Source organism: Gossypium hirsutum, chromosome D12 (genome assembly GCF_007990345.1).
Source record: "Gossypium hirsutum isolate 1008001.06 chromosome D12, Gossypium_hirsutum_v2.1, whole genome shotgun sequence".
NCBI classification, from domain to species: domain Eukaryota; kingdom Viridiplantae; phylum Streptophyta; class Magnoliopsida; order Malvales; family Malvaceae; genus Gossypium; species Gossypium hirsutum.
In genome coordinates, this window is record NC_053448.1 from 38,487,524 (window position 1) to 38,623,347 (window position 135,824).

A 135,824-nucleotide genomic window follows, 5' to 3' on the forward strand; every position below is an offset into this window, starting at 1 on the left:
CGGCATTTTTTCCGGCGCTTGAAGAAGCGCCGCAAATATCTTTAGTGGCGTTAAAAAGCGCCGCTAAAGGCCTAAAAAAACGCCGCTAAAAACCTGTTTTGGTGTAGTGGTACATATATATATTCCTTTCTATTCAAATAATCAACACATTCATAATTTATATACCAATTCAATCCATTTCAATTAACTATCAAATGTCAACCTTTTTAATTCATACATATTAGCACATCATTTCAACATCATTTCATACTAAAATTTCACATGCTAACATCTTTTATTTGATTAACAATGTCCCAATTCACACAATTACTATATAAATAGTTATTCACATATCAAACCACAATTGTTTATACATTGGCATTAGCCATTCAATATTCAATTAATGAGTACATAACTCATGTATCTCATTTAGTCACAACATATTTCATTTTCATTTATATTCGGGTTAATATTCAATAATTAACAAATCTTTCAAATTCATTAAACAATTTACCTTATTGAGATTTTCCATACGAAGAACGACTTACAAATAAGAGTACATCATCAATAGAAGCTCATAGAGCTGGTCCACCAGAACACGCCAACAAAAGCTCATAAGAGCTAAACAGAAGCTCGTGAGAGCTGATCCACCCAAACCACTCTAAACAGAAAGTAAAACACGAGAGTTTGCAACAAATGCTGAACCCCGGTTTACTTGGGTAATATGTTGATGTCTCCCTCCAATACTACCATACACCAATTTACGAATGTACTCAAATCCCGCGTTCAATCCAAACTGAGTATTAAATTCGATAATATATTTCCAATAATAATTCAATTCCAACAATAGAACATATATATAATACCCATCACCAATTAACATTCACTTTAATCAAAATTGTACAGAATACAGCTCATACGAATTTACTTGGCTAAATTACAGAAATACCAAGATTCAGTGGCATTTTGATACTTTTCCATTCTCTTCAATTTTCCACTTGACCTTGATCTAAATTAATAATTTCATTCAATATATTAATTTAGACAATAAAAAAATTCATTTCATGCAATTTGTTCATTTTAACATTTTTACAAAATTGCCCCTAAAATTTTACTTTTATTCAATTTAGTCCCTGAGCCCAAAACATGCAAATTAACCATTTTTAATACAAAAACAAGCTAGCCGAATGTTAATGATATTAAAAAATCCCATTTATGCAATAATTTCACATTAAATCCTTGTACTTTTTTAATTTAATAAATTAGTCTCTAATCGAAAAATTCATCAAAATTGCTTAACAAAATAATTTTAAATATCAACCAACATCTCAAATTCATCATTTAATAACTAAAATAATATAGATTCATCAATGGAAACATTCAAAATTTTTAATAAAATCTAAAACTAAGGTAAGGTTTAGTTGGACCTAATTGTAGCAATCTCAAAAACATGAAAATTACAAGAAACGGGTAAAAATTGAACTCAAATGAAGCAAAAATTGAAGAACCAGCTTAATATCTCTTCTATGTCTATTTTTGACCAAAAATTAGAAGATGAATTGTCTAAGAAAACTTTAAATTCAATTTGTTTCATTTTAATTTCTTAAAAATTACAATTTTGCCATTAAAGGCTTTATATTTTTTTCTTTCATATCCTGCCTCAACTCTTCATTTAGGTTTATTTATTCCTTAAGTTCTTCCTTATTTATTAATTAAACCATTTAATCACTTAATTCTTATAATTAGCAAGTTTTGTACCTTTTTAAATTTAGTCCTTTTTAATTAATTAGCTATCGAAACGTTAAAATTTTTCAACGAAACTTTAATACTACCTTAATGACACTCCGTAAATATTTATAAAAATATTTATGGCTTGTTTTATAGAAATGAGGTCTTGATACCTCACTTTCTAAAACCACTTGACCTAATAAATCATTATAAAACACAAATTACTAATTCAAAAACCTTTCTAAAACCATATTTGACTCGTAAATATTTAATAATAATTTACAAACTTACTTATCGAATTTGGTGGCCTCGAATCACTATTTCCGACACCACTAAAAATCGAGTTGTTACAAATCATTTATGAGAACACATAGAATTAGTACTAAAATAGTTTATCATATACCTCATGCTCATCAATGGTTTAATCAAAAGCTTCATATATATATAATTACATTTCATCACATCAATACCCACATAAAACGTTATTGCATGATTATATTGTGATACAAACCTTTTAATGGGTAAACACCGAAAAAATCAAATCATTATAAGATTAATCACAAATTTTTCATAGCCCTATGAACTATAGTAACATGACCTGAATACTCGAGTAACCATATCACACCAGAGAACACCGAAATGCTAACAGAGGCACCAAAGTGCAAACCCGTACAAACACGCGTTCAAACCTTATTGACATGTCAATCGTATCCTAATCGTTTACTACGTTCAAATGGGCATTTTAACAAAGTTTACTTTTTAAAACTACAAATTATCATATAATTTCTCAATATCTTGCTCTTTAAATTAGCTTTACTTTTTAAATATAAAATTTATGCTCACATTAGGGTTATCACAATTTATAATGTATAACACATACTAGCTTATGATACATTCAATCTGTGAATAAAAATAAAAAAAATATTTTTAAACAATAATGTGATGCTTTTTAGAAAAAGTAAATGAGGTATCCAAATATATTTGTTTGATTGAAAAATTTTATCTTATAATTAGTTATTTTTCTTAATAGTTGGTGGTAGGTATAGTAGCTTATGGTCAGGTTGTTGGTTTAGGCTTGAAGGCGCGCCAGAAAAATGAGAGGATTTGACCAAAAAAAATGAGACACGAAAAATAGTTTTGGGTAAAATTAAAGCTTGTTTTTTGTATGGGTTGGGTCTTGGGAAAGTTTTTTGGCCCAAGCCCAACCAACTCGACCTGAATATATTATATTATAAAAATTAATTATATTAGTTATATATGTTAAATAATAATTATATATATTTATATTGAATTCCTAAATAACCCAACTCAAAATATAAAATTTTAAAAATTATATTTAATACAATAAAATATTTATTATATTTATTTGTGTTTTTCAATATAATAAAAAATTATTATATTTATGTTAGTGTTTATCAATATAAATACTTTTTTAATGTGTTAGAAAACATTCATTTTAGTATTTTTAGTGCATTTAGTGTAGTATATATATATTAAAATTTATGTTAGCATGGACTCAAATCCCACGTAATTTTTCTAACCGAATTGGTGTTTGATTGACTCGTGACATCAACTTAGTCAGGAGCTTAAATAATAATAAGAAATTTTATCACACGTGTATGCGTGTGGAAACTACGTATTTACAATACAAGAGTGTATGTAAAAATAACATACAATAAATAATTAAATGTATAGTTTGAAACTAATTAACAATAACACATGCAATATGCACAATATTGAAATGTAACACCAAAAATCATAGTGTCATATTAAAATGAAATATATGTGAACTACCGTACAAATTGCCATGCTAACATTGTTTAAAAATTAATGTTTTAGTTTACATTACTATTAAAGAAACAATTGAACTCTTTTTGAATGGTTAATTGTCAAGTTTAACTAAAAAGGAATAATAATTAATGTAACAAAAAAAATATAACTAAATTTGAAATTATACCACTATTATAAAACAAAGTTTTTCCCTTCACTTTATTATATGATAATTACATGTAAACATCAATTCCATTAAAAAAGGTAAATTCTCAACAACTATATAACTCATTACAACTACCTTAGCAGTATATAGTAAACAACTACAAGACAAAAACCCAAAAATTTTTTAGGGTCAAAATTAAATTGTAATTTTTACAATAGTAAAAATATAATTTCATCATTATATTTTTATAATTTTAAAAAATTAAATCAAATTTTTATATTTTTAAGGGGGTAAAGTAAAATTTTACCTTTATTAATTTAAATTTTTTTAAAACAGATTAAAGGATTAAATGAAAAATTTTCTATTTTAAGGAGAACCGAGCCCTGCCAACCCCTCCTAATTTTATCACTAGTAATCGAGCTGAGTTAAGCTTAAATACCATCAAGGTTGAGCTCAAACTCAACTCATAATTTGAAATTTAATATTTAATTCAATATTGAAATTATATGTCAGTCAATTATTTCTGTGAACAAACATTAAAATAAAACATTACCGAAAAAAGTAATAAAAAAATTATTACTGAGATTCAATATAAAATTTACAATCAAATATATCGTATTAAAACTATTTTAATTTAATAAAATTTTAAATAAAATGAAAAATTTAAAATTATTATAGATTTTATTAGATTAAAACAATTTCAATATGATACATTTGATTGTAGGATTTATGTTGAATTTCTTACAATTAATAAAATAAAAAGAAAATCAGTATTAGTCAAGGGCGGAGTAGGGCCCAGGGCCACAATCTCCCTAAAATGAAAAATTTTCTATTTACATCCCTTTATAATTTATAAAATTTTAAATTAGTAATAGTCAAATTGTACTTTGGCTCTCTCAAAAAAGATGAAAATTTGATTTAATTCTTTAAAAATTATAAAGATAAACTATTAAAATGGTGAAATTGTATTTTTACTATTGTAAAAATATATAATTTAATTTCACTCACTAAAAAAATTTCTAGTTTCATCCCTGATATTAGTTTTTTATTATCAATAATAATAGTCATATTCAATATATATTATATTTAATAATTTTTTTGACATATTAATAATTTTATACATAGATTTTAATAAATTGATTCATATATTTCATATTAAACATCTACATTCTTTTATACATTTTTGTATTTTTAATTTATTAGCATGTACGATGTGGGCATTAATCTACACACATTGATTTACTTGCGATTAATTAAAGCTACCTACCGGTAACGCTTTCTTTTCTCTTCATTTATTTTGTTGTGTTAGATGATAAGATGAAAGTATAATGAAAGGAGCATTGTACAACTATTTCATATAATAGAATTTGTAAATACTAGAAATGATGATATGAAATAGTAGCGTCACATCATTCTGTATTTTTTTTAATTATTTAATGATATTTCAATTTTTTTATGTCATTGATATATAATTTAGTAATTTTTTTACTTGAACTCTGAACACTAAATCTTGAATCTTAAACTTGGCATTTTGGTTTAGGGTTCATGATTCAGGTTAAAAAATTACTAAAATTATATATCAATAATATAAAAAATTTTGTTGAAACATCATTAAATAATTGGAAAGAGATACAAGATGACGTAGCACCCCTGTTTCATACGATCTCTCATATAATAGTATTGTTTTACAAAATAAGTTATGTTTCGACAATATTATAAACTACTAATTATAATTTAATAAAATATTATTACTTACCAACATTATAAAATACTAACACGAATAAGCAACCCAATATTAAGATTATGTTTTGTGTTGGGTGCTGTAACAAGATGCAACATGTTTGTTGCTTAGGTGAAAACTACATAGACTACAAGTAGAGGAAGCACACCACAGTGAAACTGAAATACAAGGTACTTTCTCATATTTCTTCAGGAGTCTGTGGTCCAGATTTCTTATTATTAAAGACGACATTGAAGAGCTGAATCAAACACCGAAGAAGAATAGGCACGGCAGCGGCGAGAATGACGTAGCGGAACCTCACCGATTCCTTGGGAGTAACGGCGAAAATAGCGGAACCGTAAGTGAAGATCATGGAAATGTTGGCAATAACAATTTCGAGTTGGAAAGGGAAGCCGTGGGTGAGAGAGGTGATGACAAACATGGAGGCGGAGAGAGAAAGGGTGTTGGCGATCAAGAAAACACAGTAGTCTCCAGGCTGGGATGCATAAATGGCTCTGCCTGCACGAACTCCATCTTGCCATACTCCGCCAGGAGGGTTGACACCAGCTTGGAAGGTAACGGAAGCTATGAGGGTTGCTACTATTAACATAATGTTTCGAACATCGCCAGGCTTGTCTTCTTTTTCTTTATACCGGAAATTCTTGTACCAGCTCTCGCCTGTGCTTAATAGCGTTAGCACCTTTTTGACGAGAGACATTGAAATCCGGTGATAAGAAGACTGAATTTTTGTTGGTCAGTTTTCTTTTTCTGTTCATCAAATTTCGTCAGTGGTGTATATATAGGACTATCATGCGTCACCTTTATGACGATTGCATAGATGATGTGGTCTATTGTAAATCCTTACATATATGCCAATGAGCCCATTATGAAGCTCATTGAGGAGGATGCTCCTTAACTTATAATTTTTGTTTTACTTGTGGGTTTTATTTTTTACAAAAATTATGATTAAAAAATTTAAACAAAATAATATATATGCTCGAATTAAAATATTTTCCGATAGTTTCATCATCATTAAATAGTTTATCTTAAAAAGTGTCGATTGAGTCTTAACTCGATTGGCATGAATATTGTTGCCAATGGAGGAGGACATGGGTTTGAGTATGCTGAAACGTATTATCGTTCTATTTATGAGTTAGGAAGGGACTATGGGCAGCTCTAAGTATTGTGTAAAAAATAATAGATATTATCAGAACCTATACTGAAATTGTTCAAAATCTTCCACCACATGAATTTGATTAATATTCTACCTCATGTCGAAAATTTATTGTGGCAAATGGCGACAATAAGACTATGCTACATAGAAATACTTGCCAAAACGGAAAATTCAAATTGCTTTAGTACGTATATATAGATTATTTTTAGATTTATTTTGATAAAATGAATTTTGTTTATGGTTACTGAATATTATTTGACAAAATTTTAAAGGCGGCTTTGAAGGCTGAATGGAGAGGATTGCAACTCGCGATGTTGAAGGCGTTTGACAGTCGAAAGCAATTTGTGGCTGCGTGAGCTAAGGTTGTGGAGGAATATTACAAGTCTGAAGAAAAGTAGATGTTTTTATGTTCAGAAATGTTTTAAGTTTTGTGATTATTAGACAATTGTTTAATCATGGGGGTTATGTTTGGGATAATATTGCATGGACAGTGACTTTTTGTTGGTCTGTTAAGCATGTTTAGTTGTTTCATCTTTTATGTTTCTATTTATGAATGTCTGATCTAATTTGTCTTAAGATTACCTACTTGCGTTTTCTGTATTATTTTAATATTAAATATTAGAAAAAAATAATTTATAAAAAGGCAATAATTGTCAAGTTTAATATTAAAATTTTAAAACATGCATGCATGCATGCATGCCTACGTTGATGAATAAGGGGAAAACGTACCGTGAATATGAAGTTATAGCCACGCTTGAGGACATCCAAAAGAAGGAGAGTTCTTCTCCACATCATCTTAATGAAATCCTCGGGCATTCCGCATATGAATTTGTTAACAATATTTTAGTTTTACTTATTTTTTTAATTAATCTCGAACAATTCAACTTAAATTTTATTTCATTCGACTTGATTAAAATAAATTTAAATCGAATTAAGATAATAAAATAAGACTTATAAACTTAACAAACTCAAAACATTTTCTTACTCCAATAAACTTAATTTGATCGAGTACTTACTAAAAGAATTTTCATTCTCTAATTCTGCTATACTTACCATAATAATTAATAACATGCAGTACTCGAATTAAACATTATAATTTAAACTTCCGCAGGATGCTTTTAAAATTTTAAAAAATTCTAAATAGGTTTTTTTATAATTTATAAAATTTTAAATTAATAATGATGAAATTGTACTTTAACTCTCTTAAAAATAATAAAAATTATAAAAATATAAACTAATAAAATTATAAAATTATATTTTTACTATCACAAAAATATATAATTTAATTGGGAACAACAAATTTTCCCAGCTGGCGGCTATCGTTATTGTGTGATAAGTTTAATTGCTGGTCTGTATTGCCCACGTGATTGTACCTCTCTCTTTTTAATGTAATTCAACTCAGCTGGCTTTTATTTCAAAATAAAAGAAACTCGTAATAAGGTTTTTTAAATTTTTTTAAGAATAGTATTTCGATAAATAAGTAAAATTTTTAAATGATGCCTGAGAAATGGACGTGATTTTTGAAAAAAAAATTAATAATAAATTTTATTTCAATTAATTTTTAAGAAATAAATTATTTAAATGACCTTATTAATTTATTATTTATATATACATATTTTAATTGAGTTGGTATAACTCGAGACAATAATTCAATAAAAAATTTTAATATACAATTAAAAATTTAGACAGTGACTTTGTCGGTGAAAAAATTAAAAATATAAAAAAATTGAAAGGTAAAGAGTTGTTTAGTTGCTAAAAAAAGAAGTGATAAAAGAAATAAGAAATTCTATTATTATATGCGTATGCAGGTGAAAATAATATATTTAGAATACAGTGGTATGTTTAAAATAACATATAATAAATAATAAAATGTATGGTTTGAAACTAATTAATTATAACATATGAAATATATATGTACATGTTAACATGAAAAAAAATAGATTAATTTGTGAGTAAAATAAAATTTAAGCACATAAATACATCATATTAATAATACTAAATGGATACAATTGTTTATCATAGTGTTGTTATGAATCTTGAGTTAATATCGAGTTGACTTGTGACACCAACTTAATCATCTACATTATCAATATATACAATTGATAGAGGTAGTAAAGTATGCATAATACAATAATATAAATATTATATTAAAATAAAGCTTTAGTTTAGTAGTAAAGTTAATATTTTATTTATGTAAATAGCATGGGCTCAAATCCTACCTAATTTTTCTAACCAAATTGGTGTTTAATTGACTCATGACACCAACTTAAATAATAATAAGAAATTCTATCACACATGTATACGTGTAGAAACTACGTATTTGCAATACAATAGTGTATTTAAAAATAACATACAATAAATAATAGAACGTATGGTTTGAAACTAATTAACAATAACACATGCAATATGCACAATATTAAAATGTAACACTCCAAAAATCATAGTGTCATATCAAAATGAAGTACATGTGGACTATCGCACAAATTGCCATGCTAACATTGTTTAAAAATTAATGTTTTAGTCTACATTCCCCTTAAAGAAACGATTGAACTCTTTTTGAAAGGTTAATTGTCAAGTTTAACTAAAAATGAACAATAATTAATTTAACCAAAAAAATATAACTAAATTTGAAATTATACCATTATTATAAAACAAAGCTTTTTCCCTCCACTTTATTCTATGATAATCACATGTAAACATCAATTCCATTAAAAAAGGTAAATTCTCAACAACTATATAGCATTACAACTACCTTAGCAGTATACAGTAAACAACTACAAGACAAAAATCAAAAATTCTTTTTAAGGTCAAAACTAAATTTTAACTTCTACCATAGCAAAAATATAATTTCATTATTATATCTTTATAATTTTAAAAAATTAAATCAAATTTTTATATTTTTAGTGGGTTAAAGTGTAATTTTACCTTTACTAATTTAAAATTTTAAAAAAAATTAAAGGCCTAAACCAAAAATTTTTCATTTTACGGGGGTCAAGGCCCTGCCAACCCCTCCTAATTTTGCCTCTAGTAATCGAGCTGAGTTAAACTTAAATACCATCAAGCTTGACCTCAAGCTCGACTCATAATTCGAAATTTAATATTTAATTCAATATTAAAATTATATGTAAGTCATTTATTTATTTGAACAAAAAAGTAGTAACAAAATCCTTTTATCTTTTTTTTTTAAATTTTATCACAAATTTATTAGTGAGATTCAATATAAAAATTACAATCAAATATATCGTATTAAAACTATTTTAATTTAAGAAAATTTTAAATAAAATGCAAAATTTAAAATCATTATAGATTTTATTAGATTAAAACAATTTCAATATGATACATTTGACTGTAGTATTTATATTGAATTTCTTAAATTAATAAAATATAAAAATAATCATTATTAGTCAGGGGCGGGGCAGGGGGCCATTTATAAAATTTTAAATTAGTAATGGTAAAATTGCACTTTAGTCCCCTAAAAAAAGATAAAAATTTGATTTAATTCTTTAAAAATTATAAAGATATAGACTACTAAAATGGTAAAATTGTATTTTTACTATCGTAAAAATAGATAATTTAATTTCACCCCCTAAAAAAATTTCTAGCTTCGCCCCCGATATTAGTTTTTTTATCAATAATTATAGTCATATTCAATATATATTATATTTAATAATTTTTTGACATATTAATAATTTTATACATAGATTTTAATAAATTGATTCATATATTTCATATTAAACATTTAAATTCTTTTATACATTTTTGTTGTAACACCCCAAACACTGCCTAGAACTTAAGACCAAATCCAGAAAACCTTCAAAACTTTACTTAATTCGTGGTGGAAAATCTTTTCGGAGTTTAATGTTGAAAACTGAAATCTATTTTGTTGACTTGAGTGATTTTGTAGTTGCGCATCAAAAAGTATTAACTATTGACGAATTTAGCAAAAACTAAGACGAGCTCAGAAACAAATTTTAAACCCAAAAGATCAGGAACATTTTCACATTATTTCAAAACATTCTAAGCTCCCACACGCCATCTGATCCTAAATCAGAGACTTACCTGAAGACACAAAGATAAACCAATGGTGAGCTATAAAGCCCAATGTATAACCAACATCAATTACAATTAACAAAATGTAATACATAAACTAGAGTAACACGGAGAATATAATAATGAGTATAAAAATAGAACGGAATAGACCAAAAGACATAACTAAAAATTCATAATGTCCGTACCTGGTTCTAAAAGCAGTTTTTGGCACATTCGAATCTTGAACCTGCAACTAATAATATTCAGAACGGAGATCAATCTTTGAAAAAATTGTTGCACCTTTCAGTTGATCAAACAAATCATCGATACATGGCAATGGATACTTGTTCTTGATCGTAACTTTGTTAAGTTGTCTATAGTCGATACATAACCGCATTGACCCGTTCTTTTTCTTGACAAACAACATAGGAGCACCCTAGGGAGAAAAACTAGGCCGAACAAATCCTGTCTGTTAACTCTTGCAATTGTACTTTCAACTATTTCAATTCTGTAAGTGTCATTCTATACAGAGCTATCGATATTAGAGAAGTTCTTGGTACTAACTCAATAGAAAATTCAACCTCTCTAACCAACAGTAACCCTGGTAACTCTTTTGGAAATACATCCTGTAACAGCCCATTTTCAGTGAAGTCGGAACAGTGGTTTCGAGACCACAAATTCGAGGTCGAAAGAAAATTTATTTTAATATTATTTTATAATCTACATTATGATAGAAATATCGTATGAAAATTTTGTTAGGAAATTTTTACCGATTACATGTTTAATTTGATAAAAAGGACCAAATTGCATCAAATGCAAAAGTTGAATTCTAATAGCTAAAGGTACCAAATAGCTATGGAATTCAAAATTGGAGGTCCTTATATGTCAAATAGACCATTTAGAGGAGTTACTAGATAATGATGATTATTCATCATTGGAAATTTAAGAAAAGTAAAGGGTTAAATTGGAAAGATGATAAAATAACGATGATAAAAGAAATAATTAATTAAATTAAGTCATTTTCATCGTCTTTCCTAAATCAAAATATATGGAAACCCTAATTATGAAGCTTGAAGATAGAGAAGCTTATTTTGCTTAATTAGGTGAGTAATCTTGCCCTGTTTTTAATGATTTTTATGTTTCCAAGATCGTAATAGCTTAATCTAGCTATCTCGGGGATTAATTTGCAAAACTATTAAACTATTAGAGTTTTTCCATGGATGAGTATGTATGAATTTTAAAGTTTTATGGTAGAAAATAAAAGGTTGTTGATAGATAAACAACTTTTGTAAAGAGAATTTTGATGAAATTATGATTTAAGGACTAAATTGAAAAGATGGAAAATTCATGGAAAATTTCTAAATTTTATGAAATACATGGGCTGCTATTGTTATATATGAAAATCGGCTATGCTTAGAATAATGATTAAATTGTATGAATTCCATTTTCCGAGCCTAGGGACAAAATCATAATTAATTAAAAGTATAGGGAAAAATAGTAATTTTGCCAAAGATGTATTAAATTGAATATGAATTGTATTGAATTAAATTCATTCGTATAGATCCGAATAGACACAATACAGAGTTAGATTGAGAAAAAGAGAAAGTATCGGATTAGTAGCTTTTTGTGTATACGAACACTTGTCGAGGTAAGTTTGTGTAACTAAATTATACATTTATGTGTTTTAAATTGAATATTGTTGTATGAGATTTGTACAAGTTGTCATGTAGTATAAATGCCATGTATAAGTATTGAACACATATCCAAAAATATCTGACAAGTACCAAGTCCTGTTTGAACCTAAGAAATTCGATGGATACAAATGACATTGTCATTAAGGGTTCCCAAATTTGTTGTGGTCCTGCATGTGTTGCGGACACACCACAGCTCGCAAGAGCGTCCCGTTATTTAGCTCTCATGAGCATCCTATTAAATGGCTCTCTTGAGCTTCCCATTATTTGGCTTTCATGAGCTTCCCAATATTGGCTTGCATGAGCTTTCCGATTACGGCTCTTATGAGCTTACCATTACATGGCTCACATGAGATTCCCGTTACATGGCTCACATGAGTTTCTCATTATATGGCTCGAAAGAGCTTCCCGATTACATGCTCGTATGGGTATACTTGTATATGAATTGACGGATTACATATTTGTACACTTCGTGTGTACTAACCGTGTATCCAACGATATTTAAATGGTCCAACAGACAAAGTTCTGATATGAGACAATCTGGATTCGAGACAAATTATTACAGAAGTATACTTGAAATAAATGGATATGATTATACATGTTATATGGACACATGATGAGGAAAGTGTATGTATATGGAAATTTGATTATTGTTGAGCTTATACATCTTCCTTGATATTCATATGAACTACATGTCTAACATGGTTGATGAAGATATGTGCTAGGGCTTTTGGCCAATTTGCTTTGAGTATGCAATGAATGTTTACTTTAATGTGATTAAATGGTAAGTTAAATTCCATGTTATACGAACTTACTAAGCATTAAATGCTTACTCTGTTTTATTTCTCCTGTTTTATAGTAACTTAGAAGCTCGTTAAGATTGGAAGTTGGTCAGAGCCACATCACATTATCCATCGGCCTTTTTGGTATATATAGAAAACTAATTTTGGTTATAATGGCATGTATAGGTTAATTTGGCCAATGATGGCATGTAAATGTTTTGGTTGAAACTAGCCATTGGTATGGCTTGTGATTGGTATATTTTCGTATTTATATATATATATATATATATATGGCTTTGTGGATTGTTGATGTGTTAAAGTGTTAATGTAGGCGGAAGAAAAATTGGGTGAGAAATGTGGCTAGAAAAATAGCATATTTCATCTACACGGGCGTGTGTCTCAGCCATGTGTGACACACAGCCAGATAACACAGCCTTGTGTCCCCTGTATTTTAAAAATTTTGCACAAGTTAGTATGCTCGAAATTATTCACACGGCCTAACACACGGGCGTGTGGTTTGGCTGTGTGTCCCGTGCATCTTTTAAATTACAAAACATAATACTCAAATTATTCACACGGCCTAGCACACGAACGTGTGGCTTGGCCGTGTGACCCCTGCACCTTATTAATGCAAGTCAGTATATTCACACAACCTAGCACACAGGCTTGTGGCTTGGCCGTGTGACCCAAGTCAGAGAGCTTCCAAGTTTGGACACGGGCTGGGACATGGCCGTCTGTCCCTATTTCGAATGTTCACAAGACTTGAGACACAAGTGTGTCTCTTGACCGTGTGAGACACATGGCCAGGCCACACGTGCATGTGTCCCTTGCACATTGAAATTTTTTTAATGTTTTTCAAAAAAAAATTTAAGTACCCGGTTTAGTCCCGACCTATTTCTAATGTGTATTTTTAGCCTCAAGGGCTCATATAAGTGACTTTATGATTGACTTCTGATATGAATACTATATGATGTGAAATATTTGTTTACTTGATCTGTAAATTCCAGTAATACTCCGTAACTCTATTTCTGCGACGGATACGGGTTAGGGGTGTTACACATCCGATAATTCATAAACAGATGGAACTGACTCTAATTTCAATTCTGAAGCCCTGAAATCAAATATATAAGCTAGGTACGTCTCACAGCCCTTTCTAACATATTTCTGTGTTGATATAGCTGAAATAACATTATATGTACCATCAAATCTATCTGATTAAATCCGGATCATTTCACCATTCTGACATCATGTGGAAGAAGGCTTCTTTCACCTCACTTCCTTGGCCCTCAGTTACGGGCCCACTGCTAGTTGCTTTGTGTACGGAGGCTTGCGCATTACTTTCAACCTAATCAGAATCAGCTCAGTTGGACGACATCTTTTATCTATACGAAAACATAGTTCAATTTGAGTTAGGAGATATCACACTATCACATGTTATATAATGACATGTATTTTTAGACTCCATACATGCTACGTTCAGTTCGAGAATCGACTAAATCGTAGCTCTGATACCACTAAATGTAACACCCCAAACCTGTCTCTGTCGCCAGATTAAGGTTACAAAGCATTATCGATCATCAGAAATAAATTATCAATATAACATTAAAATAAATTAATCTCATTTAAAACATATCAAATATATGCATTTTGTCCCTAAATTGAGCCTTTGAATCCCTAAAAATAGCTCAGGAGCAATTCGAGACTAAATTGAAAGAGTTCAAAAGTTTTAAGAAAAAGATGCAATAATTAAACTATTTCAAGTCCAATTCATACCTAACCATTCATACCATTTGAGCACACATTCAAGGGATTTAAACATCATTCAAACACATATAAACATGCCATTTCAAACCTCCTAATTCATCTAACCAATATGTCATTCAAAGGCACCACACTTATACCAAAACATCATTTACCAAAACAAACCAATATTGCCATATTCCAAGCATGCAAACCTAGCTCATTTAACCACTACATGATACCACAAAATACCATTTCTAAACCATCACATACATACCAAAAGAGTCATTTATACAAGTACTTAAGAATGACCAAAATAACCTAACCTAAACAAGCATTAAAAGTTCATCAAATTCAAACATAAACTTCACAAGCATGAACATAACAAATCACCATTAATACATTCATGAAATACCGTTACAAAAGATCCTATACATGCCATTATTGACCTTGGCCAAAATACTCAAAAACTACCGAAATGGTTGCTGGATAGTGTGATAGGACTCCGACGAGCTTCCAACTGGTCGAGCTTCCGATAATCTATAAAACAAAATAAAGTAAATATGTAAGCAACGAATGCTTAGTAAGCTTTTACAAACTTAAACATAACTTACCATTTCATTAGCACAATTCATATTTAAGCACAAAATCATTACCAATGCCATAAGTTTAGTATAAGCCTATACAACATCATCAAACTCACAAGTTAGTGCACTTGTCCATGATACAAATGAATTCAAACATAAGATAAGTACATTTCCATACATAAACACATTCATCAATGTTTTCATAAGATCATGATTCATCCCATTTGCATACTTACATTTTCATTTTATTTTCTTACTCGTTGAACTATCTAGAATTACATCGGATACTCAGGAATGCTCACACATTGGGTGCCTTTCCATATAACCATAACCTTTCCTTTACATCAATACTCACACGAGCTGTGAAATAGGCCAGCTCACACGAGCCATGGGTCGGAATGTAAGCTACACGATATTGCTCACACGAGCTGTAGAGAATCTACAAAAAATATAGGACATCAACCATCGGTAGGACATTCAAGACCAACACCTGAAAATATGAAATCCCTAATGACATGTCATTTGTATCTTAAGAATTCTTAATATTCAAGCGGGACTCGTTATCCGCCAATTCATCATAGCATTGATACACTTCTATTCAAATTCATTTATATTAAAATAACATAGCAAATAATCAATTTAGCTAACATGAAAATGATTATAGTTCATACGAACTTAGCTTGATAACTAGAGTCGTAGTAGTAGAGTCGAACTAATCTGAAGCTTTAGCTTTTCCTCGATTTAAGTTTGATTGTGGTTTATCTTGATCATAAAATGAAGAATTCAAAATGAAGTTCTCTCTCCTTCAACAATGGTGGATTCGACCAACAAAGAAGAAAATGGGAAGATGATAACATTGTTTCATTTTTTCTTTACTTAAATTTCTTTTTAATTACTAAATTACTATTTTACCCTTATCATTATTGATTCAGTAAAACCTTTTCCATGCACATCCACTAACTCTTTAAATGGTATAATTTCTAACTTAGTCAATTAGTTTAAAATTTCATAGCCATTTGACCCCTTTAACTAATAGAACTCAACTTTTTGACCTTTTACGATTTAGTCCTTTTCACCTAATTAACCATTTAAACTTCAAAAGTTCTTAATGAAATTTTAACATGACCTTAATATATCAGCCCGTAGATATTGAATAAATACTAAAATAATAATTTACTCATTGGAATTGTGGTCCCAAAACCACTGTTTCCGACACCACTAAAAATGGGTTGTTACAAACTATGGGTAGTTCTAAGCATTATTTCTAAAATAATAGATATTATCAGAACTTATATTGAAATTGTTCAAAATATTCCACCACATGAATTTGATTAATATTATACCTCATGTTGAAAATTTATTGTGACAAATGGCGACAATAAAATTATGCTACACAGAAATACTTACCAAAATGGAAAATTTGAATTGCTTTAGTATGTATATATAGATTTTTTTAAAGATTTTTTTTGGATAAAATGAGCTTTGTTTATGGTTACTGAATATTATTTGAAAAAATTTTAAAGGCTTTTATAAAAAATATTTCTAAAAAGCAATAAATTTTCAAGAACTTCTAAATTATTTTCACTATTTTAAATATATATTTTTATATTATTAAAATAAAATAATTATATATTAAATAAAAAATAGAACTTGACTTGGTTTCGAGTGATTGTGATTTTCAAAATTGCATTTAATAAACCATCTAAGCAGATTAATTCTTGTCATTTTTCAGTTTTTTAGCTTTTCTTGCTTGCCCTAGTTTTAAAAGATCCTTATATTCTGAAATCTTGACATTGTTAGAAATATAAGATTATTGACTTAAGATAATTTTTAAAAACCAAACAAAAAATTTTAAAATAATTGCTTATGATTGTTAGTACCATATTTATTTCTATCCATAATCCCCGAAAATTAACCTAAAATCTCCTATTGCAATAACAATTATTCAAACTAAGCTAGGGTTTAAAACATTATATTATATACAATGTCAAGATTTTTGGTTTCAATTTGCATTGACCTTGGTTCTATATATATATATTAAATGACGAGTTATTAATCCAGAATAAAAAATGGTATATTATATACGTATCTTTATCCATATTTGTAATTATACGTTTCCATGTGGAGAACCCACTATTACTCTATTTATCAAACTTTATTTTTTAAAAACATTAATTTCATTATAGATTTTTCTCGTATCTGCTCTTTTTGATACAATACCTAGAATTATCTATAATTCATCATCAACCCTTAAATAGAAAGATGACACGCTTCAGCGCACTAACACATATGTCCTCTTACACAGACAATATCAAACCTAATTTTGATTTTACCTAAATTTGTGTGGAGATTAAAGTTAGAAGCTATCCCCCAAACAAAACACGCAACCCAATGTTAAGATTATGTTGTGTCTTGAGAGCATGTTTGGTTGGCTGTAATACTAATACATTACAGCTGAATTCAGTGGGCCCATCACTAAGCCATTGTTTGGTTGGCTGGAATGAGCTATTACAACCCTATTCCATACGGGATTATTCAACCCGAAAAATTCGGTGGTCTCCCCACGGAATAATGATTCAACAAATAGGTGGGTGAAAAAATTAGGTCAAGCTTTCCAATTTTACCCTCATTTCTTTCTCACGTCTAAAGCATTTTCCTCTTTTCTCATTCTTCTTCCCATTTCCTCCCAACCTTATCTCCCTCTTTTTCATGCTTCTATCCTCACCAACCCTATCTCCCTTTGATAAACCCTAACAAGGCCTTCTCTTGCTTTCGATTGAGTTGGAAACTTGAGAAGAGAAACAATCGGATACTGGTTCAATGTGAGCAATCCTCCCTCAGGTAACTCTTCTCCCATTTTGATTTCCTATTTTTCTAATTTTTTTTGTTAAATTAGTAGATATAATAGGTTTTTCTTCTCAATTTTGAAGATTGATACTGGTTTTATATTGCTGAACTTTAATGTCCCTTTCATGGTGTTTTGATAATGATTCTTGAATTTTGATAGTGATTTTTTTTTCTGATTTTCTGTCTTCTTGTTTGCAGTACTAATTGGAATATTAAATATTTTCCAAAACCCATAATTTTTTCTGATTGTTTTTCTAATTTTTTTCTTGGTTCGTAAACCTGCTCACTGCACTTAATTATAAAAAATAGAATTTAGCTGCTCTTAATATATTATATAATATAGTTTTAATGCTATATCTGCATGAGGATGGACCATCTTACCATATTGACTTCAAATATATATTATGCATATATGTGTGCTCAAATCATTGGTGATTGCTTACCACAGTGAGTCAATGATATTATATTTAATTTAAATCTAATTTGATCTAGTATGCTTTTCTCATTTATAATTTCAAAGTTTCAATTTTTTAATATCGAATTGGCACAATGAATCTCAAATATTTAATATTTAAGTTTGTAGTTGTAACTTTCTACTAGTTTTCTTTGTTATTAGTCTGTCCCTACATTTTGAAGCCAACAGATAATTGAGTTTCTATTTTCTAAGGTTGTATAGCAATTCTCCTTAAAAACTAATGAAAGCATGATCATATTTTGTACCTATCTTCATCTATTTTATTCAATTTAAATTAAGGGTATCGTTCGTAATGTTGATAGTTGATTGGACAGAGACATTATAACTTGATCACCAGTCCATCGTAATATTTTTGTATTGAGTTGCAGGAAATCGCTCATTACCCTCACTTTTCCACTGGTTTTCATCTATTTTGATTTATTCAAAAGTTACAGATTTTATCTGGCATTTACATGGTTGCTAAGGACATTTTCTTGGAATGACTAGTTCTTTATCCATTTCTATTCTCATTTTCCAGGTTTCATCTATTTGATTTCTTCAGAAGTTGATAGTGTAACAAAACGATTTTGGCCCTAATCGGAATAGTGGTTTCGGGACCACAAATCTGAGTCTGAAAAATATTTTTAATGTTATTTTCTGTGTTAATCATGTTTGAATTTACATGTGTGAAAGTTTCGTGAATTAATTTTATTGTTTGTGTGTTTAATTTAATAAAAGGACTTAATCGCGTAAAATTTGAAATTAACTAATTAATATGTAAAGTGCTAACTTGCTAATGTCTTTATAATGTGAAGTCCTTAATAGGAAATTTGGCCATTTATTTAGATAGTGGACGTCATTATGTTATAATATATATAGTTTTTATATTATTTATAAAGCTTATAATATATATATTATATTATATTATATTATAAAGTTATTATGATAATGATAATAAAAAAAGAAGACAAACATTAAAGAGGCCATTATCACCTATTCTTGGCCGAAACTGAAAGAGAAAGAAAATAAGAAACAAGCTAGGTATTCGACACTTTCAAGTCTTGATTAAGGTATGTATTTTGTTGGGTTTTTAATAATTTTTATGTTTTTGAGATCGTTGCTTTGAATACTTCAAAATCCATGTCTTAATTTTGTGAATTGTGGATGATTTTGAAATGTGCCATTGATGAATGTTTGAGTTTCATGATATTAGTTGATAAAATATGAAATATAAGTGTTAGATTAACATGTTTTGTCTTTGAATTTTTGGTGAATTTGAGTAATTAGGGCTAACTTGAGAAAATAAATTTTTGAGGGACTAAAATGAAAAATAAATGAAATGCATGAACTTGTATGAATACAAGGAAGATTCGGCCTAACTATGCTGTTGTGAAATTTTGTGTATTTTTTGTTTTATGTAATAAGGACTAAATTGTAAAAAGAGTAAAATGTTAGGGGTAAAATGGTAATTTTCCCATTTATGTGTTTTTGGATTAATTTGAGTGAATTGTGTGTTAAATTAGTTAATTTTGAACTTATTTAGATCAAGAACTGAAGAAAACAGAATTAGATCGAGGGAAGTCGAAAGTAGTCGAGTAGTTGATTTCGTTAGTCGATATCCGAGGTAAGTCTATAAGCACATAAATGTTGTTAAATTTGCAAATGTATAAATGTTATTTGTTGACTTGAATTTTGTGGATAAATATGTGTATTGGCCGAATGTGTGATAAGCTAGGAAATTTTATTTCTTGTTCGATTCGATCGAGATATGTTGTCTGAAACCCTCGTACGAACCCTAGGAATAGTTAGAATACATATGTCATGCCATAGGATTCCGATATGTGTTCTCGTGTAAGACCACGTCTGGGACGTTGGCATCAACCTGTGTTTACGTGTAAGACCCTGTTTGGGACAATGGCATCGGTATGTGATTACACGTAAGACCACGTCTGGGATGTTGGCATTGTACGAGCTTTCTGATTATCCGTGTATCCTTTTTAATTCCGAACGGTTCAACGGGCAATGTTAAGTGAATACCGAAAGTGAAATCGAAATAATAATAGTGTTCAAGTATGTATTTATATCATGCTATGGAATTAAGGTAAATTGTATATTGAATTGATGATACGAAGTTATTTGATATATGAACAATACGTGAGCATGTTCATGCTTATAAGTGATTCGGTAGTATAAGGAGATTTGGCCTATTATTATAGTTTTTGAATTATAAATTATTAAGTATACAAGTATTTGAGTATTTGTGCAATAAGCTTATAAAGTTAAATGTTTACTTTTATTTGATTTGGTTGGCTTGGTAAAGTGGTTTGATATTAATGTTAAAATGAATAATGTTTGTTTACGACTTACTAAGTTGCAAAAGCTTACTGTGCATGTGTTCTTGTTTACCTTTGTTTTATAGATTTAGAAGTCACGATACGAGCTCGGGGATCATCAGCAAAGTCTATCACACTATCGACATCTTTTGGGTATTTTGATAAAAAAAATTTGAACTTGATATTATGGCATGTATAGGCTTGCTTATTTTTTTGGTTAGTTTTGGAACATGTATATAAATGGCCATGTGAAAATGGCTCATATTCTGTTGATCAAATTTGGTGTTTATGTATATGGTCTTTATGGTCATTGAAATGGAGTTTATAATTATGCATATTTGATTATGGTATAAGCTTGTGATATGAAAATAAATGTGATATATATATAGTTTGGACATATTAAATTTGGTTAAGTGATTAGTACATGTATAATTGTTATGCATTGGACGATAGATTGATTGGTTATGAGTTGAACTAAATTACCGAATGTATATATATATATTGTCGCTAAATGAAATATGTGTGGATAGATACTAGCAAGTATATTATACTTGTATGGTGTAATTTGGCTTTTGGTATTATATAGATTCGGTTATGATTTATAAGTATAGAGCTATGTTTAATCCATAAACCTTTGATAATTAGTTTGAAATGATATTGTTAATTATGTATATTCGACTATGGTATGAGTTTTTATATATGTGCATATTGAATTCGGTTTAAGAATTTATCCTTAGCTTGTTATACATGTAATAAAATTGCCGTGTTTATGTTTGTGTGTATAAATTTTGGTTTAGTAAGTTTATGTTTAACTTGTTATTATGTTTTGATAGTGGGTGATGAATTAAGTTACGAGTATAGTAAGTATAAATCTTACATGGAAATGTGAAAGTGTCAAGCCATTAGCTGAATTATTTGATTTTTAATGGATGGTATATTATATGTATATGCATATAATAGCCAAGCTTCATTAGGTTAAGTTTAAGTTTGAATATATTTATATATATATTTGGCCTGATAAGTATTTTCCAAATTCAGCTATTATGTGCTTGTATATTTGGTTAAGTGAGCTATTAACTCGTTAAATTTATAACTTGGTTATGTAGCATATTCGGTTATAGTATTTGATTAAAATAAGTTCGGTTATATTTTTTTATAATGTGCTAAGGATTAAATAATTTATATGCTATGACCTAATATGCTTATGTTGACTATATGGGGATTGTGAAATATGGATGGCTGAATATGTCTAGGTTATTTGAGTTAGGTTGAAATGGTAAAATGTGCACTTTTAATTTACTTGAATGATTAGTATATGTACTTGAATTAATTATTAAGCATGCAAATTTGTTATACTTGATTTGTTTCATTTTTGTTTATGCTTTATAAAAACATATTTTATATATAGTGCATTATTCGGTTGTGTATAAATTTTTTTTCCTAAGTTAACTAAAATCTAAAATAAGCTTTGTGTTCGGTAATGCCTCGTAACCCCAATCCAACAACGGACACGGGTTAGGGGTGTTACAGATAGTGTTCATGTTTCTCTTCCAACAACTTTTTTTTCACTGTTTCTGGATGCCATGTTCAGTTGTAAGTAGTGCATGTTGTATCTTATCATGATTTATTAAATTATTGTGGTTTTGAACTTGTAACATTGTATTTCTCATTCTTCCTTGTTTGGTTGCTCATAAAATTGAGAGAAAATGGGTATTTAACTGCTTGATAGAACTTGTAACGTTGTGTTTCTCATTCTAGTCTAGTCATCTATGCAAGCCTTTTTCTCATTAGCATGTAGAAAAATATGAAAAATCGAAATCCAGATTCATTTTGGCTAATGTACTTATAAAAATCCTTAAACTATTTTACCTTCTATTTAAACAAACCTTCAAATTATTTTTGTAGTTAAATGATTTTTACTCATAAACCCCTTTGATTTTGATATTGAAGTAAAAATATTTTGAATTTCTAGATCCAATATAATTTCTTATTGATGTAATAGAAAGTATATACACTTTAACATCAATATAAACTTTAAAAGATCAATTAAAATTTTCATATATTTGAATGATGATATAACTAAGTAAATTAATCCTTATACAAAAATGTTGGTGCAAACAAGTAAAATTGATAAAGTGCGTTCAATAAGAGTTGAATGTTGGTGCAAACAAGTAAAATGTTTGCCGAACATGGCATTGAATAAGAGTAATCCAAGGAAAATGAACAGACAATAAGGGTTGCTGCTGTTTAATACTACTGTTCATTTTTTTACCATGTAATCTTACGAAACTTGCATTTCTAGTGTGATATACTTTAAACCATTCCCTAAATTGTTTTTTTTCTTCATGTTTTATCAGTGTTGCATGTTTGCACTACTTGCTTGAGTTATTTTAGTTTAGTCATATGCTAGATGAGTATGCTTTAATTGTTCAACCTTATGTAATATTATGTGTTATTTTTAGTTTTATTGGTTTCATGTTTTCCATTCATTTTGCCTTTGGTTATTTGTTAATTTTATTTTTATTTGGATTTTTTAGTTGGAACAATTATGTGTTAAATGTGTATCCTCTTGAAATAATGGAATGGTTTGTGTTTTAGCTAAAGGAGTGGTTGAAGGTAGCAACAAGAAGGGGAAAAATATCACTCAAGGGTGTGCTAAGGTAAGAATACCCTTCCAATGTCTTTGTTGTAAGTTGGTTATGTGTTCAACTTTGGAAAGATGAAATTTGTTAATGGAAAAGGAGGCTGCCAAGGTAAAGAGCAGCACACCCTCATAGCCTACCAAATGCCAAGAGTCAACAGTAACAACAACAAAATGAACAAGGAAAAGGAACATAAACAAATATCTCCACTAGAATGATGATAACATTGCTCTTTTCTAGTAATACGGGAAATACAATATATACATTTTAAACTACATTTACAATTCGGATTTGATCTTTTTACTTTAAACAAGAACATTTTGGTTATATTTAATTTTCGATATGTTTTTATTTTTGATATGTTTCATTTAAAACTATTTTAATCTTTTAATATATTTTTAAACTATTTTTATTTTCAACATCTTTAATTTATGTTATATTTAATTTTGGTCTTCAAACAATATTTTATATTACTTATATTGTTTGATTAAAAATTATAATTAACACTACAAAAATTATCTCAACAAACGAAACAAAAAAAAAAAAGAAAAAGTAAAATGCTACAAACAAATCATGTTATGGTAAGAATGTAATGTATATGGAGTTTTAGATTTTATTTAAATAAAAATAATAATCGAATATTTTAAAATACATAATTTTTAATATATTTAACACACTATATAACTATAATCGAATTGAGTTAATACAAAATAAAAGAAATTAAGACCTTATTTTCTTTTATCATAAAAATTATTAAATTCATATTATTATTTTTCCTTTTATTAATTTTAACTATTCAAACAAAATAATATATATTTTTCTATTCACAATTATTAATTCAAATAAAACATTAGTTAATTACAATGTGAGGATGAATACAAACTTTTTAAAAGGTAAATTAAAAATCGAATATTTTAAAAATTTTCACATAATATGTATTTTTCTTTTTAAAAGGTAAATAATATATATTTTTCTTTTCTTTTTTTTCTTTTTTGGGTGATTGATAAAGAAATGAATTTCAAGTTCTTTACTTGCAAAGATAGTTGTAATTTCTATTTTGTGCTTTGTAAAGATTCTTAATATGTATTGTTCATTTTTATTTGATAGTGTGTTATTGCTTCCTTGTAACACCCTTAACCCGTGTCCGTCGCCAAATTGGGGTTACGAGGCATTACCAGACATAACGTCTATTTTCAAGTTTTTTTTTATAAAATTTCTAAATATACACAATATCACACACATTAACCATATTACATTAACTAAATTTTATTTGTTCTTTTATATATATATATATATATATATATGGGGCACTAAATCACATATGTTATCATAGTAATATAATAAACTACTAAGATAATCAAAGAGTAAATATATTTTCCATGAATCCTTATGCTTAATATTATACCTAAATAAGTTTATCCTTTATTTCCACTTAAACGAAATCTACTATGGGACCTAACAATCAATATTATAAATAATATACATTTAAACTTGCATATCATCCATTTCTAAATTACCACATTTCAATACCATAACTAATTAGACTTGGCATTTTCGGTTATAAATAAATATATATACCCCATTCATTCTATGATATAATTGCATTATGCTAGTACATAGAAATCATGTCTATTATTATAGACCATTCTTTTTCTTTTTATAACAAAACACATGCTCTCTAATAAAATATAAACATCAATCTAAAAAACAAATATGTTCAAATTTACTCCATTAATAAATACCATATTCCCAAATACCAAATTAACTCATATCAAAACCTTGAACAACATTTATGCACAAATTAACCAAACACATAAATAACGATTTAAGAGACTAACATAACTTAATACTTTTATACCATAACCGAATCTATAATTTACCAACACCAAATTACACAATATGAGTACATTATAATTACTAATGCCGATTCACACATATATTTCATTTAGCATCAACCAAAAATATCTAAATAAATTTTCGATAATTAGTTCATCTTGTAACCAAATCAATCCATCACCCAAATGCATAAAAAAAATATACATACTAATCATTCAACCGAATTTCATATGTTCAACTATATGTATATAAGTTTTAATTATCACATGTACTTACCTATCTTAAATCTATACTAAATTCGAATTTGAATACATATAATTGCTCATACTTAAATCACTTCCAAAGGTCTTCATTTCATTACTATATAAACTAAGCATTTTATTTCCATCAAACCCCACTAATTAAACATACCATCTGCATATTCATGTCCAAACACAAATCTAAAATAATGCACACTTAAACATTTAAACATTCATTTATTCTATCTATAATACAAAAGTAAATCATCTCCAACATCCGCAAGTGCACTTCCATTTATAAAGTATGTTATTATTCACCTTATAACTAATTCAAACAAGCCACACCTAACATTCATTCATATAATATCATTCATAAAATACTAAACCATAATCAAAATATGCATAACCTATGATTCAAACCAAAACCGAACAAAACAAGCTAAATAAGCCATATTCGCATGGCTTAAATACATATCTACTTTCAAATTAAGTAAGCTTCAAAGCTAGTCTATACATTCCATAATCCCAAAATAAATTTCAGCTTATAAAATACCGTAGTTATTTGATAGTGTGATGAGCTTTACTGACGAATCCCCGAGCTCGTAACAACTTCAAGAATCTATAAAACAGAGTAAACAAATAATAACACACAGTAAGCTATTCGAAGCTTAGTAAGTCAACAACATAGAAATAATTTAACTAATAAAATAAAAGGAAATTAACTTATTTTATAAATGTAATAGACATTACATAATTACACTTTGAACACATATATCTTTTATTAACCCGAACATATCTTAACATATATGTGTATAAAACCTTCACCTTGGCAACTTAGTTATCAACTAAAGTCGAATTAAATCTAAAAATAAACATGAAAATTTTCAAACTTATAATCACTTATAATATATAATCTCAAATAACCAACTTACCTTATTTCCATATATTTATTTAACAAATACTTACCTGCAGATAAAACTCATTTCTACATCCGTCTGCATTTAACATTGCCCGTCGAATCGTTCGAAATTAAATAGGATATGCATATAATTGGAAAGCTCGTACAATGCCAACGTCCCAGACGTGGTCTTACATGTAATCACAAATCGATGTCACTGTCCCAGACAGGGTCTTACACGAAAATAGAAGTCGATGCCAACGTCCCAGACGTGGTCTTACACGAAAATAAAAGTCGATGCCAACGTCTCAGACGTGGTCTTACACGAAAAAAATTATCAGCAAATCCTATGAAATTCCCAGGGTTCGTACGGGCTTACAGACATTATTTATAAATTGAATCGAACTCCAATACCTCCCTATTTCAATATTCAAATTCGGCTAAGGATATTAATATTTTCAATAACACAATTTATCATCTATCTATTATATATTCATGAATTAAACAAAATTCAAATGCTTATCGACTTACCTCGGATATTGACGGACACAATCGACTACTCGACTACTTTCGACTTCCCCCGATCTAATTTCGTTTTCTTCGTTTCTCGATCTAAACATATTAAAAATTAACTCTTTTATTCAATAAATCATTTAATTTAATCCAAAAACACATAAATGGGAAAATTACCATTTTCCCCTAATATTTTACACTTTTTACAATTTAGTCCCTATTACATAAAACACAAAATACAAAAAATTTACACATACTATGCTTAGGCCGAATATCACCCTAGTCCATACAAATCCATATATTTCATTTATTTTGCATTTTAGTCCCTCAAAAATTTGTTTTCATAATTTAGCCCTAATTACTCAAATTCACCAAAGTTTCAAAGACAAAACATGTTAATCTTTCACATATATTTAATATTTCATCATCAAACAACAAAAATCACAAGCTATCATCAATAGCAAAACACAAAATCATCATCAAATTCAAAAATTAAGACATGGGCTTTGAAGATAACTTAGCAACGATCTCAAAAACATAAAAATTATCAAAAACTGAAGTAAAACATACCTTTAATCAAGCTAGTTTTGTGCTGAAACCTTAACAAGCATGGATGATTTCTTTCTTTGCTATATTCGGCCAAGAAAGATGAAAAATGGCCATTTTTTATGTTTTAATATAACATATATTATCATAAATTTTTGTTTACTAATTTAACCTTAAATAAATAAATTATAAAACATATAATATAAGGGCAATGTTGACCATTGCCACCCACTATCATCTAAATGGATTAATTTCCATTTAAAACCCCCATTTTTAAAAGACAACAACAATTGGGTGCTTTTAGATTTGACCCCTAAATTTTTATTTTACGCGATTAAGTCATTTTCTTTAATCGATCATTTAAATGATAAAATTTAAACACGAAAATTTCACATAGTCAAATTCACACATAATAAACGCACAAAATAATATTAAAATATTTTTTCAACTCGAATTTGTGGTCCCGAAACCACTATGTCCGATTAGGGTCAAAATCGGGCTCTTACATTCCTCTTCTTCTTTGGCTTGTTTGATTGCTTCCTCCACCCACAGTTGAGCGTCTTGTATTCATTGAATTATTGTAAGTTCTTTGGAAATTAAATTCTTTGATTTTATTTTACTGTTATTGAATTTAGTATTGGATAAATGTGACCCTTTTACTAAGATTTGAAGATATGTAACACTTTAATATCTTGCAGTAATGGCTCATCTGCCTTTAACAGTACAAAGTGTGAGGCGTAAAAGAATTGGTCTTGCATTGACAATATGGTTGCAAATGTGTACAGTTGCGAGTTGGTTCTTGGTTACATTGGGTGCCATCCATAGCCTACATACTTATAGACCAAGGATTAGATCCTATATTTTAGATTTTTATGCAAAACGAGATTATGTGAAAAGACTTGTATATGCTAGTGATGAGACCTGTATTGAACAAGTTAGGATGAATAGAGTTACCTTTTTTAAACTATGTGAGATGTTATAAACTTTAGGGGAATTGACGTCGTCAAGGAACATGCTTGTTGATGAGCAAGTGGCTATGTTTTTACATATCATTTCTCATCACCTTAAAAATCGAGTTATCAAGCATCACTTTAATAGATCTGGGGAAACCGTTAGCAGATCATTTCACAATGTTTTAAATGCTATAATACGCTTGTAATAGCCTATTTTGCCCAGGGCCCAATATGGCCCAAAATCCAGATCCCTAGCCCAAACACAAACATTTTCAGGAAAGAAAACCTAAACCCTAATGCCCCTTGCGCCGCTGCCTCCATGTGCTTCTGTCAGCGCGCTCACCGCCCGAATCAGTCATCCTTGCACCAAGATGGTAGGTCTCCCTCCATTGACCCCCAACGCTTGTAAAAGAAGAACAAAAAAGGATACCTACAAGCAAAGCAAAAATAGTAGTAGAAAAATAGTGATAAAAAGATGTATTCATGGCTATAAAAGCCACTAGAACATATTGTAAACAGATCCCCATTTTCACGAACATAAAAATAAAAAATAAAAAATAAAAAATACAGAGATAATTTCAAGGTGATTTGCTTTGTTTCTTTTAATCTTTCTATTTCATTTTTTATTTTTTTATTTTTTGCATATGGAAATAAAAAGGAAAAGAAGGGAGGAAATACTGACCTTTCAAAGGATTCAGCCTTGAATCCCGGTTCTAGGAGAGACGAGCTCCAAACAGGGCTAAAAAAGGCCAATTTTTGCACCTCCGACCGTCGCCTGCGGCGAAGCTACGGCGGAGGTGCGCTGAAGCCCTCGATCGGAGACCTAGGCCGGAGAGGGGAGATTGAGAGAGGCACTCTGTTTTTTTTAAAGGGGAAGAAGAATTATTTAAAAAAAAACTAATTTATATAGAGCTACTAAACGGCGTCGTCTAGGGCTGGTTCTGATAACCCTAAAACGACGTCGTTTCCCCTTAAGGATCCGCACGTCGACCCACCTGTAGGGAAGATCCGCGCTTTTTGACTTTAATGGTCTATTTGCGGGATTGGTCCGCCCGCTTTTGCGGAGCGTTCAATAGGATCCTTTTCTTCTTTTGATTTTGGCCACAAACTTTTGCCTCTGGTTCAATTCGGTCCATAGACCATGCGCAGATGTTGTCCCTTGGAATGATGTCGTTCGAGTAACGTGGGAATATTTCCCTTCGGCCCCTTCAATTTTACGCACGGCACAATGGGACCCTAATCTTTTTTATTTTCTTTAAATTTTGGATCTTTAATTTTATTTCTTTCTCGATTTAGTCCTTTTTTGCTATTTTATTATTTTATTAATTAATTCGGTTATTTTTTTTGTTTATTTATTTCTCACTATTATATTATTATATTATTATATTAAAAATGGTGTCAAAAATGCTTACAAGATGTGTTATTTAAAAATGCAGAGCCAATTACAGCTAATTCTACAAACCTAAGGTGGAAATGGTTCAAGGTATTGGGGTGAGTTCTATATATAGCTTGTACATAATTTAGTTGATTTAGATTTAAATATAGTATCCTAACTCAAGGTTTTATACATGTGATGTAGAATTGCTTAGGTGTTTAGATGGAACCTACATCAAGATTAGGGTTCCAACAGTTGATAAGCCTAGATATCGAACGCGAAAAGGTGACATAGAAACAAATATGTTAGGTGTTTGTACACCTAACATGCATTTTGTTTATGTTCTTCCTGGTTAGGAATGTTCTGTTGCTGATGGACGGGTTTTTCAAGATGCCATTAGTAGGAGACATGGACTAAAAGTTTCTCATGGTAAAGTGCAAAATTAGAGGACTTTGAATTAATCTTTAAGATCATACTTTTTTGGGAAACTAATCATGACAAATAAATTTTTTATAGGTTGTTATTATCTAGTTGATGCTGGATACACAAATTGTGAGTGATTTCTTGCACCTTTTAGAGGACAAAGATATCATTTGAATGAGTGCCGTCAGGGTTACCAGCCAAGTACTCTGGAAGAATTTTTCAATATGAAACATGCTTCAGCACGTAATGTTATTGAAAGATGCTTTGGGTTATTAAAACTTAGATGGGGAATACTTAGAAGTCTATCATTCTATCCTGTGAGGGTGCACAATAGAATCATTATTGCATGTTGTTTGCTCCATAATTTTATTCGAACCTATATGAGTCTTGATCCTATTGAAATGGAGTTGGGAGAAGGATTACCTAGTAATGTGATAGACGACGATGAGCCGAATATCGTAAATATTCCTCCATCGGATGCATGGGCTACTTAGAGGATGGAACTAGCCAACCATATGTTCGATGAATGGCAAGCATCTATAAATTAGTTAGGTTTAGGGTAAAAATAGTAAATGTTAATTTGTTTATGTTATTTCATGTATCTAGTTTATGAAAATTTGGTGGTGTTTGAATTGTTTTTTGTATTGTACTAGACTTATTGAATTATAATTTATTTTCTTTTGATTCATCATGTGTTATAATTTTATAAAGTGTTGACCTTTTGATTCATAATATTGAACTTAATTTAATTTTTTTTCTTAAGATAGTTATGTCAGGTTTTTCACAATCAAGTGTTTCTTCCCAAAATTCTCGAGGAACCAAAAGGAAATGGGTTCCAGAAGAAGATGCTGCGTTGGTTGCCTGTATGGTCAACTTGCACAATGTTGGAACCTTTAATGCTGATGCAGGATTCAAAGCCGGTTATTTAAACAAGTTGGAAAAAATGTTAGAAAAAGTTTTACCTAATGCTATGTTAAAGGCTAAACCTAATCTTGAATCGAGGATTGGGACATTGAAAAGAGATTGGTCAATCGTTTATGACATGCTTAATGGAAAAAACAATAGCAGTTTGGTTGGGATGAGCATAGGCAGCTTGTTGTTGCTGAAGATGCGGTGTGGAACTCATATATAAATGTAAGAATTATTTCAAGTCTTTATTATCTTATTTTGATCAAACTTATATCTAATATGAATTCCTCATTTTTATAGAGTCATAGAGAAGCCGGTCAATTCAAACATCATAGTTTCCTTTATTATGACCAACTTACTACCATCTACGCAAAAGATCGAGCCACTGGGAAAGATGCTTAAACAGCCGCTAATATTATTGAAGAAATAGATGTTGAGGATGTAGCTACTACAAATACTCATGAAGAAAGAAACGATTTCTATGGATGCGAAGCTAATGTTTCTTTGGATGACATGGATCTTTCAGCCACACAACCACAACCAGCTAGAAACCAAGGTGATTCCACATTTTCAAAGAAGAAAAAAGAGATTTCTGATACAAGTGATCATATTTCTTCTACTTCATTTAATGATGCTTCCACTTTATTGGCGGAAAACACACGGACCGTTGGCGTTGAAATCAGTAGGAGTATTGCCTCCGAAGTGCTAATTCAACAAAAGTCAGAAATGACCATTCAAGAAAGAGCTCTAAAATTATATCCAACATTATGTGAAGTAGAAGATTTAACTGAGGATGAGGGCTATCGCGCATTGAGCAAAATTCTAGATCATCCAATGTAAATGCTCATTTTCTTTAGTTTACCTTCTTCTGTGCGATTGAAATGGGTCAGAAGATTTCTTGCTGACCATTAAAAATCATGGTTGTGTTGATAATATTTTGGTAACTTTTTGTGTTTGTAATATTTGGATGGTATAATGACATGATAAAATGTCATTACAATGTTGTAACTTTTTGATGTTGTAAAATTTTATAACATATGAATTATGACATATAAACTAATGAAATCGTGTAACTTTTTGTTAATATATGAATATTATGTTCGGATGTGAAATATAATTCTCAAGTTATTTATTACTTCTAATATTTTGTTTTTTATTGTAGAATAATTAAATTATTTGTTTCACTAATGATATTTTAACACATTAAATATGTATTGCAGTTTAAAAATAATAAAGTAGATTATATATTATTTTTATAGTATTATATATTATGATTTTTTAGTTCATATAATAATAATTATATTAAGAATTTTATAAAATTATATATTATTTTATTAAATTATATTTAATAATAATTATATTAAAATATGGTTAAATTATTTATTATTTTTATTAAATTATTTTTAATAATAATCTTATTAAAATTTAATAACAATAACAATAATCATCTACCTAGAAAAAATTCTGCTAAGGGTATTCTAGTCATTTTGGTTTTTTTTCTTATGCTATTAAAACATCATTCCATTCAACCAAACACGAGAATATTATTACAGTCCTATTCCATTCCATTCAACCCAACAATTGAATTACTAATTACAACTCTATTCAATTGCAGCTCTATTCAATTGCAGCTCTATTTCATTACAGTGAACCAAACGTACCAGTGTTGTAATAAGATGCAACATGTTTCTTACGTTAAAACCACAATTCTAGGAACCACAGTGAAACTGAAATACAAGATGAATATATAATACTACTTCCTTTTGATCATTTTAATTCTCTGGATCAAATTATTTATTACTTCTAAAGATGACGTTGAATAGCTGAATCAACCCCCGAATAATAAAAGGCACGCCAGCGGCGAACATGATAAGTCGAAACTTCACCAATCCGTTGGGAGTTACGGCGAAAATCGCCGAACCGTAAGTGACGATCATCGAAATCGTGGCAATAATAATTTCAAGCTGGAAAGGGAACCTGCAAGTGAGAGAGATGATAACAAGTACGGAGGTGGAGCAAGCGATGGTGTTGGCGAGCAAGAAAACAAAGTAGGCGGTGGGGGATTTGCATGCATAAATGGCTTGGCCTGCACGATGTCCATCTTTGTCATCTTGCCATACGCCACCAGGAGGGGTGACACCAGCTTGGAAGGTAACGGAAGCTATGAGGGTTGCTACTATTAACAAAATGTTTCGAACATCGCCAGGCTTGTCTACATCTTCGTCATACTGGAAACGCTTGTACCAGCTCTTGCCTGTGCTTAAAAGGTTTATCATTTTTTTTATCTAAGCAATGAAAAGGATACTCAAGTTTTTGGTCATCGATTCAATATATATAGGTGCCACTTTAATGGAATTGAATGGGTCAATCAACACGTAGGGAAATGCTTTTATATAAATAATTTTCAACCCTTGACTTTTGAGTTGAGTGGTAAAGGTGAGTGGAACTATTTCCATACATGAAATATCAAGGTACTTTCGTGACAATCGACTGGTTGGATTACCTTCTAGTAACGCAAGCCCTTGTAGTATTCAAATTATATTAGTAGTCACTCAATTATTGGTAAGTTTTTTTTTTGTTGTTCAACTATAAAAGGTTATAAAATGGTCACTCAACAATTCGATTTTTTATTATCATTGACCGTAGAGAATTTGACAGCTTTTAAAATTGACAGCATAACAACTTTAATCCTCGATGATTTTGGTCTTGATTCTAAAAAATTTAACTCCTCAACATAATGTATAAATGTTGAGGGTTATATTTTTTTAGAATCAAAACTAAATTGACACAATATATAAATGTTGAGAATTAAAATTGTTACTATACCACTTTTAAAAGCTAGCACATTATCTTCCCGTTAGTCATTTAACAGTTGGTGACCAAAAAAACAAAATCAAATAGTTGAGTGACCATTTTTGTAAGTTTTCATCATTGGATAACCAAAAAAGAAACATACAAATAATTGATTTATTTTCTTCAACAAAAATAAAATAAAATTTTATTAATAATTGACAATCAAAACTTAGCAACCTAATGTATAGAAGATTGTGTTATGTTTGAGTGATATGACAAGATGCAAGTGTCACGAGTCGTAGATCAAAGCCCGTGACGAATTCATAGACTAATCAAGTTCAACTGATTAAACGAGATTCATTTAACTCACTTGAACTAGTCTATTAATGGAACACATGTAGAAATTCATGTACTTGAAGTCTTGTGGCTCAGTGAAAAACTCCTATAAAACTAAAGTTACCAAGGTAATTATTGTAGGCACTAATCTCAATCGCTGATGTAATTTAATCTATACCTTTAGATATGGAAAAACTCAACTATAAATAGAGGTCTTCCCTCTCATTTGTAATCATTCAATTGTATTTTATTCTTTAAGTTAAAAATACATTTGAGAGTATTTACTCAATCACTTGACGTGTAGTGTTTTTTTTTGTGACTTTTTAATTCTTTCAAGCTCCTTTTATATTTTCACTTTATTTTGGTTGTATTTAAATGCCTTAAAAATTTAGAATTCTAAATTTTTAAAAATAAAATTAATTTAAACGGATTTGAAATAAAAAATTAGCCTTAAAAACTGCCCAATTTTTCAAACTAATATTCCCTAGAAACAAATTGCAACGTGTTCCTTACGTTAAACTATTACAATTTGAGGTATATATGTACCACAGTGACAGTCAACCCTTTGACTTTTGATTTGAAGGGTGTAGGTGAGTGGAATTATTTCCACAAAGAAATATCACGCTACTTTCGTGACAATCAACTGGTTGGATTGTATTGATTTGAAACAAATAGTTAATTATTAATCGAATTTTAGTTCGATTGGTATGAGTATTATTGTAGATGTAGGAGGACGTGAGTTTAAATGCACTTCAGCGCATTATCTTCTTATTTATTGGTAGAGAGAAATTATACCTAATTTTAGACATTTTATTAAACTGATCAGATATAATTAAAACCTCAACAAATAATTAATTAATGAAGCCACTTAAACCATTGACTAATAACAACTTAAACAACCCAATGTATTGAAGATTGTGCTCTGTTTCGAGTGCTGTAACAAGATGCAAGTTGCAACATGTTTCGTACAATGAAACTGAAATACAAGATCAATAGTTCAATACTACTTTCTCAGAATTCTCTGATTCAGGTTTTTCATTATTTTTAAACACCATGTTGAAGAGCTGAATGAAAATCTGCAATATATAAGGCACGGAAGCGGCGGCTATGACGTACCGAAACCTCACCGATTCGTCGGGAGTAACGGCGAAAATTGCGGAACTGTAAGTGACGATCAGGGATTTAAATAGCGGTCCGCTATCAGTATAGCGGCCGTTATATAGCGGTAGCGGCACCGTCCGAAACCGATATTATTGAAAATAGCGGTGTGAAGTGGAGTCACACCAATAGCGGTGGATCGCAGCCGCAATTTAACGGGTAACGGCCAATTGCGGCGATAACGGGCCGCTATTCCCGTTATTTTACAATAACGGAAAAAAAATTCTGCAGAGAAGGAAATATAGAGCAAAGGTAAGAACGGTAAATGAGAAGTGAAAAAAGGGGTAAATGGGGAAGAAAATAAAGGCTGGTTAGTGGAATTGGGCTACTTTTGTTTTTACTTCATGTTTGGGCTTGTTTTTGTTTTACTTGTTTTGTTCCTTAGGCTTGTTGTGGTATTTGTTTAGCATTCTGCTCTGTGATTGGGTTTGTTCTTGGACTTTTGTTTTTCTGATTTTGCTTAGGCCTTTGTATTGTGTTGGCTTGAACTTTGTTTTGGCCCTGTTTCAATATAATCAATGAATTTTATTCAAAAAAAAATATTTGAGACTCATATAAATTAGATTTAAAAAATTTTAAAAAATTAATTTCAATTATAAATTAAAAAATCAATATTTTCATTTACATAGAGTATTTTAACATAAAAATATATATAAATAATAAAAAATATTTTTTATTATCATATCCTACTGTATCATTGTCTTCATTTTTTAAAAATTACAGTGTTATGATGAATATCTCTGGAATGTGTTTCACATTAACAACAAGTTCTAATTTTTTTACTGATATTAAATTGTTAGATTCCTAGCTTTCTGAGTCAGATTATGTTAACTGTATTACTCAAGTTTAATATTCTTTTAACCTTCTAATAAGTATTAGAAAATACTTTAAAAATCATTAAAAGTGACTTTTTATAATTAAAATTAAAATTATTATGTTTTACAATAAGTTGTGTGAATTTTAAAAAAATTCACGACCGCGATACCCGCAGTGACCGCAATAGCTTTCGTTATGTCCGCAACCGCGATAAACGCAACGCGACCGCAACCGCGACCGCAATCGCAATTTAAATCCCTGGTGACGATCATGGAAATGGTAGCAATAACAATTTCGAGATGGAAAGGGAACCTGTAGGTGAGTGAGATGATGACAAGAATGGAAGCGGAGAGAGCTAGGGTGTTGGCAATTAAGAAAACATAGTAGACCTCGGATTGGTATGCATAAATGGCTCTGCCTGCAACATGTCCGCTACTATTATCTTGCCATACTCCACCAGGAGGGTTGACACCAGCTTGGAAGGTGACGGAAGCTATGAGGCTAGCAACTACTAACATAACGTTTCGGACATCGCCAGGCTTATCTCTGCCTTCTTCATACCGGAAACACTTGTACCAGCTCTTGCCTGTGCTTAAACGGTTAATCATTTTGCTCTAATCAAGACAACAATATTGGGTTTTTTTAATCATCAATGTATATATATAGGAAGCACAATGGCCTTGGATGGGTCGGTCAATAGGGAGGAAAAGCTCTGGCATACGGCATATGGGATGAAAACAAAACCAAAAAAAAAGGAAGGATTCTCGTCTTACTCTACGAAGAGCAGGCCCAAAGCACTTCACCAATGCATCTGCCAAAGAGAGGGATGCACATGCATTGTATTCTCCGCTATATTTAATTATATTCCTAGTGTCATCGGAGAAACGGTGGGCATAAAAGGAATGCTCACAGCAAAAAAAAAAAATCGATGTTTAATTTAATCCGGCACAAACTCAAGGTTTATTGAAAAGCATGATACGTTCAACTATTACAATATTGGTGATATATCTAAAGCAATGAACTGTTATGGTTACTAGGTGATGTCCTTCGCTATACATAGAAAAATTCGTGATATTTATATTAATATTTTGAGAGTTTATGAGGCAGCTTGGTAGTCTATCAACTTTCAGAAGTCGTGGATCTTTTTCATTGCCAATACCTATCCCATTGTCAGAAATGATGTCTGTCAAATTTTGGGTGTTATCTCCTCTCTTGATCATGGAAGATATCTTGGGTTACCTCCTCTTATTGGTTGTAATAAGAGCCAAGTCTTCTCTTTTCTTAGAGAAAAATTGAGTAAACGGTTTGGTAGGTGGAAAATAAGTTGTTAATTATCTAAAGCGAGTAAAGAAATTGTTCTAAAACTATGGCTCAAGCCCTCCAAATTTCTTGCTACGACACTTTTTTCGGTTTGGTATTTATGCTATGAGGTTTGCACAACTCTTGGGTGAATTGTTTTGGAAGCTGGTGTTACCTCTAAAGATTAAAGACTTCATTTGGAGGTGTGGGAGTAATTTTATTCCGTGTAAGACTCGAGTGTGTTGGAGAAGGGCTTAAATGTGCTACCAGCATGTGGGGGGCACCTGAAGATCTGGATCATGTGCTTTTGTGGTGTAATAAAGCTAAAGAATCCTGGAACCTTGATTGTTAGATACTATGCAAAAAATGTATGAACAGAAAGATAAACTACAGAGTAATTCTTTAATCAATATTCCTTATTTGTTGAATGAACACATTGATGAAGTTTATATACTCATATGAGAATAACTGCTCCTAACCAACTAATTAACAGATTTGATAACAGACTAACAATCTTAACAATATTTATACTATTGTTTAACATTCACTCAGCTTCTCAATGGGTAAGACCCGAAGTAAACTTCGAAATCGAACAAACAAAGAGACAGTCAATGGTTTAGTGAGAATTTGATCACAAGCTGGCACTTCATCGACAACGAGTGACCCATTAGCCACCTTTTCGCGGACAAAAAATAAGTCAAGTTCAACATGTTTGAATTTGGAGTGTAAGACTGGATTAGCTGTAACAGCTATCGCACTTGAATTATCACACCAAACTGTAGGAGGATCAGTAGAACTGATTTGTAACTCTGTTAACAGAGACACTAACCACACAATATCACTAGAAGCTGCAGCTAGACTTCGATATTCAGCCTCTGCCGTAGACTGAGACACAACTTGTTGTTTCTTAGAACACCACGAAACAGGTGTATGACCGAAGTAGACACAAAACCCCGTAGTAGAGCGGCGATCATCAAAATCAAGACCCCAGTTGGCATCAACATATCCAACCAAAGATAGTCTGTTGGATCATCGAAAAACCAGCTAATGAGTGATACTACCATGTAAATATCTCAGGATATGTTTTAAGGCTATCAAATGAACCATAGTAGGTGCATGCATGAATTGACAGACACGATTTACAGCATAGGCAATATCCGATCGAGTTAGAACCACATACTAAAGAGCATCAGCTAGACTTCTGTATTCAGTAGGATCAGCAAGCTGATCACATTCATCTTTAAACAAAGTCGATGAATTAACCATTGGCGTATGAACACTCTTTGCATTAGCCAAAGAAGTCCTGTCAAGAAGGTCTCGAATGTATATGCGTTGGCATAAGTGAAGACTACCAGTGGAGGACCTACTGACCTCAATCCCTAAAAAATAATGAAGCTCACCTATATCCTTTAGAGAGAATTTGTTATGTAGTTGCTGAACAAAACAATTTATTTCATCAGTCGAACTGCCAGTAATAATAATATCATCCACATAGATTAAGATAAAAACAGTGGACGTGGTTGAAACTTTAACAAATAAGGAAACATCAGCTTTAGATAAGACAAAACCAGTACAGATAAAAAACTGTTTTAACTTTTCAAACTAGGCACGGAGAGCTTGCCATAATCTTTACAAAGCCTTCGTCAGACGACAAACCAATGGCTCACCATTTGGTTCACATTGAACATATCTTGGAGGCAGTTGCATGAACACTTCATCAATCAAGTCTCCATTTAGAAAAACATTGTTTACATTGACTTGACGAAGTTTCCAATCATTAGATACAACAACAGATAAAATGGTTCGAATAGTAGTAGGTTTGACCACTGAGCTAAATGTTTCTTTGAAGTCACACCCAGGAACCTGAGAACATCCCTTTGCTACCAATTGTGCTTTTCGACGACTAACCGACCCATCAGGATTCTTCTTGATTTTGAAAAGCCATTTACAGCCAATTACTTTCTGACCAGGGGGTATAGAAACCAGTTCCCAAGTAGAGTTGGCCATTAAAGCATCAAATTCAGCTTGAACTGCGAATTTCCACTCCGTATGAACAAGAGCTTCCTCAACAGATTGAGGCTCAAAATCTACTATGTCGACTAACAAAGCTTTAGACTTAAAAATTTATGTATTAGACCGAGTAACCATAGCATGAGTATTTCCTACAAGAAGAGAATGAATAATTGGAGAACACTGATTTGACCGACCGGACTAGCTTCTATGGGCGAACTTGAAAGATAATGCTCTCTTATATTTTCTCAAATTCAGCCAGTGAATCAACTGAGACGGGCTCATTGGGATGACATGTATCTGGTAACTCAACTGAAACAGATCAGTCAAAATTACAACTTGGATCAGGAGGCAGAGGTACAGCTGGTGACGGCACAGTAGTACTGCTCGGTTCTGCAGTAGACCGAACAGAAGAGGTTCAAACAACAGGAACATATGTGAGAGAACTAGAAGATGATTGAACAGTGGCCAGAGCAGGCGAATGAAACAGAAATCAACGTTCATCAAACACAACATGACAAGAGATAACAACCTTACCTTCTGGTGTGAGACAATGATAACCCTTATACTGCGAGCTATACCCCAGAAATTGTACATGGCTGTTAGCGAAAATCCAGTTTGTGTGACACAAAAGGACGTAAATACGGAAAGCAACAACAACAAAACACCCTTAAGCAATCATACGTAGGCTCATGACCATAAAGATTCTGATACAGAGACTGACCTTTCAAGACCAAAGTGGGCGGTCGATTAATAAGATGCACAGCACTGCAGAATACATAACCCTAATAATTCATAGGCAGATTAGCTTGGGCCAAAAGTGTAAGAACGGTTTCTACAATGTGTCTGTGTTTGCGCTCAGCAACACCATTTTGTTCTGAAGTATGGGTGCAGGAAAGACGATGAAGAATCCCATGGCTAGCTAAGGCAAAAACACGAAACTCACTGCCCCAATCACTTTGAAATTTCTTAATAGTCTTTCCAAACTGAGTGCTGACCATATTTTGAAACTGAAGAAAACATTCAACTACTTGAGATTTACGTTTAATCAGATAAACCCAGGTAAACAAATTACACATGTCAATAAACGAAACATAATACAGATTACCCCCACAGTCAATAGAAGCTGATCCCTATAAATTAGAGACAACCAATTCAAACAATTCCATATATACAGTAGTAGAGTGTGAAAAGGGCAATTTATGTGATTTCCCTTTTTGACAGACAATACAAACATTATCAAGACATTTTTTATTGGAAACAATTTGACACATGTCAAGCACAAGTTTAACAATCGCAGGAGAAGAGTGACCAAGTCTTTTATGCCACAGTGTAAAGACATCATCATCCAAATGACAATCTTGGATCCCGGTGTTGTTAATAGAGGGAATTGTATTAGAAAAGATAGACGAATCGGCCAAAAATTGATAGAGACCATCACAAACTTGGCCCTGCAGTAAAATTTCTTGTGTCTGGATGTCCTTAATAACACAATAAAAAGGGTGAAATGCAAAAACTACATTGTTGTCAAAAGCAAATTGAGAGATAGACATAAGATTTTTTCGAATTCTTGGCACGCACAAAACATTAGAAAGATGTAATAACTTCTTCTTTTGTTGGTAGAACAGTATTCCCAATAGATGAAATTTTAGTGGGAGCCTCATTTCCCATTAAAAGGGAAGAAGTACCTATATATGAAGTGGAGGCATTTAAGCCAGACGCATTCTAACAGACATGATGAGTGTCCCTTGAATTTGGATACCATGATGAGGTTCCTATCGGCACAGGAACATATGAGTTAGTATTATCAAAGTTGGAATCATACTACGTGGCATTCAAAAAATCAGACGCATGAAAATTAGGGATGCGGGGTAGCCCAACACACTGTGAGGAGTCAAAATCAAATATACGTGCTCGTGGTTAATTCCGCCACGGAACTTCAGGAGCATTATTTTGTATAGAGCCTTCAAGATCCACATAAGTAGCATTAGGCCCAAGTAAACTGGGTCTAAAATTTTGGCTAGCATTGGCCTACCTACTATTCGGCCTATTATTCTGTCCACTAACAGGCCCAAGAGACTGGCCTGCATTCAGCCCACTATTCTATCCACTAGTAGGCCCAAGAAACTAACCTGCATTCTGTCTAAGGTATTGCCCACTATTATGCCCAAGAGTCTGGCTTGCATGACTCGGCCTATGCACCACAGTAGATGACCCAACACGGTGCTAGCCCAAATTACGCCTCAACTCACGCCCCACATCACACTGCATGTCACATCCTATGGATGGTCTAGCATATGAACCATAAACATCAATTGGGCCACCAGCAGACCTAAACTAAGCATTATTCGATCCACCAGTAAGCTCAATTCCATGACCAGTTTCCTTAGGGTAAGAATAGTAAAAAGGAGTAGCCCTAGCTTGCGGCAGATAATTACCACCAGATCCAGAACCACCAAAAAAACCAGAACGGCCAGAGAAGTCATCACCTTGTAGCCCTTATTCATCATGCGCAGAAGAAAATCGCACCGTGGTGGAAGCGTTTGGGCCGCCGTAGTTGCGATTGAAATGATAAAAGCAGTGCTGCGCCAAATGACCGAATTAGTTGCATATTTAACATTGCATTCATGGTCAAAATCCACGCCCATGCGAACCTACCGTAGAACGCCCACCACGCACATCGCGCGAAACTGAGTTGACCACCGTAGCAACTAAAGGTGTTTCAAATAGATGGGCATGCATTGGAACCTCACGCACCGCTCGCATCTGTTGACTTTCAAACTCCATGAGGACGTCGACTGATTGTTGGAAGAGAAGAGGCTCCATCGAAAACGAGGCCAATGTCAACATGCGTCAAAATTCGACGAGAGGCCAGCAAAAACAACTTCTACCTTTTCAACTTCTGAAACCACCGATCCAGAAGCTGCAAGTAACACACAAATATTTTTTATTTTTCCGATATATTCTTTTACAGTTAAATCACCTTTCTTTGTAGAGTGCAGGTCATGTTTAATATGGAAGATATTCGTACCAGTTGAAGTAGCAAAAAGACGATTCGTTGTGCTCCATATTTCGTATACAGATTTAGCAGATGTAAACCATGATAAAATATATGAACTAATTGTAGAGAGGAGCCAAGAGGCTAACAACTTATCTTGTTGATTAAACACTGACGCATCTGGATTTGGAGCGAGAGCACCTTCTAGAGACGCGACGAACCTAGACGGAGCAAACAACGTGTCCTCCAAGAATCCTTTTAGCTCATATCCCTCTATTATCAACCGGATATGTTACTGCCATTGGATAAAATTTCCTTTTTCTAGTTTCATCGTGTCATGGCGAGGAAATGATTAAATCAGACGTGCGCTAGAAAATGATGGACTCATATGATCAGTAGAGGTAGAATCAGCTGATGGTGCCATAATGCGGAAGCACGTACCAGGATTAGGTGACTGATACCATGTTAGATACTATGCAAAAAATGTAACACCCCTTACCCGAGACCGTTTCCAGAGTCGAGCACGAGGCATTACTTAGCTTATCTTACCAATTCGGAGCATAAAAACTAGGTTTGAAAATTTATTTCATTATTCGCAGTAAATCTGTCCAACCGCGCAGCAGTTACTAAATTAATTATAACTTGAGCTACAGAACCCAAAATTTAATTCCGTAAATTTTCCCTAAAACTAGACTCATATATATACTCACCATAAAATTTTTAGAATTTTTGGTTTAGCAAATTAGTACAGTTTATTAGTTAAAGTTTCCCCTGTTTCATCACCTGACTGCCCTGACCTCTAGTCACTAAAAATAAGTTTTCTCACTGTAGGATTTTCATATGAAGTTCTTACTTGTTTCTACAGAAAATAGACTCAATGAGAAATCTATACATATAAACTATAACTCATAAACATTTTTGTACAATTTTTAATTATTTTCTAAACTCAAAACAGGGGACACCAAAAACTGTTCTGACCCTGTCTCATGAAAATTCACATATCTTAAAATATAAAATTCCTTTCGCTACACCGTTATTTTTCCATGAAGATAGACTCAACAAGCTTTAATTCCATATATTATTCACCCTCTAATTCATTTTATAATATCTTGGGTGATTTTTCAAAGTCACGTCACTGTTGCTGCCTGAATTCTGTTTCTTTGCAAAATTTCATCCTTTCATGATTTCCATACATAATTTATCACCTAGACTCTTATAACAACAAATACCTTCATACTTAACCATTTTAATAACCATACATCATCAAATACTTACACACCATTCTTTAGCAAAATCATAATCACAAACATTCAAAATAACTAAATCCCTATACATGCCATAACTCAAACGTGTTTCGATATAAAATACCGAGCAGTTGTGGTTGATAGTGTGGACGATCTCCGACTTCTTTAGGATCCTTGAAGTAGCTTTGCAATACTATAAGAGAAAGAGAAATAAAAGAAGTAAGCATAAAGCTTAGTAAGTTTACTAGCAAATAAATAACAATATTTAACTTAAATAATTAAACTCAAATGTCTATATCTCTAGTTTACTATTTAGTTAATCTCATACTAGTTCTCTTGCTTGTTTACTTAGAATACTTGTATACATAACTTACTCAACTCTTGCTGCATCGTTGAACATCAATTGATAGTATAATAAGTTCTTAACTCTTATAACTTACCTGAGCTTGCCATTTATGCTTTAAACTGAACTTTCATGAACATAATTCGTTTACAAGCCCGTTGAGCTACATTGGAATAATAAGGATACTCGGGTCTCTTCTGATAATAACATGCCAAAGCCATGTCCCAGACATGGTCTTACATGGGATGTTCTCATATCGGTGCCCATGCCATGTCCCAGACATGGTCTTACGGGGGACCTCTCATCTCGGTGCCAACGCCATGTCCCAGACATGGTCTTACATGGGACCTCTCATCTCGGTGCCAATGCCATGTCCCAGACATGGTCTTACATGGGACCTCTCATCTCGGTGCCAATGCCATGTCCCAGACATGGTCTTACATGGGACCTCTTTACCCAAATGTCATGACATTCGTATCCAGTACCATCCTTATGTATCAACGGGACTTTTTAATTTTAATTCTCTATCATTTCATGCTTAGATCATCATCAAATAAATTCATAAAATAAATTCATAGTTGCTGGAAAATAACAGCATTGATAATAAATATTGAAATATTGCATTTATTTACCGTAAACTTACCTCGGTACCAATTATAGCCAAATTCACCAACTTAGTCTTCAACTTTATTCTTCCCTTTGTCTAACCTCGAGTTTCGTACTTCTTGATCTAAAATAGTAAATTTAACTTATTTAATAATCACATTCATCAAAACAGCCCTCGACTCTAACTTTTTCAAAATTACAATTTTGCCCCTAAACTTTTACATAATTACATTTTTGCCCCAAGGCTCGGAAATTAAACTTCATCTCTTATTCTTATGTTTTATAACATTCTGAACATTTTTCCCTTCTATGGCAACATCAAATTCCCACTCTAACATGTACTTATGAACATTAGGTATTTTTACCGATTATATCGTTTTACTCGTTTTCACTTAAAATCGCATAGCAAAAGTTGTTTAACATAATTTCTAGCTTCATATTCTATCATAAAACATCAAAATAAACACTTTTCACCTGTGGGTATTTTTCCAAATATAAACCCTAGGTTAAATTATTGCTAAAATAAGCTAAATTAAGCTACCGGGATCTCAAAAACGTAAAGAACATTAAAAACGGGGCATGGGATCACTTACTATGGAGCTTGGAAGCTTGAAAACCCTAACTATGGCTTCCCCCCTTGCTGATTTCGTTCATATGAAGAAGATGATGATTTTTTCCATCTTTTTCCCTTTTAATTCATTTTAATTACTAGATTACCAAATTGCCCCCAACTTAAAAATTTTCTATTTCACTTATCTCATGTCCATTTTTTGTCTACCAAGTTACCAATGGTATAATTACCATATAAGGACCTCCAATTTAAAGTTTCATAACAATTGGACACCTCTAACATGTAGAACTCAACTTTTGCACTTTTTACAATTTAGTCCTTTTGACTAAATTGAGTGTCCAAACGTCGAAATTTTCGAACGAAATTTTCAAAAAATAATTTTGTGAAATTGTAGACCATAAAAATATAAGAAAAATAAAATTTTTCTCATCGGATTTGTGGTCCCGAAACCACTGTTCCGATAACCTCAAATTTGGGCCATTACAAAAAATGTATGAACAGAAAGATAAACTACAGAGGAATTCTTTAAGCAATACTCTTTATCTGTTGAATGAACACATTGATAAAGTTTATATACTAATATAAGAATAACTACTTATAACCAACTAATTAACAGACTTGATAAAAGACTAACAATCTTAACAATCTTTATACTACTGTTTAACATTGATGGTTTTAGAATGCCTCAATGGTCGTTTCATGAGCTTTTTGACAGTTATCTTCAGTTGAAAAATGCGAAGGTCTTATGTTGATGGTTGAGTATAGCTGGAGCATTTGGTTTTAACAGAATCAAGATGCTACTATACAGATTATCCAGTTTACTGATTTGTTTATGGAGGCTTGGCAGGGTGCTCGTAGAGGGTCGAAATGCATCCACCTCAACAGGGACTGCTGCTATAGCTTGTGCAGGCCACCTGCAAATTGGTTGAAGTGTAACACTGATGTGGCATTGTTTGATGACAATTCTGCTATAGATTGGTCGGCCATTAAAACTTATATTTCATACAATAAAATATTTATTATATATTTTTATTTTTTTAATATAATAAAAAATCAACCGTATAAAATTTTCGTTATCCTTCATATGGATTCCCATACATGTACGAAAAATTTTAAAATTTGATATCTTTTTTCTATGATTAAATATTTTTTATGTTCATTTTATAATGTTTTTAATTGTTTTTTTAATAATACTGTCTTTAATATTTAAATTTAAATTATTTTCCTGTCTTTTCACTATTTGTTAGTATATTTCATTTTTTTATTAAACATCATCTTTGATCAATAAATGATGGTGAAATGTTTTAAAACATTGTGATTATAGATGAGATTTTTTAAAATTGTTAATGAAAATAAAGTAAAAATAATAAAAGAGGATAATTTATTAGGGGTGTTCAAACTGTTAACTGATCGGTTAATGGAATTGAATTAGTATTAATCGAATTTTTTAGTCCTTTAATAGTTAACTAAATCAAAATTTTTTCAAAAAAAAACTTAATCGAACCGAAATTTATATGTTTTTTTTGGTTAAAACAAGTATAAGACAATAAAAAATAATTTGATAATGTTCATTTGACCAAATTAACCAAATTAGTAGTAGTCTAATACATATAATATATAATATTATTTATTAAGTTCAGTTAATTCAATTAATTACTCGATTTCGAACCGAATTAACCGTTGAAATTCCAAAAAACCTTTAATCGGCCTCTGACCGAACTAGATTGGTTAATTGATCGATTAACTAAATTAGACCAGTTTAGTCGGTTAATTCGATTTTAACTGAAGTTTAAACACCCTTATACCCTATAAATTATAAGTGAATTTTACTTTTTATCAATAAAAAAAGCCACTCACCTTATGACAAAGGAATGCTTTCACTAGCAACGTGATTCTTGGTGGGTCAAGGATGGTTCTGTCACCATCTACGGTGTAGTGTATACGTAGTCGTTACATGTTGGACGGGTGATTTCTCCACGATCGTGATGGTGGAGGGGACTAATACTTTAGATCTAGGTGATTGGCAATGGTGTGATCAGGAGCCGAGATTTGTGTTTCAGTGGATGCGTTGCTCGGTCCGAACGGGCCGTCGCTAGAGATGTGATCTCTATCTAGTCTACTACCAGGAGGGGTGACAAGATTTTTCTTCTTTTGAAGTTGGGCATTTCAACGGATTCTTTGATTTTCGAGGTTCAGACTTCACAAAAGTGGTTAAGCTTTTCTTTCGTTTTTACTTTGGTTGTAAGTAAGAGGTAGAAGCTGTTATCTTTTTCTTGTTTAGAACTTTCTTTAATTTTTAAATTACAATCTATATGATACATTGTGGTTTTCAATAATATATAGACACAATGTAACACCCCAAACTTGGCCTAGACGTTATGGCCGAATCTGACTATGTCACAAGGTAGTGCTTTTTGAAAAATATGTCGTCGCTAAATCCCCTTTTCTATTTAACCATTTTTTCATTATCTTATGTTAATTTCAAATAGTGTCATTCATTTCCAAAACATTATTCATTTACAAATCGTTATTCAATTTCAAAACGTTTTCTTATTGCGGAAGCTTTTAAACAGTTTGCGTATTCGTGGTATTTTTAATAAAACATTAATTTCATTTGAAAACCTGAGTTTTACCTAACACTAGCAAATTTAAATCATAAAACCGTATAAAAACCAAATTTAAATCAAAATCCGTAAAGGCCATAATTACAGCAAAATACTCTCAAATAAAAGTAAAATCATAAATAGGTAATAAACAGTGTAAAAGAAGTCGTGTGGCCACCACTGAGTCCTCCGTTGCACCGATCCGCCTAAATCTGGGGATTTCTTGTATAGATTAAATAGAAGGGGTGAGTTTACGTAAACTCAGTGTGTAATCCCCATACAAATGAACAGACAATAAACAGATAATCACAATTTGGGCTTAAGCCCTTTTCAGTATCAGTATCAGTCCAGTTTGGGCCTTAGCCCATCTCAGTACAAAAACAGTCATGCAATAGGGCTTTAGCCTATCACAGTATTAGTAGCAATAATAGATATGCAATCACAAAAATCCTACCCATCCAGCCTCTACACACCATCTCCGTCCAACCCTACACTCCATGTGGGGATATAATCAACCCACCCATCCCTACACTCCAAGTAGCACCGAATACGACACTAGACAGTAGCTTGCAGTTGAGCTGCCAATAAATTAGGCTCGAGGCCTTTCAGTACACTTTCTTCGAACATTATAATCCCCCAACCCAATGCAATGCAACATACAGATATGACATGCTATAACATAATATCATGCATGTAAACAGGGCATACAGTATCAAATCAGTGGGACATCATCATGCTTAATCATATCAGTCATACAGTCATTTTAGTCAATTAGGGGTCTAAGTAAACTTACCGACCCTACAGTAGGTTCACAGTTGACTTGGACGACCCGTGCAACCTTATCAGTCAAACAATGAAAATGGGCCTACAAGTCCATGTTGTTAGCCTGTGTGGGCCCACATGCTCGTGTGGCCCAAATGACCCAAATTGGCCTTGGCCTCGTGATCCATTTTAATGTAACACGTGCTAGTTAATTATTCATATGTGTTTCCACTATTTACTTATATGATCCTTCAAAGCTATCTACTTGAGTCACTGTTACTAAATTATTTGTATCTTAAGCTAAAGAATTTCGAATTAAGATCCGCAACTTTTCCCTGAAACCAGACTCACATATCTTCTTACCATAAAATTTTCAAAATTATTGGTTTAGCCAATAAGTATAGTTTATTCTTTAAAGTTTCCTCTATTCTGCTATTTGACAGTTTCGACCTTTCTGCACTAAAAATTAATTATCTTCTCGTAAAGATTCAGATGATGTTCTTGTTTATTTCTATTGAAAGTAGGCTCATTCAATATTTTAAACATATAAATTCTAACCCATAATTATTTTTATACAATTTTTAATAATTTTACAAAGTTAGTACAGGGGATTCTGAAATCATTTTGACCCTGTCTCACTAAAATACAAATATTTCATAATATGAAATTCTTTTGCTTACTTCGTTTCTTCTATGAGAAACTAGACTTAAATATCTTTAATCCCATATTTTTTTCATCCTCTAATTCAATTTCCACAATTTATGGTGATTTTTCAAAGTTAGCCTACTGTTGTTGTCCAAACAGCAAGCCATTTCGGCTTTTCACCGAATCCCTTATTTTTGTGTTTCGGGTACACACTTGGTTTTGTTTGATGCTAAAACAGTCACCGGGCACTCCAAAGCCTATAATTGAACAAATAACACCATAATCAGTCTTACGTCGCGATTAATCAAAATCCCGAAACCAAAATACTTACTCATAAAACAATGAACACTTACCCCAAAAACTTCAAATCGGTACGTTTACGAAAATCACGAGGAGAGCCTTAATCCTCTCGAAATGCTACTACCAACACCCAAAAATTAGACTATTGAACACAAAATAATCTCTTAAAATGATACCCAACAACTTACTGAATTTGCACAAGTGCTGCTTAACACTACGAAATCAAGAGGAAAGAATGGTTTATGGGGAACAAAGGAATTTCGGCAGTAGAAGAAAGAAAAGAAAAGATAATCAAGTAAGAAGCAAAGAAGAAAAAAAAATTCGGTAGAGATGGGGGAGAGAAAACATCAGAAAGATGGAGAGAAAAACGACTCTTTTTTTTAAAAAAAAGGAAAAAGTGATCAGAAATGGATTAGCAACAAAAGAATCCAATTATTATTTTTATTTATTTCTAGTTGCATCCGATATAAAATAATGAAACTTATTTATAGAATTACTATAAGAAAGATCCATTCTGTGGCAATTTTTTCTGTTCCTAGAAATCCTATGCTAACAAGTGTAAGCAAAGATTCAAACCCATGACCTCCCTCACACCAACACTCCACTTATCCACCAGATCAGCAAGTCCATTCTGTTAATTATTTTCCAACTTTTACTTATACAAGATAGAGGCTTATTCATAAAAAGCCTAAAATTTGCCCAAATCCAAGCTTAAACTTGGGACCTCCCAAACACTCCCAAAACACATAACCACTAAAGCTGACAAATATTTATGTCATACATTCATAATACCCAAAATTAAAATTTTGGGGCGTTACACACAACTTTTATTTTAAAAAAATTATATGCAATTAAGGAATCAAGCCATGCTAGTAAGAGAAGAGGGAAAAAGCGTATGCTATGCTGAATATAAATGGATACATTTATGGTTGATTTAATGATTTTCTCTTTATAAAATACATTTAGAAGGTATTCTTTTTTTTAATTAAAGTCGACAGATGAATAGGGTAACATTAATTAAATAATGCATCAAACAATTTCCATTAACATATTATAAAATTAATTAGAAAGGCTTGGTGAGTTGCAGTTATGGTCAACCATGACTTCATTGCCAAGAATTCAAGCATTCAGTGTGTGCTGTCCATTTAAAATCCAAACCAATCCTGTCAATAATCTCAGGATATTGAAAGACGGCGGCTTTAAACTGTTTCCAATCACGTAGCGCCGTCGTTAAATCTCTGAACTTTGCCTTTGAATTACGACAACAGTTGGCATGCATGGTGGTTACGGCCGTGATGTCTTTACTGTCTTGACAGAAGCCACTAAAATACCTAGTTTCCAAGAACTTTACTTTGAGATCCAGTTTCTGCAACAGCCCACCACGGATTAGGCCTTGCAATACATCCTGTTCTTTCTTTCCTGTCGAGTTATTCTTCTGAGAATACCATGTATGGAACAACGAGATGGTTTTGCTGTTGGATCTTATGTAATAGAAACCTGTGTTGATATATTTGTTTTCCGGTCGGGGGTCGTCGTTGAATGTATCGACGCTGATTTCTAGATCAGCCTCTTTGAGAGGACTCAGTCGTAGAAATGGATTCCTAAACCACATTACGTCTATGTCCTGATAAAATTATTAAACGCTTTCGTAAATAAATAAAGTGTTCAATGAATCGTTTATGAATAAGCTTATTTTTGTTTGTTTCTTAATCTTTTAGATGAATCAATATGAACAAGAAATATTAATTTTTTTATTTTCAAAACCAAACATATGACATTTATTTATTTATTATTATCAAATCAATGTGTAAATTAAGAGAAATGATTGACAAATCAAATTTTTTCAGATATTAAATCACAATTTCATACAATTTCTTCTTGTAAATTAAACGATGTTAAATATATAATTAGGGTTTGACTGATAAAAACAATTTCATACAATTTCTTCTCGTAAATTAAACGATGTTAAATATATAATTAGGGTTTGGCTGATAAAAACAACCGTACCGTAAATATGAAGTTATAGCCACGCTTGAGGATCTCCAAAAGAAAAAGAGTTCGTCTCCACATCATATTAATAAAGTCCTGTGACATGTAAACCTTTTCTCCCGCAAAATCCACACCTTCCGTCACCAATCTGTAACAGTGCAACCGCCGAAACTGACATCGTTCGTAAGCTGTTTGATCGACGGCGACGAGCAGCAAATGTTCGAGTAATGACCTAGTATTTTCTCCTACCCAAAAGCTTTCCAAGAAAAGATCGAGCATCGTCGCCTCTTCATTAACACTTCTTTCAACATAAGCTTTGTTGATCACCGCAATGATGACCGTCCGGTTCGGCATTGAAGCTTCCCTTAACGCTAACTCAAGCTCATCTTTTACTCCAATACCAGGCTACAACATAACAAAATAAAGAGAATTCAACGTCAAATTATTACATGCATGCATGCTGTAATTAAAGATTATAAATTTAAAGATGCTTACGAAATTAGAGGGTGAAGAGTTGGTTTCATTATAATTCCCGAAAAAGGGGCTTGAGAACCATACGAAAACGTACACAGCTATAGCTACGAGGAGATAAATCATTACATGGCTTCCCGGACAAAATTGCTTTGAATTATGATCCATTTCTGAGAAGATGATTGTAATTTCTTGACGGTTGTCCGGGCAGAATTTGAAGTCTCGTCTATGGAAAATTACTAGAAAATTTTCGACGTTAGAGTGGATCAGAGCTAAACATTTTGTTGGAGTTAAAGTCGATAAAGTAAATTGAAACCCAGGAAAAGAACAAACTCAAGATTTTTAATATGAAATCCTAAAATAATTTCGATTTTCATAAAAGTTTCGACGGAAGCTATTGTTTCAATATCCCTTCTGTGTTTTATTTGTAAATAGTGAAAGTTAGATGATTGGTGGTGGCGGCGGAGGCGATCGGAAGTGGAGGTTTTGGATTGGGTTGATATTTATGATTGGGAGTAGGGTGGCGTTGGATCTCTCTTTATTTTTACTGATTATGCGTATTGTTAGGATTAGAAAAGTTGTAAACATAGATAGAAATGGAAGGCGGCTTCTTCTCATAAAATAGTTTCTTTTCCATATATTTCAATTATACTATAATAATAATAAGGTTAAACTACCAAAATAGTTAATTTTGTTTGTCTCAACTTACATTTTAGTCACTGAGCCGTTAATGTTGTAACGGTTAACTGACGTGGCACGTTAAATCATCATTTCAAACGGAAATTTTAGGTTGAATTCTACAATTGGTCCCTATATTTTTTTCATTTTGAGTAATTTAATTTTTTTCTTTTATGTTCTTTTAATTTTTATTTTATTTTCCATTCTTTTCTGTTTCTCCCTTCTTCATGAATGGGGAGTCTGCTTTGAAATCGTTCACCTTGCACCCATCCCTGAGTATATGCTTCAACAGGAATCATGCACACAAGAGTAGATTGATACAATATAAACAACTAGTAAAATGCCCTCCATAATCTAGCGGATAAAGTACATTACACAGTCCGTTTTAGGGATTGGCGACTTATCCATTCCGTGACTTTGGCACTGGACGTTCCAAAAAATAGGCACTATCGGATCGAGTGAATTCAATAATAGATGTCTAGTGATATTTCAGCTTTCTTTTTCCTTTCAGGACCTATTTGAAAGAGAATAACGAATTTTTTTTATGTTTTGAATTTGTTAAAACTAATCCACAAACTTATCTTAGTCGATAAAATTAAATTGTTCAAAAAAACAAAAGTACAGATATAGATATTAGTTTTAATACCTATATTATTATTATGAATTTTTTACAGGAGAGTTTTTCCAATTAGTTATTGTCTTTGTTGGCCCAAAAATGTTGTAAGAAATGGGAAAATGTTCCGGCCCATTAGCCCAAGAATTGCTTTCTTACCTCATACGATGGCTCCAACTTGTTTGTTTCCCTGGAAAATACAGAATCAATGGCATCGAGAGCTGCAACACCGCCTTACCCCAGTGCTGCCAGGATCGCCGATTCACCATGCTTCCCACAGTACACCGCTTCTCTCAAATGTAAGCTATCCCTCTTAATTCTTTAATCTCTATTTTTGAAACAATTTTGTTATCGATCAAATTGAATCATTAAAGCCCGAAACTTTACTTTGCTTGAATCATAATATTGTCCTGGTCTTACTTCAATATAGTTGTATTATAAATTTTTTTGAAAGGAAAGTTAATCAAATTTGTCTTTTGAATTAAAAATAATAGTTCTTGAAATTTTCCCTCTATGCTACCTTGTGGCAGGTTAATTGAGTGAAAGTGGGATTAATTAATTTGTGTAACAGACTAAAATCAAGAGAAAAGAATTTTATGGGAAAAGAGTAGTGTAGAAAAAATTGATGTTAAACAAATATAAGGAAGAGATAGTAGAGAAAATTGCTTTTGAATATTTTCTGTTAATTTTAATTCAGCACCTGTTTTACATATATAAAGGATGTCGTACTTGACATACCTTGAAAATCAGAAATTGATAAAAACTAACAGTAACAAAAATCAGCAATTGGAAACAGCCAAGAAAAATAATAACTGTAATGAAATGACATTGCTAATGGATGTTTTGGAGTATTTTAAATTTGTCCTGCAACAGTACTTCCTCCATCGAAGCAAATCCTTGTTCTCAATGATTGAAGTGTGGATATTTCTGTTGAAGGTCTTGTAATATCTCCCAAGAAGCATCCTTTGGAAATGAATTAGTCCATTCAACAAGAACTTCTGTCATGGCCCAATTCCCTCTTTTTATCATCCTCGATCCAGTACTCGAGTAGGTTCCTTAACAATAGTACCATCGTCAGCTGTGAGAGGTAATTGTGGTTGTGCAATCTTGCTGCCAATATGTTTTTTAAGCTGTGAAAGATGAAGTACAGGGTGAATTTTAGAGCCTGGTGGTAATTCCAATCAATACACCACTTGGCCAACCTTGCTAACAACCTGAAATGACCCATAATACTTGGGAGCCAATTTCATATTCCTTCGATTATGAACAATATGCTGCCTATAAGACTGGTGTTTAAGATAAAGCCAATCACCTTGCAAAAAATTTCTCTCACTACGTTTCTTGTCAGCTAGATAAAACTACGATCCACCGAAGCAACTAAGGATTCACTTACAAGGTATGGTAAATGGATAGGAGGGGGTTGCCCATGAACAACTTTGTAGGGAGTTGCTTGCTTAGAAGAGTGGTATGATGAGTTATACCACCATTCAGCAAGGACCAGACAATGCAACCATTCTTTAGGCATCTTGCTGGTCATGCACCTCAAGTATCCCTCTAAACGTTTATTGACAATTTCTGATTGATCATCGTATAGAGGATGGAAGTGCCTTCCACCCAGGTATTCACCCCATTTCTTGATTGGCAACAACACTGCCATCATCTCTTTTTCATATATAGATAGTGCGTGATGTTGTAGACCCAAAGCTTTGCTAAAGTAGGTCATCAGTCTCCCTTTTTGGGTAAGCACAGCCCCCTCCCTCAAGCTGGAAGCATCAGTCTCTACAATAAATTCCACATTGAAGTCAGGCATAGTTAGTACAGGAGCTGTAAACATAACTCGTTTGAGCTCTTGAAAAGCTTGTGTGGCTTTTTCCGTCCAATTCCATCCATCTTTTTTTAACAAAGCTGTTGAAGGTTGTGCAATTTCGCCATACCTCCTAATGAAACATCTATAATATCCCGTTAGCCCCTAGAAACCTTGTACATCTTTCAAACTCTTAGGAATTGGCCAATCCTTAATACAGTTAACCTTCCTCTCACCCATAGTAATTCCCCCTCTGCTGATAACATGGCCTAAGTAGTTCACTTCCGTAGCCCCAAAGCTGCACTTACTGGGTTTTACATAGAGCTGGTTGGATTGAACAACATCCAACACCTATCGAAGATGCTGTAAATGAGTATCCCTATCAGGTGAGTACACCAGTATATCATCAAAAAACACCAGTACAAATTTTATAAGGAATGATTGAAAATTTTGATTCATTAAACTCTGAAATGTGGCAGGAGCGTTGGTTAGACCAAACGGCATAACCAAAAATTCGTAATGCCCTTCCTGCATTTTAAAAGCTGTTTTGTAGATATTGTCCTCAAACATTCGGATTTGATGATATCCCAAATGAAGATCCAAATTTGAGAAGTATGTTGCATGTACTAATTCATTGAGGAGCTCATCAACGAGAGGTATAGGAAACTTATCCTTGATGGTAAGTTCATTTAGTTCCCTACAATCAACACACAAGTGCCATCTTCCATTTTCTTTCCGTACCATAAGCACGGGTGAAGCAAAGACACTGCTACTATTGCGAATAATACCAGCTTCTAGCATTTGCTCAATCGTTTTCTCCAATTCATATATTTGTATACTAGGGTACCTGTAAGGTCGAAGCCTCACTATTTTTGTTTAATCAATCAAGGGTATACGATGGTCTTGCAATCGAATGGGGGGCAGCTTAGTGGGCCAAAAAAAAAAAAACATCATCATATTCTTGAAGTAATGTTTCCAAAGTGAAGGATTCAGGGGCAGCATTTGACTTCACTTGCAGTTGTGAATCACCAACCAGAAAATAGGCACATGGTTGTGGTCTAGTACTAGTTAACAACATAGAAAGTAACTTAGCCCCGTGTTTCGAATTAAGCATCTCTATCTTGTTCAAATGAGCTCCTTGCAAAGTCACCCATTTCGAACCCATTTGAAATTGCATCGTCAATGCTGAGAAGTCCTATAAGATAGGACCTAGAGTAACTAGCCATTGTACCCCCAATACAATGTCACAACCTGTTACTGGTAAGGCCATGAAATCAGTTGTAAAAGAAATACCCTACACCTCCTAAGCAGCTTTTTTACAAATCCCATTAGTTGTGAGCCTTCTTCCATCAGCAACTGTGACTTGCAACCTCGATTGCTGCCATATGGGAATACCCATAACCTTAGCTACATTGCAATCCAAAAAGTTGTGAGTATTGCCGTTATCGATTAGTACCACTACTTTCTCTTAAACAAAGTAGCAGAAACTCGCTTGGTCTGATACCCAGTAGTACCCTAAATCGCATGCAAAGACAAGTTTGGTTGCTCACTGCCATCCCCTTTGGATCCTAGTAACTTTGGTGAGACTCAACAATCAGCGAACACTTCCTGCTGCCCCTCACCATCAATTCTCTCACCATTGAGTTGATATAACTGTGATTTGAGGCACTTATGGCCTACGGTTTATTTAGTGCCACACCAATAGCAGAGGCCTTTTTTTCTCCTTTCTTCTATTTCAGGAGTTAATGGTGATCGACAGTAGGATGAGGTAAAGTGGTCTTGGGTTTGGTGATATTAGAGGTGCTTGGTTTCGCAATACTAGTTGGTGAGGTAGAGCTAGTTTGTGAATATTTTGGAGTGGGTAGTAATGGAGGTAAAGTGGGTGTAGTTGGCTTTAGCACGGGCTGTGTATAGGTAGTGTGATAGGGATGAGGTGAATTTGGAGGTCTCGAATAGGTAGCAGGGCTACTTTTTTTAATGGAAAGGTGTATTATAGCTTCCACTTGTTTTGCTAGGTGTAAGGCCTCATTTAAGTTTTTTGGTTTAAACAATTTCACAGAAGGTGCAATATCAAACTTCAAGTGTTAATGAAAATACTGAGAGCATAAGGTTTCCAGAGGTCCAAAAAATTCAATAAACTTAAAAATTCATCATGGAAGTGATCAACAGTACATGTCTGTTTCAAAGCAACTAAGTCAGCCATGGGGTCCTCATATTCACTGGGAGCAAAGCGATCATACATTTCAGCCAAATACTTAACCCAACTCAGGTTCTCCATTCCTCCTTGCGATTTGACAAAATAGTGATGCCATTGGAGTGCCTTTCCGTCTAAGCTCAACATCACTGTTCGAACCTTAGATGTTTCAAGTACCTGTTCTGCCTCAAAGAACTGTTCCAATTTTATCACCCAATTTTTGAAATCATCCCCAGAGAAACAAGGGCCCATCGACACAAGACCGACCAATCGTAACTGGCAGTGCATTGGGTTCAATCTAAAATGGTGATTTTGCACTAGCTCCAACTCCCGTCACACTAGATTCTCCTGGGCTTTTACCTTTATCTGAGAAAAGATCCCCTTTTGTCATCAAGTTGAGAAACCCCTTGAGCTCTGACTTAATTTCAACTTTCAGGTCCGCCAACTTTTTGTCAGGTTGTTGAACCTCATGTTTAATATTAGCCACATCTTCTTGTTTTTACCCAAGCTCTTTCTGAAGTCGTGTTTTTTTCATGGCTGCCAGGAATCAAAGGCACTGAATACCACTGTAACAGATTAAAATCAAGAAAAAAGAATTTTATGGGAAAAGAGTAGTGTAGAAAAAAATGAGGTTAAAGAAATATAAGGGAGAGATAGTGGAGAAAATTACTTTTGAATATTTTCTGTTAGTTCTCTTTCACTACCTGTTTTACATATATAAAGGGTGTTGTACCTGACATACCTAGAAAATCAAAAATTGACAAAAACTAACAATAACAAAAATCAGCAATCGAAAACAGCCAAGAAAAATAACAACTGTAATGAAATGACATTGCTAATGGACGTTTTGGAGTATTTTTAATTTGGCCTGTAATAGTTTGTTGCTACTTGATTTATGTAATCTAGAAAGAAAGGAGATAATTTTTTAGATGTAATGTAATGTAACCAGGTTAAATCTAGTCTTTTACATTGTCGTTCATGAATTATGGCAATGTTGGAGCTTTTAGCAACTCTGGGTTTCTTTAGCATGGAGATCTTATTATGGAGTTGAATAACTATATGAAAGAATTAATTGTAAGCAATGCACATATGCTTGAAACATGGATTCTTTTTTGTTATTTGATGCCATTAGGGATTGAACCCTAAGAATCCAAAGCATTTACCAGCGGTAAGACATGGCTTTTGGCTTGAAACATGAATATCCGTGATACCTTTCTAAGATAATGTTTGTAACCTTTTGCGAAGTAGATTGCCATTGGTTGCTCTAATATAGTGTTTACAACTTATTGGATCACTCTTTACACATGAAGTAGGGAAGAAAAAGCATGGAAGCTTCGAAGCAAATATGATTCTTTGTCATCATTAACTAATTCCGGTTGATGTCCTAACCTTTTTCTTTTTAGATGAAGGTCAATTTTTAATGTTGAAGTGTTGGTCTTCAGGTCTGGAAGAATATGGCTCCGACAAGAGTAAATGCCAAGAACATTTTGATGTTTACAAGGAATGCAAGAAAAAGGAGGTATTCCATTTTCTTTTTCCATTTGTTGTGTATATTCCATTTGTTTGTAAATGGCTATAGTGCACTGAGCATTACATATTTTTTACTTTTTCCCCCCTTTTTGCCAGAGGGAGGCTCGTTTGGAACGCAACAAGAATCGGTCCTTGTTCTCATGAAATCCCTCAGGATTTTCTTCACTATTCGTATGAAGCTGAAGTTATGAGTTCGTGGGGGGCTGATAATTTTCTCCTGTTGAGTTGCTATAGAGTTAAACCGATACTCAACATAAACTCTGTATAATTGATGACTATCTTATGGAGTATAGAAATTCAATACCAATGTTCTTTATTGTGTGCAATAATGGCAACTGTGGTTCACTTAGCTATGGCATGTATCTTAGAATTTCTGTTTCAATGTAATGAGAAGTTTTAGACTTTAGTATTAATTACTTATGCAAAATAATCCCAAATCGTTTTATTTTAAGCATTTGGTGCAAGTTTCTTTAGTTTCTTCCCTTATGTGGAGATCATTGTGCAAAAAATAAGTTAAATTCTTGGAATCTGATGTTTCCATGAACTTCTATGTTTGAATCTTGATGATGCCTCATCTTCTACTAATCTGGACCTTTGAATTTGTAAAAGTACAACACATGGATTCTATAAAAGCAATAATACATCAGGTCATGATGTTTGTACTTGGAGACATACTCCATGTTTAGGCTCAAAAACCTTTGAATAATCCCTTAAACCCTTTTTATGAGGAGACGGACTCCGTGTTCTGGCTGTATAACCAGCCTGAATGCAGGGGAGTGAATATATGCCGGTGATAGAGAGAAGCAAAACTTAGATAAAAGCAGAGATAGAGCCACCTTCAGTTCTGCCATTGCGAAGTGTTGTCCGGTGCATATTCTAGCCCCGATACCAAACGGCATGTAAGCCTGTGGAACCTTGCAAGCCTCAACAATCCCATTAGCAAATCTTTCTGGATTGAACCGGTGCGCATCGGGGCCCCATAGCTGAAGAGATTGTTGTAAAGCTGGGATTGGGATTTGGATGTTCATGTCTTTGGGGATCATGATGCCTTTGAAATCAATGTCTTCCAACGCTAGTCTTATCACAAAAGTTGCAGGTGGGTATAGGCGTAATGTCTCTAGAATCACCATTGTGAGCTGCCAATCGGGAAAACAATCATTAAACATACAAACGGATAATCGATGCAAAGCTTGTTGTTACATTGACATACCGTCTTCATGTTTCTAAGTGCATTAGCATCCGGAAGAAATCCATCTTTACAAGTTTCAAGCACCTCAGCACGAACACGAGCTTGCCAATCTGGAGATGCAGCTAATAACATCAACGTCCATGAAAGTGTAGTAGCAGTGGTTTCATAACCAGCAAAATACATGTTTTTGCAATTGTCCACTATGAACCTCTCCTTAGATAGTCCTTTGTAATCATCATAGGTTTCAGCACCGTCGAGTATCATCTGTAAAAGATCCTTCCCGTGTGTAGCCTCCTCGGTGCGATGATTCACTACACTCAATATCAATGAGTCAATTTCTTTCTCTAACTTCCATATCTCTCTGTTGTTTTTACTTGGCAGGTACCTTCAATATTTTGCAACAGCAAGTTCATATATGTATGTATATGTATATGAAGTTGAAGAATGAATGTGGTGAAATTATATACCTCATACCAGGAATCCCAATGTAAGTTTTAGCCATAGCCATTTGCAGTGCTTTTAGCTTTGAGAATATTTCTTCCCCTTTGGAATAATTGCTGCCAAAACAAGCTCTCGAAATTATATCAGCAGATAAGCTTCTCAAATCCTCATCAACTATAATCTCTAAAATGCCTTTCTCCCATTCAACTCTACTCTCCCAAGATTTTAGCATTGAAATCGTAGCATCCACCATTAGGTTCACCATTCCCTTTATAAGCATTGATATTACACGATTGAAATGCTTGTAAAATGAAACAAGAAGAGAACATTGAAAGGGTTGGGGTACCTTACCTTAACCTTGTCAGGAAAGAACTCAGGAGCTATGATTTTTCGTTGGTGTGACCAAATGGGGCCACTGGACGATAAAATGCCTTGTCCTAGCAGAGGTCCTCGGGCCTTAGTTAGGTAGGATGGCTTCCCTAAGCTTAATGACTTGTGTAAGCCAATTTCTTTCACCATTTCCATTTCTGTTGTGCAAAGTAGTTGCAGGTTTCCAGTTGAATACAAGAACATAGACCCTGTCACCACAAAAGTGAAACTTTTACATCTGCAAACTATCAAATACTGCAAAAAGATCCCATTTTTATTGGGAAGAAAAGTGCCTACCATATTCATTTCTCCATTTGTCTAAGTAAGGAAAGAGAGTGGGAAACCAGTGATGAGAAAAATCCGGTTTGAGATCCTTGTGAGCAGATTTTGCAGTAGACTGTGCTTGAAGTTGGATTCTTTTCATTTCATGGATATTCCCATATAAGAAAGAAGGGCACGGTCCTTTGATTCCTTGGTTTTGAAGTTTCAATCTAAGCTTTTTTGGTTTCAACAACACACCACTGTAAAGATGAAAAAGCAACCCCACAAACCCAGTCAACACAACTGATAAAATCAACAAATTTAGCCCTTCTGTTTTTTGCTCCATTTTCCTTTGATACCTGCTTCAATCTAAGCTCCCCCCTCTTTCCTAGTAATCCACCAAACTCAAATTGTTAAAATATACTATACTTGTTAATCAATGACAAAGAAGGCTTGAAAATGACATTTCTTTTTAAACTTATTTTTATTATATTTGCTGATTTTATAATGGCTTGAGTATGGGCTTGGGCATTGTCCAATGGAATCCTAAGGAATTAATTTAATAAAAAGAATCTGCCAAGAAAAGAATTGAAAAATGGAAAAAGGAAATGGAAAAGGAGAGAAAACATTACAAGCACCAAGCTTAAGCCAAGCCACCAACAAGGACAAGAAAGACAAGGGAGACAGAGAGCACCTTGTGGAGCTCGTGTATCCTTCTTTCTGATTAAGAAACCCTAGTTTTCACCGTCTCTAACCAGCCCCTTTTTTATTCTCCATTAATCGCCGCCGTTTCATCCTCCCATCTCCCTCTGTAAAACCCCTTATTTCTCGAATCTAGGGCTCCTTCTCGTCTCCAAAAAAGCTTGAATTTTTGTATTAATATCGAAAAAGCTGGGAGCTTTTGGAATTTGGGTTGTTAAAAAAAAAGTTATGTATAGTCATAGAGATCGGGAAGGAGGGCCATTGGATCGGAAGCGCATTAGTGATGTGCTGGATAAGCATCTAGAGAAGTCGCCCTCGTCGACTTCGAGGGGATTGAATAGCAAAGACAAAGAAAGGTCCTCCCTCCCTTCAACTTCCACTGGTAAATCCCAGCTTGATCATCGCTCTGCATCGCTCTCCAAAGCCAAATATTCTGATGGTTAGTGCATTTCCATGTGAAAAAGTGTTTTATTAATCTTATCCATTTGCAAAGCGCATTGTTGAAGCCCAAATTCTTGGGATTTTGGCTTGCTGAAAATAGGTTGTTGGTAAAGTTGAAGTTTGTGCCATGTCCTCATAAGCTTTGTTTTTTCTTAGAACTATAATGATAAAATCTTAGTATTAGCATATTTTAGCTATGTTATTATTCCTTTCTTATAACTTTATTGTCATGTTTTACATAAGCCACAACAGAAACTATTTGGATCGTCAATAATGATTGATAAACAAGTAATTTAAATGTGAGATTCTTCTCAATGACCTGTTATTACTGTTCTTGATTGCAGAGGAATCTGAAACAGACAGTGAAGAATCTGATGTTAGTGGTTCTGATGGAGACGACACGTCTTGGATCTCGTGGTTTTGCAATTTACGAGGCAATGAGTTTTTCTGTGAAGTTGATGATGCATACATTCAAGATGATTTCAATCTTTGTGGCTTGACCAGTCAAGTTCCTTATTACGACTATGCGCTGGATTTAATATTGGACGTTGAATCTTCTCATGGTAAGCATTTCATTGACATGGATTGCAGCATATGAACTTTGTTTGATTCGGTATTCACTCGTAGTATGCGATATCATTTTCCTAATTTTAAACCTGTCTTTAGTAGATGTTTTTGCCTACTTGATTCATAAATACATAAAATCTTGTTCTTGGTTCTTCATTGAGTATTTTGTCCCAGAAAGAATTTTAGATAGCCGATTGAAGTTTTCTGGGAAATAAGGTGTGAGACAAAAAAAGTATCATGGAGGTGTAAGCATTTCATTGACATGGATTGCAGCATATGAACTTTGTTTGATTCGGTATTCAACCGTGGTATGCGATATCATTTTCCTAATTCTAAACCGCTCTTTAGTAGATGTTTCTGCCTACTTGATTCATAAATACATAAAATCTTGTTTTTGGTTCTTCATTGTGTATTTTGTCCCGGTAAGAATTTTAGATAGCTGATGGAAGTTTTTCGGGAAATAAGGTGTGAGACGAAAAAGTATCATGGAAGCCCTAGGAGTCGGATTGTATTTTGCCCATTTACTAAGAAAAATAGGCAAATTAGTCTCTATATATTAAATCAAAGAGTAAATTGGTCCTTCTATTAAAAATTTCATCCATTCTACTATTAAAAACCGGTCCCTGTATGTCAGAATGAGGTATACATGGCCCACCACATGTAACTTTCTGGTTATTCTGTCAGCCACGCTAGTTTTTATCAATAGAAATGGATGAAAATTTTAATAGAAATGACTTGTTTGCTCTTTGATTTAACGTACAGGGTCTAATTTGTTCATTTTTTGAGTAAAGAGGTAAAATGCAATTTGACTCCTAGTATAAGGGCCTTCATGGTACTTTTACCGGTATGAGACAGCTAACTTTTGTAGCATTTCCAAAATCACAAGCTCATGTTTTTAAAAAGCGTTACACTGAATGAATTGAGGAAATTGATTGTTGCAATTGCTTTAAAGTTTGTGTTTGTATAGCATTTCCAACTATATAGCTTGCAGTGATAATGTTAGCATTTGCTTTTCACACATTTTTTATTGCTTGATATCATTTGTATCATCTGTCTTTCGGGTTTTATAGGTGATATGTTCACTGAAGAACAGAATGAATTGGTTGAATCGGCAGCTGAGATGTTGTATGGTCTTATACATGTTCGTTACATATTAACTAGCAAGGGAATGTCTGCTATGGTAAATTTGCTGTTATTTAACTTGTTCTTTCTTTTTGCTTTATGTTGAGTTTGTCATGTTTGAAGCTCTGCTTGCAACTTCAATTTCAGTTGGAGAAATACAAAAGCTATGACTTTGGGAGATGCCCAAGAGTTTATTGTTGTGGACAACCTTGTCTCCCAGTTGGTCAGTCAGATATTCCTCGTTCAAGTACGGTGAAAATCTACTGTCCTAAATGCGAAGATATATATTATCCTCGATCCAAGTATCAAGGAAGTATCCTTTCTATTTCATCTAGAATTTTAACTTTTTATTATTTCTCCCTTGAAATTTTCTAATTTGACTGGCTTTGAGGACTAAAATACCTATAGTTTTGTTTCTCTAATATGGTACACTCGTGAAATAAAAACACATATCCTACCAAGACTACTTATGTTTTGGACTACCCTCTGTCCTGCATATGTTTGTATGCTGTAAAAGTACCATGGTGGCCCCTATAGTAGGAGTTAGATTGCATTTTACCTCCTCTACTCAAAAAATGGGCAAACTAGCCCTTGTAAATTAGATCAAAAAGCAAATTGGTCCCTTCTATTAAAAATTTCATCCCATTGTACTGTGAAAAATTGTTGTGGCTGACAAAATAACCAGATAGTGACATTTGGTGTGCCACGTGTACTTCATATTGACGTACGGGGATCAAATTTTAATGGTAGAAATGGATGAGATTTTTAATAGAAGACCAGATTGCTTTTTGATCTAATATAAAGGGACTAATTTGCCCATTTTTTGATTAAAGGGGCCAAAATGCAATCATGACTTTTTTGATCTAAGTGGATTAATTTGGTGGATTGGAGTAGTTGTGCTAATTTTATGATGACAATCAGAATTGGCATTATTTGGGTGTATGTATTTCAATACATTCTTTCCTTAATCAGTTTTTAACTTCTCTATCACATCCTTCCCCAACATTTGATGATTGGGTTTGGTGGGTCAGAAGAGTACCTACATTAGTGGGAGACACCGTTATATATGTGTGCATATGCATATGTTGCATAGGTGGAGTTTAACATTGGTATGACTTGTTTTATTTCATGTTATCTTTGTTGTTCAGCATGGTTATGATTTTCTTGACATCAACAAGATATGGATGGAGCTTATTTCGGAACAACATTTCCACATCTATTTCTGATGACGTATGGGCACCTAAAACCACAAAAGCCAACACAAAACTATACCCCAAGAGTTTTCGGGTTCAAGATCCACAAGCCCTGAGATCATGTAATATTTACTGTAAGTTGTATTGAGCGGGATGACGATTTTAACTTGAGCCTATCATGGCCTAACACGCACGCTGAAGTGGGATTCCATAAAAAAACAGGTATGGGAATGAAGAAATAGCAGAAGGAATCTGTCTAATTAAACTCACGGAGCGTTTGTAAACATAATTTACTTTTTGCTTTTCTTGTTTTGTGGGGGGGTTGAGGATCGGTTTTTGTGGTTTAAGCTGAGATATCCTTTCCACCCTTTGTTGACTTTTGACTACACATTTCGCCTTTTTCTCTATATATAAAATGTACTCAGCTTCCTCTGGATTTGTATTCAATAACCCCAAAACAAAAACAATAAGAAAGCCAGTTATATGATATATTCACTGTTTCATTGTTCTGTAATGGTTTTCTTTTGTTGGTATTATTCCTACGATTTGAGTAAGAGTAAATTATTGTCACACATATAACGAGTTGTTGACAAGATAAATCATTATTACATGTGTGTATATGGTAAATAATTCTTACGAATCCAATAAACCAAACACGGGAGCTGGTTGTCATGTTAATTGTATTGCATGTTGAGTCGCATCGTATTGAGAGAAATGAGTAGCCCTTATTTGGAGGGATCCATCCATTCCATTGTTGGATGAAATAGTAGGAGAATTAATATTTATATTAATTTAATAATTTAAAGAAATAAACTCTATTGTTAAATAATCTGGTATATATATATTGATTCAGTCAAGATGAGAGAAAAACTATAATAACAAAATTAGGTTAATGGTTTAACAATAAATAATTAAAATTAAGGATTGTCTTTTTTTGCATCCAATACAATTACTTAACCAAAATATTCTTTTTTTGAAGGTATTATTAAGGTCCTACTTTAATTTATGTACAAAAAATATAGCTTTAGAAAGGTAAAAGTATTATAGAAGTTATATTAGAAGTCAGATTGCACTTTACCTTATTCAGTAAAAAAAATGAGTAAATTAATCTTTTTATGTTAGATAAAAAAGTAAATTAATTTTTTTATAAAAATTTATCGTTTTCTATTGTTAAAAATTATGTATTACACAATTTAGGTGACTCAAAATTTTGTAACAACAAAAAAAAAAACTTTTTGAGAATCCTCCAATTTCGGTAAAGAAATTTTACAATTAGATAGTGATTTCCTAAGTAGAGTTGTGTGACTTTATTGTTTTCTCTTATTGTTTCTGCTAAAAAAATAACTGCATCCGACATATACTTTATGCTAAGTAATTAGATCTACGAGTTTATTATTTTTTAAAATAAGATAGTTTTACAACCCATTCATCAAAAACCTAAAAAAAGGAGTGGCATTTTGAGTAAAAAGAGTTTAATTCAAAGGGGGATTCAGAAAAAGGAAAAGGATCGGTCTATGGGTTTAAAATTAAACCAGAAATTCCAGGCTCCTCTTTTGAAAAAAAAAACAATTCCCAAGAAAGGCTTCTCTGCTTGAAAAGCCAGGAAAGATTAGAATTAGAAGGAAAGGGTGATTGAGAGATTTTCCCAATTCGATTCCGAAAGGGCTAAACTCTTTTTTATTAGCAAGTGTTACTTGTACGTATGTAATGCATCACAAGAAATCTGAACTTCAGATCGGGAAAGAAAGCAGCGGCGTCTCTTCCGATTTCAATCCTAAACCTCCACCGTTCATCATCAACTCCCACTTCATCACATTCAGAAGCATTTTAATTACCATCATCGTTTACAACAGCAATCCGATGCAACAGCGGCGGAAACGGTCACCGGCACCACACCGATTTCGGTTTTCCCTCAGATAATTACCCAGAACCCTCCAGAAAATGGCACAATTGCTCCTCCTCCTCCATCTTCTTCCTCTTCTCCGACCCCTTACAAGAGACCCCTTTTGACCCAGACGCGTTCTCTTACCAAATCCCCTACTTTGTACCGCTTTACGACGCCCCGTCATTTCAATTCCCAAAATACCACTTCTTTTTTTTCCTTCTCCGTTGCTGCTAAATCCTTCGTTTATAGGATTCTCCGTCGTTTCAAGAACCTACGTCGTCTCCGAGTTCACCTACGTTTAATCCTTCTTTTATCTCTTCCTTTCTTCTACTTCTTAGTTTCGCACCCAAGCCACTCTTTTTTACTCGACTTCCTATCCGCTTTTGCTTTCTCAGCTGCCCTTCTTTTTTCCCTTAACCTTGCCCTCCCACGCCTCCCTTCAATTCGTTTGTTCTTATCCCGTTCCTTTCCAATTAAGCTCAAATCGTCATCTTCACTCTCAAGGTCTCATTTTCCAGTGTTATGGTCAGTTGGGTCTCGACCAAAATCCGAAAAGAGAGCAAATTCGGGGTGTTGGGTTCAAGTTTATAGCAACGGAGATAATTATGAAGGGGAGTTTCATAAGGGGAAGTGTTCAGGGAGTGGCGTATATTACTATTATATGAGTGGACGATACGAGGGCGATTGGGTGGATGGGAAGTATGACGGCTATGGGGTTGAAACGTGGGCTAGAGGAAGCCGGTATCGTGGACAGTATAGGCAGGGTCTTAGGCATGGATTTGGGGTCTATAGGTTCTATACTGGGGATGTTTATGCAGGAGAGTGGTTGAATGGGCAGAGCCATGGCTGTGGAATTCATACATGTGAGGATGGAAGTCGATATGTTGGGGAATTCAAGTGGGGAGTCAAGCATGGACTTGGCCATTACCATTTTAGGTAGCATAAAGATTGGGTTATTGGTTTGTTATTGTTTATATCTTTCTTGGCTTTGCTAGGAATAGTTTTTAGTTTCTGTTTGTTGCTTTAATTGCCAGTTGATTGAGAACTTTGTTCATTTTCTGCCCTGTTCTTACGTGGTTGGCTTGAGTAGCAGATAGGTACAACATAGGGAAGTTAGTTTATCTTTAAATAAAGCTTTGTGATGTCCGGGTTGCCTTTGTCATTCGAAACTAGCTATATGTTTCTTGCCATAGTATTGTATTTAACCAACTCATTCTGGATATGAACCTTTTGATTGTTTTATTTAGGAATGGAGATACATATGCTGGGGAATATTTTGCAGACAAGATGCATGGATTTGGTGTCTATTGTTTTGCAAATGGCCATAGGTACGAGGGGGCTTGGCATGAGGGTAGACGACAAGGGCTTGGAATGTATACATTTCGAAACGGGGAAACACAATCTGGACATTGGCAAAATGGCATTCTTGATGTCCCAAGTACACAGAGCACTTCATATCCCGTATCTCCTGTTGCTGTTTATCATTCTAAAGTGCTAAATGTGGTGCAGGTACTTATGCTTTTCTGCTTTTAACTTCCACTGGTATTTCTTTTTAAATATCAATGAAGAGGTATTTGGTGCAGTAGAGAGGGAAAATAATTGCTCAGTCTTGTGTAATTTGTATATAATATGTATAGTAGAAAATTTGTAGAAGAGAGGCTTGAAAAATGCAAAATTTTCCGTGGCTTGTTTTGTTATTATGAATTATGCCCTTGGATGCAATGCAATTCGCCCTTACAGTTTTCATCATTTTCCCGTCGTATCAGACGGAATGTGACAGTGTGAAACTTGATGATGATGACTGATTTCTTGTTTATGTTATGAACAGGAGGCTCGAAGGGCAGCAGAGAAAGCTTATGATGTGGCAAAGGTAGATGAGAGAGTAAACAAGGCAGTAGCTGCAGCTAATGCAGCAAGAGTGATAGCAGTTAAAGCAGTACAAAAGCAAATGCATCATAATAACGGTGACAGCATTCCCATTGTGTGAACTTTCTAACAATGGCTCATTTACTTTTGAAAATGCATTAGATAGCAGCAAGCAGCAAGAGACTGATGGCTAATGCGACTTTACTTTCAAATAGCTTTGTGTTTTGTACTGTCATCTACTTGCAGTCTTGGTTCTTTCATCAAGAGACTGTAGTTTTTAATTTGCTTGAACGAAGGGTAAAAGAATGTTCAATCCATTTTAACATAAAAGCCTGTATACATGCTGGGAAGAAAATCCTTTGCATAGAAGAGAAGAGAAGAGGTGGAGAAAGATGGTGATGGTGATGGTGATGGCACCTTTTTCTAATTATTTTCTAGCTTTCCTTTCTTGTTACGGTTTTGTAAAGATGAGTTAAGATGTAATATATAAGTGCTGGTGAGCAGGTGAAACCTCATCCAGTCAATGTTGTATTTGAACTTATTTGGTTCTTTCAATGAAGAAAATCGTGCTATATGCCATGTTTTTTTTAAAGTTATTTTTAATTAATTTTAGCACATGAATTTGCTGAGGTTTAATTCAATGTTAAAACACACCAAGATCAACCCTATAATGGTGCTTTGTGATTTAAGTTGTAGGAAATGTTCAAAGGAGGAAGAAGATCCTCAACAAAATATACTTGAGTTAGAAACTGGACACCACTGAGTTAAGTCCCAATGTTAAGTACAACCCTTTGGCAATGCACCATTTTCAACAAAACTAGAATCATCAATCTCCATATTTTGGCGAGGATTTTGCTGGCATGGTATCCCGGTTCCTTTGTTTACCAGCAAGTTTTTTTTAACAAAGCTCCACGAGTGCAACTACATTCTTCCTTGCCAAGATGATCCTGTCCTTGCCTTCCAAGTAATTTGAGTTGGAAAGAGAACAAGCACAGAAAGGGCACAAGAAGTTGCCCTTATCGTCATATCTTGCAGAAGAACCCAAGCAGCTTCTGTGGACCGCGACTGCAGAATCACTAGAACCACAGATCAAAACCTTGCCGCTTAGGTTACACTTGACACATAAGTTCTGTTTTGTAGGGCCAGCTTTCCCAACAGGATCTTTACTTGGTCTGCTCTGCGAACTTAAGAAAAGACTCCTCTTCATGGCAATATTAAGCCTCTCATCTTCATTTTCACATAGTTGATCCATACAAGGACGCTCAAAGGTCCTTGTGGCAACATTCACATCTTCTTCACCTTCACCTGCTTGAGAATCATGTCCCAAATGACAACCGTCTATTTTAGTAACTTTAATGGTAATTCCTGACTCATCTTCCATCTGCTTATCACCATGCAAGCAATCAAACTTCTTTATATCACCTTTCAACTGTCTGAAAAAGGGTCAAGAAAGTAATGATAAATAAATAAAAACATTAGTGCTAAAAGAAACTAAATGAATGAAGATTGATACCCCATTTCTCATCATTGCAACAGAAACAAAGACATGAAATTCTGACTTGTTCTAATGAACATTTAGGTAAGAGGGCCTTTTTATGCATAATAAAGGGTTGAACATCCCATCTCAAAAGCTCGGGTCCAGCCTTTTTCAGGTTCGAAAATGAGACCTGATAAATAAAGACATTTGTAACTTGCAATGTATTTCAAGACAACCTGAAGTTCATAAAGCAATGCTGAGATGGGAATATGAATGGTGTATAATTTTACCTCCTGCAGTATTTGTAGGAGAACTGAAATATCAAACTTAACTCTTGAATCAGGAGGAGCAACATGTCAGACACCATTTTCGGGGACAATTGGCTCCTCTAAACATCTTAATGCGACCCTTACGGTTGTATTTTCCCCTGATTCATCTGGAGATACTGGAGCTGATTGACCAAGTCTGAAAGAAGAGAGAAAAAGTGAGTCAACAAACATCAACAGATTTATATTTGTCCATACCGGGTACAATCGAAAGATCTAGATGGGGGAAGCTTGATAAGTATTCAATGCTCCAAAGCCATGTAAGGCAAGGACCGTCAGAGCGAAAGCTGAATATCGGACCTGGTTTATCCATAAGAACATAGAAGTTCAATACTGTAAGCAGGCATTTGATCTACCTATTATTAAAACAACGCATTTTCAAGAATTTGAACATCTCCTTTCCTTTTTCTACAATTATTAAAACAATGAATCAAGCATATCGGAAACGATACACCTTTATAAATCTAAATGGAGCACATTCCAGATTTTAAAACAATACCGGAAATCTTGGTTCTCTTTGTCTGTATATATTAAAGAAGTAGAGAGCTAATATCAGCTATCAACTTCACACAAAATACAAAATGATACGGGTTAAATCTAAGATATGGAAACTTGAGAGGAAAAGGGGCAAATGGTGCATTTTAGTTTGAATTAATGAAACGGTGCGCAACAAGCTTTAATGAAAACAGGGCGTTTTGGTGTAGCATCCATACCGTTAGTTTTAACAATTTTTAAACTGTTTTTATTTCTTTTCTTTTCTTTTCCAGATATATTCAGTTGTATTTTGGGTGGGAGGTTATGCAATTAGTTATCACAATTTTCATCAAGTTTCTCCTCTTTTCTTTCTTCTCTTGTTCCTCTCTTTTATGCTTTTATCTTTATCAAAGGTATCAGAGTTTCAACATTTCTCCATGGCCGAGAAGGGTGTTACTATGCGGTTATAGAATGACGTGGGTGTGTTGTAGTAGGAGATGATGAAGATCCAAGAAGAGTTGTCTCAACTCGATGCTAAGGTGGAAGCTAAGCTCGAGGCTCAGCTACAGGAATTCAAGCACAAGTTCAAGTGTGAGATGCGTTTGGAACTCCATAACCTTTTTGAGCAATATTTTGGCAATCCAAACTCTTCCAGCAACGTGACAACAACTCAGACAAAAGGCAAAGGCATCTTGGGAGGGCCACCACCTGGATTTCCTCCAAAGGACCCTTTGGAGGTGCCTCTGCCATCAGTCGTTATTGGCGTGACTAACTTGCCTCGATCCTATGATGGAACCTTACTAGACTGTTCGTATAGACTAGATTGCCCACGATTTGATGGATCTGACTTCAGAGGTTGATGGTCAAAGCTTGAACAGTATTTTGTGGCTGAAGGAGTGGCTGAAGGTGACAAGATTTGAACCGTCATGATACATTTGGAAGTGAGAGTTTTGGACTGGCATCACTTCTATGCCCCAAAGCATAAAGCATGGAGAGCTTCACTTGTTAGATTGGGCTTGGTATGCCCATAGTATGAGAGAACGGTTTGGATCTAGCATATTCAGAGATCTTATGGCTGAGTTGGTGGCTTTGAAATAATAAGGGACAATGAAGCAATTTCATGATCAGTTTGTCAGCCTACTAAATCAATTGCAACTTCCTGAACCCTATGCCTTAAGTATCTTCCTAAGTAATCTAAAACTTGAAATTAGCCAATACTTACAATTGTTTATGCCTCAATTTTTTGTAGAAGGGTTTCACATTGCTAGGCAAGTGGAGAGCATCTTAGGTCAATCTCTTAAAAAGGGATTCTTTGTTAGCTCAAGTCCGTTACCTAGATTTGGATCACATGTGTTACATTTTCCTGCTCTTAGCAAGCCAAACACTTTTGCTCAATTTGGATATTTTGTGCAATCGAGCAACTTTGTGGCTAGGAGATCTGGTGGCTCTAGAGTGCCTTCCAAAGGGCTAAGTCCAACTGTTATGGAAGGCAAGAAACAAAAGGGGTTGTATTTTTGGTGCAGAGCCAAGTATCATAGTGGCCCGACTTTACCAGATGTTGTTGGAGTCTCCTTCTAAAGAGGATGGTGATGAATTTCAAGAATGTTTAGAGCAATTGGAACTTTTTTGAAGAGGGTGATCAACCCCATTTTTCTAGTGGATTCAGGAAGTACATATAATTTTGCAGACACTTGTTTCATAGCTTGGTTAAATTTACCAATCTAGAAACAATAGCAATTAAGGGTGATTGTAGCTAATGGTAGGTGTTTGTTTACTAAGGGCACTTGCAAGGGAGTTCGATGGGAGACTCAGGGTTCGAGTTATACAAAAGGATAAAATGAAAAAATTGATTAAGGAGATGCTTTAATGTGGTATTATCAAGGACAACAATAGTTCATTTACCTCCCGAATTGTTATGGTCAAGAAGAAAGATGGCAATTGAAGATTGTGTAGACTAGACAACTCAACCAGTTGACCATCAGGGATAGATTTCCTATTACATAATTAAGGAGCTTTTGGATGAGTTAAGGAAGGTTAGAGTTTTCTCCAAGTTAGACTTGATATCTAGTTACCACCAAGTTAAAATGTGTGAAAGAAACATTCACTAGACTACCTTCAAGACTCGTGAGGGTCATTATGAGTTTTTGGTGATGCTCTTTGGGCTCACCAATGCTCCTTCAACTTTTTTAGAGTTGATGAATGTCATTGTCAAGCCACTTTTGAGGAAAATTGTACTAGTTTTCTTTGATGACATACTTGTGTACTTCACTTTTTGGCTTGACCATTTGCTACATCTTAAGAAAGTGTTTCTGATTTTAAGACAGCACCAATTGTTTGTTAAACAGAGCAAATGTTGCTTTGGTACTAACCAAGTGGAGTATTTAGGGCATATTATCTCCAGCGAAACAATAGCAATGGATCAGGCTAAGATCGAGTGTGTAGCCAACTGGCCAGTTCCTACATCTATCAAAGAATTAAAGGGATTCTTGAGACTTTCAGGGTACGATGGAAGATTTATCAGAAACTATGGCTCAATGACTCAACCCTTAACAAGTTTACTCAAAAAGAATGCTTAGAACTGGATTGATCAAGCCACTGTTGTTTTCCAACAACTTAAGAGGCCTTATGTTCAACACTAATCTTAGATCTTATAATATCTCATTTTTCAGTGGTAACGAAACAATGATTTCAAGACCACAAATTCCAATATGTGAAGTCATGTTCTATGATTTAGTCAATGTTTATGGAGTTACATTAATGTCTTATTAAGTTTTAGTGAAGAAATTTTAATGTTTACTTAGTTAATTTAAGAAAAAGGACTAAGTTGTAAAAGGTTCAAAATCTAGACATAATTGAATTATAATGATTTGATAGCTTAACTATTAAATAAATGAGTACTTATGAAGTAATTATTCCATAAGATTTTGGATAGACGATTAAGGGCCTTTTTAGTTATTAATTTATAAGTTTAATTCTAAGGGTAAAATGGTAATATAATAAAACTAAACTAAAGAAAACTAATTAAAATTAGTATCATCATCTTCCACAAGAGAGCAACCGAAAATTAGGGTGTTAAAACACCATTTTTATCAAGCTTGAGGTTCGACTATGTTCATTGCTTGCATGTAAGTATTTTCTAACCCGTTTCTTGTAATTTTTATATTTTTGAGATCATTACAATTAGGTCCAGCTAACCCGTACCTTTGTTTTAGAAACTAACAAAGATTTTAGATGTTCTCCTTGATGAATCCTTGTTATTTTGGATGTTAAATGATGATACTGAAGTGTTAGTTGTTGATTAAAAACTAGCTTATCAAGTAAATTGTTAGTTTTTGAGTAAAGGATTAATTTGATTAAATATTAAAAGTTACAAGAAATTCTTGTGAATTTTGAATAATTAAGGATTGTACTAGTTTTTAATAAAATTTGGCTAGCCTGGGATGTTTGGGAATTTTATTAAAATTGGAATATTGAGATTAGGGACTAAATTGTGATAAATGTAAAAGTTTAGGGAACATGTGTAATTAATGAAAAGTTAAAGGTCATATGCATTAAATTGGGTGTGAAATGCATGTGAATTTAATAGATTGTATTTAATTATTATATAGATCGAGACTTGAATCAAAAAGACAACAACTGAGGAAAAGGGAAAATTATGAAGTAGTCCCTGCGTGTTAACCGGAAGTGAATCGTAGGTAAGTTCGTAGTGAGTTGTTCTTATTGTGATTATCATGTAATTGATGTTGCTATGTTATTTTTATTTGAGTAATTGGAAGACATGTTTATATACTTCTATGAATGTTGCAAAATGTTAAATAGATAGGTAAGAATTGAAGAAAATATTATAAAAGTGTTATTTGAATTGTGTCAAGTCTTTATATGAATGAAGTGAATTGGATTGTGATTATGGAAATGATGAAATGCTTTTTGAATGCACAAACGTGCCCCTGTTTGTACTTTGGTACCCTTAAATGCACATACATGCCCCTGTTTGTACTTTTTTATCCCTGAATGCACATACGTGCCCCTGTTTGTACTTCGATACCCCTGAATGCACATACATGCCCCTGTTTGTACTTTGGTGCCCCTGAATGCACATACATGCCATTGTTTGTACTTTGGCACCCCCTGAATGTTTATAATGTCTCAGTATTTCACCATTTATGCTTTCGAAACTTTGAGTAATTACTTAATATGTGAACTGAGTTTAGTAATATTTAGAGTAAATGTTATACAATATCCTTACTAAGCTAAGTAAGCTTACGGGTTTCCTTGGGTTGTTTTGTAGATAATCATTGCTGACTTTTTAGAAGGATCAATCAACCAGCTCACACTATCCATCTAAATCAGTAGTTTTTGCATCTTATTTTTGGGTAGTGGCATGTATATATATAGATGAATATATGAGTTTTATGAATGTTGAAAGTAGTAGTTAATGAGTGAGATTTTTGGTTTTCTTATAGTATATTTTGTAATGATGGAACAAGCATATATATAATGCATAGATGAATACCTTGATGTGTAGTTGTTGAATGATGTCGTTTAGAGTTGTGGTGTGATACTTTATTTTGTAATGACATATATAGGGAGGTCTTTTGATTGTTTTTGTGACAATGTTTTGGTATATGTTTTAGTTTAAAGCTTTGTTGTTTAAATAGCTAAATACTAGTTCAAATATAGCAAAATTTGGTATATATGTGAATCATGAATGTTTGATGCTTTGTTAATGTATTGAAAAATAAAATTGTGGTACTAATGAGAGTACATTGGTTTGGCACTTAAATGGTTGTTTTGGCATGTTTTGAGCATGTTTAATTATGTTTTGAGTAGGTTAAATGGCTACTAAGTGGGTTGTTTAGTGTCCAAGTAAGCATGATTTGATAAACTTGATGTTTAAGGTTCATTTTGGTGTACACAGTCTGGGACATGGGCTGCCACACGGCTGTATGCCATACACGTTCTAAGACATGGCCTGCGACACGACCGTGTGTATCAAGTCAGTGAGTTATACAGTTTGACACACAGCCTACGACACGGCCATGTGATCTAAGTTAGTAAGTTACACGGGTAGAGACACGGGTGGGACACGATCATGTGTCCCAACTTCGAATGCCCACACGGTCTGGGCTATGTCACACGGCCTGAGCACATGGCCGTGTGACCCCTACATCTCAAATTATCATGTTTTTCTAAAAAAAATTGATTTGTCTCAATTTAATCCCTGATTGTTTCTAATGTAATTTTAAGGTCCCATAAATCCGAATAAAAGCCCATGTGCATATCTATTCTATGATATGATATATGTTTATAAATTAATTGAAAACTTGTTATGGAATTAAGATAAATTGTTTTGTTTGGTTCTTAACACTCAAATCTTTAATCTAGCAACGGAGACTAGATATGGGAGTTACATTTCTAGACTTCCAGCTGAAATTTTGTGTAAACACCGATGCCTAAAGATATGGAGTAGGGGTAGTGTTATAGCAACAAGGTAGACTAGTAGCTTTCTTCAGCAAAGGACTTGGAGTGAGGCATCAGTCACTGTCAATAAACGAGTAGGAAATGCTTGATGTATTGCTAGCTGTCAAGAAATGACATGCCTATTTAGTAGGCATACATTTCAAAATAAGTACAGATCACCAAAGTTTGCATTTTCTTTCTGATCAGGTTGCGATCACCCATTTTCAGCAACGTTGGGTGGAAAAAATGTTGGGTTATGATTATGCAATCCTATATAAGTAAGGGTCAAACAATGTTGCTGCTGATGCATTATCCAGAGGCAATCTTTGATAGAGGGTCAATTTTTACAATTGTCTGGCAACACTGTGAGCTCCAGATTGCTTACCAGAGTGCAAGCTTCTTGCCAACTTTATGATAAGCTCAAGAGGTTGTGTCTTAAGGTCCAGCAATAGAACCAAATCCATCCAAAATACACTTCGGATGGTATATTTTTAAGAAGAAAGGGCAAGATTGTGGTAGGAACAGTGGCAGATCTCAACTAGGAGCTGTTTCAGTATTTTTATGCCAGTACTATAGGAGGGCATTCTGGGGTCCATGTGACAAAAAACAAAATTTCAAGTGTACTCTACTAGAGGGGAATGACTAGGGGTATCGTAAAATGGGTGAAAGAGTGTTCCATTTGCTAGATGTGTAAAACAGAAAATATGGCTAAGCTAAGACTGTTGCAATCCCTTCTCATACCTGAAAGAGCATGGTCATCTATCAGTATGAACTTCATATAAGGGTTACCGAGTTCCAAGGGAAAAAAATATAATTCTAGTGGTAGTGGACCATCTTACCAAGTATGGCCCACTTCTTGGCTCTCTCCCATCCCTTCACTGTTGCTGTGGTGGCTAAAGAGTTTATGGATCACATTTACAGATTACATGGGATGCCAGATTCGGTAGATGTCAATTGTATATCATCATGAATCTGATGGGCAAACTGAAGTGTTAAATAGATGTTTCAAGGGATATTTGAGATTCATGATAGGGGAGAAGCCCAACGATTAGCTAAGCTGGATACATTGGCTAAGTGGTGGTACAATTCATCCCATCACTCAGACATGCAACTCACTCCGTATGAGGCTTTATATGGGCAGCCTCCACCCCAGCATATGCCTTACTTAGCTAGGACATCTATAGTAGCCATTGCAAACAGAAGCCTCCAGCATCGTAAAGCAACAAGGAAAATGTTGCAGTGTCACTTAAACAAAGATCTGATAGGCAGTTTGAGGACGGAGACTTTGTTTACTTACAACCTTACTGACAACATTTAGTAAGCAGAGTAATGAAAACTTCAATTTTTTCCCATTTTTCTTTCGGACATTTTATAGGCTAGGATAATTAAAATATTATCTGTTAACATATTTAAAATATTATTAATTAATACATTTAAATGTTACGGATTAACTGTTGTTTGATTACTATATCATGCCGATTAAAGAGTACCAGTACTGTCTTTTCATAATTGTTGTGAAGTGAATATTTGCATTAACGATAATAATAATAATAAAGTTCAGACATAGCCAAGAAGCATGGAACTTAACAAGAACCCAATGCTAGATTAGGCTAGGCCAGACATGAATTTTCTTCTAACAAAATCAAAGGGAGCAATCACTATTCACTACACTTTGCTATGTGCTAATTAAAGAAAAGTTTCTAAAATCCTTGATCTGTTGGGATGCGAAGGCCGAAAGTCCTCCAGCCGCAAACAGGAGCTACCTCTAATTTCATTCAACACACTTTCTCCTCTCTCTCTTTTAATCATCCCCAAGGTGCTTCCAATAACATCCCCGCCCAGCCCTATTTCCACTAGCTGCCTTGCTTCCTCCCCACCCTCACCTATTAACCGTCCTATCTCCTTCAGACTCATCACATTTTCTACTATCATTTTCCCAAAAATACGTCCCAGAAATTCTGGAGCTTTTGGCGCGTCATTCACTGCGTCCTCCAATGTACTCAGGACAGATTCAAACCTGAATATAACACAACATCAATATCATCACTTCAAAATGTTATTATAATCAATCATTACAGTGAGCTGGCTTTATATATCTTAAATGATCCTCCTACCCTTTAACAAGTTCAGCCTGGCTCAATACACCATCATGGGACCTTGTCAGGTTGACAAGTAGCTTCGCCAAAAGATCCCGTTCCATGTCTTTCCTCTCAAAACAGTCCGTTACCCATAGCGCAATCATCGTCGGATGGAAGCTTGAAGAATTCAAATCTTTGATGCACAAAGCAACTTCTTTCTCATCTCTAGCGCTGTTTCAATTATGACAAACAATTGCCTACTGCTTAATAATAGTAATCAGATAACAACTACCGACAGCAAATATAGATATGCAGTATAACTTCAAAATTTACCATCAACACTCACTACTTGTATTTTAAATCAACACATCAGTATCATATTAACATCATACTTCAAGCAAAAGAACTTTCTCAGGTCAAATTAATGTGTTTGAGCATATATATACATCTTAACATCATACTTCAAGCAAAAGATCTTTCTCAGGTCAACTTAATTTGTTTGAGCATATATATACATCTTATAGGAAACAAGTCTAGTCTAACAAACTCTAAAATCAAATAAGCCAAGAGGATACCTGTAAAATTCTTTAATTGCCTCCATGGACAAATCATGCAGACGCTCCTCGGAACAGCCCTTTTCAGGAGGAATATTTTGACTGAAACCAGATGATTGGCCTTGCGAAGAAGGTGAAGCTGCAAGAGGTCTAGCAAAACTGCGATCTGGGGTCCTCGAGTCCCTATTACCAAAATGCATGCCACGTTCCTGGGAACTTGGCTGCTCATAAGCAGCTGTTGGTGCAAACCTATCTGACCCAAACCTTGCCATGAGATCCTCTCTAGGACCATAAGTCATTCGCTCTGATACAGAACTAAATCCATTCGATCCAGCAGTTCTTGAATCTACGGAAATTGGAGAAATATTAGCTAAGGGAGTACTGGACATTACAGATGGTCCTCTAAAAGACATCCCTCTACCAAGGCCACCCTGGGGGCCCAAAGTAATAGAATCATCACCAGTAGGTCTTTGAGGCAAGGGAACTGACAGAGTCCTAGACTCCAAAGACTGTCTGTCATCCATGCGAACATCCTGAGCCCCAGAACTATGAGGCTGACCCTGCAGCCCCCGGAAACTATCCATTTGAGAACCTGGAGAAGATAAAATTGACCCTCGTGCACTAAAATCCGTGGATGCTCTCCTTGCAGCAGCATTGAAGCCAGGACCACGAGCAAGCCTACTGGATTGTGCTTGTCGCTCTTGAGCAGCATCTCTGTGCACTTCCTCAATCTTTTTAGGCCCTTCAACTTTCCTCCTCTGCTGCCATTTATTCTTTCTCAGATCAATAGCATCCTTCAACATGAACCTGATCCTAGAAGATAATTTCATATTGTTTGACAACTTCGCCATCATCTCAAAATAAGCATCCATATGCACCTTTGCCTTAGGATGGTCAATCATTTCTCCAATCGTACTCATTAATTTGCACAATGCCTCGACATCTTCCTCATTAGGATTCTCGTATTCACCAAGTAGTTTCTTGATGCATTCATGCATTATTCTCTCAGTTAACATTTTCTTCTTGTACAACTCCCCAATAAGTCTAATGTTACCTAACATTCGTCTTCGAGCCTTGATTCTCTTCTCCTCTCTTTCTTCCTCAGACAGCTTAGCCTCACCCTCTTCCTCTATTTTATTTGCTTCTTCTTGCTCTCTCTCCCCTCTCTCAAATTCCTCCTGGCACTTGTTCAGCAGCAATCTCTTGAAAGTTATCTTTTCATTGTTTTCAATAAAATCAGGCAACTCCCCAGCTAGACACTGGCAGAAGTTTGCATACATTTCACAAAAAGTAGGCTCCATTAAAGCTTTGTCAAAGATCTGTGAGATGACACCAGTGAGTGTACCTGCATTGTCAATGTCAACAGCTTTTACTTGCTCAAAGAGTTTCTCAAAATTTTGAGGGGTTAGCTTGTTCAAAAAGCCCTTCAGCTGCCTTTGCTTGGCCTCTTCCTCATCAGCCACTTTACCCACTTGATACTTCCTTTCAGCTCTGTGCATTGTCTGCAGTGGACTTTGTGGAGAGGGAATCATACCCTTTTGCTGATACATAACACCACGATGCCACCTGTCAGCATCAGGCCCACTGTGCTGCATCCCTGCATGTGGACTCATATGTGGCATTGGTCCAGCAGGAACCCCTCCAAGATATGGAAGAGGTGTTTGTGCCCGCGGGAGCCTTAGAAAACCAAAGTTACCTCCTTGGACAGGCCGAAAACCTGCAACAGCACCATAACCAAGATCAAGCCGCAGATCCCTTCCAGGGCCAAAAGAACCAGGTGGTCTAATCCATCTGTCATCATCAACAATTCCACTAGCACGGCGATCTACTCGAGATCCACTAGATTGCCTATCCAATTTTCTTCCAGGACTAGGGTATGAATCATGATCAACAGCATGAGATGCATTGACATTTGATGCCATCAAGGCCGCTGCAATATCAGAAGCAATCTCAAATCCCTGTGGAAGATCAGTATATTGTCCTGCAAACTTAAGAAGAAAATCTCTGGAATACTTCTTCTTTATATTCCCACTTCCATCTTCCTCATGACTTGCTAATCCCCCATGAGCCTGTTCGTCAGTGTCTGAAGTTTCCATGTTTGGTGCAGATATGTCAGCAGCATCTTCCCAATCATCGAGTTCAGCTTTACTCTGTGTAATTTTCTCACTTTCTATGGCATCCACCTGAAGGGCCTCATGAGATGCCTGTTTCAAATTAACACCAACAGAACTGATTTCTGTACTTGCTAAAGGTGCGACAGTCTCTTTCTTTTCCTCAGGACCTTTATACGCCATATAGAGATCAGAAGTTGTCCCAGCAGCATCCGCTTTCTGAAGAATTTCTTTTAGTTTTTTCCTCCCACTAGTTATAGTACTCTTTGTCCTACTAAGTTGTGGCGCTGGTTTGTTCTTTGAATTAGTTAGCAGAACACCTTCCCCTTCATAATTTGAAGTTGACTCCAAGAGGTCAGGAGTTGGGACAGGTGCAGACTGCTGAGATGATATTACAGTTTTAGTAGCAGTCATCTCATAGCTATTAGAGGCACTAGAAGAAGGATTGGAACCAAAGGTCATGAGAACATGAGAACTTTCGATACCAGTAGGGTCAGCAACTCTAGAGGTAGAGATATCCTTACTATCAGTGGCTTCCTCATTTTCTACCTTGCCTCCCAAATCTTCATTGTGTACCCTCTGCTCAGTTCCTGGGGTACGAACAACATTGTTGGTAGCTACTACCTTTGATGCAGAATCCTGGTCAGATTTAACCTCTGTAGATTTCAAGGGAACCAGTTGAGAAGATAAGTGCTCTTCAGGAAAATGTTTTTCCTCTTCATTAATTCCACTAATTTCAGACCTTGGTCGTTCATCCAGCTTGGAAGAACCATCAATCTTAGCATGCTGAACAATGTCAAAGCTATCAACTTTACTGCCAGTACCAGAAACTTCAGAAGAAACAGTGTTTAAGCTTTCTATCTTGCTCTCTGTCTTCGGGTCTAAGGAAGAAGGCAAAGCATCATTAATGGATGGTAATTCCCCGGTAGATTGTGACAAAACATCAACAGCTGCTAATGATGTTAAAGCTTTTTTAGCCTCTAGAGCTTCAGTAACTGCACCATCTGAAGAAACACCACATTCTGCAGGGTTGGTAGCCAAGTTGGATGTTGATGTAGACTGTACAGAAATGTGTCAGACAATGAAAACTGTAACATAGTAAGTTCAACAAAAAAAGAGAAAAGGAAGATACCTGAACTGGTGGCTGAATTTGTCCTTCCTGACCTGGTTTCTTCTGATAATTTTTTATAGAGTTTGACCTGCTCAATCCCTCCCTCCTCTTGCCTTCATTACTGGCAAGAACTAGCGTAGACTCCCTAGACGTGGAATCTGAAGCAGACGATACACAACTAGATGTCTGGCTCTCATCCAAGTTAGTCACTGGAACTCCACCAGAGTGTTTAGCTGCAGCTGGTAATGACTCAGATGTTAAAGATTCATTACCAGATTTTGGCTGTTGTGCAGAGCTCTCCTGGCAAGTATCCAAGTCCCTTTGAGCCTCAGATGAACTAACCTCGCTAGCTGGTGTAGAAGGTTTTAGTGCCCCAGCCTTTTCAATAGAAGGCAAGATACAAGAAGAAGAGGAATCTTCAAACTTCTCCCCGGCGGAAACAGAAGCTGGTTTAACTGTCACCTGTGTTAAACCTGAAGTAGTAAAGGGCATAACATTTTGTGCATCACGTACGGGTTCCACATTTGCTGATTCTAAACTGCCACGAACAAGATGAACGGATTTATTAACTGCCAATGAACCATGGGCAGCTGCTGAATTCATGAAAGAAATGTTTTGATGACCCTGGCTACCAGGATAGCTAAATCTCGGTCCTTGGGCATTAGGTGCTATCTGGTTACTAGCCAATGGCCGTGAACTTGGTGGCGGATAAAATCCAGATTTGGTATTATAGGAATTGGAATAGTAATTGATTGACTGAGAAGGAGCAAAGGATGGAATTGGCTGGGATTGGATTGGCATGTTAGGATGAGGCCTTGGAACTGAAGAACCACCATCTGCACGTGTATCTGTTCGTTTATCAAGCCTTAATTCTTCATGAGTATCGGGGTGAGTAATCTTGACAGGAGTGGTTTTACGTGAAACACCAAACTTTCCACCTTGCTGTTGAGAATACTGAGGGGTAATGCCCATCCCCAAGTTGCCCAATTGAGGCGGAAGGTGGCCACCTATGGATGGTGTGAAACTCAAGCCCCCACCCTGATGCATCATCCCTTGAGGTGGCAATGGAAGAGCCTGAAGACCTGCAACAAAGACTTGCTGCTGCACCTGGGGTCCATTTCCCATAGCTAAGGAGATATGCATTGGCATTTGCATTGAACTGGCAGTAACACTTTGAGACTGAATCTGTGGATTAGGCCCACCATATTGAATGGGAACATGAGGCTGGTGATGAAATGGCATCTGCATAGATGTCATTGGTATATTAAGAGGAGACGGCTTCTGTGTCTGGTTTGCAGGGGGTACTGGAGAAGGTTGTGCATCTTTTTTTATCTTGGGCACTGGATAAACCTCCCCAGAACTAGATTGCTCAGTTGCAACCGAATCCTTTCTTGCTAGCTGCTGTTTAGGAATGGGAATGGGCAAATTCGGCACACATTTAAAAGAAGAATCATGGCGTGCCTGCAGGAAAAAAAAATTCATTTAAATATACGTATATCCCTAAAAGTCCAAAACTATATCAGTTAAAAAGCATCTAGAGTATAAACACGAGAGACCAACAACTAAGAGGGGCCCAAACATGTCTTATTCGTATTTTTCTTCGGTTCTATAGGATCTGTCTCTTAACATTCAAAAATGTAACCAAAGTGAGCAGACGGAAGAGATCTTTCAGTTTTATGCGTCATAACTTGCATGTTTCTTCAAAGTTAAACTAAATGAAGGAGAATCACTCACTAATTTTATGATCCAATACTCCCTTATCTTATAATTTTTTTTAAAAGCGAAGGCAAAAACCTTATATGGTACGGTTTATGTAAGAGACAAACCTGATTACGTTTCTGTTCATCCAAATTTGGGGGTGCTGAGCTAGTTCGAGCTGGAACCTGATTCAAATAAGAACACATGCTATTAGAAACAAGTTTTTGAATGGTGAAAGATGGAACGCCAAGATGACAATAGTATGATACCTGCATTCCGTTCATGAAACCAGGAGTTATGGACCCGAACTGTAAAGAGAATGGTTTGGATGCATCTTCTGGTGTTAATCCATCAGAAACAACAAAAAGCATATAAGTAGTTGCATCAGCTTAGAGCTAACTAGAAAAACTATCAAGTAAAAACAGCCAAAACTATTACCCAATTGAAGTAAATTTGATCCTATAAGCTTAGTACACAAGCACAATATAAACATACCCTTTTCGCTGGTTGAAGGAAAACTAGTGTCAGAACTTATGGCCGCAGGTTGAGAAGTTGGAGGGTTTGAAACAGTTCGAGTGCTATTCTGAATGGTGTGCGATTGAACAGGCTGGGCAGCATTGCCTGCAATTGATGCATCTGATGCTCCTATGAGAAAAATAAAGGCAGATGCAAATAACACAAAATTAATCATGTTTCTTCTACTGTAAACCTATAGAGCTAAGCAAGTTTAAGAAATTTGAATCATACCCAGTAACTGGGGTTGCAAATGAGCACCATTTGGTTTGGTGCGGGCAGCAGAAGTACTACTAGACTCGGTAGAACTCACGGCCGGTGAATTTAACCGGTATTGCCCTCCTTGTGCATTGCTAGACTTCTTAAGACTATCGTATAGAGTACCAACCAGAAAAGAAAAAAAAAGGAAATCATGAAATTGCCTATAAAACCTTAATCCTATGAACCCTAAATAAAGTGGCAATCAAAACGGATGATGACCAGTTGTTGTTACCTTCGATTAGAAGACAAAGAAGAAGATGAAGAAGGAGACCGCGAAGGGGCAGGGCCGCCGCCAGCGCCCTTACTGTAAACGCCTGAGGAGGACCGCTGTTGATTAAAACTGGCTGATCGCCCGGATTTTCGGTATTGTTGTTCGCTTTTATCGGACCTAGATTGATTGAAGGACATATCCCACACTTGATTCCTCCTACTCCCCTCTTTGTTTTTTGTTTACCTTCGTTTTATCTCTGCATCCAAACAGATCGCAAAATCCATATAATTAAAGAAACAATCATGATATTCTAACATAACGGCAATGAGATCAATCAGCGAAAGACAGTACCTGTGAACTCCAAAGAGTTTGCAGAGAGAGAATTAGGGTTTCTTTTAATGGCTAGTCATGTCGATTACGCAGCAGAAGTAGAAGAAGAAACGAAAATAAAATAAAAATTAAAACTTTAGTTTTTAAAATAAATAGAAAGAGAAAGAAAGATAAGCCAAATTAAAAAACAAAATAAAATAAAATAGAGAGAGTTACTGGTAAGAGTAGTGAAGCGGAATTTGGTCAAAAAGTCACTTCTAGTTTTTGGAGGTGAAAAACAGAGAACGACTCGTAATTGCCGCTTTTGAGTTTTATGTGAAAGAGATCTCCCATCTAATAATAATATATTTATTTGCTAAAAATACATAGTAATGTAAAATTGATAATTAATGTTTATATGCACTTATTAACTGGATTTTCTTTATATCTTCTATTAAAATCTACATTAATATAATACAAAGGGGCTAATTAAGTTTTAACTCGATTAATATTATCAATATAAGAGAATATAAATTCGAGTCTATTGAAATGATTATCTCCTTTTTATAGACCGAGGAGAATATATATAATGAGAGGATTATATGGGAGATTCTTTCCGTCAGAGGTGAGAATTAATGTAAAATACAAAACCTTTTTGCACAGACCAAGTTGGGGTTAATGGATATTAAATATCGATTTGGCCCCTGGACTTAATTAATACAACACATCCTATTCAAGCTTTACCCCAAAACTGAATCCACCGCTATACAACAAGATCATCTAACAGCATGCTACCCCCAAGCCGAAGCTTATTTGTTGTTGATTCCCACCACTCCATATCAGATGCAACAATCTGATCGTGGACACATTCATTTCAACCACTAGCTATTCAAATTGAAAGTGGATTCTCGTAGGCAATAAGGAAGACATTCAGCATCCACGACCTCTGCATGTTACTGTAGAAACAAGCAAGCAGCCAGCCAGCCACCAGTAATTTATGCAATGAACCAAATTTACATAAGAATAGCTATTATTCGGTTTAAGAAGCAGGTCAAAAAGATCCCTTTTCTCACTTCCATTCAAAATTTATTGTATGGAACACCGTGTCTTCCTTCATAGTTCCTGTACCTCTGTTCTTTATGTCTCCTTTCTCCTTGCGGTGCTTTCAGCTCCACGCATTTTGTTCCCAGTGCGGTAAAAGTCTCTGATAGACTTCTGCAATCATCTCAACCATCAGCCACATCTTTTCCAACTGTTCCTATTTTTATATTCATCCCTGACAGATGCGAAGCACTCCCTGTAATCATGAGAATGCTAAAATGCCACCAGGGATTACACAATCAATTCAAGAGATTCTGGATTCATTTCCTGTTTATGTCTGCTTCTAGAGAAATAATCATATGTAATGTACATGAGAAATTCTAGTAGGAGACTTTTCCCCGATGTTGCTTTAGAAAACTCAATATCTTCATGTATGTTACGGTATGCTTGGTCCATTATTTTATAAGAAACCTGGTCAAATTCAAAGGAAATCTCACTTAGCTTCTGACACCACATTAGTGCCCTTCTAGGCATCCCCTGCTTGCAAAAATGGGACAACAATACATTAGTAGTAATGACGTTGGGAATAAAGGCCATCTTAAGCAATTTAGCGGTTATGATCATAGCACGATCCATTATGTCTTTACAAACACCATTCATCATTGTGTTGTATGTCACGCTGTCCGGAACAACACCTGCTGAAAGAAGTTCATCTAGCATCATCACAGCTCTATTCATTTTTCGACTACTACAGAAACCATGAATCCGTATATTATAGGTTGTGATGTCTGGTTCCCACCCATTAGCATACATGTTATTCATGAACTGATTGACTTTGACCATGTCAAATGCCTCACAATACCCACCAATCAAAGTGTTATAGGTTACAATATCTGGGACCAACCCTGCACAATGCATGTCTATAAATGCATCAAATGCTGATTTCATTGTGGCGTGTTTACAAAATCCATTAATGATGATATTGAAGGTAAAAATGTCGGGAACAAGACCATTTTGCTTCATCTCTCTTCTCAATTTCTGCGCTTCATTTATCCTTCCAAGGTTACAAAACCCAGCAATCAAGGAGTTATATACAAAATTATTTGGCATTAATCCTTTGTCTGACATTTCAAGAAACAAATCATATGCCTCCTCAATCAGACCAGCTTTGGAAAGTCCATTGATAAAGGCTGAGAACGCAACAGTGTCAGGGTATATCCCCCTACATTGCATTTCATTCCAAATATCTTTAGCCCCAGCTAAATCTCCCTTCCTGAAGTAACCTTCCAAAAGCACAGTAAAAGCCACTTTATTGATGGGAAAACCCTTGTGCATCATCTTATACAAATGTTCCCTAGCTTCCTCCAGCCTCCCCTTCCTGGATAAACCCATTAGCAAAGAACTACATGTGGACGATGACGGAGTCAGGCTGAATTTCATCATAAGTTTAAAGACTTTGTAGGCATCCTCTTCCAAGCCAGCTCTGCTGTATGCAGCAATAACAGAGTTAAAAGCAACAACACTTGGTCTCATCCCTTTCTCCAGCATATTTTCTAAAATTTCCATGGCTTCATCCAAACGGCCTGCCCAACATAACCCTGCAACTGAAATGTCACACAATGAATGATCTGGAAGCAAATCCATTACCAATAACTCTCTCAGCAACCTATCTCCATCCTCTTTCCGTCCAAACTTGAAATGCCCTGCAACCAAAATATTAAAAGTTACAGCATCGGGAATTATACCCTTGGATCTCATTTCTTCATAAAGCATGTTTGCCTGACCAACATCTCTTGCCTTAACATGCCCATTTATTAAGGTATTATATATTGTGACATTAGGAGAAAGACCAATCTCTTGAATCTCATTAAGAACCTTTCTTGCCTCCACCACATTACCCTCAGAACACAAGGCATTAACAATTATATTAAATGTAAAAATGCTTGGGGTACAACCCCTCTCTATCATCAGTTGGACGCAACCAAGTGCGCTTGAAGTCCATCCACGGATGCAATTGGCATTTATTAGAATATTATATCCACAAACATCCGGATTACATTTATACTTCCCCATCACATTAAGCAAACTCTCCGCAGTCCTTAGATGACCCTTTCTGCAAAAACCAAGAATCATGGCATTGAAAGTATAATTGGAAGGACAAGGTCCTTCACGAATCATATCCCTAAACATCTTCCACACACTACCATAATCACCAACTCTCAGCAAAAACTCAAAAAGGGTTGTCATTGCAGAAGAACTTGGCACCGCACCCACATCCCTCATCCTACACAAAATGCCTAACGCCCGTGTACCCATGCCTGCAGTCAAAAAAGCCCGCATCAACGTATCAAGAACCGAGAAATCCGACTCATAATCATAATGACCTTCCCACATAAACTCCACCAAATCCTCACTCCTAGTTTCCCCAATTCTCCTAATTACCCAGGAAACAACATCTTGAGCAAGATACCGTAGGTTTTGAGAAGCTAAAATATGAGCAACGGTGCAAGAAGATCTAATAGCATCCTCAGAATCATCCCTAAATGCAAACCTAAAGAATGCAAATGCAGTCTCTCTGGTTCCTATAATATTCATGATTCTGACTAAGAAGCTCGGGCAAAACTTGTCAGAAAAACCGCTCAATAGATATCCATGTCGCAACTTGATCATCTTCGAGAGGCCAACAGTGATTCTACGGCGTTCATTCAAATTAATCAAGTTTAAAGAACTGGTGACAGCTGCTTTATTAGAGTTGCAAAAAGGGGAAAACTGATTCAAGTAATCGAAGTCTGTTGAAGTTGATGAAGAAGAAGAAGAAGAAGAAGAAGAAAATGGCCGAGTCTGGATACTTGGGGATTTGTGGAAATTAATAAGATTGAATAAAAATAGGGTTCGTAAGGAGTGAGTAAAATAAACTCGTTGTTTTGGTAAACAAGTGAGATAGATAGGGGAGTAATGCACCTGGAAAGTAATGCCCATGTAGCGTACTTTAGCAGGCATGCAGAGCTGCGCTAATCTTTAACGACGAGTTTTCCGGCAATCGGGCGGCGGAATCGGTGATCGGGTGGTTCAGAAAAGGGCGGCAACAATGGGGAAAGATCCGTTGCCGAATTCAACTAAGTGGTGTTTCATTCCCATCCTTTTTCAATTATGTTAGATGGTATAAGTGGGCCCTTTTTAGATCTTGTGCTTGTGGGCTTTATTCAATTTATGAAACTATAAATGTTTGTTCTTTCTTTTCTGGACTTGTTTGGTTCTGGGCTTTTCGTGGGGGTCTATCATACCTGCCATTAACATCTCTTAAAACGATTTAGGGTCAGTTCTTCATTGCTTAAAAAAAGTACTTCTTTGCTTAAAAAAAGTACTTCTGACTCCAAAAGCACTTTTAAAAGAAAAACTGTGAAGAACAAGCTACTTTTGACTGAAATTTTTAGCTTTTTAGAAGTGTTTTTAAGAAGTTGAAAAGGAGAAGCTAAAAATTTTAACTTTTCCTCTCCCAAAAGCACTTTTGGTGCTTAATTATTTTTTCACTCCTCCAATAACATAGTATTTTTCTTTTTTTTTTCTTAGTGTTTAATTATAATTGTGTTAAAATCATTAATTAAAAATAAAAAAAATATTTTTTAAAATACTAATTACAAATATTTAATGGTTATATTTAAATATTTAAAATATAGTTTATATATTCTAATTAAATTTTATAAATAATTAATATTTATTGCTTAAAATATTTACAATTTATATTTTATATATTAAAATATCAACAACAAGTTATAATAATTTTTTATATTATTACTAAAATATAATAATATTAACTAATTTAAATATTATTTAAATGCATATTTGTTACTTGATAATAACATATCTAAAATAGACATTTTATTTCTCAAAAGCATTTTTTGACAGCAATGCTAAACACTCAAATTTTAAACTAAACTTTTCAAAAGCACTTTTTCATAGCACTTTTCAAAATCACTTTTCAAAAGCAATGAAGAACTGGCCCTTAATCCCTATAAATTTTGAAAGTGATTAATTAAAGATAATTCGTCACAATCTTGATGTATTTTTGTTAATTGTACAAAATTTCATGGGTAGAGTAACAAATTTAGCCCCTAAAGTTAACACATTTTGTTAATTTGGTCTTGATTTAACAAATTTAGCTTACAACATTTGCACATCCCATCAATTTTTTCCTGACTTGACAAATTTGCTTGCAATATTTACATATGATGACAACATTCACATAGAATATATAAACATTGAGCGCTTAATTTCTAATTATAACAATCAAAATAATTTACAATTGAATGAAAGCATAAACATCCTGATTAATTGTCTTTAGTTGCTCACTTTCAAAATTGACAGGGATTAAATTGCTCTAATTTTTTTAGTGGGACCAATTTGCTCAATATCGAAATTGATAATGGCATGAGAGGTTTTTTATCTAATTAATTCAAATTTGATTAAAAATGTAAAGTTGTAAATTAAACTTGATGTTTAGTTCAGGTGATAGAAACTTCATCTCGAGCTCACATGTTGGTAATGTCTTACCTTAACCACTCTTGGTTCAATAAGGATTAATCTCAAAATTTCATGTGATTTGGTATATATGTAAAATAAACTAGATCGTAGAATAAAATTAATATAAATTGTTGATACCAAGAATCAATATGAAGGAAAAGCTAGAGAAGGTGAATGACAATTCAAACATGGAAGGCGGAGAGTTGTCGTAGAGAGTCAGTGAAAGAGAATATGAAAGAAATAGCGAGGGGGTTCGTCGAATGGTTGAGAGATAGAGAGAGATGATTGTGTCCATCCCACTTGTTCAAATGAAACAACTTATATATGAGATGTCTAAAATGCCAAGTGTAACTGTAACGCTCTGAATAATTTAAGTCTGTTTTTGTGAATTTTGACACAAGTGTGTATCTGTTTCAGTGGTTGAGTGTTTTGGATGTGTGTATGAGGTCTTGGGTTTAAGCCCCACATTTGGAAATTTTGTTATTTTTGACCCTAGCCTTATCCTTGATGGGTTGGGTTATATTTTATCTTTAGTAAATTCATATTAGAATGAGTCTATTGGTTCGAGTGGTAAGGAGTTAGTTTGTTGGAGGTCTTGTGTTCGATTCTCTATGAGAGGGTGGTTGATATTTTTGTCTCGGTTGTGAGATAGTGGTTGGGTGGAAGTGAAATTTTGATAGAGTTTAGAGTTAGTGGATAGTGGGTGGTTAGGATAGATATTATTAGATTTAATTTAATTTTATTTGTTTTTTTTTTCAAAATTTTGGTTTCTTTCTCTCCTCCAAAATTCTGACGTGAGTTTTCTTCCTCCATTCTTCCCCTTTCTTTCATTTTCCCCCTTTTTAATATGTTCGTAATTTTTTTCGTTACTCGCATTGTACTTCAGTTTTTAGTACTCTTCGTGTGATTCAGATAAAAGGGGCTACTTTTGTTTGGAGTAGCAGTTTTGGTAAGCTATGTTGATGTTTTCTCTCTGTAGTAGCGTATTCGATGTTTTAGGGAATCTAATTTCTGTAATTTTGTGGTGTAGGAGAAGGTTGTAAGCAGTGAAGTCTTAATCCAACAGCCTAAATCGAGCTAGTATTTGTTCGTGTCATCGGTAAGTTATGTGCGTTATTTTGGGTTATGTGTCGATTCATAAATTGATTGCTAATTGGTCAATGGGATGCTATTTCTTAGGTTTCGAAGGGCTCAAGATTATTGTAGCATCTAAAATGAATCAGATGTGTACCCTAAACACGAAAAATTGAGCTTTGACGAAAGCCGAAAAAGTATTTTGTCGACGCCACACAGGCGTCTGCCTAGTTGTGTGGTTGGCCGTGTGCGAGGCACGGTCGTGTATTTGACGAAGGCCTGGCCATGCGCAGGATACGACCGTGTGATGGTGTGAGTGTGGCCATATGGGCTAGGCCAAGTTGGGTATGTGGGCCCACACGGGCATGCCACACGGGCGTATGGGTTTAGGCCAAGCTGTGTGGGCCAATGGGCAAGGCCAATCTGGGCGTGTGGGCCCATAATTTTGTAATTTTTCCTAGGGTCGTACGGGTCGTTCCGATCGATTGTGAACCTACTATATGGTCGATAAGGGCTAACCAACCCCAATTTATGCGATATGATATTCTAATAGTCTGCTCTGAGTAGGACGCTGATATGTATGTCTGACTGTTCTGTTAAGTAAATATATGTTATCTGTATGTGAGCATTTTAAGCATGTTATTTTTGTATCTGTATTCTATATCTGTGTTTGGGGTGGGACTTGTATATGTGGAGGAAGTGATCTGTATGGTGACACATCGCCTATATTATGGCAGCTTGACTGCATATTATCTGTAATGTGTCGCATCGACACTATATGGTGTGTAGGGATGGATGGGTGTTTCCTAACCCCACATGCTTTGATAGGATGGTTGGAGATGGTGGGTAGAGGATGGTGGTAGGACTCACTATATTTGCTCTATTTATCTAATTATGTTATATGCATCTGTTATGGACCTAAGTCCGAATCTGTATCTATCTGTATACGAGGTTTCTGTGTATATTGCATGTCTAATTTTGTTGGGTTACACACTAAGTTTACGAAAACTCACATATGTTTGTCTGTTCCGTTCAGGTAATCCACACTCTTAGGCAGATCGATGCAGCGGAGTCTCACAGTGACCATAAGTTTGTGAACTGAATTTAAATAATGGTTTTTATTTAATTAAGGATTATTTCTGTGAGTTTTGTAATTAATGGACTCTCTGGATTGTTTGGTTTTTATTTTGGATTTTGAATTATCGTTTTGACTCTTTATTTGTGATGGTTGACTAAAAACATGGTTTTTACTAAAATAAAGGTTTTTCTGAAAATACTAACCAGATTTTCAAAACATAACAATTTCTAATAAATTATGTTTTGGCAAGTGAATTAATTAAATAACGCTTTCAGTAATAATTATAAACGAATATAGGTTATAAAACTTGGATGTTTTATCGAACAACTTTACACAGCTTAATCGAAATAACACTGTTTTCAAAATCCTTCTTTGTAACATCTCCAAATTTGGCCATAACATCTAGGCCGAGTTTGGGGTGTTACAATAACATCCATGTTTTGACTCGGAGCTAGGTACAATGATGGATAGGATCAGAAAATAGTGAAGAATTTTTTAAATAAACTATATAGGGATTTTTAATATTAAATTAGGAAGTATTTAAACCCGATAAGAAATTAGAAAATACTTCTTTGATAGAAAATTTTAAATAGAAGCATTGACTAAATTGAAAAAGCATAAAAATTGTTGTGGTGGAAGTAGGAATTTAGAAAGTTATGAGAATTTATGTAGTAGTGGAAAATCAAGGAAGGTCTAATAAGAAATTTTGCCAAACTAAAATATGATTCATACATGGAATTGTGAAGATGATTAATAGTAAAATAGTAATAGTTAAATAAGATATTATTAAGGTACAATCATAGGGGTCAAAGTGTAAAGATGATAGGCCAAAGGACTAGCTAGCAATTTGATCATTTTAAAATAAAAGTCATGGATTTTTCTTAAGAGTTGTGTAGAAAATTTGAGAAAGGATAAAAGCCACCATCCTAACTTGAGAAGCCAACCGTCACTTTCTTTTCTCCATCAACCAAACTTTTGTTTTTCTTCCATTTATGTTTTCTCCGCCATTTTTAGCCATTCCAAGTTCATTTTCTTCCACTTATTCGATGTTCTCTTGCTACTAACCTTAGAGGAAACTAGTAGAGATCTTAACTTCTTAAAGAGAGCTTCCAGAGCTATATAAAGGAAAGAGAAACTTAGGGATTTAGTGGTGATATCAAGTGGTAAGGTAAGACATGATGAAAACTTTCATTACATATATGTTTATTTCAATAGATAGCCTAAATAGAGTTATTTGATTATAGTTTTCAACATGGAGATGTTGTATTTTTGGATATGGGATTAAAAAAAAAGAAGATTAAAGATCAAGTTGACGGAAAAGGGAAAGATTTGGCTAAAGAGTAGGAAGAAAGAAGAATTCATCATCCATTTTTGTTGTAAGTACTTCAAGAATTCTATAACACCTCAAACATGTATCTGTCGTCGGATTAGGATTACAGAACATTACCTTACAAACGGAACATTAAAACATACATTTCATACATCATAGAAAACATATTATAAAACATTCATTCACATACATATCGTCCCTAAATCGAGCCTTCGAGGCCTTAGAAACACCTTAGAAACAATTCGAGACCAAATTGGAAACATTTGGAAAGTTTAAGAAAAAGTTAGAAAAATTTGACTATAAGAGTTACACGGCCGTGTGGCCAGGCCGTGTAACAATCAAATTAGGGACACCCAGCCGTGTCCCAGCCCGTGTGCCAGGCTGTGTCACACGCCCGTGTGCCAGGCTATGTCACACGCCCATGTGTCAGGCCGTGTAACTCTCGAAATAGCACCACACGCCCGTGTGCCAGGCCGTGTGCGACTTGCATGCAAAGAAACCTATAGGGGATACACAACTGTGTCGCTAGGCCGTGTGTCACACACGGCTGAGTCACACGCCCGTGTCTCAGGCCGTGTGAACATGAAATTTGCCCAACATTAAGTCATTTCTACACCAATTCATGCATGACCATTTGAACAATTTGTGTACACTAATAAGGCATCAAAACATACCTAAAGATACATATATTTTCCATTCCACAAGCAATTCACACCTAACCAACCTAGTCATTTAAACATGCTTCAATGAACATAACAATCATTCACCACTATACAAACATGCCATTTTAATATAATAAAATAAACCAACCAATGTTTCATTCATAGACACCACAATTATGTCTAAACATCAACAACTAAAACATGTCAACATTGATCCATTCCTTGCATAGCAACTTAATTCAATCATATACCAAAACATACTACAAGTGTTCACTTTCATACCATTCTAATTATACCAAAAAGATACCTATTTACAAGCTTGATAAAATACCTAATAACATAGTTTAGTATAGTATGAAATTGTACCAAAACAAACTATTTAGCCACATCTACATGCCACTATCCTAAGAGATACAAGAACTACCAACATTGATGGATAGTGTGAGCCAAAAGTTTGATCCGTCCAAAAGTCAACAACAACCATCTAAAAACAATCCATAAGAACGAATAAGTTTATAGAGCTTAGCAAGGACATAGTATATCATTTAATCTAACAATAATTGAATACGATTCATATATTATTCGATTCAAGGTTACCGAAGTGTACACAGGAGCATAAAAGTGCATTCAGGGGCACATATGTGCAATTCATACAATAATTAACTATAAGCATTTAATCAATAACTATAATGTGAAAATACAAGTAGAGATTCAATTACATATTGAAATACTTTGGACTTACCTTGATGACTAGAGCGTAGAAATATGATCAAGCTAATCCGTGATTTTTGCATTTCCTCGATTTAGATCCGGTTGAGATTTATCTCGATCTAAATAAATAATTATATTCAATTAAGTGTTTCAATCAATCTCAAACATTCAATTCAATCCATATTTCATATTTATGCATAATGACCATTTTACCCTTAACATTTTAACTTTTCACAATTTAGTCTTTAAGTTTATAACTTAAAATATAACCATTTCAATCAAATTCCATGCTAATAAAACATTCAAGGTACCTTTAAAATACTCATATTTATCACTTTTTCACAATAAAACCCTAAAATTTATACTTTTAACAATTTAATCCTTAATTCTAAAATTCAACAAAAATCACTTAACAAAACTTGTTTATTTTTCAACAAGGACTTATAATCTATCATTAAACATCAATAATCATACAAAATAATTCATGGAATAACCCTCAATCTTTGACAATTTTACAAATTGATCCCCAGGCTAGCAAGATTAAGCTATCTCAAAAACATAAAAATCATTAAAAACGAGACTTAAAATCATACCATGCAACTGAATTAACCCTAGCCGAATTCAAATCTTCCTCTCCCATGGAAATTTCAGTTGAAACAAGAAAGAAATAAGAAAGATGACATCTTTTCTTAGTTTAATTTTAACTTTATTACCAAATTACCTTTTTACCCTTTAAAAACATTCAAAATTTAAATAAAACCTTGCCATGAATATCCAATAACTATAGGAATGGTCTAATTATCAACTAAGTCTATTCAGTTTAAATTTTTATATTCATTTAGCCCTTTTAACTAGTGGAACTCTACTTTTACACCTTTTACAATTTAGTCCTTTTTACTTAATTAATCATGCAAACATCAAAATTTCTTAACAAAATTTTAATACGACTTTACTAACATCCCATAGACATTCAAATAATAATAAAATAATAATTTACTCGTCAGATTTGTGGTCCTGAAACCACTGTTCCAATTTGACTGAAAACGTGTTATTACAACTCTCCCCCTAAAGGAATTTTCGTCCTTGAAAATCTTACAGGAAAATAGGTTTGGGTATTGAAATTTCATAGCTTCTTCTAGTTCCCAGGCAGCGTCTTCTATTCCATGTCGCTGCCAGAGAACTTTAACTAAAGTTATACTTTTATTTCCTAATCCTTTAACTTCCCGAACTAGAATTATAATCGGTTCTTCACCGTACGTCATATCAGACTGAATCTCAACATCAACTGGGGATATTACGTGTGAAGAATCTAATCGATACCATCATAATGGAAGACATTATGTATCTTTTCTAACTCTGACGGCAAATCCAACCTATAAGCTACTAGTCCAATCCTCTCAATAATCTCGTACAGTTCGATAAATTGTGGACTAAGCTTTCCTTTTCGACCATATTGAAGAACTTTCTTTGTAACACCCCTAACCCGTGTCCGTCGCCGAATTAGGGTTAAGAGGCATTACTAATCAAACATAACTCAAAACAGACATTCAGTATAGTTTAATAAATTTTAACAGTTACATATAATAAGCTAGGTCAAATATTAAAAATGCAAAATTTTAAGCTCCTCTTATGACCATTTAAAACAAAACAAAAACATTACAATCCAACTAAAGCATAAGAAAATAAGCCATTTTCGTATGAGTATTAATTTCATATACAATATATCAAAGTACAACTTTTCAAAACATTTATCTAGCCTGTACATGCCATAGTTAAAATTTAAATAGTTTAATACCGAGACAGGAGATAGAGTGATGAACTTTCTGATGATCCCCGAGCTTGAAGCTTGATTTTTAAGTCTATAAACCAGAAAGACATAAACAAATAAAGTAAGCTTTTATAGCTTAGTAAGTCTATAGCATAACAAAAATTATATAAATAATTATATAATTTCCTGGTACACTTAATGAATTCACAAATACTATATACATTAACTTATTACATATAGTCAAATGCATTCTTAATCATCAGCTCTTAAAACCGAATGTATATTCACTATAAACATGAATAGTTGAATGCATATATACATATATGCTTAATAAATATTAGCTCCAAATGTATATACACTTTGAACATGAACTGAATGTATATTTACTATAAACGTGAATAGTCGAATGCATATATACATATGCTTAACAAATATTACAACCAATTGTATATATGTATTTATCACCTGCATATATCCAATTGCATATATGTACTTAACATGTACATATAACTAAACCTATACAAAAATACCTATTACATTTCATATCTGTGTATATATATATCAATCATAAACTTTTAACCTAACTCATATATAATGCATATAACCGAATGCATTCTTATTCAACATTTACTTATAAACAAATGTTTATACACACATATATATATCCCCAATTGCGTATAAGGATACTCATCAATTTAATATGCCAAATGCACACATATATGTATACTTTTCAACTACATATTACATATGCATATATATTTATCAACCACCTATGCCGAATATATGCACAATTTCTTCAAACACTTAAATCTGAACATTCACATAATTTAATCAGATTCACCGGCGCTTAGCCTGCTAGGCTTAAAACCTGATTCAGTACACCGGCAATTAGCCTACTAGACGTAAAGTCTGAAATATTTCACCGGCATTAAGCCTGCTAGACGTAAAGTCTGAAACATTTCACCAGCATTAAGCTTGCTAGACGTAAAGTCTAAAACATTTCACCGGCATCAAGCCTGCTAGACGTAAAGTCTATAAAATCCATGCATTAAAATTTAGCTCAAAATTCATAACTTATATCTTTGAAACACATGGACATATAAATCCCAATCATCAAACCTAACTTTAATAATTCAATAATTCAACCAAACATATTTTTATATATAACCTCATACTTTAGATTCCACTACTAATATCATAAGATTTAACTTATATTATACTATGTACCTTTAACATTTGAATTTCACATATACCTATTTAATTTCATATACCATTTCAATACAGGATCTTACACATGTACATATATACATATTCGAATCTAACAAATATATATTATTCTATACTTATATTCGAAGCAAGAACTTATACTTGTATACTCATACATAATCGAATTTAACATATATATTTATAAATATAATTTCATACTTATACTCAATATAAGTATTTATTCATAAGTATACATGCTTATTCGCTCCAACTTATACAATTATTTTATACTAAATTCACACATTATTCACACATACATGTATATGTTCGAATATATCTCATACCTATGTAATTCCATACCTAAATTCAATACAAAAAAAATTACATGTATATTCGAATATAATTTATACATACATATATGTTCATACCTAAATTTATTTTAAGGACACTTATATGCATATTTGCATATTCATAGTCATTCGAACCTAACACACATATATATACATAATTTCATACTTTCAATTCGATTTTTATACTTTTAAATTTAACTCAACAAAAATACAATTGATATTCATACACATATACTGATTTAATAAAATTAAATAGCTAATAGACTTACCCTGGACAGTGAAAAATTGAAACCGGACAATTAGTCGACGACTTTAGCTTTTCCCCGATCTAACTCCGATTTCTTTGGTTATTGATCTAAACATATTCAAAAGGAGCTAGTTTAAATATTATTATATTCAATTTAGTCCAAAAACAAATAAATGGGAAAATTATCATTTTGCCCCTAACATTTACACTTTTTGCAATTTAGTCCCTATTGCATAAAACACAAAATACACAAAATTTGTCCACACTATACAAGGGCCGAATATCCCTAGTGCTCATACAACTCCACATATTTCATTTATTTCACATTTTAGTCCATCAAAATTTAATTTCATAATTTAACCCTAATTACTCAATTTCACCAAAAATTCAAAGACAAAACATATTAATCTTTCACCTATCTTTCATATTTCATCATCAACTATCAAAAAGCTCAAACATTCATCAATGGCATATCTCAATATCACCATCAAATTCTAAAATTAAAGCATGGGTCTTGTAGTACACAAAGCAACGATCTCAAAAATGTAAAAATTATCAAAAACCGAAACCAAACCATACCTTAATCTAGCTTTGGAAGTGCCGAACATTCAAAAAGCCATGGGTGAGTTCTTCTTTTCCACATTCGGCTTTCAAGGATGATAAAAATAATCTTTTCTTAACTTATTTTAATTAATATATATTATAATTACTAAATGACTAAATTAACCTTAAATAAATAAATTATAAAACATATAACATAGGGTTAAACTTGTCAAATGCCGCCCACTATAAGCTCTGTTGGTCTTATTGCTTATTAACTCCTCATACTTTAAAAGACAACAACATTCAAATACTTTTAAAATTTGACCCCTAAAATTTTATTTTACGTGATTAAGACCTTTTTATCAAATTGAGCACTCAAACGATCAAATTTTTATACGAAATTTTCACACATAGTAATTCACATACCGCAAATAATAAAAATATTTTTAAAATATTTTTTTGACTTAGATTTGTAGTCCTGAAACCACAATGTCCGGTTAGGGTCAAAATTGGGTTGTTACATTCTTTCAAGGGGATACTTTTAGGATACTTTGTCACTGACTTAAAATTCTATATATTTTCTTTTCAAATCTACATAAGATTTCTAATGATCTAAAGTTGCGCTCAAATTATCCCGTAGGTCTTTTCTTCGATTTCCCGTATCAAATCAAAACCAAACAACTTTTTCTTGCTCAACTCAGTCTAGTATAATGGAGTTTGACACTTTCGACCATACAGAGTTTCGTATGGTGCCATTTTAATGCTCACTTGATAGCTATTATTATATGCAAATTTAACCAACAGTAGAAATCTCTCTCAATCACCTTTGAACTCTAAAACATAACATCGAAGCATATCTTTGAGTATTTGTATTACTCGCTCAAACTGACCATCGGTCTATGGATGAAATGTTTTGCTAAAATACATTCGAGTACCTAGAGCTTCATGTAACTTGCTCTAGAATCGAGACGTAAATCGTTGATCCTTGTTAGAGATAATAAAAACTGGCACACTGTGTAGTCTAACAATCTCGAGAATATACAACTCTACCAATCTCTCGAGTGGAAAATCCATATGCACTGGAATAAAATGTGCAGATTTCTTTAATCGATCTACAATGACCCATACAACATCTTTCTTTCTCAGTGATAGCGGTAATCCCGATACAAAATCTATCGTAACACGTTCCCATTTCCACTCTGGAATCATCGCAGGTTGTATCAAATCGGAAGGTACCTGATGTTTAGCTTTAACCTATTGACAGATTAAACATTTTGATACGAACTTTGATATCTCTCGTTTCATACCTGGCCACCAGTACATGTGTTTCAAATCACCATACATTTTATTACAACTAGCTTTCTGTAAAATCTTCTGAATGAGATCATAATGTCTCCCACAAATTCTATATTTGAAATACAACGTATCATCAGAACCAATATGAAAATCTGAATCAGATGCCGACTCAATCTGTTTCTGTTTAGGAATCAAATTTTCATCACACTTCTGAGCTTCGCAAATCTATTGTAGAAACATTGGTCTAGCTTTCAATTCAGCTAATATTGAACCATCATCAATCATCGTCAATCGTGTGTTCAACGCTCGTAAAGAAAACAGAGTCTTTCTACTCAAAGCATCAGCAACGACATTAGCCTTCCCCGGATGATAATCAATGATCAAGTCATAATCTTTCAATAACTCGAACCATCTACGCTGTCTCAAATTAAAATCTTTCTATAACATCAAATATTTCAGGCTTTTATGATCCGTGAAGATGTAACATTTTTCTTCGTACAAATGGTGTCGTCAAATCTTTAAAACAAACATAATAGCTACAAGCTCTAAATCGTGAATCAGATAATTTTTTTCGTACGGCTTCAACTGTTGAAAAGCATACGCTATCACTTTGCCCTCTTACATTAAAACACAAGGCAAACCATTCAATGACACATCACTATAAATCACAAATTCTTTACCGGACTCAGGCTGAACCAACACAAGTGCCTCGAACAAAGCTTTCAACTGATTAAAACTTTGTTGACATTTCTCTGACCACACAAACTTAACATCTTTGTACCACAGTCTCATCAACGGCATATCAATCATCGATAATCCCTTAGTAAATCATCGATAATATCCGGCTAAACCCAGAAAACTTCTAACTTTAGATACATTTCTCGGAGGTTTCCAGCCAACCGCAGTTGAGATTTTATTCGGATACCGTCTGCTGACACTGCATGTCCCAAAAATCCAACTTCTCGAAGCTAGAACTCACATTTGCTAAACTTAGCGAACGAATGTTTTTCGCGTAAATTTTGCACAACAATTCTCAAATGTTGAGTATGTTCTGCCTCATCTCGTGAATAGGTCAAAATATCATCAATGTATAAACAACAACTCTGTCTAAATATCTTAATATTCGGTTTATCAAGTCCATAAACATAGCAGGTGCATTAGTCAAACCAAATAGCATTACAAGAAACTCATAATGTTCGTACCTGGTTCTGAACGCAGTTTTTAGCACATCAGAGTCTTTAATCCGCAACTGATAATAACCAGAACGAAGATCAATATTTGAGAATATCGTCGCACCTTTCAACTGGTCAAACAAATCATTAATACATGGTAATAGATACTTATTCTTGATCGTGACTTTGTTAAGCTGTCAATAATCGATACATAGTCACATTGACCCGTCTTTTTTCTTAACAAACAACATAGGAGCACCCCAAGGAGAAAAGCTCAGCCACGCAAAGCCCCTATCCGTCAACTCTTGCCACTGTGCTTTCAACTCTTTTAATTCTGTAGGTGCCATTCTATACGGAGCTATCGATATTAGAGATGTTCTTAGCACTAACTCAAAAGCAAACTCAACCTTTTTGATCAGCGGTAACCCTGATAATTCCTCTGGAAATACCTCTGTGAACTTACATACAATCGGAACTGATTCTAATTTCGATTTTGAAACCCTGGAATTAACTATATAAGCGAGATACACTTCACAGTATTTTTTAACATATTTCTGTGTCGTCACAGTAGAGATTATACTAGATGTACCATCCAATCTATCTGATTCACTTCGGATCCATTTACCGTTCTGACATTTTAATACGATATGCTTTCATCTACAATTGACAATAGCATCATGTAGAGTGTAACACCCCGTACCCGAGACCGTTACCGGAGTCGGACACGAGGGGTTCACAGACTAAATTCGCTTACTATCGCAGTCCATTTTAAAATTTTCCAGGCAGTTGGCTAACTGCGACACTATCACCTTAAAAATCATATCTTGAGTTTCACAACTCGAAAATCAGTTTTGTAATTTTTCCCTGAAACTAAACTCATATGCCCATCTACATATTTTTTTCTAGAATTTTTGGTTGGGCTAATTAGTACGGTTTATTAGTCAAAGTCTCCCATGTTACAGGGATCGACTACACTGACCTTTACGCATTACGACTTGGATATCTCCCTGCACAGAGCTTAAATACTGATGCAGTTTGTTTCTATAGAAACTAGACTCAGAGAGGAATCTATACATATATGGCATGACTCCTAATTATCTCTGGTTAATTTATAATGAATTTCCAAAGTCGGAACAGGGAATCCAGAAACCGTTCTGGCCCTGTCTCACGAGAACCTGAATATCTCTTAACATACTGTCCATATGATCGTTTCGTTACTTTCCTATGAAAATAGATTCATCAAGGTTCGTTTAAATAATTTATTCATTATTTAATTCCAATCCTACTATTTTTAGTGATTTTCCAAATCTACATCACTGCTGCTGCCAGCATCTGCCTTTAAGGTAGACTTTACCTATTTCATAGTTTCCATGATTCAACTAGCCCTTTTAGCATAAATAGCACAAATTATGATAGTGATTAACCATTCCATACCAAATGATTATAACATTATGCTCAAACATATATAAGCCATTTTCGCATGGCTATATACATTAACCAAAATATTCTTCCGCCACTAGTCTATTTTATACATGCCATAAGATAATCCAAAACATAGTAGTACCAAACAGTGGATAGTGATAGTGTGACTAGTTGCTGACGATCCCCGAGCCTGTAGCTTCGCAATGAGATCTATAAAACAGAGGAAACAGAGTAAACGGAGTAAGCATTACAATGCTTAGTAAGTTTTAAGCAGTGTCAACAGATAACAATCAAATTATAACATAGTTGTTCGTATTTTTATTTCACTCTTCCTTCGGGCATACCATCCCTTTACCGAATATGCACATCTCATCATATACAATAGGCAGATAAACTTTCACATAAAAGTGAGCTCATGTGACATAGATATATCGTATGATTTCACATAACCTCTCACTCTGATCGATGTCACATAATCATAGGAATAGTCTCATAGATTGCTCTCGTATGCATCACATAACTACCTTATGATTTAGTGCAATTCAAGCTCACATATAAACTTGGAGTACATACCTGTTTAACCTTTCGCATTGAATATATTTATAAGCAATTCTTATTACGAAGTCTTACCCGGACATAATCTCCACACGAAGTTATCGGGTCTTACCCGGACAAAATCCCCACACGTAGTCATCGGGTCTTTAGAGCTCGGATATAGTACGAGCACGAAGCTTATGGACATTAATCAGTGATAATATTCTCGCATAAAGCCTGCGGGGTTTTAACCCGGATATAGTACTGACACAAATGCCCTTCGGGACTTATCACATTCATCACATCGGCCATTAGGCCCTATCACATATATATACACTTTCACATTCATCACATCGGCCATTAGGCCCTATCACATATATATACACTTTCACATTCATCACATCGGCCATTAGGCCTTATCACATATATACACTTTCACATTCATCACATCGGCCATTAGGCATTATCACATATATACACTTTCACATTCATCACATCCGCCATTAGGCATTATCACATATATACACTTTCACATTCATCACATCGGCCATTAGGCCTTATCACATATATACACTTTCACATTCATCACATCGGCCATTAGGCCATACTATCATTTCATATTCGAATACTCATAAACTTACAATATCACAATTTAGAATTCAAGTATGGGTTTAATCAATAGCTTGTGAGCAACTAAAACAAGTTTATCAAGGTTCACAACATAATCTCAAATTCAGCACAAGCTGTTTTTCCTGAGCAATAGTCACTAAATTATTTATGACTGGAGCTATAAAACTCCAAATCACTTTCCATTAATTTTTCCTGAATATAGACTCGTATATCTTCCATCCATAAAATTTCCAGAATTTTAGGTTTGGCCAATCAATACCAGATTTTTCTTAAAGTTTCCCCTGTTTCACTGTTTGACTAATCTGACCACTCTTCACTACGAATCAAATTTCTCATTTTACAGAATTCAAAATGTGTTGTATTTGATTTCATTTGAAACTAGACTCATTAAGGAGTCTAAGCATATAAATTTTATCTTATAACCATTTTTTTACAATTTATAATGATTTTCTAAAAACAGAACAGGGGATTTCGGAGTCATTCTGACACCGCCTCACACAACTTTAAATATCTCATTATCGGAAATTCCTTTGCTTACACGGTTTCTTTTATAAGAAACTAGACTCATTAAGCTTTAATTTCATGTCTCATTCAGCCTCTAATTCAAGTCCATAAATTTATGGTGATTTTCTAAAGTCACGTTACTGCTGCTGTCCGAAGCAGACTATTTCAAATTACCCTTAAATTCCCAAGCTCAAACACTTAAGAACTTACCATTTGAGCTTAGAACATATCATGGCCACATCATATCTTACTAAATCAACTCATCATGTCCTATTATAATTGAATTTACTCAACGTTTAAACACTTAAAACTTACCTCGGAAGTTGCCGAACGATTACGACGGCTCTTCGATCACTTTTTTCCTTTCCCTTATCCAACTTTGATCCTCTAGGCTCTTGAGCTAAATCAAACAAATTTACTTGTCAATCAAACACATATATATGGCAACCATATACATTTCAAAAACCAATTCGTTCGTATCATTTGTCCATATATTAGCTTTTAGCATATTTGGTCATTAGAGTGACCTATTTAACTTTCAAGCATTCATTTCTAATTTTAATTAAACAATGCCGAATGCCATTAGCTACTAATGCCACACACACACATGTGCATAAAATTCATCCTTACATAACCTCTAGCTCATTCGGTCATTCATCTCTCAACCTATCAAAGTTTCATGTCGAACTTCCCTGGCCGAATACACATATAAGCACATAATGCACATTTAGATTTTTTTTTATTTACTTCATGATACATTCGGCCTTGGCAACAATTTCATTAGAAATCCCTATTAGCCACTTCATCAATCAATTATATCATCTACTTAATATTTCATAACTTATCATGCTAGCTGAATATTATTTATTCAAGTTCATCATCTTCATATTCGGCATTAGCATCAAATATAATAGCCCATTTCTTCCCACTTTGAATCTATGCATCCATTTAATCATAGTTTGTTCAAGCACTCATACAACAAGATTCATCCAATTTAACAAGAAACAAAAACTTTATTCCTCCATAGCTACAATGGCCGAAAGATCTAGACATCTCAATACCGAAATTTCTAACATGGGTTGCCTAAAGAATTTGGTAGGGAGTTCAAATTTATCTAGCATTTCAAGTAACTTAACACATCCATATAGCTAACATGCTAATAGTCTCAAGGCTTCAACTAAAACTTTTGAAGCCTCTTAGTCGAATACTAACTCTCTAATAATCCCAAATCCATCCATGAGATAGTTAGAATTTAGACTAATCATCCAAGGGATGTATGAACTTTCAAAGCAACACTAAACATACCTTAATCTAGTGAGCCTTCATAGCCGATTTTTCTCCAAGCTCATTCCCTTCCTTTCTTTCTTCTATTCGGCCAAAGATGTTCAAGGATGAACACTTTTTTTTTCTTTGTTTCCTTTCTTCCATTCACGGCAAAGGGGGGGCATGGATGAGACCATTTTTTTTTCATCACTCCACCTTTTTGCATTACTTTAATCCTAACCCCTTTTTTTATTCTTTCTAACATAACTCACTAACACAACATGTTTGCAACATGTTTCCACCCATAGCATGGCCGGCCACTATGCTTTAATTTTGGGTAATTTGACATGCAAACCCATCATTTCACAACATGCATTATTAGGCCACTTTACATTTGCCTAGCACATTTCCAAATTTTCTCACATAAGTCCTATTTGATAAAATTCACTTACTATTAACAAAATTCAAACATGAAATTTTCACACATGCATATGTACATATAATGAGCATCAACTATGACGGTTAATTATCTTTATGACTCGGTTTAGTGGTCCTGAAACCACTTTCCGACTAGGGTCACTTTAGGGGTGTCACATAGAGTCAACCGGTTCATACCCAAAATAAAATCAAACTCATCAAAGGGTAATAACATCAAACTAGCGGGAAAATCGTAACCCCTAACTTTCAGTGGACATAATCTACATATCTGATTAACTAAAACACACTGACCCAAGGGATTTGTAACTTTAACAGTATATTCAGTGAACTCGACAAGTAATTTCTTTTTTTCTACTAATGCAGTGCATATATACGAATGAGTTGATCTAGGATCAATCAATGCATATACATTAATATCAAAGAGAGAAAAAGTACCCACAATAACATCTAGAGCAGTAGCTTCCTCTCGAGCTCGGATTTTATATGCCCTAAATAGTGTTCTTGCTTCAGACTGTTCATTCATCTCGCTAGTCTTCCCTTGACCGGGAATAGCATTCTAGTGTTTCTAGATCGTCTACATTTTTGGGAAGTTGTTTCAAATTTGTTTGATTGATTACCAAATTCATTTTGCTTTTTCAGACTATCACGAAAGAAATGATTAGTGGATCCACAACGGAAACAATCTCTTGACTTTGATCAAAACTCACCAAAATATATTTTATTGCATTCCTCACAGACAATTATGTTTCTCTCAACATTTCTCACACTTCTCACACTAGCCGCTGGAGAATTTACAGACTGAAAATTACTTTGCCTTAGTTTCTCTCTACTTGTGAACTCTGAAGGGGTAGCTAAACAACTTCTATCATTTCTAAATTTCTTTGATGGAGACGTTTGAGTAGCCTTGAATGACCCCCTTTTGTTATAGTCTTGAAATTTTCAATCTGATTGTCGTTTGCTTTTACAAATTTCTTCAACTTTCTGAGCCCATTTTGAAATTTTTACAAATTCTCGTAACTTCAATGTTGCCACGAACATACGAATATCATCATTCAACCCGTCCTCAAATCTAAGACACATTTCCTCTTCATTTGATACTATGTTATGGGCGTACTTGCTCAACTGCACAAATTCCCGTTCATATTCATCTACAATCCGATTTCTTCGTTTTAACTCGTGAAACTCTTTCTTTTTCCTGTCAATAAACAACCAACTAACATATTTCTTCTTGATTTCAGTCTAAAAGAAGTCTCAATTAATGCGATCATTCGATGTCATCGTGTTCAAAGTGTCCCACAAGAAATACACTTCATTAGCCAATACTCGACTTTTGAAGGATCATCATCCACCTTACCTCTAAATTCATTTGCAACATATTTTCAAATTTTATCCACTGATACTCAGGTAACCATCACAGGCACAGGTTTTGGAGCATTCAGGGTGCCGAATGAGGCACAGTAGGGGATAGAGGTGGCAGAGTTGCAAGATTTGATTGCTTGAACTCATTGAACCACTGGTTCATCATTCTGAGGAATACATTTTTCATCTCATCAAAGAACTATTTTGGAATACATGCATTATTACTTACTTTAGGATTCGAAGCTTCAACATTACTTTTAGTTTCATTAACTACATCTCAATTCGATTCCGCTGACATCTTGAATCTATAAGAAAATACAATATTAGAACAAATTAAAAGCATCACACTATAACGGGGTACATGTGGCATGTATACACTAAACACTACATCGCTATGTTAGTCCTAGAATCAACTAAATCGTACCTTTGATACCACTAAATGTAACACCCTTAACCCACATCCATTTCCGAACCAAGGTTATAGGATGTTACCGAAGTTTATAAAATAATTGCACATAATTCCACTATTTACTTTGTTCATATCAAAGTAGTCCACGCGAGTCATAGTCATTAAATTATTTATATCTTGAGCTACGGAACTTTGAATTAAACTCTGCTAAATTTTTCTAAAACTAGACTCAAATATCTTCCTACCATAAAATTTTTAGAATTTATGGTTTAGCCAATAAGTACAATTTATTCTTTAAAGTCATCCTTGTTCTGCTATCTGATAGTTTCGACCTTTCTTCACTAAAAAATAACTATCTCTTCGTATGGGATCCGGATGATGTTCCAATTTATTTCTATTGAAAATAGACTCATTAATAATTTTAAACATATAGATCCTAACCTTAATTTTTTTTATACAATTTTTAATGATTTTCCAAATTAAGAATAGGGGATTCCAAAATCACTCTGACCCTGTCTCATAAAAATTCAAATATCTCATCATATGAAATTCTCTTGCTTACACCATTTCTTCTATGTAAAACTAGACTCAATAAGATTTAATTTAATATCTTATTCAACCTCTAATTCCACATTCATAATTTTTGGTGATTTTTCAAAGTCAAGCTACTGCTGTTGTCCAAAACTGTTTTAGTAAAAAAAATGTTAATAACCAAGTTTATAAAACCTTCAATTCCTTTCAATTAAACCTTATACATACAACATAAACCTTATGATGCACAATAAAATTTATCGCAGTAATCTGGATAGTGTGCCCTGATGTGTTGATCCGATCCACCGATTTCACATCAATCTATAAAGAACATTAAATACACAGGAGTAAGCTTACAGAAAGCTTAGTAAGTTCATAGGCCCATAATAAAATCTTATCAAGATTTCACTAACAATATTAATAAACAAGTATAATTCAACATTTCCTGCCAACCACAATCTCAAACAATGAATTTACTCAATCGAGCTCAATATCAGATATCAACTTATTTCCAACATTTAGCTTCAATTGAACTTACATATACTTGTCAAATTGAGGATCGTCTTACGGATTTGAGTACATCGTTTGCCCGGTGCCATGATTTCCTTGAATCTTTTACAATGCTATAACTCAGTATGGTTTTCTTCACCGAAATACCATACCTACTTTTCACAACTCAGTATGGTTTTCGTTACTGAAATACCATACCTACTTTTCACAACTCAGCATGGTTTTCTTTACTAAAATATCATACCTATGTTCCACACTTTTCCATGGATCCACCATGGACTCATTCGTCAATTCATCACTGGCTACTGAACGTATGTACTCAATCCTGCATATCCCTTAATTTGGACTTACAATCTCATTTTTTCTCATTTTTACAATAATCATAATTCAACAAGAATATACGAATTAATACATTATATCATTCCTACATTAACAATTAATCATAAAAGTTCAACCGCATGAACTTATCTGGGCCAATTTGTAGGAGTTGCAATATTTCAGGGACTAGTTTGATATTTTCTCTTTTCCACGTTTATCTTCAGATTCTCGATTTATAATATAAATTTTTCCATTCATTAGCATCTATTTCAATACTAATTCACTTCACAATTTATTCCCTTAAATTTTCAAAATTACACTTTTACCCCAAAATTTACAATTTTTACAATTTAGTCCCTACTCAATTAACACTTCAATTGAACAAATTTTTCCTCAAATAACACTTTATCAAATCATTTTAGGCTATTATACAGCCTTTGATATTCATAATTTCAGTACAAAACGTCAATTCCTAGCTTTTTGACAATTAGGTTCTAAAAATCATTTTCTACTAAAATCACTTAATAAAATCATAATATAATTAACTTAAAGCTTCAAATATATGATAATTCATCATAAAATTCCAGTACTTATTCATGGTAACTTACAAAATCACCCATGGAATCAAAAACAAATGAATTCAATAGTTGGACCTAGTTGTAAAAGTCACAAAACATAAAAATTTTCACAGAAAAAGCAAGAATCGAACTCACATGGTGTAAAACATGAGAAACCAGCTTGTTTTAGACCTCGTATGGCGTTTTTGCTGATGAATTATGAAGAAATCTCTAGTTTTTTCAATTTTTCAATTTTCTCCTTACATTCTTGCTGATTTTCTTGCCCAAACCGTCCAGCCCATATAATTTAGTCCTAATTGCCTTTTAAATCACTCATTATTAGTCATTTAAGCTATTTAATCACAATTTAACAAATTTTTCACTTTTTTCAGTTTAGTCCTTTTTAATTAATTGACTATCCAAACGTTAAAATTTTGTAACGAAACTTTTATACTAACTCAATGACACTCCATAAATATTTATAAAAATATTTATAAATATTTATAAAAATATTTATGGCTCAGCTTATGAATTCGAGGTCTTGATACCTCGTTTTAGACCCAATTTACCTATTAAATTCTTTTTAAATCACAAAATTCACTAATTCAAAAATTCTTCTAAATTCAAACTTGACTTATATATATTTATTTATTAAATTTTCAAGCTTACTTGTTGGATTTAGTGATCCCAAATCACTGTTTTCGACACCACTGAAAATTGGGTTGTTACACTAAATGTAACACCCCTAACCCGTATCCGTCGCCGAATTAGGATTATAGAGCATTACCGTACAAACGGAACATTAAAACATACATTTCATACATGATCGAAAAAAAACTATAAAACTTTCATTCACATACATATTATCCTTAAATTGAGCCCTCAAGGCCTTAGAAACACCTTAGAAACAATTCGAGACCAAACTAGAAACACTTGGCAAGTTTAAGAAAAAGCTAGAAAAATTTGACTATAGGGGTCACACGGTAGAGACACAGGCCTGTGTCTTAGGCCGTGTAACAATCGAATTAGGGGCACACAACTGTGTGCTAGGCCGTGTAACTACCTGACTTGCATGCAAAGGAACCTACATGGGACATACGGTTGTGTCGTCAGGCCGTGTGTCACACACGACTGAGTCATACGCCCTGTCTCAGGTCGTGTAGACATGAAATTTGCCCAAAATCAAGCCATTTCTACACCAACTCATGAAAATTTTGTGCACACTATTATGGCATCAAAATATACCTAAAGATACATATATTTGTCATTCCACAAGCAAATCACACCTAGCCAACCTAGTCATTTAAACATGCTTCAATGGACATAACCATCATTCACCACTATACAAGCATACCATTTTAATGTCCTAAAATAAACCAACCAATGTCTCATTCATAGACAGCACAATTATGTCCAAACATCATCAACTAAAACATGTCAACATTGATCCATTCCTTGCATAGCAACTTAATCTAATCATAAACCAAAACATACCACAAGTGTTCACTTTCATACCATTCTAATTATACCAAAAAGATACCTATTTACAAGCTTAATAAAACACCTAATAACATAGTTTAGTATAGTATCAAATTGTACCAAAACAAGATATTTAGCCACATATACATGCCACTACCTTAAGAGACACAAGAACTAACAACATTGATTGATAGTGTGAGCCGAAAGTTCGACCCATCCAAATTTCAACAACACAATCTACAAAACAATCCACAAGAACGAATAAGCTTATAGAGCTTAATAAGGACATAATATATCATTTACTCTAACAATAATTGAATACAATTCATTTATTATTCAATTCAAGGTTACCGGTGTGTAAACTGGGGTACAAAAGTGCATCCAGGGGCACCAAAGTACAAAAAGGGGCATGTATGTGCAATTTAGAAGTACGAAGTACAAACAGGGGCATGTCTGTGCAATTCAGGGGTATTGAAGTACAAACAGGGGCATTTACGTACAATTCAGAGGTACCGAAGTACAAACAGAGGCACGTATGTAAAACTCATACAATAATTAACTATAAGCATTTAATCAGTAACTATAATATGAAAATAAAAGTAGAGATTCGATTACATATTGAAATACTATGGACTTACCTTAACGACTAGAGAATAGAAATATGATTGAGCCAATATTTGATTTTCGTCTTTCCTCGATTTAGATCCGGTTGAGATTTATCTTGATCTAAATAAATAATTATATTCAATTAAGTGTTTCAATAAATCCCAAACATTCAATTCAATCCATATTTCACATTTATGCATAATTACCATTTTGCCATTAACATTTTAACTTTTCACAATTTAGTCTTTAAGCTTATAACTTAAAATCTAACTATTTCAATCAAATTCCATGCTCATCAAACATTCAAGGGACCTTGAAACTACTCATATTTATCACCTTTTCATAATGAAACCCTATAATTTATACCTTTAACAATTTAATCCCTAATTCTAAAATTCAACACAAATCACTTAACAAAACTTGTTTATTTTTCAACAAGGACTCATGATCTATCATTAAACATCAATAATCATACAAAACCATTAATCTAATAACCCTCAATCTTTAACAATTTTACAAATTAATCCCCGGGCTAACTAGATTAAGCTACAGCGATCTCGAAAACATGAAAATTATTAAAAACGAGACTCAAAATCATACCATGCAAGTGAATTAACCCTAGCCAAATTCAAATCTTCCTCTCCCATGTCAATTCTGGTTGAAACAAGAAAGAAATAAGGAATATGACATCTTTTCTTAGATTAATTTTAACTTTAATTTCCAATTAACTTTTTACCTTTTAAAAACATTCAAGATTTCAATAAAACCTTGCCATGAATATCCACTAACTATAGAAATGGTCTAATTACCATATAATTCCATTCACTTTAGATTTTTATAGTCATTTAGCTCGTTTAACTAATGGAACTCTACTTTTACACATTTTATAATTTAGCCTTTTTTACTTAATTAATCACACAAACATCAAAATTTATTAACGAAATTTTAATACGAATTTACTAACATCCCATAGACATTAAAATAATAATAAAATAATAATTTACTTGTCAAATTTGTGGTCCCAAAACCTCTGTTATGATTTTATTGAAAACGGGTTGTTACAAATTTATCCATTTTTAGTTAGGGTTTAAGTATAAATTATGTTAATTGATAGTTGAAATAATAAAATATTAAAATTATGTGTAGTAAAAATTAATGTAGAGTTTATGAGAAGATTTCAAGTATTAAATTGTACAATAAAATTTGACATTTGCATAATGATGGTAGAAAATGACAAAATTGAAGAGAAGGCAAATTATGTCTTGATATTTCTATATATGTGGGAAGGTAATATTTAAAGAGGTTGTACAAAGTGATTAAATTACTAGAACTAAATGTTTAATCAAATTACAAGATTGTATAATGTTTGCAATAAGAAGGATTGGATTGTGAATATGGAAAACTATGTACCATTTATCGACTAAATTTTTTTTCGAATAGTAAAAATTTCAACCCATGTAGACGATATAAGAACTATTAGGATATAAATGGCATGCCATTAAGGATATTTAGCGCGCCCACTGTTCTAAAATTCACTTCAGTGCCCATTGTTCAGTTTAGCACTACAGTGCCCACTGATATGATTATGCTCTTTAATGCATCTTATATTCATTTCATATGTCCTAATTTGTTCTGCTAAGTATACATCGAGCAATGATAAGAAATGTGGTTTATACAGGAAATTTTGGGTAATAATGTACGTATTGAAAATAAAAGGGTTGATTGTGTTGATTATAAGTATAAATTATTGTATAGAAGTATATTTCAAGTTATTAATGAAATTTGGAAATTTGAATTGTTTATAGAATTCTTTTTGTACTTATCAAGTCTTCGTAGATTTAACGCATTTATTTTTTAACGCGTAGGTACAATAGATTCCGTCGGGCTTATATCGAGGTTGAAGGTATCCCATCTCATCACCACTTCAAGTGTCACTTGAGTATGTATAATTTTTGGAGTTAGTATAACATGTACATAGGTTCTTGGTATGGGTGAATGTTAGAAGGGCTAAAATGAAAACTTTGAAAACCTTGTTACTTTGGTGTTCCAATGTAACATTCCGATTTTTAGTGGTGACGGAACAGTGATTTCAGACCACAAATTTTCGTCGTATCGACTCGTAAATATTATTTTTAGAATATTTATAGAGTAATTAGGGTCGTATTAAAATTTGAATAAGAAATTTTAATGTTTAGATGGTTAATTAAGGAAATGATATTAAAATGATAAAAATATTAAGTTAGTGTTGGACGACAATGATATTAAAATGATAAAAATATTAAGTTTTTAATGGCAAAATGGTAATTATAATGAAATTAAATAACAAATAGTAAAACAATACCTTTCTTCTTCATTTTCACTTCTTCCATAACCAAAATTGTCTTGAAATGGTGGCTTGAGAATCGGCTAAGCATAGAAACCTTGCATGTAAGTGCAATTCTTGCCTTTTTTTGTAATTTTTATGTTTTTGAGATCGTTGCAACTAGGTCCAACTAGTCCGTACCTTCATTTTTGAATCTGTTAAAAATTTTGGAAGTTTCTAGTGATTAATATTCAATTTTTTTTATGAATACAATGTATTTGAAGCTTTGATTGTGATATTTAATGATTTTGTAACGTGATTTTTGTTAGATTTCGATTTTAAGATTAAATTGTGAAAATGTCTAAATTTCAGGGTTTGTAAGTAAATTTAATGTTCATTAGGGACTTTTTAAGGGCATCTTATATTTGGATGGAATAATGACTTGATAAAAACGGTTAATTTGATGAATTTCGGGTTTAGGGACTAAATTGCAAAAATATAAAAGTTTGGGGTAATTGTGTAATTTTTTAAAAAAATTAGGGTAGTAATTTTAAAATAGATTGGAATGAGAAATTTAAGCTGATAATTGAGAAATTTTATATTTTAGATCAAGATAAAGTAGATACTCGTGAAAAATAAAAAATTACAGAATAGTCCCTAAACTTCTGCAACTATTACAATTTAATCCAGGTAAGTTCGTATGGTTTAAAATTTAACATCTATATGAATTATTGAATGGTACAACATGGTACAATAAATATATTCAATTGTTGATAATGAATGATTATTTAAGAAATATTATTGAATTTGATGTTTGGGTTGGATCTAACGCGGTATAGAATACAGTCGAGATATGGTGTGTTACGGGGGATTGGAGTGGAGATGGATATGGAGTGATGTATATATATGTTTCTCAAGTAAACTGAGATTCAGCATTTGTTGCGAACTCTAGTGTTATACTCTCTGTACAAGCTCATTTTTTGCCCGGGCCCATTACAAAAATTAAATAACCCAACCCCCCTAAACAACGACCCAAAACCCGGAGCCCAATACAACCCCGACCCCAAAAACAATAGAAACCTAGCAGACCTAACCCATTACAGCACCAAGCCAATTAACCTCAACCCAATTAGCCCAAACCCAAAGCCCAATAGCCCGGGCCTAATTTCCCAAAAAATATCTGCCTAGGGTTTCAGAAGCTGAAACCCTAGGCGCCGCCTCTAGCCTTTGACCTTTGGCCTGTCGCAATCGCCGCTCGACTGCCACCGCCGCCAACGTCACGTCGGCCGCCCCCCACTTGCGCCGTCACTTGCAAAGAAGAAACAAAACAAAGAAAAAATAAGTCAAGGACAAGCAGTAGAGAAAATCAGCTATAAAAGCCAACAAAAATGTAACTTTGAAGTTTCTAGTGATTTTTGTAACAAAAAAAACAAATATTAACAGTAAATAAAATATATTCAAGGTGATACTTCTTTTTTTCGGTCTTATAGATCTGTGAGTTTTTATATTTTGTTTTTATTTTATTTTTTCTTCTTTGCATTTTTCTTTCTTTAGAACGATAAACGAAAACATTTCAAAAAAAGGTACCTGAATCGCCTCGCACCATCACCGGCAGTGGCCCTTTCGCCGTCATCGGATTTGGGTTCAAAAAGGGGACAAAAGTTTTCCTTTTCCTTTTATTTCTTTCGACGTCAGGGGTAAAAGGTTTAGCCATTTGATACACCGTGAGGCAAGGGCTGAAAAGCCCGTTTTGCGCGCCTCCGACCAACTCGCGTGGCGGGGTTGACGGTGGCGCATATGACCGGACCATGGCCGGATTTGAGAGGGGAGGGTTTTGAATTTTTTTAAAAAAAAATGGGGGCTGAATGAATTTCTTTCAGAAAATTTGGGTTTAAATAACCCCTTAAAACAGCGCCGTTTGGGCTTAGGGTTCAGAGACTAAAAACGGCGTCGTTTTGATCTCTGACCCGCGCGGTGACCCGACCCTGCGGAAGGATCCACGTGTTTTCCTAGAATGTGTTATTTGCGCGCGCAGTCCCCCTGTTTTTTCAGCGCATTACAGTTTGGTTCTATTTCGTTGTTTTCTTTTATTTTGATCTAGCCCTAAAATTTTACTTTTGTTTCATTTTAGTCTCCATCAAAGCGCAGCGTTTTGGGGCTTCAGGGTATTTACCATTTTGGTCCCCCTTTTCGGCGCGCGTCACAATTTAATCTTTTTTTTGTTTTTTATTTCAATTTCGCCCAATACTTTCATTTTTTATTTCGATTTAGTCCATATTTTAGCATTATTATTATTATTATTATTATTATTATTATTATTATTATTATTTCCTACTTATTTATATTTTTATTCAAATCTCGATATATATATATATACATGCATATATTTTTATGATATACATACATTATTTTTTAAAACTTATATATATTTATATATTTTTACATATTTTACCACTTATATACATATCTATATATCTATATACATATTTTTATTTTCATAAATATATATACCTACTTATATGCAATCTTTATCATTTAAAACATACCTTTTTATATACCCTTTTTTAAAATTCATACATACATATATATATCATAATGTTATTCACTATTATTGTTTTATTTGGTGTTAATTTATTTATTTATTTACATGCTCGTTATTATTTTTTTTTTATTTAAGTGCTTTAATTTTTTATTTGTTTATTTACTTTTATTTGTTGATTTCTTTTCATTATATATTTGCCATCTTATTTATTTCTCTTTTCTTATTTTGCTTGTGTTATTTACATTATCATCATTATCATTATCTTACATTTTACTCAGATTTATCAAAAACGAAAATTTTTTCAAATAAGGCAATGTTTTGCGTTTGGAAATTCGAGAAAACATGCCCTAAGGTGCTGGGTGTCGATTTCTCTCGTTCAACCAAATGACTTAATATCCTTTTCAAAATTTTAAAATAAGGCAATGTTTTGCGTTTGGAAATTCGAGAAAACATGCCCTAAGGTGCTGGGTGTCGATTTTTTCTCGTTCAACCAAATAGCTAAATAGCCTTTCAAAAATTTCAAAATAAGGCAATATTTTGCATTTGGGAAATTCGAGGAACGTGCCCTAAGGTGCTGGGTTTCGATTTCTCGTTTAACCAAATTGCTAAATATCCTCTTGAATTTCAATCCATGCTATTCGAGTTTTTTTAATGATCGTATTTTAAATTTCTTTAAAGTTTTTAGTTTTTCGACACTAAGACACTAGGTAATCAACTAGGTACCAATTTTGGGCGTATCAAGGGTGCTAATCCTTCCTCCTGCGTAACTGACTCCCGAACCCATTTCTCTGAATTTCGTGGACCAAAATTGTTATTTTAATAAAATTAAATCGTTTATTAAAAATAACCACTTTTCAAGGTGATCCGATCACACCTTATCAAAAAAGAATTGGTGGCGACTCCCGTTTTCATTTTCGTTTTCAAAACCCCAGTCGACCCCGTTTTTCATCAAAAAAATGGTGTCAACAGCTTGGCAACTCCGTTGGGGATTTTTCCAAAATAAGTGAGTCGAGCCACGAGTTGATTACCTTTTGTCTTTTTGTTGAAAATTGAAAACTTGATTTAAGTATACGATCCTTTCATTGCATTTCATTCGTTTTATCACGATTCTCATCGTTGTAATTGTTGTGGTGATTTAAATTTCGGTATCTCTACACATTGCATTGCATGACCGTTGGTCACACCTTTTTAAGTGGGAGTGAGAGCTAGTCCTTCGTGAGGTTTTCACCTCCGTGCAGGATAGTGGATCGCTTTTGGGATACATTCGTACCTATGTCTTCGTGAGATTTTCATCTCTGTGCAGCCATAGGGAAATGTATTCCCCTGAATCGAACTCGGTTCGTATGAGCCTATAATGGGTGAGAATCGAGGAATCTGTTGGTTTGGGTACCTTTACTTTAGAGCCAAACCTCATATAGTGAACCTCAGGAGCCCACCCTAGGTAGAAACACTTCAAACCCCTAGTAGTTACCCGAATAGGTACTCTATCTTTCTTGTTTGCTTTTGATTTGTACTAACCTGTTTTCTTTTTGTTATGATTGCATTGCATTTTCATCAGAAAAAGAGGTGTTGATTCATGTTCGGTTGTTAAACAGAGAGCTTATCATAAGAAAATGGGTCTTTTGATAAAGGGGATAATAATATGGTTGCCTGAATATGTTCCGAGAAAACACAATAAGTGAAAGATGATAGTTTAATAGAGGACAACACAACTATTGCTCCGTTGCCCGAGGATTCAAGATGACAAAGATTATTCGAGAGATGCTGAACTTTCTTAAAGAGAAGCCAATGAGCATCACGAAGATGAGTGAGCAACGAGTCGCTACCCGGATCAAGCAAAAGGGAGACAGAAGAGACATCCCTTTTGAAGACTTCGTGAGATTTATCTTAACGCGTGAATAAAAAAATAATCGTTGTCTTGGAATATAAGGGCAAAGCCATATATATATATTCACTTTATGTAAAGAGATTTGTTTTCTAGTAAAGTTCTTCTAATAGAATTGAACCAAAAATCAACGTCTCTTTTTTGCATTCATTTCTTGCATTTGCATTACATGATATCATATGCATTAATGACCATTAAAAGACCCTAATTGAGTAAAATTATTTCAGCTAATCTTGAAAACCAACATTCTTGCGGTACCTGATTAGAAACTAAAGGAATGGATCAAAGGTTCGAGAGATTAAAGCGAATACAGATACAGATGCACGAGCAATTGACCGAATTTCAACAGAAGAAGAGAGATCAGATACTAAAATTACAGAGAACTATGATAAGCCAGTTCAACCGATTGCTAGCTGGAGAGTTAGAAAAAATGAAGGACCTGATAGACCACTCTGGGTTGATAATGAGGATTTTACTTATTTCCTAGGTTGTACTCCGACAAGTTTCCAGGTCCAGCCAGATGGGCACCCACAAGGGGCACTCTTTACCATAAGATCTAAACAATATCAGACTGGTACAACAACACCAGTGAGTGACTTTCCGGGCCCAAGATCCAATTTGAGGAACAATTTTCTTGTTGCTCGTAATGATCCAGTAGAAATGAAGCAGGTGAGGGCAAAGTACCCGGATACTATAGAGGCCCCAAGGAAGAAGGGGAATAAAGGGATAATGCAAACAAATATAACAAGGGACACTCAAAACCAATCACTGTGGGTCGGCCAAAGACAGAAACCACCAGACATCAGAGTTCTTTAAATCAAGAATCTGGAGTGAAACCAGGCACCGAGAAGCTCCAGTTCACACCAATTCTGATGTCATATAAGGAACTGTATCAAAGCTTGTTCGATGCACATGTTGTTGCTCCTCATTGCTTAAAACCTATACAGCCTCCGTATCCCAAATGGTATGACATGAACGCACAATACGACTACCATGCGGGAATTACGGGGCATTTAATAGAGAATTGCATTACCTTCAAGAAACTAGTTGAAAGATTCATTAAAATAGGCATTGTCAAATTCGATGAGGCCTCCAGTGCAGAAAATCCGCTACTCAATCATACGGATAATGAAGGGAATGCGATGAATGAAGAAATGTTCGGAAATGTTCACATCAGTGCCGAATATGAAGAAGCAACTGGAGAAGAGATCTTATTAGATATTCGCCCTTATAAACTTATGAGTGTTCTGAACAATTGAACTACAGAAGAAATCGTTGTAGAGTAATGTTCAGAACATTTTTGTTTTTAGCCTAAAAGTGGTAGAATTTTCTTTGTGAAATAGGCTAATGTCTGAACGTCATTATTCTAATAAAATACATCTTCGCATTCCTTTTTGAGCCAATATTCTTTCATTCTTTTTGAATAATTATTTCTGATTATTTCATTCTTTTGGATTTTCTTCCACATTATTCATTCATTCATAATCATATTGTATAAATAATTATTCATAAATTTATACGTTCTTTTGTATATTATTTGGTACTTATTATGAGTCTTCAGATATCAATGACATGAATGAAACTGCTACAAACTCAGATTTTCCACTTGAGCGAGGCATGTGTTTAGATGGATATCATGACTTTGGAAATGACATAGATCGTAGCTTATCTCTAAACTTGGTAGAACAAGAGGATAAACAGATCTTACCTCTCAATAAATCATTAAAAATTGTGAGCTTGGTGAAGACTAGAATTGACATTGTTGAGTTACCTCTAGAGTTCAAATATGCCTTTGTATGATCATACCAGGATATGCCCAAATTAATCGCTGATAATAAAATCTACACAGCAGCATGTTTTCAGAAATTCACAGTGAACTATGCGATTCTTCGCTAGGACAAATGTCTCTCTCGTTGACTCAGCATAGCTTTGCCCATTTGAAGTCGAGCTTCCATCTCTTCAAGTTCTGTAGGATTTTATCCTGATTAAAGAGGAAGATCAAAAGTTTTCTGTTGTATTTTCACCCCAGAAGGCTCTATGAAGGAAATCCGATCAAAGAAGGTCCTTCGAAAGGGATAACAAGGACTAACCTAATCCTATGAGTTCAGACTCGAAAGAAAAATAAAAAATCAAAAAAATCAAAAAATAAAAAAATCATAAGAGAAAAAGAAAGAAGGAAAAAGAAAAGAAAAAGAAAAAGGAGAAGTCAAGGCGAAAACCTGCAAAGGGCGCTTTGACTAAAGGTGGATCTGAGTTGAAAACCTGAAAAGGATGACTCAAATTTTGAGCAAAATGGGGCATAGACATCACCATTATCGAAGACTTCTAATGGGCATTGCTTCATTTTCTTGAGAGGCTACTTCATGATCAAGGTCATCCTATACCGATACAGAATTTCAGAGAGGATGGTATTGGAAAATGCATTGAACTTAAAAGATAGCACGATAACTGGGGTCTGAAATCAATTCAGAATCAGACACCACGTTTTGGCACCGAATTACCTAGAGGAGAACAAGGACTGGCATGAAAAATTACCATTTGCCCTTATCGCTTGTCGAACATCTGTACTGGGTAACACCTCTCTTGTTGGTTTACAGGATTGAGGTAGTTTTACCTATTGAAATCCCCCATTGCTTGTTGGAGGGATCCAATCGCGATGTGATCAGTTGGCCCTAGGAAAAGGGTTAAAAGCTATTCATCAGGATCGGATGTACCAGAAATCAATGATATGAGCCCACAATAAACAGGCTCATCTCAGAGAATTCCACGAGAGGGCTAGATGTTGAAAAAGATTCTTCCTTAACGAAAGGATTCTAAAGGGAAATGAATGTCAAACCGGGAATGTCCCTATGTTGCAAAGAAGACCTTTTTCAGAGGAGCACTGGTCCTGAGTGAGATTGCTAATCTTATAAACTCGGATCCAGTGAAGAAACACTTCGTTTAAAGAAGAAGAAAGGACCAAGGTGAAAATCTGCAAAGGGCATTTAAAAAAAAGTTTGCCCTAGAGGATTCCATAAGAGGACCTGATATTGAAGAAGATCCTTTCCATACAAAAAGAACTTCATACGAAGCTGGGAAGAACCTTGTGGGGAAGGCCTTATCTAGAAAAGTGTCAAACTTGATCGGAAGGGATAACAAGGACGTGCCTAATCCTATGGGTTTAGATTCAATAAAAAATACAAAAAAACAAAAAAAAAAAGAAAGAGAAGAAGAAGCAGAAGAGAAAAGGAAAGGAAAAAAGAAAAGGCCAAGGTGAAAACCCGCAAAGGGTGTTTTGAGACTAAATGGGATTTGAGTTGAAAACCCAAAAAGGGCGGCTCAAATTTTGAAACAAAATGGGGCACGGAGTGATTAGAGCGGCTTAAATTTTGGATCAAATTGGGGCATGGTGGTGATCAGAGCAGCTCAAATTTTGATCAGATCGGGGCATATGATGATCTTGCCATACCTAAAACAATAAGAAAAGGTAAGCGACATCTTGGAGGATCTACAAAGTCCTGAAGATCTCCTAAACACATGTCAAACTCAGAATGGTCTTTCAAAAAGTTTGTACAGAGAAGTTCAGGTTGCGATATCTGGGGCATCTAGTCCTCACACTATTTATATTAAATTTGTTATTCTTGAAATACTTCTTTCTTTTCCAAGATACATGTTCAAATCAATTCCTCTTTTTATTCTTGCTATCCTTGATAATTTATTCATTTCGAGCTATGCTCTCAAATCAATTCTATTTTATCTATCGTTATGATTTTTTGCAAGCATGTTGCATTAGAATAATGATTAATGGACTAATAATACTTTCACAATGGAAGTTTTGCATATTACTCTATAAGTTTCTAAATAATATAGAAACCTGAAACAGGACTATTGTTTAGAAAACACCAAGTTTAAAAGGTGAAATATCTAAGAAGGAAGGGTCTAAGTTAAAGACTATCCTTTCAGATTTTGTTGTCCAAACATTGATTGAACAAAATGACAAGATGTCATGTTGGTAACAAAGCTTCAATGAACAAACTAGTAATGATCACCAAGTGATAAGAAAAGGTTTTCTCGGAGAAAAAAATTTTACAATTGTGCATGAGCATTTGATATGACACCCTAGGAATGGTGTAGGAGACCAAAGAGTTTCACATTCTGTATCATTGAATTATGATAACAGAGGATCGAGAAAAATGCCAGGTCTTTCTATCCTTGGGTTACAGAGGGAGAAAGACGATTCAAATTTTGTATCCAGTGGATTGAACCTTGAAGATTATAGTGGGGGCAATCCGACCAAGTAAGAGATGAGCATTACCAACCGGACAAGATAGCATTCAGACGCGTTGGCAAGAAAGCCTTATTTAGCAAGGGGCAATAACAACTCAAACATTGAAAGATCATTTTCAATTTGCATTCATGCATACACATTTAGCCAGGATATTTTGATTCATTTTGATCATAATCACTAGGCATAAATAGGTTCATATGGGTCATGTTCCCTAGAGAACAGACCAATGAAGTTGCAGATCTTGCTTTCCTGCACTGACAGCGAAGCAGATCGAAGAAACCATAGTTTGCAATTCAAAGATTGAAGCCACAACGGTGAATCTTACTTCCCAGGCGATGCAGTGGAGCAGATTGAAGCTACAACGGCGAATCTCACTTCCCTGACATTGCAATTCAAATATTGAAGCCACAACGGTGAATCTTACTCCCAGGCGATGCAGCAGAACAGATTGAAGCTACGACGGCGAATCTCACTTCCCCGACATTGCAATTCAAAAGATTGAAGCTACAACAGCGAATCTAACCTCCCTGGTGATGCAGCGGAACAGATCGAAGCTACGACGGTGAATCTCACTTCCCCGACATTGCAATTCAAAATATTGAAGCCACAATGGTAAATCTTACTTCCTAGGCGATGCAGGGGAGCAGATTGAAGCTACAACAGCAAATCTCACTTCCCCGACATTGCAATTCAAAAGATCGAAGCCACAACGGTGAATCTTATTTCCTAGGCAGTGCAGTTGAACAGATTGAAGCTACAACAGTGGATCTTGCTTCCTCGACATTGTAATTTAAAAGATCGAAGCCACAACAGTGAATCTTATTTCCCAGGCGATGCAGCAGAATAGATTGAAGCTACAACGGCGAATCTCACTTCCCAGACATTGTAGTTTAAAAGATCGAAGCCACAACGGTGAATCGTATTTCCCAGGCGATGCAGCGGAATAGATTGAAGCTACGACGGCGAATCTCACTTCCTCGACATTGCAATTTAAAAGATTGAAGCCACAATGGCGAATCTTATTTCCCAGGCGCTGCAGCGGAACAGATTGAAGCTACGACGGTGAATCTCACTTTCTCGACATTGTAATTCAAAAGATTGAAGTCACAACGGCAAATCTCATTTCCCTAGCGATGCAGCGGAACAGATTGAAGCTACAATGGCGAATCTCACTTCCCCAACATTACAATTCAAAAGATTGAAGCCACCAAGGCGAATCTTACCTTCCAGACGGTACAGTGGAACAGATTGAAGCTACAACGGCAAATTTTGCTTCCCCGACATTGCGATTAAAAAGATTGAACCACAACGGCGAATCTTACTCCCCCGGCGGTGCAGCAGAACAGATTGAAGCTACTACAACGAATTTTACTTCCTTGACATTGCAATTAAACAAATTGAAGCTACGACGGCGAATCTCACTTCCCTGACATTGCAATTTAAAAGATCGAAGCCACAACGGCGAATCTTATTTCCCAGGCGATGTAGCGGAACAGATTGAAGCTACGACGGCGAATCTCACTTTCCCGACATTGCAATTCAAAAGATTGAAGTCACAACGGCAAATCTCATTTCCCTAGCAATGCAGTGGAACAAGTTGAAGCTACGATGGCGAATCTCACTTCCCCAGCATTGCAATTCAAAAGATTAAAGCCACCAAGGCAAATCTTACTTTCCAGATGGTACAGTGGAATAGATTGAAGCTACAACGGCGAATCTTGCTTCCCTGACATTGCGATTAAAAAGATTGAAGCCACAACGGCGAATCTTACTCCCCCAGTAGTGCAGCGGAACAGATTGAAGCTACAACAGCGAATTTTGCTTCCTTGACATTGCAATCAAATAGATTGAAGCTACAACGGCGAATCTTACTTCCTCGACATTGTAGTTAAACAGATTAGAGATGACAGATCTTATCTCTTCCAAGTTGCAGTAGATCGGATTAAAACTATCATAGCAAGTCTTATCTTCCTGACATTGCAGTGCAACAGACTAAAGCCATGAATCTCGTCCCCCTGAATTTACAGCAGAATGGATTTAAACTACAAGTCTTGTCTTTTTAAAGTTGCAGTAGAATGGATCGAAGCAACAAGACACAGTGGACTGGAGTGAAACTACTTGAAGAAGACGAGCGTCAAGAGAAGTCAAGACTCAGCGAGACCGAGCAAAAATTGGCCTTTTTTAGTCTTTGCTCTGTTCTCGTTACACGACAACGAGCAAAGAGGGGTAGCTGTACAAGCTCATTTTTTGCTCGGGCCCATTACCAAAATTAAATAACCCAACCCCCTTAAACATCAGCCCAAAACCCGAAGCCCAATACAACCTCAGAACCCAAAAACAACACAAACCTAGCAGACCTAACCCATTACAACACCAAGCCAATTAACCTCAACCCAATTAGCCCAAATCTGAAGCCCAATAGCTCGGACCCAATTTCCCAAAAAATATCTGCCTAGGGCTTCAGAAGCTGAAACCCTAGGTGCCGCCTCTAGCCTTTGACCTTTGGCCTGCTGCAACTGCCGCTCGACTGCCACCGCCGCCAACGTCACGTCGGCCGCCCCCCACTTGCCGTCACTTGCAAAAAAGAAACAAAACAAAGAAAAAATAAGCCAAGGACAAACAGTAGAGAAAATCGGCTATAAAAGCCAACAAAAATGCAACTTTGAAGTTTCTAGTGATTTTTGTAACAAAAAAACAAATATTAACAGTAAATAAAATATATTCAAGGTGATACTTCTTTTTTTTCAGTCTTATAGACCTGTGAGTTTTTATATTTTGTTTTTATTTTACTTTTTTTCTTTGTATCTTTCTTTCTTTAGATCGATAAACGAAAACATTTCAAAAAAGGGTATCTGAATCGCCTCGCACCATCACCTGCGGTGGCCCTTTTTCCGTCGTCGGATTTGGGTTCGAAAAGGGGACCAAAGTTTTCCTTTTCCTTTTATTTCTTTTGGCGTCAGGGGTAAAGGGTTTAGCCATTTGATACACCGTGAGGCAAGGGCTAAAAAGCCCTTTTTGTGCGCCTCTGACCACTGCGCGTGGCAGGGTTGACAGTGGCGCATATGGCCAGAACATGGTCGGATTTGAGAGGGGAGGGTTTTGAAATTAAAAAAAAAGGGCTGAATGAATTTCTTTCAGAAAATTTGGGTTTAAATAACCCCTTAAAACGGCGCCGTTTGGGCTTCGGGTTCAGAGACCAAAAACGGCGTCGTTTTGGTCTCTGACCCGAGCGGTGACCCGACCCTGGGGAATGATCTGCATGTTTTCCTAGAATGGATTATTTGCGCGCGCAGTCCCCCTATTTTTTCAGCACATTACAGTTTGGTCCTGTTTCGTTGTTTTCTTTTATTTTGATCTAGCCCTAAAATTTTACTTTTGTTTCATTTTAGTCACCATCAAAGCGCAGCGTTTTGGGGCTTCGGGGTATTTACCATTTTGGTCCCTCCTTTTTGGCGCGCGTCATAATTTAATCCTTTTTTTGTTTTTTATTTCGATTTCGTCCAATACTTTCGTTTTTATTTCGATTTAGTCCATATTTTAGCATTATTATTATTATTATTATTACGTACTTATTTATATTTTTTATTCAAATCTCGATATATATATACATGCATATATTTTTATGATATACATACATTATTTTTTTAAACTTATATATTTTTATATATTTTTACATATTTTACCACTTATATACATATCTATATATCTATATACATATTTTTATTTTCATAAATATATATACCTACTTATATGCAATCTTTATAATTTAAAACATACCTTTTTATATACCCTTTTTTAAAATTCATACATACATATATATATATATTATAATGTTATTCACTATTATTGTTTTATTTGGTGTTAATTTATTTATTTACATGCTCGTTATTATTTTTATTTTATTTAAGTGCTTTAATTTTTTATTTGTTTATTTACTTTTATTTGTTGATTTCTTTTCATTATATATTTGCCATCTTATTTATTTATGTTTTCTTATTTTGCTTGTGTTATTTACATTATCATCATTATCATTATCTTACATTTTACTCGGATTTATCAAAAACGAAAATTTTTTCAAATAAGGCAATGTTTTGCGTTTGGAAATTCGAGAAAATATGCCCTAAGGTGCTGGGTGTCGATTTCTCTCGTTCAACCAAATGACTTAATATCCTTTTAAAAATTTTAAAATAAGGCAATGTTTTGCATTTGGAAATTCGAGAAAACATGCCCTAAGGTGCTGGGTGTCGATTTTTTCTCGTTCAACCAAATAGCTAAATAGCCTTTCAAAAATTTCAAAATAAGGCAATGTTTTGCATTTGGGAAATTCGAGGAACGTGCCCTAAGGTGCTGGGTTTCGATTTCTCGTTTAACCAAATTGCCAAATATCCTCTTAAATTTCAATCCATGCTATTCGAGTTTTTTTTAATGATCGTATTTTAAATTTCTTTAAAGTTTTTAGTTTTTCGACACTAAGACATTAGGTAATCAACTAGGTACCAATTTTGGGCGTATCGAGGGTGCTAATCCTTCCTCGTGCGTAACCGACTCCCAAACCCATTTTTCTGAATTTCATGGACCAAAATTATTGTTTTAATAAAATTAAATCGTTTATTAAAAATAACTACTTTTCAAGGTGATCCAATCACACCTTATCAAAAAAGGATTGGTGGCGACTCCCGTTTTCGTTTTCAAAACCCAAGTCGACCCCGTTTTTCATCAAAAAAATGGTGTCAACACTCTCTGTTTGGTGTGTTTCGGAGGGACTAGCTCTTATGAGCATTGGTGTGTTTCGGTTGGACTAGCTCTTATGAGCATTGCTGTGTTTCAGTTGGACTAGCTCTTATGAGCATTGCTGTGTTTTGGAGGGAATGGCTTGTGTGAGCATCTGGTGTGTTTTGGTTGGACTGACGATGTACTCCTATTCGTAAGTCGTTCTTCGAATTGAAAATCTCAGTAAGGTAATTTGTTTAATGAATTTGATAGATTTTATATATATTTGAGTATTGAATTGGATGTTTTTGATTTATCGGTTGAGATTGTGGATGACAGGGAACCTTCATGTTTGAATTGATGTATTTATTTTAGTGAGAATTATTGTTTTAATACGTCGAACTTACTAAGCTTCATTGAGCTTACTTGTGTTATTTAATGTTCTTGTAGATACTCAGAAGGTTGGATTATCGGATCGGCACTCAAGTCACACTATCCAACATAATTCAGTAGTTTTGGAAACGTTTATTTCAAATTATATGGCATGTAATAGGATTGAATGTTCATATTAATGTTTTGGATATGTAAATAGTTAAGTATAATCTTGAATATATTAGTTGTTTATAGTTAATACTTGTTTTTGGTACTTTTGGTGTCATATTAGTATGAGTTAATGTGGTTATGTTATAATGCTTGTTTGAATTTTGTAATGGTATGTGATGAATTGGTTTCAATATGACCAAGAAATAATATGTTTTTGAGATGGTATTGAACTAGATGTTTATGATTGAAATGTGGTAAAGTATATATGTTTAGGTATGCTTGAATGTTCGCAATTGAGGTGCCTTGTTTGGCATATTGGATGAATGATTTTAAAATATTGAATTGATCATTTCATGTAGGTTTTGGTCATGTTTTGATGCCTTGATGATAAGTACAAAAGGTTCTTAGGTGGTTGCATGATTTGGTGTTGAGAATGGCTTGATTTTGGGCAAATTTATGTCCACAGGGCCTAAGACACGGGCTTGTGACTCAGCCGACTCAGTCGTGTGTGACACACGGCCTGGCGACACGGCTGTGTGTCCATTGTAGGTTCCATTGCAGGCAAGTTAAGTTGTTACACGGCCTAGCGCACGAGCGTGTGAGGCTATTTCGAAAGTTACACAGCCTGGCACACGGGCGTGTGGCTTGGTCGTGTGACCCAACTCAAAGAGTTACATGGTAAGGACACAGGTTGGGACACAGCAGTGTGTCCCTATTTCGATTGTTACACGACTTGGCCATACGACCATGTAACCCTTGTAATCTAAATTTTTTTACTTTTTCTTGATCTTTTCAAATGTTTTCAATTTAGTCTTGGATTGTTTCTAAAGTATTTTTAGGGCCTCGTGGGCTTGATTAAGGGACATTATGAATGTAATTGAATGTAATTAGACTATGTTTGCTTTGATGTATGGATTGAATGATTTAATGTTTCGTTTGTCCGGTAATACTCCGTAACCCTATTTCAGCGATAGATACGAGTTAGAAGTGTTACATATAATGATATATTTTGTTAGTATTTGAAATGAATTTATAAGATTTTAACATATGTATGCATATAAGACATTATTATATGGCTTTTGTGTTGAATTTCAATGAGTTTGAGATTAATTAGACTGGTTTTGAAGTGTTGGACTATTTTGAAATATTGCAAAGGTTTTTAACAAATTTTCTAATTGAATTTTAACAAATTTGACCTAAGGCATCGATACCATGGGTTTAGATATCAATAGATGGTATTTAAAATTGAATATTTCGAAAACAAAATGTCATTTTGGTATCGATATCACATTTGGTATCAATTTTAAAGGCAAGGTATCCATACCTAGGTCTAAGGTATTAATACCTTCATCAAAATTTGAAAATTTGGAGTTTTAGAGGCCAATTTTGGTATCGATACACATCAGGGGTATAGATATCTTAACATAGGTATCAATACCTTATGTTTTAGTATCAATACTTGACCCCTCTATTGATTAAAAATCATTTTTAATTCATTTTTAAATGTACTCGATTAACCAAAAATGTTCCTAAACTTCTAAAAAATATATTATCGGATTGATTTAATGAAAATTTCATTTTTAGTGTTCATAATACCTAGTGACTAGCCAAGATCGCTTTGGCACCAAATGTAATACTCTTATATCGAGTTTCGAGGGTCGGATTAGGTACAAGGGTGTTACATTTATTGATATCAGAGCTTAGGTTTTCTGATGTTTGAGTCGAGAACGAATCTAAACGTACATGCCATGTAGGATATACCGTAATGATGAGATGGGATTTAGTTATTTAATTGTAAAATTCTTATATATTGTAAATTTAAAGATGTCAAATAGGACTCGAGAAAGTTCTAAAGATGAAGTAGAGAGTAGGGCTTTTAATATGGTTAGAGAAAGAAATCAACTTAGAGCCCGAGTACCAAATGGATCAAATGAACCTGTGAATTTAAAAGATGATAGATAATAGGAATTTGAAGAAAGAACACAACCCAAAATTAACAAGATAATAGATAAAGAAATTAACGTAGGCCATCACCGACGTGACTCCCTCGACACCCTAAACCGTCACTATTTCACTCGAATGGGCATGGCTAGCTCGGTTGTTTTCGGTTTGGTCCATGCCAGTGACGACCCGATTGGTTAGGTCCAACCATCAGTTGGACCGTCAGCGCAGTTTTATACACAGGGCTCGGTTCAACCAATTTTTGGGTTTCAATCTCGAGTTTTGGTTATTGGGTTCGATTTTCGATCTCAAGTCTAAATTTTAAGTTGAATTACCCATTGGGTAAATTATCTGACTTGATAATTAACTTCCAAAAATATCATATTTATTTTAATTAATTTGATTAATTTAATTTTACTTGATCAAAATCAATTTTCTCAAAAATCATTGAGATTTTCCTAATTAAATTTTCAATAAAATTCTTTAATCAAATTCTCTAATTGAACAATCCTCACAACTGCCTAATTTATTTCCACATAAAATAAATCGACTCAATAAATTATTTCCAAATTCGTAGAGTTTTCTTCTAATTCAAATACAGTTCGATCGAGCTTTTATTGAGCTAGCAGAGGGACCAATCGAACATATACAATTAGGCTCGAGTAATTGCAATTATATCCAAGAGTATCGTTTTGATAATTCGCAATTTACTTAATTATGGGGCCAGTCCACAAGAGTACAATGATTGAAATATCCCCATTGTATACTCATTACAGAAGCAATTCATCGCAATTTACTTAATTCGGACATATACAATGACCGCTTGCTCCGTTGATACCAAGTGTTCCATCGTCTGTTTTGGACCTTCAAGCAATGCTCTCAAGCATTCCATTACTGCAAGCCATTGGTACAAATAGACGGTACCTTTATGTATGGTAGATATACCCATCGACTATTGTTGGCTGTGTGGCACATGATAGTAATAAAAGAATCCTTCCAATTGCGTTTGCAATAACACCGGGGGAGTCAATAGACGATTGAGTTTTTTTCTGTCTAGGTTGAGGAGGCATGTTTACCCCTAACCTAATATATGTGTCATTTCAGATCGGGGAACTGCAATACTATCTGCAATTGAACGACAGGGAAGCCTCTTGGACCGTATACACCATCAGTATTGTCTAAGGCATGTTGCATCCAACTACTACCGAAAATATCCCTCTATTGTTGAGCGAGTACAAGTTACCAACATGAGCATGTAATCGCCACCAGTATTCTTTGGTTTGTAATATTTCATTTGTTTTTTTATATTCTTTGGTATGTAATCGTCATTATCTACTTTTATTGACAGGGTACGAGATCGTGAAGGATTGTTTCCATGAGATGTTGGAAATCTTATGGTCAACTAACAAGGTGGAAGCACGGTACCTCTCTAACATACCATTCGATCAGTGGACACAATCTTATGACGGGGTTCTACGATATAGCCACATGACCTCAAACCTGGCGGAATGCATCAATTCCATTTTAAAGAAAACACATCATTTGCCAATAACCTCAGTTGTGAAAGAGACTTACTTCCGTTTGGCAGAACTATTCCTAAAGTGAGTGGCAAGTTATGTTGGGCAATTGCAAGGAGGCCACATATGGTGCCTGAATGTGGTGAAACAAATTAAGAAGGCTAAGACACAAGCGAACTGCATGCACTTAGTGTGGCACTCGCGCGAAGACCTATGGTTTTGGATAATGTAGTTCGACAGGCCGAACCAAGGTATTGCCAGGGGAGTGTACCATGTACACCTGAGAAATAGGACTTACGACTGTGGGAGATTTGACGTACTTCATTTTCCATGCGCTCATACAATTTCAGCTTGTAGCAATCAACGCTTAGATCCTATGAGTATTGTGGACGATGTGTACAAATGAGAAAACTTGTACAACGTGTGAAGACACGTATTCCCACTAGTCCCAAATGAACGTATGTGACTACTTGTATTGAACGCTCCGTTTAAGTTGTTACCCAATAGAAGATTACGTCATAGACCAAAAGGTCGACTGACATCGATTCGAATATGCGACAACATGGATATTCAAGATAGGTCAAACCAACCGAGGTTATATGGGTGGTGTAGGAACCCAGGCTATACATTGTCGTTATGTCCACATCGGAAGGACTATGCAAACTAGAAAATAAATATCAATTCCATTATAATATGTAAACACGTGGTTCTATGAAATGATAACAAATATCAGCTTTTCATTTTGTGAATTTATAACAAATTATAACTTTAATTTTGTAAAATGATAACAAATATCAATTAACATTTTGTTAAATGATAACAATATTCCTCTAAAAATATAATAATAAAAATCATCGATACAATATAAATGTTCGATAGAAGGATAAAATTAATCAATGCATATGTTGATCAAAATTTGTGCCACATCGGGGTGGTCGATGGTTATGCGCTGGATTTCTTCTTGGTTCAACCTTCGGGTAGGGTTATGGTTGTTGGGGTTGTGGTGGTTGTGGTTTCGGTAGTTCCTCTTATTCACCTTCAGCTGATTGCGATCCTTGCATTCTCGGTTGTCATCGTACATCTTTCGGTCTAGGAATAGGTGGTTGGAAAGATGACCCAGCTTGGTAGAACAAAGATCCCGGAGGTGTTTGCGTCATAAACGATGAATGGGCATAACTATGTTGAGTCCCATACACCGATGGGATAACGAATGGACTTTCCGTCGGTGCTTGAAACATAGACAACCTATACATCGTCATTGGTGTCATCAAAAAAGTAGATGGCACAAACGTGTAAAACATCAGGGATGGATGTCCAAAAGTCTAACCTGACATAGGGCTAAAAGTAGAAAAATATGATGCAACATATAGTGCTTGTGTGAAGATGATAGGGTTAAAATATGCACCAAAATAAGACGGTACATACTGAACGGAGGGTGGTGTGGGCATCGGTGCTGAGGTCGTCGGTGCCAGTTCTTGTGTGGGCGTTGATGATGGACCCATCTCACTATCCTTTAGACTTAAAGAGGGTCGTCGTGGCTTACTCGTATGGGGATGTCGACGCCTTGCCTCTTCCTCATACAAATATGGCTTCTCATGAATCCTAAACCATGGCATGTACTCCAGATTGCATGCTAACTCCGGAACGATAAAAGGTTCACGAGTAGGTAAAAAATCATAGCGACTATTACACATGCTGCTATGTTGGGAGTGGAATACCATCCAATTCTCATCCGGCTGCCGCAAGTTGATAGGATGTAGATTATCAAGGTCTTGAGGTGCCATGGAAATCGACTATCAGAATCTAAACTGTCACAACACTTTATCGGCCCCGTACATCTTGACGGTAGCATACAGTACCAATGGAACCTTCACGTGCTAGGGGTTAGGATTCACAAAGAATTTCTCGAGGATTACTTCTCGAATTTTCGGATCCTCGTATGGTGTCCATTCAAACTATATTAACATGATAAAAACATTAGTTATATATAAACTACTAAATACGAAATCAACTACGTTATTTGTATATAGTTCAAAATTAAATAAATACATACCTCCGCTTCTGATCGTTGGTCTAATAGAAGCCACAGTAGTTAATCCTACATGACATGGTGCATGATTCCACCTATTTAAATAACTTCTTAGCATAATAAATTTAATTTAAATCAATTTAATCATGGATATCTACTGAATTTTACCTTGTTACGATAGGAATGTATACGAGTAGTTTGCTCGAGGACGAAAAAATAGAAATCAAAATCGAGCCCATGATTGTAGCACTAAAAGGCAACCACCAATTTTGATTTTTCCTGGTTACGTCGCCCGACACATCTCCCGGTACAAGGTTGCCAACACAACGAACCCCCAACTGAGTTCAACCACTCCTCTAAAATTGATGAGTTTCAGTAGTCACCTTAGATGGATGAGGTTTCGTGACTTATCTGGCATCAGGATACCCTCGATGATTTGAATGATGTATGCCCAAGCGTATTGTTCTCTTTGGACTTCAGTTGAATCCTTATCCAACCCCGTGGAATTTTTTTGTATCCAAGCTATTTCGATCCAACCTCTGTAAATCGTCTCCAGAGCCGCACCTAAAATATCACCACATACATCTCCCCAATCAGCAGACTGAACAGACCCGGTGACTACTGACCCATCAACGGGTAACCCCAACTGTAAATGTACGTCCTCTAGAGTGATAGTACACTCACTGCATAGAAGATGGAATGTGTGCGTCTCGGGTCTCCACATTTCCACCAATGCGCTTATGAGTTTCGGGTCCAACTTACACCCCCGGCCTACAAGGGCCACGTGCCAAAATCTGGCTTCCCTCAAGTATG

At 34.2% G+C, this 135,824-nt stretch overlaps 9 protein-coding genes across 9 annotated transcripts; 3 read left to right on the top strand and 6 right to left on the bottom strand.

The window, feature by feature from the left end:
• Positions 1-32,878: 32,878 nt before the first annotated feature.
• Positions 32,879-33,651, bottom strand: LOC107945577 (uncharacterized). Its single transcript, XM_016879633.2, has one exon. The coding sequence runs from the start codon at positions 33,608-33,610 to the stop codon at positions 33,125-33,127; it is 486 nt and encodes a 161-aa protein (XP_016735122.1). The 5' UTR covers positions 33,611-33,651; the 3' UTR covers positions 32,879-33,124.
• A 1,727-nt stretch (positions 33,652-35,378) lies between these two features.
• Positions 35,379-37,059, bottom strand: LOC107945576 (uncharacterized). The gene is made up of 2 exons (XM_016879632.2): positions 36,709-37,059; positions 35,379-35,640 (listed from the first exon to the last, which is right to left on the bottom strand). Exons 1-2 carry the CDS (start codon positions 37,043-37,045, stop codon positions 35,453-35,455), a joined length of 525 nt encoding a protein of 174 aa, XP_016735121.1. The 5' UTR covers positions 37,046-37,059; the 3' UTR covers positions 35,379-35,452.
• A 13,669-nt stretch (positions 37,060-50,728) lies between these two features.
• Positions 50,729-52,803, bottom strand: LOC107947485 (uncharacterized protein At1g28695). The gene is made up of 3 exons (XM_016882127.2): positions 52,303-52,803; positions 51,826-52,212; positions 50,729-51,442 (listed from the first exon to the last, which is right to left on the bottom strand). The coding sequence occupies exons 1-3, from the start codon at positions 52,444-52,446 to the stop codon at positions 50,924-50,926; spliced, it is 1,050 nt and encodes a 349-aa protein (XP_016737616.2). The 5' UTR covers positions 52,447-52,803; the 3' UTR covers positions 50,729-50,923.
• Positions 52,804-53,678: 875 nt separating this feature from the next.
• LOC107945582 (cytochrome c oxidase-assembly factor COX23, mitochondrial) lies at positions 53,679-59,548 on the top strand. The gene is made up of 3 exons (XM_016879637.2): positions 53,679-53,868; positions 59,010-59,086; positions 59,194-59,548. The coding sequence occupies exons 1-3, from the start codon at positions 53,778-53,780 to the stop codon at positions 59,239-59,241; spliced, it is 216 nt and encodes a 71-aa protein (XP_016735126.1). The 5' UTR covers positions 53,679-53,777; the 3' UTR covers positions 59,242-59,548.
• Positions 59,549-59,673: 125 nt separating this feature from the next.
• Positions 59,674-61,764, bottom strand: LOC107945579 (cytochrome P450 714C2). The gene is made up of 5 exons (XM_016879635.2): positions 61,394-61,764; positions 61,079-61,305; positions 60,754-60,995; positions 60,308-60,671; positions 59,674-60,233 (listed from the first exon to the last, which is right to left on the bottom strand). Exons 1-5 carry the CDS (start codon positions 61,701-61,703, stop codon positions 59,808-59,810), a joined length of 1,569 nt encoding a protein of 522 aa, XP_016735124.2. The 5' UTR covers positions 61,704-61,764; the 3' UTR covers positions 59,674-59,807.
• A 347-nt stretch (positions 61,765-62,111) lies between these two features.
• On the top strand, positions 62,112-65,871 carry LOC107945581 (putative casein kinase II subunit beta-4). The gene is made up of 5 exons (XM_016879636.2): positions 62,112-62,498; positions 62,845-63,063; positions 64,138-64,247; positions 64,337-64,502; positions 65,368-65,871. Exons 1-5 carry the CDS (start codon positions 62,288-62,290, stop codon positions 65,496-65,498), a joined length of 837 nt encoding a protein of 278 aa, XP_016735125.1. The 5' UTR covers positions 62,112-62,287; the 3' UTR covers positions 65,499-65,871.
• A 1,289-nt stretch (positions 65,872-67,160) lies between these two features.
• LOC107942124 (uncharacterized) lies at positions 67,161-69,725 on the top strand (the record flags this gene model as incomplete). The annotated part of the gene is made up of 3 exons (XM_016875772.2): positions 67,161-68,203; positions 68,515-68,776; positions 69,096-69,725. Coding segments are annotated over 3 exons (1,464 nt in total), but the record flags the coding sequence as incomplete, so codon positions are not given.
• An 8,654-nt stretch (positions 69,726-78,379) lies between these two features.
• LOC107945583 (eukaryotic translation initiation factor 4G) lies at positions 78,380-86,057 on the bottom strand. The gene is made up of 11 exons (XM_016879638.2): positions 85,954-86,057; positions 85,759-85,809; positions 85,429-85,663; positions 85,170-85,303; positions 84,918-85,067; positions 84,692-84,759; positions 84,551-84,607; positions 82,746-84,185; positions 79,524-82,672; positions 78,985-79,179; positions 78,380-78,887 (listed from the first exon to the last, which is right to left on the bottom strand). The coding sequence occupies exons 3-11, from the start codon at positions 85,602-85,604 to the stop codon at positions 78,557-78,559; spliced, it is 5,700 nt and encodes a 1,899-aa protein (XP_016735127.2). The 5' UTR covers positions 85,605-85,663; positions 85,759-85,809; positions 85,954-86,057; the 3' UTR covers positions 78,380-78,556.
• A 422-nt stretch (positions 86,058-86,479) lies between these two features.
• On the bottom strand, positions 86,480-89,736 carry LOC107942132 (pentatricopeptide repeat-containing protein At5g01110). The gene is made up of 5 exons (XM_016875780.2): positions 89,719-89,736; positions 87,053-89,598; positions 86,845-86,931; positions 86,674-86,743; positions 86,480-86,569 (listed from the first exon to the last, which is right to left on the bottom strand). The coding sequence occupies exons 1-5, from the start codon at positions 89,734-89,736 to the stop codon at positions 86,480-86,482; spliced, it is 2,811 nt and encodes a 936-aa protein (XP_016731269.2).
• Positions 89,737-135,824: the final 46,088 nt, after the last annotated feature.

Excerpts from the sequence above, each read along its gene's own strand:
- LOC107945577 (XM_016879633.2), bottom strand. The coding sequence starts at position 33,610 with ATGATAAACCTTTTAAGCACAGGCAAGAGCTGGTACAAGCGTTTCCAG.
- LOC107945576 (XM_016879632.2), bottom strand. The coding sequence starts at position 37,045 with ATGATTAACCGTTTAAGCACAGGCAAGAGCTGGTACAAGTGTTTCCGG. Across the intron at positions 35,641-36,708 it reads TGTTATTGCTACCATTTCCA|TGATCGTCACTTACAGTTCC; the intron begins TGATCGTCACCA and ends TATTTAAATCCC.
- LOC107947485 (XM_016882127.2), bottom strand. The coding sequence starts at position 52,446 with ATGGATCATAATTCAAAGCAATTTTGTCCGGGAAGCCATGTAATGATT. Across the intron at positions 52,213-52,302 it reads ACTCTTCACCCTCTAATTTC|CCTGGTATTGGAGTAAAAGA; the intron begins GTAAGCATCTTT and ends GTTATGTTGTAG. Across the intron at positions 51,443-51,825 it reads GCTATAACTTCATATTTACG|GACATAGACGTAATGTGGTT; the intron begins GTACGGTTGTTT and ends TAATTTTATCAG.
- LOC107945582 (XM_016879637.2), top strand. The coding sequence starts at position 53,778 with ATGGCATCGAGAGCTGCAACACCGCCTTACCCCAGTGCTGCCAGGATC. Across the intron at positions 53,869-59,009 it reads GTACACCGCTTCTCTCAAAT|GTCTGGAAGAATATGGCTCC; the intron begins GTAAGCTATCCC and ends GTTGGTCTTCAG. Across the intron at positions 59,087-59,193 it reads AGGAATGCAAGAAAAAGGAG|AGGGAGGCTCGTTTGGAACG; the intron begins GTATTCCATTTT and ends CCTTTTTGCCAG.
- LOC107945579 (XM_016879635.2), bottom strand. The coding sequence starts at position 61,703 with ATGGAGCAAAAAACAGAAGGGCTAAATTTGTTGATTTTATCAGTTGTG. Across the intron at positions 60,996-61,078 it reads TCTTTCCTGACAAGGTTAAG|GGAATGGTGAACCTAATGGT; the intron begins GTAAGGTACCCC and ends ATGCTTATAAAG. Across the intron at positions 60,672-60,753 it reads ATTGGGATTCCTGGTATGAG|GTACCTGCCAAGTAAAAACA; the intron begins GTATATAATTTC and ends AAAATATTGAAG.
- LOC107945581 (XM_016879636.2), top strand. The coding sequence starts at position 62,288 with ATGTATAGTCATAGAGATCGGGAAGGAGGGCCATTGGATCGGAAGCGC. Across the intron at positions 64,248-64,336 it reads GCAAGGGAATGTCTGCTATG|TTGGAGAAATACAAAAGCTA; the intron begins GTAAATTTGCTG and ends CTTCAATTTCAG. Across the intron at positions 64,503-65,367 it reads TCGATCCAAGTATCAAGGAA|ATATGGATGGAGCTTATTTC; the intron begins GTATCCTTTCTA and ends GACATCAACAAG.
- LOC107945583 (XM_016879638.2), bottom strand. The coding sequence starts at position 85,604 with ATGTCCTTCAATCAATCTAGGTCCGATAAAAGCGAACAACAATACCGA. Across the intron at positions 85,068-85,169 it reads TTTGCAACCCCAGTTACTGG|GAGCATCAGATGCATCAATT; the intron begins GTATGATTCAAA and ends TTTTTCTCATAG. Across the intron at positions 84,760-84,917 it reads TCCTTCAACCAGCGAAAAGG|AAGATGCATCCAAACCATTC; the intron begins GTATGTTTATAT and ends GATTAACACCAG.
- LOC107942132 (XM_016875780.2), bottom strand. Across the intron at positions 86,932-87,052 it reads GAATCTCTTGAATTGATTGT|AAGTCTATCAGAGACTTTTA; the intron begins GTAATCCCTGGT and ends AGATGATTGCAG. Across the intron at positions 86,570-86,673 it reads GCTGCTTGCTTGTTTCTACA|ATTGTTGCATCTGATATGGA; the intron begins GTAACATGCAGA and ends GTCCACGATCAG.